Consider the following 144179-nt stretch of genomic DNA (forward strand, 5'->3'; position numbering starts at 1 on the left):
GCATGACTTATATGAAGAGGTATGATAAGATAGCCTTAAGTCCCCTGTCCTTTTGTATAGGTGCAAGGTCAAAAAGTATTATACATTGCACATATTTTAGGGATTTTTAAATTTATTGACCAGTTGTGCTGATTTTTTTCCTCTCTGGGGAAAGGACACTTGGAATAACTACAATGATTTAAGAAACAGAAGATATCAATAAACACTTATTTAACAAAAGAAGATAAAAATAATATTACCTATTAGTTTGTCTTTCTTGTTGACTTATAAGCAGTTCTTAGTTTTATATATTATTTTATTGCTTTATTTATTTATTTATTTTCTTTCAATCATGTTAATCTCTTTGACTTGGGGGAATTTAAATTTTTGTGTTTAAATTGAGATTTTTAATGTTTAATTTTTTAAGTTAATTTATTTAGTTGCATGCCTAATTCATTGATCTGTACTTCCTCTTTTTTATTTTTAAATGTATTTAAACATATAAGCTTTACTATAAGGACTGATCAGCTGAATTCCCCCAAATTTTAAGCGATAGTTCATTGTATTTGCAATTTTTAGTGAAATTATCAACTGTTACTATAACGTGGTCTTTGACCCACTATTCTTTAGAATTAAGCTATAAAATAACTAATAAATTTTAATGATTTCTTCTTTAATATAATTTTATTACTTTGATTTGTAAAGATGCATTTGATATTTTTTGCTTTTCTGTATTTTGAGAGGTTTTATGATCTTTTTGTAAGGCTGTTATGCTCATCTGAGCAATATATAATCTCTTTTCCATTCCCATTTAAAAGTCTCCAAGGTTCTATCATATTTGCTGTCCCTGTCTTTTTAACTTTATTTGAAGCATAATAAAGTTTGCTCTATATTCTGATTTTTAGCTCTGCATGAATCCTTATTTTTCTTATAAAAATATATTATTGAATTCTGGTTTCTAATCCAGTCTAACCCATTCACATTCAGATATATGATAATTAATTTTATATTTCATCATCCTCTTCTCTTATACTTTTCCTTCTCTTTAATGATGAGATCTGAGGGAATATATATATATATATATATATACATAATCTCATATTATAGTACAATTTATCTTTGTTTAGTTATGATTGTTTGATTTAATTTACCTTTCTATGTTTCTTTTGACTCTTTGATCGTGTTTCAATGTTTCTATTCAGCTCTAGCATTTTCATCAGGAATGACTAGAAGACTTCCAAAAAAATTCATTTTTTCCTTTTGTAAAATTATCCTCAGATTTGCTGAATAAATTTTTCTTAGTTGTAAAATCTCTGGAATATAATATTTCAATTTCTACACTCCTTTATTATGGTGGCTGGTAAATCATGTGTGATCTTTAGTATGGTTTCTTAGTATTTTAATTCTTTCTTTCAGGCTTCTTGCTTCATTTATCCTCTGACCCCAAATTCTTTATTTTGGCTATAATATTTCTGTTTTATTTGGAAATTTCTTTCAGGAAATGATTAGTGAATTTCTTCTATTTCTACTTTTAGGCAAATTTTTATTAAAATTCTTTTAAATATGATGACAAAGCTCTTTTGGTTTTAGGGAGCATGGCATTCAGGTAGGTCAATGATTCTCAATTTTTTTTCTCTCAATCTGTTTTCTAGTTCAGTAATTTTTGCTATGAGATATCTTACATTTTCTTCTATGTTTTCAGTTTCTTTACTTTTTTTATATTTCTTGTTGTCTCATGGAGTCATTGGCTTCTACAAGGTGCATTATAGTATTCAGAGAGATTGTTCCTTGGGAAGGTTTTATGCCAAGGTAATTTCCTTACTTGGCAGTATCTTTACCAATGAAATCACTGGTCTACTCTCTGTTTTTTTGTTTTTATATTACCTTCATTTCTAAATATTTTCCTCCCTTCCTCTATTCAGGGATCCATTCATTGTACAAGAGAAGAAAAAAGAAGAGGAAAAGAAACCCAAACCAGTACTATGACAGTATATGCAATAGAATTCTTTGCTTTAAATGAAGCTTTAGCAAAACCTTTGCCATAAAATCTGTAAGGCTGTTTAAAAATATTCTTTCAGATCAAGATAATTTGAAATCTACTATATGATAAGCTATTTAATAGTGATTGACTTGTATCAACAAAGATAGGAATAATATTAGATACAACAGAACTTTGTAGCAATTTCATTTTCTCCTTTTCTTATGGAATTTAAATTTAATTTAATTTTAATTTACTATATATTTTCCTTAAAACTACAAATCTTAGTTTGTAAATTTGCTTCATATTTTGCTGATTAAATTTCTTGGGACAATGACATTTTAAAATGGTATTATAATGACCATTATATGTTAGGATGCCTAGAAATAGATGAAATTGAAAATAGTTCTCAATCTGTGTTTTTTCCCCTCTCCACTTAAAATTTTGTGTTTCCATTCTCAGAGAAGTCAAATCTCCCAAAATAAATGGAGATCTTCCAAAATGAGTTTGTGGTTTAAGGTTGATTGGAAATAAGACCCTCACACTTGGAGAAAAAAAAATCAATCTTCAAAGACTTTTTAGCTTATCAGAGACCTCTTTTGAATGCTGCTGAATAATAATTCTACTGTGGATCCTAAAAAATATTCTACTTTCTAAGCAGCATGCTGTTTGAGTACTTGTGGACAATCCTCTTTTTTCCAAGTAATGTACCTTTTCATATTGTAGAAGATCTTATTTCCAAATTCTACAGTTTGGGAACTCTTAAGCTTGAAATTACTCTAAGGGCAAATCTCAAAAGGTTAAGAAATCTTTCATTTCTGGCAAAAAAGTTAGATTCTGATGTCACATTGCTTAGAGAAATTAGAATTCTCCCTCTGTGTAAAACACACAGTGAAATATTATCTATAACCCCATCTTTCCCTGCCCTCCACCCTATACTTACATCCCTCCAAATGCTTCTAGTACAAATCATCATTAATTGTTTCTGGGAAGGGGAGAGAAAACTTGTAAGACATATTTACTGGGCTAAAAACTCTAAGAGGAATGCTTATCACCAGAGTTACTGATCAATTCAGTGAGTTCTCAAATAAACCTAATTAGATTATAATACATTACTCTTTATTTAGAGACATTTAAGGATAACTCTTTATGAAAAATTAGGCATACTAAGTAGAACCTTGCTGATAGAACACTGAGACCCAAAGAAGATTCAGAAGAATAGATTCTTAGTGGAGAATGTGTCTCCTTGGTCTCTAAAAGAGAGTACATAACTGACCTCATCCAGTATCTCTCTCTTTTTTTTCAGACCTCACTCTCTACAATTTAATTTATTTCTTCTGAAGTGAAGTAAGGGAATGAGCAAGAGTTTTTCTTCTCCTTCCATTCCAGGAAGAAGTGATGGCAATATATGCCAGAAGCATCTGGCAGAGGTAGCTATAGAGTTGCTCTCACTTTAAGAGAAAATTGATGCCCTTTCAATCAGTTTCTCACTCTAGGAGCAGATGATATAATTCTTGATAGAGAGGCACATATTGAAAGCTGCATGTGCTTCTTCAGGTAGCCTCAAAGGGAAATTTTATGTCAACTTCTGCTTTTCTCATTCCTTTCCATGAGCATAGGCTATCCTTGATCAAGAGGTAGAAGTGGGTAGTACTGAGAGATATCTTGCAGAAACATGTAACAGAAGAGGAAATGTGTACCTACTTAACCCAAGAAGGGAGTTCCAGTTTGGTGGTTGCCTCACGGGTAATCTAAAATTTAAATGTCCAAGTTTAAGAGCTTGGAATCTTGACATTCTAGAGAAAGAGTGGTTTTCCTGATGCAATATGCTTTTTGGAGAAAGAGGAGGATACCCTCTTCTGGGGAGTGAAAACAATGGATTACTTTGGCAGGACTGATCTAACAGTTGGAGATTGTTGGTCCATCAGCCTTCAAAGTATATTAATTTTAGAAGAAAAGTCTAAATCAAAGGACATCCTTAGTGAGTAAGGAGGTAACTTTAAATGACTGTGAAAAAGGAGAATTCATTGTATATCAAGTAATAATCCCAATGGAAGACCAAATTGATTTCATTTTTATTGGGAATAATCTATTTTTGTTCATCATGTGTTTCTGTACCTGTTTATGGAATACTGTGAATTCTATGAGTTTTATTTGAATTAAAATAAAAGCTATTCAGTGCTGTCCAGTATGAATTTGATGCCTTGAGTCCATGTACAGAAGCTGGAGATCCCATTACCCTTATTTGGGGAGACCTAAACATAGGTCATAGCATGAGTATACTAAGGAGATGTACCTGGAATGACTCCAAGTAGGAGCATTGAGCCAGAGAGAAAATTGTCATTGGGGGTCAGCCACCAGGATCAAATCCAATCCATGTTAGTCCAGAGGGATTTAGCCCTTGTTCCATGGACTATAAATATTCTAGGAGATTCTACTGGCTAAACTCCAGTGTGGGACAATGAGCCAAAGAAATTAGACCTTGTCTAGGGTGCCTTCAAACATTATGCATTTTTCCTGTTTTTCTTTTTTTTAACCATATCTCTATCTCTATCTATATAAATGTTTATATAACCAAATATCTATATCTATATTTCTATCTATCTCTGTCTATCTTTCTCTCTCTCTCTCGCCATATATATATATACATATATATATATATATATATATATATATATATATATATTCACGGTTGCTGAGTTCCTGAGCGATTCTTGTTTTTTTTTTCATTCAGTAGAGGCATAAATTATATTTTATCCCTTCATTTCAAACCTATATGTGTTATTGTATACAGTAAATGGTTGAAGTTTCCTTTCTAATTCATTATGCCAACCTCCACTGTGTTATTAACTAGTTCCTCTCATTTCCATTTAAGATTATTGTTGCTTGTTTTTTCCCTATATCAAGTCTTATAATAACATTTCATTTTTCCTCCCAATCAAGCAAAAGAAATTGTTCAGAACCTCATAAGTATCAAGCATAGTGCTCAGTATTGGTGGGATGAAAACAAAAATATGTCTCTTTCCTTGAAGGGCTTACATTCTGCTGGGGAAACCAACATGAATATATATGTATCAAGGGGCTGTTCTCTAAAGCATACTCAGAGTTGCCATTCCTATTTATATTCACTTATGAGGGAATTTTGAGCCCTCTTCCAGCTGTGTGTTGTTCAGGGCAAAGGGCTTACTTATACTTTGAGATGATGAAAAAAGTCTGCTCACTGGCAGTGAAGCTAAAAGACCTAATACCTCAGAGGAAGCAAATGTACCCCTCACCTTTTTCTTATTTTCTAGCTGAAAATCATGTCAGGACTATAACAGGCTGCTTCCCAAGAGATGACTGAGGACAGAAAGAGTTTACTCTAACTTCCCACTCCAGTTTTCATAGAGTTATGAGCACATGGAACTTAATACATATGTCCTACTGAGGGCAGCTTGGGTTGGGTTTGACCAGCCTTTTTTTGTTGTTGTTGTTTTCTTTCCTGCTCTTGGAGGAGGTGGTGGTGGTGATGAGTAGCTATTTCAAGGTGGATATTTAGACATCTAAACCTCCCAAAAGGTCTTGTGAGACAAAGAGATCTTAGACACCTTGAATCCAATAGGGATTGGAGCCAGCTCAAGTGTAGCAGGAGGAGTCCCCAGCAATGACTATCTTGCTCTTTGAGAGCCACCAGGAAGAGTAGTTACAAAGCACGTTCTCTAACAGCAGAAGTACACTCTTTTATAAATATATTTAGAAATCAGGAGGGGGAAGAGTGAACACTAACTTAAAGTTAACTAAGCTACACATGTAGAGAATACACACTGTTTAGGCAATTTGCAAATCTGGAAACTGCAGGACCTCAACAGCCTTTCCTCATTGCAAAGGGTCTTCACAACATTCTCTATTGGGCATGGTGTTGGTGAGTCACTGTTGTTCGGTTGGGTTGACTCTTCACAAAGCACAGGGTATTTGTGGCATAGGTTACTGAGCTGGGATTTTGCTCCTAAGTTGTGCTATCTCAGCTGATTGGGAAGATCTGCTGTTGGCCCAAGTCAAATAGGTCACTTGTTTTGACTATGTTGGCTCCTTATCGGGCTCTGATGCTGCTAGACTGGGTTGGGAAGATGCTAGATCTTGACTTTCAGACATGGCCAGGTAGATTGCTCAATCATTAGACTCTTCTCAGTGCATAAAATTGCTGAATGATTACTTTGCTTTTCTTTGTATAACCATTTTATAACACAATACTTGACAAATAGTACTAACTTAATAAATGAAGGTTAAGGGGACAGTTAGGTAGCACAGTGGATAGAGCACCAGCCCTGAAATCAGGAGGACCTGAGTTCAAATGTGACCCCAGGAACTTGATATTTACTATCTATGTGACCTTGGGTGAGTCACTTAACCCCATTGCCTCACAAAAACTATGATTTTTCACTCTCTTCAAGTGCAATGCAACTAAAGCTCTCCCAACTATAACCTTTAGTTAGGATCAGCAGAAATGTTTTTCTTCTGAGTCACACAGCATCTCAGCTCTTAAGGCAGTGTGTCTCCTCCAGGCAGAAGAGAGAAGAATTCTTGCTCTTGATATTTGATAAATCCTTCCTGGCTCAAAAGTTCTTTTCCTTAGTAAACCTCTCCATTTTACTTAAGGGTGGATTGATTTCAATTTAGTCATTTTCACCTTCCATGATCCTTTGGGAATATTATGTAGAGATAGACTAGGGACAAAAGAATAAATTGTAAGGCAAGTTATTGCCTCTACTGACTTAATAATTTATATTTGAGATATACAAATTTCTCTTCTTTTTTAGAATAGGGAATATCTATTTTGCATCCAAAGCTCTGTTACATTTCACTGTCTTTGACATTTTTTTCACTGGGAGAAGGAAAGGAGGAAGGCAATTGGTGTTAAGTGACTTGTTCAGGGTTATACAATAAGTAATATCTGAGGCCAGATTTGAACTCAGGTTCTCCTGACCTCAGGATTGGGGCTTTAATCATTGTACCAACTAGTTGCCCCCAGTGTTTTTGTCTTTTAACCACTTCAGACTCCAACTTTTGCTTTTCTCCCTGGGACACCTTCTCTTACACATTCCTTCATTTTTATTGATAAATTTCTTTTTTAATCATTCAGCAAACATTTATTAAGTAATATTAGATAAACCAACACCAAATCTATCATATTCTCATCATCTTATTTTTCTAGATAATTCATAGTCCTGCAATAATAAAATTCTCAAGGAATAAAACTGAAAATCAGTATTAAAAGAGCACCAAGCCAAATTAATGTTTTGAAGGCATATTTTTATGGGAAGAAAATGGTCCAAAAAGTTTGGAATTAACTTACCTGGAGAAGTACATTATTCCTTCTGAAAAAAGTGTAGATTACAGTAGTTCTTTCTTGAAGCTCAAATTACAGGTCAAAGTACTGCCAAAACAATTAGAGTGTAGAGTGCTAGCTGAGGAGGTTACCATGAAGCTCAGACTAAAAGCATTACAAACTTGGTTTTCTGTCTCCCTTTGCTTTATTAGTATGTTCCCCACAGAGATAATTAGCACCTTTCTGTTATTTCCTCACTTTCCTTTCCCTTCTTCATCTTTTTAATTTAACAAGAAGCCCAAGAGAGAAGGTTCTTGTAAGACAGCAGCCGCAGTTTAAAACTCTAGGTCAAGGTAGTTTTCTGTAACCACTTCCTGTCAGGATTTATGGCTGAGAGTTAATGGAGCCCAATTTTTTGACTTTTAGGAATTATTTGACCTCTATGCTTCTACTTTAAAAAAATCTTAAGGAAGTTTTTGCTAAATTAAATTTAAATGAATTTATTAAAAGTCTACCAGGTGGGAAGTACTGTCCTATGCTGTTTCATTGACCAGCATAAAAAGATAACATACTGCAAGGTCAAATCCCTGCCCTCAAGGTGTTTTTAACTGTATAGACATTTGTGGAAGGTTTTCCTGATGAGGGTCAGTTTCCCGGACACTTCTTTGGTACTAGTTCAAAGCACAGTATCACATAATTTTGGAGTCGGACAGGACCTCAGAGGACAAACCTCAATACAATTCTCCTTTAAAACAGGCCTTGCCATGCTGCAAGGAGTAAAATGGGGCTTTCAGTGCAGGGACAGAGAAAGAAGTGGCAGCAAAGAACAATGGTCAGCTCTTAGTTTGTGAGGCAAAGAAACATGTTCAAGGAAGGCAAGGACAATGGCAGAACTAGGTTGGTCATTAGTTCCACTAAGTATGCTCTATGAAGGGGACTGTTGTTCTGTTGTTTCATCTTATCTGACTCTTCATCATCCCATTCGGGTTTGTTTTTTTTTTTGTCAGGTATACTAAAATGGTTTGCCATTTCCTTCTCTAGCTCATTTTACAGATGTAGAAACTGAGGCAAATAGGATTAAATGACTTGCCCAGGGTCCTATAGGTTGTGACTATCAGAGATCACATTTGAACTCAGCTCTTCTTGACTCTAGACCTGATACTCTATCTGCTATGTACCTAGCTGCCCCCATGACAGATTAGCCTCAACTAGATGAGTCAGTGGTTCCCATAATCATCTAGTCAATCAAAAAACATCTATCAAGAACCTGCTATGAGATAGCTAGGTAGAATAGAACACTGGGCCTGGAGTTGAAAAGACCTAAGTTCAGACACTTACTGGCTGTGTAACACATAAGTCTGTTAACTCTGTTTGCCTCAGTTTCCTCATCAGTGAAAAGAACTAGAGAAAGAAATGGCAAAATAGTATCTTTATGACAAAAACCTTAAATGGGGTCAGGAATAATCAGACATGACTGAAATGACTGAACGACAGCAACAATAACAAAGCATCTACTGGTGCCAGGCATGGAAACAACTGTCTTGAATTTCACTTTACACTAGATCCTAGAATTGAACTCTCATCTCCTGAGAAAGCAGGGATTTTTCTCTAGAATTCTGGGGGTGGAAACCTGATGTCCTTTTCCTTTCAATATGAGTTATTTGTGTGCTCAAGAGAAGACTGTGTCTGTCCTAGAAATCATGACTCTTTTGTCTGGGTAGAACTTCTAGGACCTCTGGAAGAGTAGCAAGCTCACAGCTGCTCAGTAGATTATACACACACATACATATAAATAGATGTATGGATAATATACATATATGTATATGTGTATATATAAATGCATATATACACACATTTTACTCAGAACTAATCACAAAACCCACAGATTATGGCACTCTATCATATATTTCTGCTTCTGTTGGAAAATAACTCCATTATGCTGAAATCACATCCTTGAACACTAATTGAAAATATAGATGTACCATATTCAAAATGAGGCAGTCAATAAGTGAGGACTCAGAGCTAATTTTTATTAGATAGATTTGCAAATCCATAAAACCATAGATAACTGGCACTGTCCACTAGAAATAGGAAGAGCTAAAAGATGAAAGTTCTCTAACTGGCAATCATAGAATATGTGTCATGAATTCCACATGTCTGCCCCCCATGGAAAGGTGAGTGTGAGTCTCCTTAGTGAATGGTTATCTTTGCTAGCTAGAAAAGATCCTATAGTTTCTGCTTGAAGAAATGGGGAGTTCACTAAAGCAACTCTTGCAGCTTTAGATAAGATATAAATCTTATTATATTTATTTGAAATCTACCTTTTTTGAAACTCCTAGTTCCTTTCTTTGGAGAAAATCATATAAATTCAATTCTCCCACATGAAAATCCTTCAAGCAATTGAAGACAGATGTCCTATTTCCCCAAATTTTTCTCTTTTCAATATCAACAATCACAATTTCTTCAATTAATTTTTGTACTGTTTTGTGTACTGTCCTCTTCACCATCTTAGTTCAAGTTCTTGCCCTCAGGGATTTTTTTTAAACTTCTAAACTTCCAACTAACCACAACACAAGTTGCCTAATCTTATTGATTCATTTATTTGGTTTCCCTAACACAGAGATCTAAACCTGATCCTTAACTCTTTTCTTTATCAACATACAATTCTGACTTCCCCCCCCCCCCTTCCCTTTCTTCTGCTACCATACATTCTAGACCACAAGAGAGAGTTTTCTAGAGCTTATATGAGAGAAAAGAAAGTTTATATATGTCACTGGGTCCCTCTCCTATACTCACTATAATCTCACACAAAATTGGTTTTGATTAATGAAGACTTTTAATATTATCTTAACAATCTTCATTTGGCCTTCCATTGGAAAACTTAGAACTTATTAAGTTGTTAGGGCTGGGTTTTTTATTGTTCATTATCTTAATAGACCTGGGCAAAGGGCAGTTTTAGAACACTATAAATACATACATGTGCATATATAAATATGTATATATATGTATATTTGAAATATAGAAATGAATATTAAAAATAACAGCATTATCAGTCACATTCCTGAAAGAATACATATTTCAATTTGTCACAAATGGTACTTTATAATTTAAGCTCTTCAACATTCATGAGTAGTGGTGAGAGCCTTGGCTCTGTGTCATTTGAAGATACTCCTAGAGAATACCAGGTCTAAAGACTTAAGTGAAAGGAAAAGTCTGTGTCTGGGATCACCTACTCACATGACTCACTTCTGCATGTTTTTTAAGCTGTAATGTCTCTATGAAAGTAGGGGGCATGCTGGACATGATTGTAATTGACTTGAGCAGACTTGCTCAGAGTTTGATTTATTATTTTGTTAATAGTCTAGGTTTAAGAAAGATAAGGAGAAAATGTTTAAAATGCTGATTAAGAACTTGCTCATTCCATCAGTGCAACAATCAGGGACAATTTTAGGATATCTGTGATGGAGAATACCATCTGTGTCCAGAGATAGAATTGTGGAGTTTGAACAAAGACCAAAAGCTATTACCTTTAATTTAAAAAAAGAAAGTATTTTATTATGTAATTTTGCCATCTCTTATATTTTGTTTTCCTTAAGGTTATGATTTCTCTTTTAACGCATTCAATTTTGATCAATGTATAGCATGGAAATAATGTAAAGACTATCAAACTGCCCTCTGTGGGGGGGAGTGAGATTGGGGGAAAATTGTAAAATTCAAAAAACAATAAAAAATGCTGATTAAATTTAGAAGTCTATCATGCATACATCTCCTCCCCAAAGAGATTGATAAATGTTAAACATTTATCAGCTCACCTGGCACAACATATAGATTTGGTATGTTATTTCTTTATTCTTGTGACCATTCATTGACAAGGTCAAGAAATTTCAATGACCATCTCTTCATGGAAAAGGCTAGAGCAAAACCTCTCAGTTTCCATTAGGAAAAACTTTTTCTTCTCATCTCCTCATGACTGTGCAATGAATCTCTCTCTTCTGATAGAGGGGGATGAGGAGATACATATAGATTAGTTTCCAAAGTCTCAGAAACCAGATGCATTTTACCTCTAATTAATAAATTGTGTGCAGTGTATATAAACATTCTTGTATATATTTTATGTTATAATAAAAATTAGTTGGAGAAAGAAATGGCAAACTACTCCAAGAAAAATTTCAAATGGGGTCATGAAAAAGTTGGACGCGCCTGAAACAACCAAGCGGCAACAACATTCTAATTCCAAAGGCAGTTGTTATTTTCCCACTGTATCACCCTACCTAGCTAAGTTAGGGGTGTTATTCAAAAGGGTGAAACTATATTGATTTTTTCTTTTTAAAAAAATTTTCTCATTTTCTTTTGAACTTATGAAATAAAGCAAGAATTTCCATACCATAGTAGAATTTTTTTTAAAAGACTATTGCATGTAAAACTGCAAATCGATTATGTACAACTTGCTATTCCTTTTAAATATATGATGAAATTATCCTGTAACTTTCTTTTAATCCCTTTTCTTTCTTCTCTTTCTGCCCCTCCCCCACTGTAGAAATGTCTATCATTGGATACAGATATGTATATTTTGGTCAAATTATTCTATACATACTTATATTTATCAGTTCATTCTCTGGAGGAAGATAACATCTTTCTTCAGAGGTCTTTTTTTAGTTAATTCCTACCTTGTCATACTGAGCCTGTTAACATCTGAATCATGAGGTTCATTCTCTTTATCTACATTCTACATGATTTTGGTATATATCTTTTATTTAATGATAGATTTGGATATTATAAAGTATCTTTAGACTTGGAGGAAATTTTACAGTATAAAGGTAGCTGTCTATTGAATATAATTTTCTTCAAATCACAGGAAGTACAAATAACAGAGAGAGTTCCAAGTATTCTGTCAGTTGTCTAATGTAGTAATGGAAAGGATATTAGAGTTGGAATTATAAATTCTGAATATGAATACTGGTTCTTCCACTCTGTGTGACCTCAGGCAATTCATTTCACCTCTCCTGTACTCACTTTCCTATAAATAAAAAAATTTGACTAATTGACCTTGAAGACCCCTGGTCAGTCAAAATCTATGATCCCACATCCAAACATCTCTAACATTCTCTCTAATTCCACATTTATGATCTCATGTCATATGATACAGCACAAGTGAAGAGTCAAGCCTTCTACTTATCTCCTTACAACCAAAATAGAGCTCATATGCTGTCTAAACTAGAGGAGTTGGCTCACTGCATATCTGACAATCATTCAACAAGCATTCATTAAACTTTACTCTTTATCTGGCACTGACCTAAGCATTGGCTATACAAGATGAACAGGACCTTTCCTAAAGGATCTTATGTTCTATTAATGGCAAAAAAGGTATGTGTGTATGTAAAATACACATACACATATATATATATATATAGATACTTAAACATATATACATATAAATATATGAAACAGGTCCTATCTTCAAGAATCTTATATTCTATCAAAGAAAAAATATGTGTGAATACATACAACATAAATATATACATAGCTCAAATAGATCCTGTCCTCAAGGATCTTAAATTCTATCAAGAGAAACCACACATATACATATAAAGCATATATATATATATATATATATATATATATATATACAAGTATGCATTGTGTATATGAGTATATATATATATATACATATACATATATTTTCATAATAGATGTAAAGTAATTTGTAGGGGAAAACTATGAACTGAGGGAGGGGTGCTCCAAAAGGGCTTCTTAGATAAGATGACATTTCAGTTATTTCATAGATAGTACTAATCCTTTGGTATCAAAGAGAACCAAAGTGACCAAACACGTGATTGGCCAAGTGAGTTGCACAATTATGTTTATTATAGTGAGGGGTACACTGTGCAAGGTATCCTCAAATGTCTTTACCAGAATCATTCCACCCCTTGGCCTGATAAGAAACAGGACTATTGGAGAGGTTTTGACTGCTGCAAGAGTCATTAAGAAGTAAATATTCCAATCATCAAAAATGCAAAGGCATGGAAACTGGATATAGAATATGATGTATGAGGAATATTGAGCAGAGCAGTTTGACTGGACTGCAGAGTGTGTGAAGGAAAGTAATGTGTTATTATTTTGGAAAGGTAAGTTGAAACTAAGTTGTGAAGAACATTAAATATCAAACAGAGGAAGTTAAATTTGGTCCTAGAGGCAAAAGGGGGGCATTATAATTAGTTGAGAAGGTGGCATGATCAGTTTTGAGCTTTGAGAAAACCATTTTAGCAACCTTTTAAGGGTGGATTGAATCAAGGAGGGAGACTAATTTAGAAAGTTATTGCATTAGTTCAAGTAACAATTGGGGGAGGTGTCTGACCTAGAATAGTAATTGTATGAAAGAATATAAGATATATTGTGAATGCATAAATGGCAAAATTTGGCAACTGATTGAATACTAGAGGTAAAAGAGAGGGAAGAGTCAAGATATCAAAGTTGTGAATCTGGGTGACTAGAAGTATGGTGGTGCTTTTGAAAATAAGGAAATTTAAATGATTTTGATGACTTACCAGGTATACTACAAATTTCAGTATTATCCATCAATATCTACAACATACAAAACACTTAAGGAAACAGGATTAGAAACAATAATGATATTTGCCAAATAATGAAAAGCACTCAAATGACAGAATAGTTTTGCATAGACTGTTTTATTACATGATAGAACAAGTATGAACATATTCATTCCAGTATCTTCTGTCACTGAGAAACTTCTCCCAAAAGACTAATTCTCACACGAAAGACAACTTCTCATTATGATTGTTACATTCCCCCACTTCTCTAACTTCTCAAACTTATAGCTTCATATTATATAATATTATTGCAAAATTAATGACATTCAACATTGGTGTAAAATTCCATTTGCATTTCAAATTCAGAATAAAAACATATTATATATGTATAAAGAAATTTCCATGTGATACAATTTGAATTAAATAATGTTCCAGAGTTTTAATTATTGGAAATCACTGGGGTGGTCCTAAGACAGTCCTTTAGTTTGTATTGTCCTAGATAACATGATTTCTTAGCTGGACAGTATCTAGGATTTGAAGAAAAGCAAACCATTATTTTTCCCTCTCTTTGATCAGACTGAGGTTTCACCTGAGCAGTGGATCTCCTTTATCAATCTCTCACAATGTGATACATTGATGTTATGGAGATGGCATAGTATGGAGACTCTAAAGTATGGATCAATAGCCCACATATGGCTCTTGTCCAATTGTGCAAGGAATCCTCCTTTACAAGGCATCTGCCTTGTAAAATTTGTGACTCCACTCCTGATGGGATTTTATTCATATACTAGAAAGGTCATGCTATCTTTATTGAAACTTTTGCTCATCTCAGGGTTGGGTCAATTCATGTGGCATAGTCCATCTTCTCAAGAGGGGGAAGAGGAAGAATTTGCTCTGGCTTGAAAAGTAGATGGTTAATCCAAAATGTATAAATCTATACACTATTGTCACTGGAACAATTCAAAGAAATATAGAAATCATTACAATGGGGGTGGCTAGATGGTGCAGAGGATAGAGCATGGCCCTGGAGTCAGGAGTATCTGCGTTCAAATGCAAGGTCAGACACAATTACCTAGCTGTGTGGCCTTAGGCAAGCCACTTAACCCCATTTGCCTTGCAAAAACCTAAAAAAAATCATTACAATGGCTTCAAATTTATTCAGATTGAGTATATATCTAGTCAGGGTAGGGAGTATGCATGTATGTGTGTGTGTGTGTGTGTGTGTGTGTGTGTGTGTGTTTAGGGAGGGAAGATAAATAGCAGAGGAGAGGGAAATATGATGGCTTCTGGAACAAGCTTTCTGCTCAGGAACCTGAAACATGCGTAACAGAAAATATGAAATGGCAGAAGTAAGCATCTGCCTTACATTTTACTGGCTTGGTTTTCTGGCAAGTTGGAGATACCTCACATTCTTATGGTCTGGCTAGACTCCATAGGAAACTTGACTTTGTTCCAATGATGCCCATGCCTTAAATGTCACCCTTAATATGACCAGCTCCTTTCCTTAGACTGTATTTTTTTTTTGAAGCTAAATACGTCTGGGAAAAGTAGACAAAGGCCTGAAGTATCTTGAGAGAGGTGTTGTCTTTCAATATGGAGAGTCCTAATGCCACTTTGGAAACATCTCTCCACCAGAAATAGTTTGGAAGTATGAAGTATGGAAGTTAGACGAGTGAGAGATGTAGTTAGAGTCAAAAAACAGCAGCAAAATCAGCCTGGAAACCAGAGATATCATCATAAGTTCTTAGTGGTTGCAATCCTTTCTTTCCCCTACTCCCTATGTCAGACTCTTTTTAATGTCTTCATCAATTTTATCCATTCCATTCAATTACATATCCTCATGACCTATGAAATGTTCCTATTGAATCCACCAGGGATTCCAACTCCTCTTACTGGAACTGGCTTTCTTCCAGCTTCATGAACAGGTGCTTCTGGAGAAATGCCAATTTAAGCACCAGAAGTTGATGTTCCTGAGACATTTAATATGTCTTACAACTGTTATTGGATGGTGGCCATCTCTCTTTTTCCATTCAGCCCTAAAACCCCCACCTGCCCTCCATGAACACATAAGGAAAAAAACACCTAGGGGGTATAGAAATCACCCAGAGTATGTATGGTAATAATGTGCCCTTCCATTTGGTTCCCAGTTGTATTTTTGAGTGTTAGCACTTGACCACCATGATTCAACTGCCTTTTAACTCAGAAATTTCCCTCATTGCCTGGAGTCATCGTACCCCAGAATTGCCTCATTCAATGCTTGTCTCTTTCTCCTATTAGTGCTTTATTTGAAGGATGGAAGTAGGTTTGCCATATTTCATTTCTCTTCTGGGAATTATTTCTTACTTTTTCTAGTTCTTTATCATGCTCCTCTTAGGGGCATCATTCCCTCTCCTTTCCACTTTTCAGTATCCTTTTATGTATTGATTGTCTTCTCCCTTTAGAATACAAGCTCCTTGAAAAGGATTGTTTTTCTGTTCTTTTAACCTCTTCCTTACACATAGTAAGACTTTAATAAATATTTGTTGCTTGCCTGTCAATTTCTTCCTACTTGGCCTCAGATCTGAGGAAGGGATTTAACTGAAGCTAAATGAGGACTACAATACTCTTCGCGCCCCCCCCCCCAGATGTTATATATTATTTTTTTCACTTACATGTAAAGATAGTTTTCAAAATTTATCTTATTGCAAATTTTTGAGTTCTACATTTTTCTACCTCTCTACCTTTCTCCTTCCCCATGACAGCAAATAATCTGATATAGATTATACAAGTATAATCATGTTTAACATATTTCTATATTAATCATGTTGTGAAAGAAGAATCAGAACTAAAGGGGGAAAAATCTTGAGAAAAATAAAAACATAAAACAAATTTTAAATAGTATTCTTTGATCTGCATTCACACTTCATGATTTTTTCCTCTAAATGTGGATGGCATTGTCTTTCATCACTGAACTGCTCAAAGGAGCTAAGTCCATCACAAATGATCATGTTACAGTGTTGTTGTTAATGTGTAAAGTGTTCTCCTGGTTCCACTCACTTTGACTGAAGGATTCTTAGTCTGGTATAATAGAAGAGAGGTTTTAACTTAGATATTCTGCATAGGAAGGTCAAGGTCATAGCATGAATGAACAAAGTCAGTGGCCAGGAGTACAGGAAAATTTGAGATTGAAGAGACCAAAGGAAATAGCAGTTTCTGAATTAGAAGTCAAGGTTAGGAATAAGACTCATGAATAACAAGAGTCAGGAGGAACCATAGAAAACTAGAGTGATTTCAGAAGTAGAAGCCAGACTAAAATCAAGGTATCAATCAAATCCAATAGAGTTAAAAGGAGATGATATCCAGGGTTCAGGAATAAAGAGTTAGTAGGGTTAACAGGGATATTGGGCTAGACAACGAATATCATAATTTATGTTGATATTCAAGGGGTCCTTGTTTATTTTTAACTCCAACTATGTGTGGTCAGAATTACTCTTCTAATTTCCCTTATATTTTCTTCAACTGTGGAGCTCCTTACCCTTTCAAATTCCATATTCCCCATGGCAACCATTGAATCAAATAGCTAGTTTATGCTATTCACAGGATCGTAGATACAGAACTTGAAGAAATCTTGCAGGTCATCTGGTTCAAATCCCTCTTATTGTGTGTTTGTTAAAATGCATAATTATGTATTTGGACATGAGTGTAATATTCCATCATCAATGAAGGAACTAGACTTCATCAAAATATTGTCATTTTTGGATTAAGAATGATGCTATATAGGCTTTAGACTTTTGGTATGAGATGCTGGGGAAGTAATCTAAGGGCAGAACTTCAATCTTTATAAGTCACTAGGAGGTATCCAAATTGTGCTTGTGTATAAATGTGCCAAAAGCACCCCAATTGATTTGCCAGGTACTGCAAATATTTAGCTGGAGGGAGAGAGTAATGGAGTGCAGATCTGGGGACTTTTGAACAATTAATTACCCTAAATCAGTTGATGAAAGCATAAAACTCTCCCCTTTGCAAGATGTAAGGTGCAGGTAATTAAGGACAATGAAATTTAATAGTGTGGTCCTTTCAGACTTCAGTGCCTCCATTTGCATATGAAAAGGTTAGGAAATCTTGCTCAGAATGAAAGCTTTATAATTTCAACAAGTTAATTGGGTCACTTAATTATTCAAGAGTCCCCTGATCAACAACTCTTTACATTCTCCATCAACAAGTTTAAAAAATGGGGTTTAGACCCCTGCCTGACCTAGTTCAAAATGCTTCTGCTTCTTGGAGTCATTTCCCAGTGACAATCAATCTTCTCTAATTCCTTTTTACTCTCCCCATCCCTGAGACTCTGAATTCCAGATTACCAAACAGCAGATTCTTCTTTCCAATTTAGCGTCACAGAATTTGAAACTTGTGAATGACCTCAGCAGTCATCTAGTAAATATACACAAACCCACAAATGAAGAAACATCCTCTAAAACAAGCCTACCAAGTGGCTATCCAGCTTCAACTTCAAGATTTCCAAAGAGGAGGAACCCATCACCTCTTTGAGCATAGTTAGTATCTCACTTCTGTCTGCTGTATTACACCCATAATAAGTCTCAAAATCATCTTCCTCTACCATGTTCTTATTTGCTTACCTCTTCCACTATACTCTCTAGTACTCTCATTTTATAATTATCAAATGTCTTGTCATTTTTCACTTCTTACACCATGCACTCACTGAATCATAGATCTTCCCAGAAGACACCACATCTCAAATTCTCCTTTCCATTACTGTTTGCATTTCCTCTCATATGTCTTGACTCACTGTCTCTCATTACCACATACAGATTATACTCCCTTTCCTACAGTTACTCAGTAACCTCTCTTCCTTTGAAGTTCAATCTATCAAAATTTATTGAACAATTTAGATCCTAATGATCACGATAACCTTCAGGTCGTTTTCCCTTGTTTCTCAGTGAATATAATGCCTGATGCACAGTATTTCTCACCACCCCAACTCCTGACCTCCTACTAGGGAATTTCAACATAAATGTTAATGGTCCTTCACATATTCTAATCTCTCAGTTTCTCAGTCTGCTTATATCCCAAAAACTCTTCCTTCTGACTCAGCTACACATTGATGATATCATACCTATGATTCCACAAAAGTTTCATTTCCATAAGCCATAGCTCTGAAATTCCTTTATCATTCCATTTTTGTTTATACTCCTTATTCATCCTAAATCTATTCTTTCTTCCCCATGACCTGTAATGTCTTAATTTCTTTGGGTTTATCCTTGCTATCACTAATACTTTAGCTATAAACTCTACTTCCACATATAGATTCCTAAAATGAATGAGTTGAACACACTAGATTCTGAATTGCATTGCTCCTTTATCTTAATACTACTCATACTTTACCAAACTCCAAATTTAGTTCACTACAAATTTATAGTATCCAGTCTCACTGAGTTTGCACTTTAGAAGACAATCTTGTTACTTTCCATTGACTATTTCACTACCCACAGAGGTTGTTCCAAATTTTCTCTTCTTTCCTCAAACCTCCAGCAGTATTTCCTATACCCTATCTTTTCAACTGAGGTCCTTAAATCATACTTTATAGAAAAAAAGAATTGAGACTATTCACTATGAGTGTCCTCTTTCCCCTCCTCTTCATCTCACAATTTGTTCTCAGCTCGTAACACTTTGTCTTTATCCCCCAGGTTGATGAGGGATATATTTTGCTTCTTTTTTGAAGATGCTTTTGCTTTTAAAGCATAATTGTGTCATCTTGTTTACTTTTAGAGTAAAACACATTGATATCAGCTCATAAATTATATTTTAGAAGTGTGGACTCACAGAGTGCTTTGAGCCTGGGATAATCATTCTTGGAGGAACCCAACCTGGGAGTTCAAGGTAGATGATGGAAGTATTTACAGGGATGGATGAGAAATTTACAGCCCATTGGCCACAACTAGGTAGAGCAGTGCATAGAGCACTAGTCTTGGAGTCAGGAGGACAGGAGTTCAAATCCAGCTTCAGACACTTGATACTCACTCACTGTGTGACTTTGGGCAAGTGATTTAACCCTAACTACTTCGCATCCAGAGTCATCTCCAGTTATCCTGATTTATATCTGGCTACTGTTCCTAGATGACTCTGGAGGAGAAAGTAAGGCTGATGACCTAGCACAGCACCCCTCACTCAAATTCAATCTATGTACTTGTCATGATCTCACCCCAATATCATGGTCCTCTTCAATAATGAAGAGCAAAACCTCATCAAAAAAGTAAACAAGAAAGGCAAATCACAAGGGACTTAATGGTGTTGAAATGCTTATATTCCTTCATGGGAAGATGTTTCTGCTAACTCATAAGAACTTTCTCATTTGGTAGGGAAGTTAGAAGGAGTATATACATACATACATATATATATAATATATATATATGTATATATATATAATATATATATACACACACATATATATACATATAGACATGTTAAGGTCTGAGAGAAGTCCCCAATTACAGAACAGAGGCACTCGACATGATAGAGATGCAATAGCAAGGGTTTATTAAACTAGCTCGAGCTAGGGTTCCATCCTAGGTCAGGGCTAGGATCCTGGAACCCCTAGTAAAGTGAGGAGAGACCTTATATATGGTTTGGTAGGGGAGTTTCAAGCATCTGCCTGCAGATTGTCTTGAGATGGTGTGGTGTGGTCTTATTGGATGCAGGTCCTTGGAGAAGCCCCCCCTGCTGCATGGTCCGAGGGCTGACCCGGCAGAATCCTCAGGAGCTAATCTGGCAGAAACTCAGCTAGCTGACCAAGCAGGAACTTAGGGGTAGAATTTAGGCAACAGTTCATAGGTTTGGACATTCAGGGTCTTACAGGCATTCAGGCTAAAGTTCACAGATTTCGAGACTCAGGGTCTTACAGACAGAGCAAAGGTGGGAGTTGAATATGAAGGGATAATATATTTAAAATATGTAATTAGGGGTGAGAGAGGAACATGCTGGGATAAAGGAAAGGGGGAGGTAAAATGGGGTAAGTTATTTTTCATAAAAAGTTTTGCAGTGGAGTGGAAGAGAGAGGAGATGAGGGAGAGTGCCTGAGACTTATTCTCATTGAAATTGGCTCAGAGAGGGAATAACATACATACTCAATTTGCTATAGAAGTCTATCTTACCCTAGAGGAAAGTAGAAGAAAAAAGGGATGGGAGAAGAGGTGGGTGATAGAAAGGAGGGCAAATTGTGGGAGGGGGTAGTCAGAAGCAAAATACTTTTGAGGAGTACCACAAAGACATAATAGAATAAATGAGGATGGAGGAAAATACAGTTAGCAATAGTAACCGGGAAAAAATATTGAAACAAATTTCTCTGATAAAGACATTTCTCAAAAACAGAGAACTGAAGCAATTTTTTTGTTTTTGTTTTTACAAGGCAATGGGGTTAAATGACTTGCCCAATGTCACACAGCTAAGTGTTTGAGGCCAGATTTGGACTCAGGCCCTCCTGACTTCAGGGCCAGTGCTACGTAGCTGTCCCAAATGGAGTCAATTTTATGAAAAAATAAGAGCTGATTAAAAGATATGAATGGTTTTTGGATTAGGTTACCTATGACCATATTTTTAAAAAAATTTCCTAACTCACAATTGATTGAAGAAATACAAATTAGAACGATTCTGAGGTACTACCTTATACCTATTAGATCAGTCAATAGGACAAAAAGGGAAAATGGCAAATGTGGGAGAGGCTATAGGGAAAATGAGACATTAATGCTTTGTTGGACAAGTTGTGAAATGATTCAACTGTTTTGTAGAGCAATTTGTAACTAAACCCCAAAACTACAAACTATAAAATTATGCATACCCTTTGAACTAGCAATGCTACTACTAGGTCTATATTCCAGAAATGAAAAATGGGAAGGAAAAAGACTTATATGTATAAGGATATTTATAACATATAGATTAAGGAATTGGAAATTGAGGGGAACTCCAACAGTTGGGGAATGAATGAACAAACTGTGGTATGTAAATTTGATGGAATGCTATTCTGCCATAAGAAATGCTGGACAGGATGCTTTTAGTAAAACCTGGAAAGACATTAGCAGATGCAATGGGAAATGTACTGTATATAAAGTAGCAGCAATATTGTAAGATGTTCAGCTAGCAAAAACAGCTTTTTTTCAGCAGTGCAGTGATCCAAGACAACTCTGAAGGACTTATAAGAAAGAATGCTATCCATCCAGAGAGACAGAGAGAGAGAGAGAGAGAGAGAGAGAGAGAGAGAGAGAGAGAGAGAGAGAGAGAGAGACAGAGAGAGACAGAGAGAGAGACAGAGAGGGAGAGAGACAGAGAGAGACAGAGAGAGATGGAGACAGAGAGAAAAAGAGAGAGAAGCTGATGGTGTCTGAATACAGATTGAAGCCTACTTTTTTAATTTAATTTTTTAATTGATATTTTATTTTTCCAAATATATGTTATGAAAGTTTTTTTCACATTTGTCCATGTGCATATATATATTTTTAAGTTACAAAATTCCCTTCTACCTGCTCTTCCCACCATCCTTCCCTTAGTGGTGAACACATTATACATATATGTTTTTGATAAAGATGTTTACAGATTAGAAATTTTTTATATGAGAAATTAGGATTAAGGGAAAGAGATATGTAAGAGATAATTTTTATAAAGTGTTTATCAGATTCTGAAGGATTTTGTTTTGTTTTTGTTCCTCTGGATGGGGATTAGAATTGTCCATAACTAGACTAATATGGTTGTCCTAACTCTCTGAACTGCTGAGAGGAGCTGCTTCCGTCAAGGTTGATCATCTCACAATGTTGTTGTTAATGTTTATATTGTTCTCTTCGTTTTGCTCCCTTGGCTCAGCATTAGATCCTGTAACTTTATTTTTCTTGAGGTTTTTTTTGGGGGGGAGGCATTCTATGTTTTCTTTCACAACCAGACTATTTTAGAAATGTTTTGCATGACTACCCATTTTTAATCATTATCACATAATTGTCTCAATGGGAATGAGGGGATTGGAAAAAGGGAAAGAATTCAGAACTCAGAGTTTTAAAAATAAATGTTAAAACTTGTTTTTCCATGTAACATGGGAATATAAAATAAAAATATTTTTAAAAAAAGAAATCATGTTCTTAATTCAAAAACTAAAGCAACAAAATTCATGATGATGACTTTACATAGAGAAATGCTTATTTTATTAGGAAAAAGAAAGTAAAATGGATATTCTAATATAGGGAGTCAAATTTTATTTCATCTATCCTTCTATCTATCATCTATCTATCTATCTATCTATCATCTATTTATCGTTGTAACTTAGTGGTATAGAACACAATACTGGAATAGAATTTTGGGAGGTTATATTTTGCTTGAAAGTGACAAGATAGGTAAAAAGATCAAGGTGGGGGAGGGTACTTTTCTTTTAAGGTTGTTTCTCCATATGTGGTTCTCCATATATGGTTCTATTTATGAACCCAGTTTTATGACTGATGTCATGGGAGCTTTAACTTGCTCTATTTCTGACCTGAACTGATTTACCCCTCCTCAAACAATCTGGTGACTTCTCCCATCTCCTTTGAAGCTAATTTTATTGATGCCAAACTTAGTGTGGATCTCTAATCAACTTAATCCACTGTAACTCAGAATTCCTGAGCTCAACAGCTTCAGCTTCCCTGGTAGCTAGGATTACTGATGTGTGCCACTATATCTTAGCATCTGGTGGCAAAGTGGATAGAGTTCTGAGTCTGGACAGAGGAAAAGCTGAATTCAAATCTGGTCTCAAATACTTACCAGCTGTTTGAGCCTGAGAAAGTCATTTGACCTTTGCTTCAATTTCCTCAATTTTAAAAGAGGGATGATAATAAAACTCTATTTCCTAGGATTATTGTGTAATATTCATAAAGCACTTAGCACAGTGCCTCACATATATTAGGAACTTAATAAATGCTTATTCACTTCAATTCATATCCAATCAATTACCATATTAAAAAATTCATTAAGCCATTTAGACTACTCTTTGCTTGCATCCAATCATTCAATCAATTCTGAATATCCTTTACTTTTCCACTATTTGCCTCACCTCTCTCCATCTTGTGCATCTGAAAGTTGATAGAATCTTTCTAAAATAAAAATAAACTCTTTGTACAGCATTCGGCTAATCTATCAGTATAGGCATAACTTTAAAAACACTTCTTCATTCAATAAACATTGGTAGAATAAATAGTCAGCTTGGATACATGTCTGGGGGGGGGAGTACTTGGTTATGCATCATTTTCTTTTTACTAGCTGTAACTTGGATAAAGGTATAAGTGTCAAAACTGTCAGGTTTGCCAATGACCCAGGGTTAAGATAGCTGACACCTACTATGACATGGTCAGGATCAAAAAGGTCATGACAAGCTAAAACATTTGGCCAAATTTAATAAGCTGAAATTTAATAGACAAAGACAAATTCTCAAGTTCACAGAGAGACCAAGTCTCTTAGGTGGGAGAAATATAGCTACATAGCAATTTTTCTGGAATTAAAAAAACTCTTTAGGGATTCTAGTCAAAAATATAAAATGAGTCAACAGTCTCTAATGAAGTTAAAGACTGAATTAAAGAGACCCAATGTCTAGAACTAAGAAGATCACCATCATGGCATATTCTGCTATGGCCAAACCATACAGGGAGCAATATATTCAATCTTGTGCACATTATTTTTAGAATAATACTGATAAACTGGCAATCATTCAGAATGATAACTGGTCTCATGTCATGAGTATTTGTTGAAGTTAACTGAATCAACCATATTAATCCTGGAGAAGAGAAGATTTAGTCTTCAAATAGTCTAATCAAGTGTTTTTTAACTCTATAAATATCTCCATTCACCATTATGCAAATATCGGGGACTTTTGAGTTGGGGAGTAAGAGAGGAATAGTATGACCCCAAACTATGAGAGCAGATACATTCTGTTGTCAAGATTGAGGAGAGAGACACCAGGTCAGCAAAGGAGGAAGCAGACATTTGTCTTGCTAGGGCCAGAGACTCTTCATCTTGTTACTCAGTGGGCTAACTATGCTCAGACTGAGTGATCAGACAACTGAGACAGAGGAAAGCATCAATCCTTGTGAGTCCCAGTTTGCACCAGATCCTCAGCTCCATTCATGGAACTAAGATAAAATATTTTCAGTTTCTGTGTTCTTAATCTTAATAACCAGCTCTGATAGAATCATCAGTTTAACATTCTCTGGAGACTATGTTGTTTACATTCCATTACCTCTAAGGGTACTGCTAAGGAAAACCAAGCAAACTAAGAGTTTAATTCCTAAAATTCTTTGATTTCTACTATATTTGGGGAGCTTCCAGGATCTAGGACAGTAGAAGATTTATGGTTACTTAGTGCATGTTTTATTATCATTGAATTGTTTTTATTATGAACTGTTTATTTGCTTATTTATTTTATGTTAGGTAAAAATAATGCCTTGTATGCATATCTGCTTCTGTGGTGACTCACTTAGCAATATACCCAGATGAGGTGTGCAAATTCATGGGGCTTCTAGAATTAATGAATAATAAAGCAAATTTATTAATCTGTATATCCCCCCCCCCGTTTTTGCAAGGCAATTGGGTTTATGTGATTTGCTCAGGGTCACACAGCTAGCAAGTGTCATATATGTGAGGCAAAATTTGAAATCAAATTCTCTTGACTTAAGGACTGGTGTTCCATCCATTGCACCACCTGGATGACTCCATATCTCTAAGAACAGCACTATGACATAAAAAGGGGCAGAGCTGAGGCATAGGGCATTGATGCCAGAGAAAATCCATAACTCATTTCCACCTGTGGGCTATTAGCAAACCACCAGGTTGAGACTGAAAGTCTCTAGGACCTAGATTTTTTTTCTAAACAAGATAAAGTAAATAAATGGCTATAAATATCACTGGGAGGGCAAATAAAAACTATAATGTACAAGTGATTCTACTTGGTCTACTTGTCTACAAAGGAAAGAACTTTGCAATAATTTTCAGCTGTAAAGATTTCATTTAGGCTTGATGTAAGGCAAAATATCCTAACAAGATAGAGGTCCAAATTTCAAAGGTAGGAAGCATGAATTTGGAACAAAATTGTCCACTCCCCCCCCCCCCCATGCCAATTTGACTCCTGATCCCCTGACCCTCCTTTCTTTTTTTTTCTTTACCAACCTCCACACCACCCATTATAAGTCCTTAGGTAAAGACTAGATCATAACCATACAGTTCACATTTTCTCAGAGTATTGCACCCAAAGAACTTTATTATTTTCAAGGTGAGGACATTTTGAAAGCTCAGTAAGAAAAGGGCATTATAATTTATCAAACTAAAGAAACTGAATTTTAAGCCTTAAGGTTTTAAACCATTAAACATAATATATAAATACAAAACTTAAACATCAAATAATAATTTTCTTTGTTTTTATTTATTTAAGGCAATGGGGCTAAGTGACTTGTCCAAGGTCACACAGCTACTCGATTATTCAATATCTGAGACTGGATTTGAACTCAGGTCCTCCTGGCTCCAAGACCAGTGCTCCATCCACTGCAGCACCTAGCTGTCCCAATTTTCTTTTTAAGAATTTATGAACTAGATTTTTTTTTGTTTAACATATATAAAAATTCTAATTTTTACATGGATTAAATTAGGTATACAAGAAAGCCTCTTTTGCTCTAGTTATTCAACTAGCATCTGTTAGGCACCAACTATATGTCAGGCACTTTGGAGTGAAATCTATTTCCCCAAAAAACACTCAATTCTTCTTTTAAAGAATTAAATCCTATTTTTAAGTGGTATCTCCAAGCAATAGTATCCAAGACACTTTGTCTCAGCATGATCCTTTGCATAATATCTCTAAGGCAAAGTGTTTTCAACAAGACCTTAGTCTTATTGACAAATAACTTAGTGGTTTAATATTTAATATTATTTCCTGAAACATGGATTGCTAATACTTCCAATTTGCATACAGAATATAGTGATTAAGTGATTCATCTACTAAGGTATAGATTAGGAGTTTCTTTCTGATTGTGGTGTTATCACTACTTCCCTGTGTGACCCTGGTCAAGTCTCTGCCTCATTTTCCTCTTATGTAAAAAACTGTCAAATCAACATCAAGACATACAAAAATATGTCTTAAAATAATAATGTACTAGACAAACATGAAAAAGTATTGTTGGCTTTCAAGAGCTGACATTAAATAAAAGTCAAATATGCAAAAAGACAAATAATACTGGTGCAATTCCTCATTTCAGTGAGTCTAGAAAAAGTAAATGCCAGCCTATCCTTTTTCAAGGATAATTGGAGTATCTGGAATTTGCTTGCCAGGAGTGCACTGTTAATTTGCAATTTACCCCTTGCTTTTAAAGTAAGTAAATCAATGATTCATACTTTATAAGACAATTAAAAAGGAATAGTTTCTAAAGAGGCAGATTATGTTGGGAACACCACTATACTATCTTGTTTTCTACTGTGTCATTCACAGAGAGTATTAAATGAGTCAATTGGCTAAATGTTATAGTTTCTCCTTGATTTAGTTTTATTTTTGATAGGGCTTTAGAAAGGCTTACTCATCAAATGAGATAATATATTATTATAGCACTTCACCAACCTTACAATGCAATAAAATGCTAACTATGGAAAAAAGAAACACATAGTGAGGTTCAGAATCAAGTCACAGAGGCAGTGTGATATAATAGTTCTTTATTACTTCTTTCATGTGCATCAGAGCCCCAAGGTGAAGATACCAGTCTTGTAATACAACACAAAGGACTTTTAGTAGATAATTCATAGAGAAAATTAGGATCAGTCTCATTGTCTTTAGGAATAAGACTCCCCTATTGTGAGATGAGGCAGGTAATAAGTACTAGTTGCCTATACTACAGAAGAGACATGGAGATTTATTTTGAGCTTATTGCAATTATTTGAGAAACTTGAAAGAAATCAGGAGCATAATTCATCACAAAGGAGACAGCTAGGTAGTTTAGCATCTTAGAATATGGGACTTTGAGTAAGGAAGACCTAAGTTCAAATTCTGCCTTACATATTTATTGGGTGATCCTTACAAATCCTTTGATCTCTTTGTGTCTCAGTTTCCTCCTCTGTAAAATGAAGGAGAATATACTTGATAGCTTCTAAAGTCCCTTAAAACTCCAAATACCATGAGATTTCTATCACCATGCAAATACCTACTGGGTTTCTCTTTGGATACTACTACATTTAAAATCCTTCAAAATTTAGCTCTAAATTATCATATTAAAAAGAATATTGTTTGTAAATTTTTATTTCTTTTTTTTAAACATCACTGTAATTTTAAATGATAAAGATAAATGAAATTTTAAAATGATCTTGGTGAAATTATAAGAGAAAAGAAAGAAAAATAATTCCTGCTATGCCTCTACAGCTCTGGGGGGGAAGATGTAGCAGGTTTTACTTTGGTTGAATGACGCCAGAACTTATTTACTTTCTAGAGAAGAGCTGCCTGTATTCCCCCCACAATTAACTGTTATGAGTACTAGGCCATGGACTTTAGTGAAGACATTCTCCATGCTCTTTCAGCAAAAATCTGCTGCAGAAACTGGTAAAGAGGAGATTTAAAAAGAAAAAGAAAAAAAAACCACCACCAACTTTTGTTAGTGTCCTTCTGTTAAAAGCTATATAGCTTCCACCCTTAAGAGACCATTTTTTTAAGGTTTTTGCAAGGCAAACAGGGTTAAGTGGCTTGCCCAAGGCCACACAGCTAGGTAATTATTAAGTGTCTGAGACACCCAGGTACTCCTGACTCCAGGGTCGGTGCTTTATTCACTATGCCACCTAGCCGCCCCTAGACCATTTTTCTTGAAAGAGATATATTTATGCAATAAGAAACAATAGAAAATATGTAATGCAGAAGCAAAACATGTAAAATGTAAATATCACCCATTTCAAAAATAATAATGATAATGACACATATAAGGTCTAAAGGAGTTTCTCTTAATAGACTTGGGGTTACTTCTCTTTTTTTCCCCACTTTTTTTTTGAGGCATTGGGAATTAATTGACTTGCCCAACATCACACAACCAGTGTCTGTGGCATATTTTAACTTCTGGGCCTCCTGACTCCCAGGCTAGAGCTCTATACACTGTGTCTCTTGGGGATTTAAAAAAAAAAATTATTCTTGGTATGATCATCCCAACATTCTTATTGCAAGCTTCCATATGGCTTAGCAAGGTGGATTCTCTGCTTCTTTTTCTTTCCTTGATTTCTCATTTCCAAAGACAAAGGTCTGTGTTTCTCTGACGCGATAGTCTCTGACACAATAGTCCCTTCAAATGCTTCTAATATTCTTTGTTTCTCTGGAAATGCTCATGTACTGGAATGCTGGGAAGTGAAGGATAATATTTAATGGGACCAATCTAGCATTCAGAGTGTCAGGGAAGATTTCTAGCTCAGGACAAATATTACGATTCATTAAAATTGCCTAATATGCAATGAAAATGGAATCCTTTACAATAGTTTTGAAATTTGCATATTGAATTCATTACATATTCAAAAAAATAAAAGAGTTGCTTGTACAGTCCTCTCTCTGGTTCTATACAAATTGAGATGCTCATTTTATATGATTTGCTAAATTAAAAATTTTAAAAAGTAAATTTATAAAAACATACCTAAATATGTGAGGGAAAATATTTTTTGAAAGGAGGTTGGAAAGGCTTACTTCTTCTCAACTCATTTGGGCTTATTTTAGCAAAAGGCCACAAGGACTTCATAAGTTCCAACAGAGAAAAGAAAATGAATGAGTGAAAAAATGCTGGTCACTTTTCTATGGACTAAAAAATGATCCTTTTTGTCTATTTTTTGATCATGAAGAAAAGAGAGAGATAGAGAGACAAAGAGAGACACAGAGAAAGAGACAGAGAGACAGAGACAGAGATACAGAGATGCAGAGACAGAGACAGACAAGAGAGACAGAGATACAGAGAGAGAGAGACAGACAGACAGACAGACAGACACACACACACACACACACACACACACACACAGAGGAATTTTAACTAGGTAAAACAGGAAATATATTCAAATTGATTGTGGAGAGTCAATTACATCTAATGGGATTCAAGCTAGTTTGTATTCCTTTATATCAAAGTCTCTCCAGATAATGGTAAAAACAATACCCAGTCAAGATTTCCAGAGAAAGTCCCTAATCCCTCTTCAGTTCTTGACCAAGGAGTGTCCATGTGAACTTCAGAAGGTAAGAGGTTTGGACTTCCTATCAATGACCTAGAAGCTTCCTATGACAGCAATTGCATCAGGAGTTAAGAACACTAGACAAACTGCTGAAAGTTAGCTTTAGGACTGTATAAAGAATTCAACAAAAGTCTCCATGATACCTAAAGGAAACACCTTGATGACAATAGCAACTGAGTTTCCTCCTTTGTCATATGTGGCAAAGTGGGTTTGAGAGCACTTTCCCCTGGACTCCTATGTATGACTGGAAGGTATATTTTTGTTTTTTTGTTTTTTTGTTTTTTGTTTTTTTGTAAGGTGATGAGATTAAGGGACTTGCCCAAGGTGACACAGCTAAGTAATTATTAAGTATCTGAGGCTGCATTTGAGCTCAGGTCCTCCTAACTCCAGGGCCAGTGCTGTATCCCCTGCACCACCTAGCTGTCCCTGGAAGGAATATTTTTACCAAATTTTCTTACTCTGTTATTCTAATTAATTTGTTATTCAGCAAGATCTTGGGGTTTCCTTCTCCAGCTCATTTTACAGATGAGGAAAAAGGAAAATTAAGTTAAGTGACTTGCCCAGGGTCACAGAGCTATAAGTATCTGAGGCTAAATATGAACCCACAAAGGATGAGTCTTCTTGATTCCAGACCCAGTGTTCTATTTCCCCACTTAGCTACCTTTAATAAATACACTTACCTGGGGGTGGCTAGGTGGACTAGTGGATACAGCACTGGCCCTGGAGTCAGGAGTACCTGGATTCAAATCCAGTCTCAGACACTTAATCATTACCTTTCTGTGTGGCCTTGGGCAAGCCACTTAACCGCATTTGCCTTGCAAAAACCTAACAAAAAAAATACACTTACCTAAAACCCAAATAGCTTGACTGATTAATACCAGTTTCTAATCACTGGGGAAGAGAAAAACATTAATTTGAACTTATGAGCTATAGCATTAGGAAGGTCACATCAATTGCTCAAGGTATAGCCCTAGAACCTTGAAAGGAGATATAGCAGCCACCTTCTGGGGACTCAGTCTGATAGTGAGAGTGGGGTTTGGGAGAGGAGCTACAGAGCTTATGCTATATAAGCAATATTATTTCTTCTTACTTTCAAGTTCTGGGAGCCAGTTTTGTATATCTAATTTCAAGGGATAAGTCAATTTTAAATACCCTGTTAAAAATAAAAATACCCACTACTTCAGTCCAATCATATGATTGCCTTATGACTCCTATTTCCAAAGATCTATTATTCTGGCTGGAGTTAAGAGAAGAGAGTAGTGCATTCTGTTCCCCATTGCAAACACTTAGATTTTAGAAGATAACTAGATGTCATTCAATGACTTATGATGTTATCAAGTTGGCTAAGCAATAAGGCATCTCTCCTACCTTTTCCAGGTTAAGAAAATTCAGGACAAAATAAAGATTATATTTTGTATAATCATAAGCTGTCTGACGAGTGAAAAAAAATTCCAGTATATGAAACTAAACCTACATATTAACTGCTGCTGCTGAGCTAGTCAAAATGCTAAGTTTTAAAGTAAGAACCTCAACATTTTCTGCCCCCCTGCTGCCTTACAATTCACACTTTACTCTTTTTAATTGAAAAGTATCCTATAATCTTAAAGGCCATATTAGGTTTCCAACATGAGTTTTTGATATGAAACAAACTTGTACGGCAAGATCAAAGCAGTCAATGATTTGCAACATTAAGCAAAGCCTCTCATTTTCCCTTGGACTAAGAGCATGGTACACTTTCTAAGTTCAGTTTGCTTATTCTTCTGGGTCTGTTCTCTCTTGCCTCTGGATAAGGGCTCTATCAGCACTTCTAATAAACTGTTGGTTTCAGGAAGCTTTATAACTTGACCAAAATAATTTCCATCATGCTGGAACTGGTAAAAGCTGTCTCTTTTGAGATAGGAGGATTTTTTTTTAAGAGCAGGATTGAAATCTTGAAGGTACTGTTCTGTACTCCAACAGCTAAAATCCTGCTTTAATTTTTTTTCATTTGATTAACTATGTATATAGTAGCTTTATATATTCTGAACTTGATGAAGAGTGATTATGAATCCAGAGCTCTACCCCTTGAAAATATTATACAAATGTTGAATAACTATATATGTGCCAAGCACCAGGGACCACTTTGCTTTAGAAGCACTTTATCCCTCCAAATTGCCTTAAAAGGCCAGTCCTAGACAAAATTGTGAAGTATAGAAAATTTGCTTTTAAAACTGTTTTTCCAGCTGGGAATGAAAATGCATAACAGCAATCCTTAGTGCTGATGTTTCTGAATCTTGTGGATTGTTAGAGCTCAAAAGTTCTGAGTTGCAATAGACTGGAAACCAATCTGGTGGTTGTATTAAGTTCAACATCAACATAGTAAACTCAGGAGGGGAGGAAAGGGCATTAGGCTCCCAAGGAGAAGAACTAAACTAGGTCAAAAATGTTTTCCCTTGCCTTACATAAAGGGATGACCTTTTTCCTTGCCAAAGTAAATTCCTCAACAAACAATTTTTTTTTGCAAGGCCATGGGGTTAAATAATTTGCCCAAGGTCTCACAGTTAGGTAATTATTAAGTGACTGAGGCTGGATTTGAATTCAGTTCCTCCTAGGAGACTCCAGGGCCAATGCTTTATCCATAGCAACACCTAGCTGCCTCCAACAAGATACCTTGATTTCATTTTTATCTAATCTTCTCCACCAAGTGATACAGTGAATAGATGATTCACCTTGGAGTCAGGAGGATAGGAGTTTGAATCCAGACCAGACACTTGTCACTTGCTAGCTGTGTGACCTTGAGAGAGTCACTTAACCTTGATTACTTCACATCTAGGGCCATCTTCAGTCTTCTTAATTCAGATGGCTGCAGAGGAGAAAGTGAGACTAGTGATTCAGTACAGCATCCCTTCACTCAAATCTAATTCATGTGCTTATCATGGCATCACTTCCCTGATGTCATGGTCTTCTTTGAGAAAGAAGGACAAACATAATCAGTCTTCCTCAGCAAATTTCCTTCTTTATCACTTATCTTTAATCTCTCCCTGCTATTTCCCTTTTTCTTACTGGTGATAAATATATTCATGTTTCCTTTAAACTTAAAAAAAACTCACTCACTTGGGGGCAGCTAGGTAGCGTGGTGGATAAAGCACTGGCCCTCGAGTCAGGAGGACCTGAGTTCAAATGTGGCCTCAGACACTTAATAATTACCTAGTTGTGTGGCCTTGGGCAAGCCACTTAACCCCGTTTGCCTTGCAAAAAACAAAACAAAAAAAAACCCACTCACTTGACTAATGACTCCCAGTAATTATTGTCTGATATCTTCTTTTTTTCTGATTAAAAGTCTTAAGAAGGTCATCCTCAGTTGAACCCTCCATTTTGTTCCTTTCAGTCTCCTTTTGCATTCTGGATTCCAAGCTTATCCTTCATCTGAAACTGCTTGCTCCAAAGTTTCATTTGCCAAATCTAATGAACTTTTCTCAATGCTCATCCTTAGTGATCTTTCTGCAGACTTTGACACTGGATTGTATTTTGCCAAATACTTTTTTCTCTTGATTTTAATGACATCACTTTTTTCTTGGTTTTTCTTCTACCTGTCTGACTGATCCTTCTCAGTCTTCTGTTCTGAATTTTCATCTAGGTCATGCCTGTCTTCTCAATTCTACATCAACAACATTTCTCATTTATCTTCCCTTCTCTCCCGGCACTGCCAATATCCTGGTGTATGCCCTCACCACCTTAAGCCAGGACTACAGTAGTAGTAGCTTTCTGATCGATCTCCTTACCTAAAGTCCTCTTCAAGTGAATTCATTCTCCACTATGTTGCCTAAGTGATTTTCCTGAGCAAAGATCTTATTATGTTGTTCTTCCTACTTAGTAAATTCCGGTGGCTACCTTATACCTCCAGGACCAGATACATTAGCCTCTGTTTAGTTTTTCAAACCTTTTACAACTTGCTTGAATTACACCTTTCTAGTTTCTTATATTTAATTCCCTTCCTTTGTGTTGTCATATCCAACTACAGTGTCCTAATAGCACTTCTTTGCATAGGAAAGTCTAATTCATATGTATATCAGAGAAGAAAATTCTAGTAAAAGTATTCTATGGTTGACCCCTTTGCTAGGCATGATCTCTCTCCTCTCATCTTTATTTTCTGACTTTTTTTGGTTTACTTTAAAATACAGCTCAATTCTACTTTCATCAAAGTTTTTTCCTCCCCTGTCTCTCCCCATCAGTGCTTCCCTCTGGCATAATTTTCCATTTATAATGTATGTATCCTGTATTTATACAATTTTTAGCATATTTGTATTTTGATCTCCTTCTTTAGAAAGTGATCTCTGTTGTAGTCTGCCTCTAAAACCAGTACCTGATTCAGTTTGGTGATGGGATGAAATGAAATATTTGTGAGTCATTAAACAAAGGTGGTTTACTTTGTCTAAACATAGGAAGGATATAGAGCAAGAATACAGGGACATATTCCCCTCTCTAAACTTGGTCTCTCCCCACCTTGTCTCCATCTGGAAATATGTCTGGGTAGTATATCTTCAAGATATGGGGGATCCTGTGTTCTTAGACAACCTCCAAATCTGAAATATATCTTCTACATACATCGGGGACATTTTATGCCCTGAGGCTTGAAAACTGCATCAGAGAAACTCAGACTAATCAATTTGTATGGGGGGGGGGAAGTTATTAAAGCTGAATCAGGAAAAATGCCTATTTTATCACATGCTACGTGGTGGCAAGGTACAAATGATCTTCCAGAAGACCTTCACCATTTAAATGACTATATTAAAAGAGAGGAAAGAAGGAAAAGGTGGGAAAACATAAGACAAAAAAACAAAACAAATCAAAAGAATCTTAAACCTTTTTTTCCCTAATGAGAAAGATCAAATCTTAAAGTTTCACTGTCAGGTCCAGGTGGTGGGTGGCCTTTATAGCTTACAGTGAGCCTCCTAATGAAAAATAATGATAATGAGTTAGAATCACACCAAGAATATTAAAGCAACAGCAAAGATGATAATAATTCCAATATGGTTGCAGATTTATTCTCCTGATGTGAGGTAGTAATATCTGGGAGCAGCTCCAGGAACAGCAAGACTTCTGAATGAATACTTCTGACATAGGTGACAATTCTTCCTGTATCATAGTTATCTATAGTAAAATGACAGATTAGTGTTTTCAGACCCAGATGCTACATCAGGAAAGCTGGGGTCAATTAGGTTCCATAGAAGGAGGAAGTTAGGGAAGCTGCGTTAAGAAAAAACTGATCCTATCATAAGTTCCCTAAGAGAAGAGATCAAGTTTTTGCCTTTATGTCCTTAGCACTTGCTTTCTTTCCCTAGAGTAGAGGGATTAACTTTCAATTTAACTCAGGTCTCTAATCTGGTCCTTTTGGAAATAGTCCCACATATACTGAGATTTAAGGCTTTTCCCACAAGAGGGGAGATTTGATTTTGTTTTCCTTTTTCTTATAATTTTGGGTTGGGAATGACTTTTGCAAGCAGTCTGTGATCTATAAGAATTTTATAAAATGGTGTATTGTTTGGTAAATTGTAGCACTATATGGTTGATTGTATGGAAGAATGTTAATTTCCAAATTATCAACTCTCCCATGTAGATTTTTTCTGAAACTCTTTAGTTTAAGATATTAGGGAAACCAAAAGAATACTGCTTAATATCTACCCAGTTACTAGTGAGAACTCTGTAGGAATACATATACATACATATTATATGTTTATTCACAATATATACATATACATATGATGCAGAAAATGCTAATAATATAGAATAAACTTAAAAGGTGTACATACATTTTCCCCAGATAATTGTTCATTAAATATTCAACAGCATACCTGATACCACAGTTCCAATAACTGTAACTAACAAGATGCTCCATGAACTATATCGGGTGAGAATGCTTCTTTATGGTTCACAAATAAGTAATCAAAGTTGAAAGATAGATGAACAAGGTGAACAATTCAAAGACAGAGCTACTAAATCAACTAAATACATAAATACACCAGATTCAAATATTCTAGTTCATTAAGTTAGGAAGGAGTGAATAATTTCAAGTTGTTATATGAAGTCAGATAATGAAATGTACTAGAATTGGTGGGAAAAATTATATATATATATATATATATATTATATATATATATATATATATATCTCCATATAACTCTGGGCTTATGTATATCAGAGAAGGAAATGCTAGTAAAAGTATTCTAATAACTGCTTCTCAATAAATATTCCTTTGTAAAAGTTAACTAATTTTAATTGGTTAATTGTTATTAGGGAGATTTCAATTGGTTAATAAAGTTTGGGGCACCACAGTGGAGGCTTTTGAGCAATAGTATTAGACATAGTCCTAAATGCTCAGGGTTACTCCTAGAATACTAAAATTACTACTTAATTGTTCTAATAGGACTTGGTAAATTAACCCAGAGCCTGAACTACAATAACAACAGCAGCAATAATAATAGCAACGGAAATTTGTATAACATTTTAAGGTTTGTAAAACATTTTTATAAGTAATAGTAATAACTAGTATATATGTCATTTTAGGGTTTGGGAAGGGCTTTACAAATGCTATTTTATTTCAACAACCTTGGGATTATCTCCATTTTATATATGAAGAAAGTGAGGCAAATGGAGGTTAAGGGATTGCCCAGGATCACATAGTTATTAAGTGTCTGTCAGATTTAAACCCAAGGATTACTGATTCTAGGTCTAATACTCCATTTACTGATCCACACAGCTGCTATTTGGTACTCCAAATAAACAATGTGAGGCAGTTAGGTGGTACAGTGGATAATGTGCTCGGAATAGAGTCAGGAAGACCTGAGTTCAAACTTGGCTTTAGATACTTACTAACTGGGTTACCTTGGGCAAGTCATTTAACCCAATTTGCCTCAGTTCCTCCTCTGTTAAATGAACTGGAGAAGAAAATGTCAAATTTCTTTACCAAGAAATCCCCAAATAGGTTCACAAAGAGTCAGAAACAGAAACAACTGATATGATTAAACAAAGCAAAAAAATTCTGTGAGGAAGATTATACAGAATGTTCCTATTTTACAGATGAGGAAACAAAGAATCAAAAGCAACTTAACCATGTTCACACAGATGGTAAATTTGTGAAGTGTTACTTGAATATATCACTCCAAGTGCAATTCACTATCCATGCTTCATTACATTAGCCCAGAATATCAGCCTAAGCCCTTGTTAGTTTTCAGTAGAAAATATTGGTGACCAGTGTTTGCCTTAAACTTTAATAATTTTGGTTTTGAGTATCTTAAGACCTGAATTTGACAACCTTAAAACCCTGCTACCTGGTTCTTTCTGCCTGCCAGTGATGGTTTTGATATGACATTTCAGTAGTAACTGTTAGATTGTTCTGGAAATCTTATTTTTGCTTGGAGGTTCATGCCTTGAATTTGACCTACAGAACCGGGAGAACCACAGCAGTTGATTCATTTAGAAAATAAAAACTCTGCAATGAGAAATAAGATAGTTTGAATGGGGCTTGGAATTTAGATGAAGGTAGATTTATTGGACTGGGTTTCATGATTCTTCAAAAGGTAATGATGACACTACCCTGAAGCCAAATATACTGAGTGAGTTCAGGACTTGAATTCCAATTACTTGATCCAGGAATCGAGATTATATTCTCAAGGCTTTTATCAAGGAGGTCTGAGGGGGACTTTGGAGACTTTGCATTAATAAATACAAAAGAAAAGAAGCATAAGAAAGCAGAATTCAAAATTCATCATGCCTAGATTTATGAACAAACTACTATTGAGGACAAATTCATCACCAAACATTCCCAGGACACAATCAATATACCAAGTCTGTGCTATGCACTTATTCCTGTGCTGATTACTAGAGGGGGTCCAAAAGAAAAAGAAGACTCCCCTGGTCTCAGCTTGTTAGGGAAACATGATTAACATAAACTGCATCAAATCAAATTTTTACTGAATTGCTACTTGATACTGACTTGGATCCTATGTGGGATAAAAAGAAATCTCTAACTCCAAGGCTTTAAATTTGAGGAGAGAATGCTAAACATGTGGACAGTTCTATAACATGACTTAAATAGCAACTAATACAAGCAGCTAAATGTCAGGTGTCAGGAAGACCTGAGTTCAAATTTAGTCTCAGATACTTTCTATGACCCTGGGCATGTTACTTAAGCTCTGTTTATCTTAGTTCTTCATAAACGAAAAGGGGAGCTGCTGAAAAAGGAAATATTAAATATTAAATATTAAATCACTCCAGCTTCTTTGCCAATGGGAGCTACAAATTGTCAAACATGACTAAATTACTGAACATTAACAATACAAATGGAAGAAATATTACAGGACAGTATATATATATATGCATGTGTGTGTATGTGTGTATAATATATATATATATATGTATATATATATATACATATATATATATATATATAAATATATGTAAGGGGCAATTTGGTGTCACAGAGATAGAGCATGGGGTATAGAGTCAGGAAGACTCCTCTTCCTATATTCAAATCCTGCCTCAGATAATTACCAGCTGGGCAAGTCATTTAACCTTATTTGCCTCAGGTTACTTCTCTATAAATGAACTGGAGGAGATGTCAAGTCATTCTAATATCTTTGCCCCCCCCCCCCAAAAAAACCCCAAACCCAACCACAAATGGACACAAGTGAAGCTACTCAACAACAACAATACATATGAAGCATATAAATTACAAAGCAGGACAAATGAATGCATGAAGCAACAGTCTTATGAGTCTACGAATAAATGTTAATTCAAACTATGAGTGCTCAGAGGAAATGGAGATCAGTAATTGTTGAAATACTCAGAGATGGTGGGACTTGAAGAAAGGTTTAAAGAAGACATTTCAGATGGTGGAAAGAAAATGACTCAGATATGAAGAGAGAATAAAAATGGTTATTCATGGACTGTGAAGGGACTAGTCTGCTGAGTGGTAGATAAAAAGACATAGGATTATAGAGAATACCGAAGAGATCATGGAGATTGTCAAAGTATGCAATTTTATAGATAAGTAAACTGAGGCTTAAAGAAATAAAATAATTTGTGAAGGTTGCATAGGTTGTAAATAGCAAAGAGCCAAGATTCAAAACCAATTCCTTAGATTCCCCAATTCAGAAATCTTTTGGGAAATAGCACAAAAAAAAATTGAATAGGTAGATTAGCATTATTGAGGACCTTGAAAGCTTTTCAGAGAATTTTAAATATGATGTAGCAAGAAATAGAATGATAGAACACTAAATCATAAGAATAAAATTGTTTATGTTGAGTTTAAATCAAATATAACCCTGTAGCAAAATCTGGCTCTGTGTCAAGGTGATCAAAGAGATTGAGATGCTTTTCTAAGATGTGATTGGTTACTGAGGTTGTGTATAGTGTGCAGGCTTCTGGGTTTATTCTGGAAAAGATATTTGGAAAAAGGAGAAAATTATGCATTGTAGAGGGCCGGTCCCTGGGAGTGATATTCACATATCCTTGGTGATCTTCTTCATCAAAGATATGCCTGGATTAATTCTCATTGTACGGATCCGTTGGCTCACCAGTGCACCCTGACCCAGGATAATCTGTGGCTCCCGAGGTGCTGTAAAAGGTTTCTTTGATAGAGAAGTATGCAGATTTCTAAGAACAAATATTGTAAATTTAGCCAGGAAATTTTGACCTGGGTCTCCTTTAACTGGTCATTCCTGAGATAAGTTTTTGCTATTAAAAAGTCCGAGTTTTGGGGCGGCTAGGTGGCGTAGTGGATAAAGCACCGGCCCTGGAGTCAGGAGTACCTGAGTTCAAATCCGACCTCAGACACTTAATAATTACCTAGCTTTGTGGCCTTGGGCAAGCCACTTAACCCCATTTGCCTTGCAAAAAAATTAAGTTGGTAGATTTTCACTTCTCAACCCTTCATGTTTGGGTTTTTCTACCGGACCTGACTCTCGGAAATTCATGTCCAGACCTACACCAGAGCTATTGTGGGCAATAATGCATTAGGGGTATTTGGTCTGAGATTTCTGTTCATTCTATTGCCACAACTTTATCTAGTGTTATATGAAATATAAAAATAGTTGACTGTATATTGTTAAGTGGGAGATAGAAATTGGAAGCCATACAGTTTGTGATAATATGGTAGATTCATGTAGTACAGTTTTGGAGTCAAGCATTAGACCAGGAAGCAGTTGATTAGTGAGCTCTTTTTAAGAAGACTGAGTGTGGTGATGTCTGCATCATTCTCTCTAAACCAGCCTATAGAGAAATAAATAAAAAAGCAAAGAGAATGATTTATAAGGTGATCTCAACTTTCATTCCCTCTAGACCAGAGGTGTTAAAACACATGAGTGTGCATTCCCGCAGAACTCCCTAATATGATCCAGACCATATCCAAATGTAATTCCTATAATATTTTAATGTATTGTTATATTAATAAAATGTATATATAAATGTGTGTGCTTTTAAAAGTCAATATGTGGAAATCCTTATGTATCATTTAGTGTTTTTTTTCTTTTTAAGTCTGACACCACTGCCCTAGATTATCCATCTGTCTGTCTGTCTATCATCTATCAATCGATCATTTGACTATCAATCAATCGATTATCTGTCATTGTCTGTCTGTGATCCGTTTGTGGCCTGTCTATTGTCTGTCTGTTGTCCATCTGTCATTTGTTGCCTTAGGTCGTCCTCCCTCGGTCTGTCGTCCTCTGTCCGTTGGTCTTCCTCTCTGGTCCGTGGGTTGTCGTTGCTGTGGTCTTTCTATCTGTCTGCCGTGTATTTATATATTATATAGGCATACATGTCACATATACATGCACTTATATGTATGCCAGATATACACACACACACACACACACACACATATATATATACATATATATATATATATATATATATATGCATTTATGTATGTATATAAGTCCATACTGGACTCTCCTGTATTTCTCTATCCCAAGTACCCTAGCATCTAAGTTTGTACCACAGATGATGACGACTTTATTTGCCATACTGACTTGTATTCTAAATGCCACACACACACAGAGGAAATAAAATCAGTACTATATAGTACTGATTTTATGAAATAAAATTTTATGAAATAAAATAAATAAATAATAAAATAATAATAATAATAAAAATAATAATAAAATTTTATGAAATAAAATCAGTACTATATAGTACTGATTTTATTTCCTGTGTGTGTGTGTGTGTGTATGTGTGTGTGTAATGATTATGAAAAGGCTGTTTTTTTGACTTGAAGGTAGGCAGAAAAGAGTTCTCTAGCCTCTTCTTCCCCCACCCTTCTCCAAGGAAGACTGTTCCTGCCAGAACAGAACCAGTTGGACCCCAAAAGCATACTCAACTCTTCTCAGAGAGAGGTTACATACCAGACTAGAATTATTTCTTTCTGCTTGGTTCCTAATTTCTAATCATGTGATTATTTTAGGTCATTTTAAGAGGTCCCTAAGCTCTATTTCTAAGGCTTGACTCCTTTCTCACCAAATACCATTTCAAAAATGACTTGAACATATACACCAGACTGCTAAATTTTTTTATCCAAATCATAGCAAAACATTAGAAATCAGAGAAACTACACATAGGAGAATATATACCAGATAATACAGAAAGAGACATTTCCTACTTGGAGTGTGATGACTCAGTTTATTCACAAGAGATTTTCCTTGATCTTACCTAAGAACAAACTCCATTCAGTTTCTAGAGTCTCAAGGTGGGAATAGGGACATGATAGAGACTGCCAGTTCTTCTCAGGTCTTTCCAGATCTTTTCCTTTAGCAACTTGAAGTAGAGGAGGCCTTAACTAATTTCCTCCTTGAAGATGAAAGCCAGTAACACTGAAGCAACTCAACATTTGAAGACTGGAAGCTTGGAGAATCCTGAAGAGGACTGAAGAAGGTTGTAGCTCTTTCACCTCTCACCTCCTCAGACAGGGCAGGGAATCCATCTCCATCCATAAGGACAGAGTTCCATGCCAGTGAACTTTCAGGTGACTATTACATAAGTGCTTGTTGATTGATTAAAAGAAATCAGGTATTCAAGAATTAGAGATAGGTAGGAATCAGAATGCAAAAGAACAGATAAGAGATGGTATGTCTCGTGTGAGAAACAGCAGCCAGACCAGTATAACTAGACCCTAGTCTAGTAGAAATGAGGAATAGGTAAGACAACTTCAAAGACAGAAAGTTATCTAGTTGTGAAGAGCTTTAAATACTAATCAGGGGATGGCTAGATGGAACAGTGGATAGAGCATTGGCCCTGGAGTCAGGAGTATCTGAGTTCAAATCCCGCCCCAGACACTTAATAATTACCTAGCTGTGTGCCTTAGGCAAGCCACTTAACCCCATTGCCTTGCAAAAAATAAACTAAGAAAAAATACTAATCAGAGTTTATTTTTGATACTAGAACTATTAGGGAGCCATAGGAGTTTATTGTATAGAGTTATTACATTGTCAAACTTACCTTTTTAGTAACCTCACTTTGGCAGTTGTATGAAAGATGATTTGGAGTAAGGAAAGATTTTAAGCACAGATACCAATTAGAAAATTGTTTCAATAGTCCAGGGAAAAGGTGATAAGGGTATGTTGTTAGTTAAGTAAGTGGAGAGAAGGAAGCAAATGCCACCGATGCTGTGGAGAAATAAATGGTAAGATTCAGCAATACATTAAATATGTGAGTCAAGTGATGGGAAGGAATTAAGGATAACACTAAGATTGGCAAACTGAATAACAAAGATAATGGCATCCTTGACAGTAAGAAGAAGGGTTTGATGGCAGAGAATTCTGTTTTGCAGACATTGAGTTTTAAAGATTTGTGGGATGTAAAGTTTGAAAAATGGCCAATAGGCACAGGAAAAAGAGAATGACACATATATACATATATAAACATACATACACACATGTATTTATAAAAATGCATGTATATATTTATATCTATATTTGTGTATATATGTGTATTGTATATACACACATATACTTATATGTATATGATTTATCTATAGTAGTATATATTAAAATATAAGTATATATGATATATGTGTTGTATATATGGTCATGTATATGGTTTAATATAATATACTGGTTATATATACATAGGATCTTCTGTATATATTGATCATAGTTAAATCAATGAGAATTGATAAGATTACCAAGTTAGAAATAAAAGCGAGAAAAGAGAAGAGGGACTGGGAAAGACTTGGTGGGTATAGTTAAACTTAATGGGAATGGCATGGATGAAGACCCAACAAAGGAGACTGAAGTGTGGTCTGGCACTTAGGATAAGAACTAAGTGATCTAAAAATCCAAAGAGGAAAGAGTTAAAAATATCACTATCACATACTATAGAGAAGTCAGGAAGAGTGAGTATTGTGAAAAAGTCATTTAGAAATTAAGAAAGAGATCATTGGTAACTTTGAAGAGAGCAGTTTTAGTTGAACCTTGGGATAAGGAGTTCTTAGAAGAAAGTGAAAAGAAAGAAAATAGAGACTTCCAAATATGGATAGCTTTTTCAGTTTTAATGGAGGAAAGGAGAGATATAGGACAAAAGTTACAAGGGACTTGGTGTGGATTTTATTTTACTTTTTTAGGATGGGGGAGACAAATTTGTTTGTGAGCAACAAGAAGGAAACAACAAATGAGGAAAGATCAAAATTGGAATGAAGGCAAGATTGTTAGGATGAATGATCTAGAGAAAACAGGAAATGGGTTTAAGGGAATAAATAGAGTAGGTCTTGGCAGGGGACGGACTGAGGTCTTATCAAAGAAGTAAGGGGCAGCTAGGAGGTCAAAGCAAGGGTTCCATAGGACCTGAGTTCAAATCCAACCTCAAACTTTGGCTATTTACTAGCTTTGTGACCCTGGACAAATCACTTTAATCTCATTCATTGCCCCACCCCACAAACCCCAAGCATGCAAAAAAAAAAGAATGAAGAAGGAAATGGTAGACATGATCCCAGAGAGATGTGAGGTGAAGAGAGACATTCTTAAGAAATAATCTCAATTTTTTATGAAGTAAGTCCTCAAATAAATGAAAAAGGGAAGTGCTATGAGAAACTTAAGCCAAGAAGATAGGGTTGAGATTTGATGCTGTAATAAGCTCCATTAAAAGGCACATGAACAGGACCAAAAGAAATAGATGATGGGAATAAATTAGGATTGCTATGACAATAAAAAGACTACCATGAATGTTTGAGTATAAAGAGAACCTTTCTTCCTTTGCTATCATTGGAGTACCTCACCAGTATTGAGACCACTAGGTCAAAGGGTCTGAAGAGTTTAATAACTTATCTCCCTTCTTTCCAGATTGTTTTGAACTAATTTATAAAGTTACCCAGAGTGCATTAGCTTTCCTCTCTTCTCAAAGTTCCTTGATTTGTGAATTCTGAGTTTTAATGTGCATTTTTCATGGTACAAGTGATTTGGAGTATTTTCAGCACAGAACTGATGGTTTGACATTTTTCTTTTGAAAATTATTTTTTCATAACCATTGACCTTTTACAACATCTATTAGGGAATAGCCATTGGTGTTTTCTCATTACATCAATTCTCTATAGTTTTTGGAAGGCAGACTTTTATCTGAGAATTGGAAGAAAGGTTTTATTCCACTTGATAGGTTCTCTTATTCCAGTTTCAATGAATCTTGTCATATAAAAGCTTTTTCTTTTCATACAATTTAAGTTGTTGAATTTTGATCACCTTTTCCATTATCAATTTTTTCCTCTAACAACAGATCTAGAAAATATCTTTTTTTAAATTACATACTATTTAAATTTTAGATCACTTATTCTTTTGGAATTTTTGTGGTATCTAATGTGAAAATGCTTCCAAATAAACTCCCCATTTTTCTTAGAGATTCTACTTTTGGTTTTAGTTTTTGTTGGGCAGTGGGGTTAAGTGACTTGCCCAGGGTCACACAGTTAGTAAGTATCAAATGACTGTGGTTGGATATAAAAGTTAGATCCTGACTGCAAGGCCAGTTCTCTATCCACTGAACCACCTAAATGTCCCAAGATTCTCCTGTGATTGGCATGGCTCTAAAGTCATCACTCTCTTGGTTCAGGCACAATGTTGGGGCAAAATGAGACACACTGAAAGTCATTGAACAGGGTGTTTAGTTTGCTCTAACAGCAAGGATATGCAACAAGGATAAGTGGTATTTAGCTTCTATATGTGTGTGTGGTGGGGTGGAAGGTGAGGGATTCTCTCCACCAGGCTCCATCTGGAAATGAATCTGGTCATCTGGTCAATTAGTGATGGTAATAGCAATTTTCTTGTTCCCAGACATCCACCAAATCTGAGAAGCCCAGAGTCCACATGCCTTGCAGAGAAACTGGGGTCAATCAGATTTCATGTGGGGAGGGAACTGACTAAAGAAGCATTAGGGAAGCTGGGGCTGCTGTCCTAACATGGCTCCCTTTTCACAGAGGAGGAAACCTGAAACAATTCATAACTATTTACTAACATTATATCCTCCTTCATTCTAGAATGGAATGACGTTAGTACTTCTTTGAAGGCAACTCTTCCTTGATCATCTATCTTCTGTAGCAGATTGTGCATACTCTCATTCCTAAACTCTTCCTTATTTTCAGTTTCTTCCCAACCTTACCATTTCTCCTTCATTCTTTTTTTTTATTTTTCATTTTTTTAGGTTTTTGCAAGGCAATGGGATTAAGTAGCTTGCCCAAGGCCACACAGCTAGGTAATTATTAAGTGTCTGAGACTGGATTTGAACTCAGGTACAACTGACTACAGGGCCAGTGCTCAATCCACTATGCCACCTAGCTGCCCCTCTCCTTCATTCTTAAGTCTTCACTTGGTCCAATATTTCCTGCTAGATATCATTCTGTAATTTCTTTTCCCATTCTTGGTTAAACTTGAGAAAGATATCTACATTAGGACCCTGCATAACTCCTTTCATTTTTTTCAAAACTACTTACAAACATATTCATGTTTCTCTGATCCTGAAAAAAACTTTCATTTGATCCTTCCAACTCCACTATCTAGTGTCCTATCTCCCCTATACCCCTTTTGCACCTAAACTCTTCTGAAAGACCATCTACAATAGGTGCTTTATTTTCTCTCCTCTAGCTCTTTTCTTAACTCCTTATAATCTAGTTTTGGTCCTTAACATTCCATGGATACAGAGTTTGCAATAATCCAATATGCCAGATCCAATGACCCTTTCTCACTTCTCACTGTCCTTCACTTATCTGCAACCTTTGACACTTTTAATCACTCTCTCTTTGATACTCTCTTCTTTCAAGGTTTTCAGGACACCACTCTCTCCTGGTTGTCCTCCAACCTTTCTGACCCTTTTTAGTCTGTCTCCTTTTGCTGGGTCCTCCTCCAGATCATAACCTCTAACTATAAATGTCCTTTATTTTCTCCTGGACCTCTTTTATTCTCCCTCTATACTACTTCACTTGGTGATCTTCCATGGATTATCATCTCTTTGTTGATCATTTTCAAACTTAACTTTCTTGCCCCTAACTCTCTACTGGCTTCCAATCTTCCATCTTCAACTGCCCTTCAAGCATCTCGAACTGCATGTCCAGTAGGCATCTTGAACACAAAATGTATAAAACAGAACTTATTATCTTCCTCCCAGTCCTTCCCTCAACATCCCACTACCCTATTACCATAGAGGGCAACTCTACAACTCTATCCTCCCAGTCCCTCAGGCTTACAAACTAGTAGTCATCCTGGACTCCTCACTAACTCTTTCCCCTATATCCAATCTATTGCCAAGATTTCATCTGATTTCATTTTTGCAACATCTGTGTAATACTTCTTTCCTCTGACACTGCCACCACTTTAGTGCAGATCTTCATTTCTCATGACTTGATTATTAAAGTAATCTGTCGGTCAGTTTACAAACTTCTCTATTCCAATTCTTCCTTTATTCACTCACTAAAGTGATTTTCCCAAAACACAGATCTGTTCCCGTCATTCTCCTAATCAATTCATTCCAATGATTTCCTTGTACCTCTGGGAACAAAAAGAAAATGCTCTGCTTGACATTCAAAACTTTCCAGTTTTCTTAATACCTTAGTCTCCCACTCCTAACCTCAGTATAATGACACTGATCTTCTGGCTGTTCAAGAAACACTCCATCTCTCAGTTCCAGGTACTTTCTCTGGCTGTACCACATACCTTTTAGGACTTTTGACCTCTCTAGATTCCTTAAAATCTCAACTAAAAATCCTCTCTTCTCCAAGAAGCCTTCCTCAATCCCTCTTCGTTCTCCTGCCTTCCCTCTCTCAATTATTTCCTGTTTATCCTGTTTATAGCTTGCTTTGGTGGTTTTTGTTTGCATATTGTCTCTTCCATAAGAATGTATGTTTCTTGTGGGCAAGGATTGTCATTTGACTCTTTTTGTAACTCTGGCATTTAGCACAATGACTGACTCATAGTAGACATTTAATAAATATTTATGGATTGATTGTTTCTTAAATTTTTATAATAAGTCTTCTGACCTCATCAGTCAAATAAAATTACCCTTTCTTTAAAAAAAAGTTTCAAACATCCAAGATCTGCCACCTCTTCTGCCTACCTGAATCCTTCCTTCCCACTGAGAAAACAAAAAATTCCCAAACCTTTTACAGACATGTATAGTCAATAACCTTTTCTCTCCTCCCCCAAACTGTCTCATTCTGCATTCTGAGTTGTTCACCTGTCTATCAAGAGGTGTGTAGCATACTCTGGAATCCCAGTTAGTAATTGCACTGATAAGCAGTCATTACCATAGTATTCTAACACATTTATATAACACATTTGTTTATTCATTCTTCAGTTTGTGAGTATCCCTTCCGATTCCCATTCTACAGATAATTTGTTATGTTTGCCTCCCACCATAGAATATGAATGGTGAGAACAGAAACTTTTTCTTCATCACTTAGCAAACATGCTAGCACTTAACACATGCTTATCGACTAATTTGACTGTCAGAACCAACACCTAGCCCAAGTCACAGGGGAATAGCTAAGGTAGAAATCCAAGCCAAAGGGAGAAATGATTCTTCCATTGAATCAATAGAATACTGAGGAGCGAGAAAATAGAAAATAGTCTCAAAGGGAAAGTGATAAGTACTTGGTAGAATCAGGAACGGTCTCTTTCCAATTGAGAGAAATCAAAAGCTTCATCCTAATGGGGCAGGAATTATTGTCCCGTTTGTTGCATCAACTTTTTTTTATAATCTGACTTCAACCTAAGTCGTGGACATTTTGTATTCCCCTGCTAATGTAAAAGGATATGTGAATGCTGAATGATGGAGAGAATAATGATAATAATGCTGTTGACCTGTGTAAGGGATTTATTAAGAAGGTAACAAATACTCTTGGGAGAGACATGTAGACAGAGGACATTTCAAAGAAAAGAGAAGGAAGAATTTGAATTGATTGACAAAAATGGGAAGCCAGGGGGTGGCTAGGTGGAGTAGTGGATAAAGCACCGTCCTTGGTGTCAGGAGTACCTGGGTTCAAATCTGGTCTCAGACACTTAATAATTACCTAGCTGTGTGGCCTTGGGCAAGCCACTTCACCCCATTTGCCTTGCAAAAAAAACCCCTGCAAAGTCTTTTGGGGGCAGCTAGGTGGCGTAGTGGATAAAGCACCAGCCCTGGAGTCAGGAGTAGCTGGGTTCAAATCCGGTCTCAGACACTTAATAATGACCTAGCTGTGTGGCCTTGGGCAAGCCACTTCACCCCATTTGCCTTGCAAAAAAAACCTAAAAAAAATGGGAAGCCAGTGTAATCATGTCTCTGAACTTGTTTGAAATTCTAGCGACTCCTGAGAATGGACCTTCTCTGACTGAGTTCATTTATCTATCCAAGTATGAACTGAGTTCTTATCTTGCTCCCAACTCAAGACTTTATTAATATTCTTTAGCATATTCTAATCTGGGTAATTTCTCTGACTTCTGTTTGCTCTTTTGCTGGGAGAACTGGCTTTGTTTATTATTTGACATATATAGGTATGAATGAAAAAAGAGTTGAATGCAATTTGTGATGGTCTTTTGTGTGAACATTGTTTCATGGGAAGAGACCAAACCAATGGATATAAGCTTGGGGATATCCTCTACCCTTAAGAACAATCAGGGAAGCAATTTTGTTTCTTAACTCAGATTCATACTCTTGGACCAAAGATATTTGAGGTATAGCAGATAGATAGAATTCAAGCTCAGTAATCCTCTTTAGGACCTCTTGATTGAAAAAGCTACAAGTCTTGGGGTATACCTGGGGTCTATCTGTTCCCCTCATACAGTATTCTAGGAAGAAATGGGCTTTGGCTTTCCTCTCCATAGAGGCAGACTATAACTCAGATCATATTTATCCACGGAACAGATGGGCTGTGTCTCTATATATTTAAACAACCAACGCAATAATCTTACATTTGACCAATATATCACATATGTAATCTTGGGCAAGTCTTATAAATTCTCTAGATCTGAGTTTACTGGTATCTAAAATAAGGGAATCATACTAATGATTTCTAAAATTCCTCATGGCACTATCAGTAACTTTTGAGATAAATTTATTTTGTAATTAATCAGAAAAAAAAGATGCCCTTAATTTTCAATTTGGGAACTCAAGGTTCCATTGAGTTTATTACCTGAAGGTGTTCAGATTCAATGGAGAAAAGTCATATTGTGCCATGGAAAGAAGGCTGGTTTGGAAAACAGAGGAACTGGGATTTAATCCTCATTCTGCTACTCATTACCTTTGAGACTTTGGACAAGTCATTTCACCTTTTTAAGTCTCACTTAACTCATCTGTAAAATGGTTGCGTTAAACAAGATGTCTTCCAAGTTCTTTCCATCTATTGGTCCCTGATCCTAAAATATGCAATGACTTGCAAAGAATAGATAGATTTCTAAGGCAGTCTTCTGAAGTGTTCTGACATTAGTTTCTTTAGGTCATAAAAATTGTTAAATTGTGAACTGTCTCCCTGTTGGAGTTGGCAGCCCTTATCTATGTAAAGCAAAGGCCATTTAACATATTTTAAGTAAATGAAATATGTGTCATTTGTCATGGCTGTGCAGTATGTACTTTTGGCAAATAGATCCTTATGGGTTTTAACTCTGGGGAATGTTTGCTTTATAGGAGCTATAAAACTGGTTATTTTCCTATTTCATTTTTTTCAAGCAGTTCTTAGCCATGCATGTTTAATGCAAAAAGGCTGTCACCCATCTAGTTATAGCTGCCTGAGAAAGGCAAAAGAGTTGTAAAAGCATAGCAGTTATAGAACATAAATAAGCAGTCCTTATTGCTTAATTACAAAAATATAGGTCCTAATAAAATATGGGCTGTGACCCAATACAAATAATCCCATTGTAAGCAAGAACAGTCAATGGCGGTTATAGAATCAAATGACTAAGTATTTCTTTTAAGAGGTTTTCAATTTTTTTAAGTGCTTAAAAGTATCAAAGCAAATCTTATGAGCATCTTGTAGAAAAAGGAGCAGGTCATACTGTTGCTAAAAACTTTACCCTTATTCTGCATGAGTGATAAAGAATTGAATGTAATTTTAAAAATATTCATTAAAAAAATAGAAATGGAAGTAGCCTGTTCTATAAAGCTAGAGTGATCACGTGCTTCATGAGGTATTTGATTTTATTAATAAGCATATATAACAGTTTTAAACATGATTCTTTACATTGCTTTTTTTCAGAATTTTAAAGATGTATTTGATTTAATTATTGTTATTCTGATTTTTAACAAATATTGATAAACACATATGTTTTTCATATACAAAGAATAGAGTTCTTAGCATTTGAAATAGGTGCTATCTCTAGGACATTTTCACCCATCAGAATTACTCTTTCCTTCCAGTTCTGAGTTTCAGGAGAAATAATCAATTTTAGGTGTTTTACTTTGCAAACTGAACCTAGGAAAATCATAAATACTAAGATTTCATTGAATCCCAGTTGGTATCATGGATTAATGTTCTCCACTCATCCTCCCATATTGAAATAGTTATTTTAGTAGTAAGTCTCAAAGAAAATTGAGGTCACTGAGAAACTAAAACCAAGTTGAAATAACCCCAAATGTAGAATAAAATGGTTGAGTATATATTGGGATATCTTTAGGTGATTCCCTTCCCCTTCAATTATCCAAGTAATTCAGGCAAAACCAAAGTGTTCTGCCTGAATTATTTAGGTAATTGGACTTATTGAGCTGTGATTAGAAGAAGAAAAATCAACAAAAAAACTTTGATTTTGCTGTTTTGATGATTGAAGGAACTAAGAACAGTAGAATAGTAGTTTGAGAATAAATCACTCCAGGCACATGTACTCAAAAAAAGGAGGAGGGTAATGATGGGGATTGTTCAATGAGCAATTTGATGAGTCATTCAATTAACTGGATGAAATTATAGTGTATAGATCTTGGTCTGAAATGCAATTCCCATAGAGGGAGACAAAATAATGGCACTTTATAGATAGAATACAGGGATCATCTGTGATTGGTTCCCAGTGATTAGGACAGAAGTGGGAAGTCTTTTAAGTCTTTTTTTCTGCCAAGAGACATTTGGATATCTATAACATCATTTGTAGGCCATATAAAATTATCAACTTAAAAATTAATCTTCTATATTATATATATGCATATATATATATATAATTCACTCCTAAAAAGCTTCTATATTTATTGAATTTTGAGTCCCACCTGGGATTGCCTTGACAGTGTCAGATTAAATGATTTGATGGATCTTCTATGGCCAGGGGACCAGATGTTCTCATCCTTGGGTTAGGGTTTACTCCAAAAGAATTGATGATTGATTCAAGGCTCATGGAGACTTGTCAGAAGAGTCACCTTTCCCCCATCATCCATAAAAATGATATTGGCACCTTTTTTTCTTTTTATTGAATTTCCAGAGAAGTAGTCAACAGATTTGGAGGGAAGGAATTTCTACCTTCTTTCCAAAGGAACAGAAAAAAAGACTACACAAAGGATATATTCTTGCCCATGTGCCCTAAGGTTCTTGAATCTCAGGGTCCTGAATTTCTTCTATTTCTTTTTTTGAGCACAAGTCAAATATTAGAGTCTTTGAAAATAGATCTATGTCCTAGATCAGGAAATAATCAGGGCATTGATGAGTTCCTACAAATATACATGGTTTTACCTTGGTTTGAGAGGAGAGTTGCTAATAGTGGACAATCTCATCTTTAGGTGTCACTTTGTGGATACAGTAGAAACAATATTACTATTGTGATCAGGATCCATGTCAGTAGATGCATGGTCTAAGAAGTCTGGAAGTTTTCTTATACAAAGGTAATTTCCTAAGAAGGATATAAAATTGTCCTAAAGATTTAATTGCTTGAGAAGAAGAAGACCCAAACTATTGGAGAAATTTTTGGATTGCCTAAGGTAGTAGATTGAGTATTGGACTTAGAGTCTTCCTGGACAAGTTGTTTGCCTATTTCTTCATCTACAAAATGAGCTGGAAAAGGAAATGGCAAACCAATCCAGTATCTTTGTTAAGCAAACCCCCAAAATGGTCACAAAGAGTCAGACATGACTGTAATGTCTGAACAATAACAGAGGTATAAAAAAACCTGGAGCATGAATAGATGGAGTTCCTTAGGTGTGGGAGACTTTTCACTGTTATTCAACTCAACATACACCTTTGAGTAGGCATGCTAGCCTGGCAAATGTGGAGGAAAGAAGAGTTATGAACTAATGCTACATCTTTGCAGAATATCCTTTTCACGCTATTGTTGAACAAATTTTCCCCTCGGGGATCAAACTAGATACTTATCAGCTCAGTGTTCTTTAGGGACCCAGAGCCATAAATTATAGGCAATAAAACATTTTCCAGGGGGATAGAGAAGATTGTAGACTAGTTATTTTAACTAATTCAGAAGTGATTGTTTTTAAGAAAAAGAAACTGAAATCTTTCCATGTATCTCTTTTCCCAAGACTTTATGTAGAATTGATAGGTTAGAATCTTCTACCCAGTGCCAGTGGTTCTCCTTGTTATGGTCTCTCAAGTCTCCCACGTTCTTCAGTGACTTATCAGCCTTTTCACATACACATAAACACACACACACACACACACACACACACACACACACACACACAGAGCAACTGATGAATGTGTGTCAAATGATTATCGTCCCTTAAGCTTCTTTTTTCCCCTTTCTATTGATGATATTTTCAAAAAAAGGAGAGACAAGTCTTTATTCCTTAATTCTGTCATCTTTTGGAGTGTCTGAGAATCTTTTCTCCTGATCTCAGAGATCTCAAAGTACTTTAATTTCTAGTGGATATACTGAAATGTGAATTTTGTGGCAATTCACATGTTTTTAGATACTGACACATATTGGATCCTAAATATTGTTTTACATTCTCCACATATATCTTCTGGACTTTTGGAGTGAGAGGGATAGACTAGCTAGGCCTTGGAATGTTTCTATGAGATTTGTTTACAATCAGTGCTTAAAATCATCATAGGAGGCTAGAATTGGAAGCAAACTTGGAAATTAGTCTAATACTGTCACTTTTTAGATTGCGAAACCAAATCTATTATTTAAGAGACTTGTCAAAAGCACACAGTTAGTGGAACAACCAGGATTCCTAGAGTCAAGTTCCTTTCCATTACAGCTTGCTGATTGACTCTCAATCCGAAAGCTCTCCTTCTCTTTATTTCTATCTAATTAGGAAAATTTTCACTCAGCAAAGTTCTAACCTACCATTAATGAGTGGGGATCTAGACATATTGTGAAATGAAGTGTTTGCACTCAAATGATGGTATGGTACATGGATTAAGCATACCCTCATTCACCCAAATGTTTCTAAGGAATTATGTACAAGGAAGTCAGTTAGATCTTTTTGTAATGGTTTGTGCAGTGAGTACCTTCCTATAATCACTAAAATGCAGTTCAAAAATCATCAGTGTTGTTGCTGGGCATGTGCACAATATAAGTAAGAATTTGTCCTCTACCTGCTTTACCTAATTTTATTTCTATATTAATTACATAACCCTTAGTATCAAAACCTTCTTTTGTTTCCAGAATCTACAAAGCTTTTATGGAGCTTTTAGAATGTCTTCTAGAGGGAATGGTTAGAATCTTTGAAATAGTTTTGGGGAAGAGAATAACCCAATAGAACTGAACAGAAGTTACAAGAAATTTCAAATAGTTGTTTGGGATCATGGATCTTAATTAAATGCCAAACAAAGAATAACCAAAGTGTAAATGCATCTTCAATATTCCATCCTAATAGATTTTTGGAGACCACAGGAATTGTTGCTATATCTTTAAGTGGGAATAGAATCTTGGGAGAATGGCATTTAACTGCTGGAGACTATTACCTGGCATATCTGGAGAAAGACTATGTGAATTACTGGCAGAAATGACTAAGAGAACTTCTTTTCTAAAAGACTGACTGTTAACTGTCATCTTTTAGAAAGACTGAAGAGACATTTCCTAAGAGAATTGAATTTAACTCTCATGCAGAAGAATTCTTGAGCCTTTGATTGGTATCCTGAGAGATCTGAATGATAGGAACTATATTTCCAGGACTGAGAAGTCAACAGTTTCCATTGATGATTAGAGGAAACTCTAGCTATGATCTTTCTCACTTGATTCATTGCTGAAATATTCAATACTATATTGTTTGTTGCAATGTTAGTACAGTGTATGGTCAGGGTGTTTACTTAAATCTATAAGAATAGGTTGTGGGGTTTAGAAAAAGAGAAAAAAATTTATGAAAGGTTTATCAGGTTTATTTTATGAAATATGATGAGATCTCAGAGCTAATGGAATAATTTATGAGAGAAAATTGTGTATGTTTATTAATTTATGAGGAAATATCAGAACACATTTTTTGACTGCCTTAAAGTCTGGGATTAATTAAGGTAATGAGTCAAGAAGAAAGGTTATGGATGGGGATTTATTATAATTATTGACTAGTGAATTGCCCCATAATAGTACCTACTTGATGCAGAAACTACACATTAGGGTAGAGGTCTCTAGAACTCTTTTCAAAAAGAATAGATATTATTAACTTGAGACATTCTGTTTGATTTTGTTAGTTCTGTAGCTTATAACCTTGCTTGTGTACTATAAGACACTGTACTATTAGACTAATTTTATAAGGAAAGACTTTCTATACACTGTACCTTAGTGGATGGCCTGAGAGAACAGCAAAAAACTGCAATAAATGAACCCCAGCAGATAGTAGCAGAGAAAAGCTTGGTCACCACAAGAATGACAGAAATAATAAGGGAAGACTATAAGGAAATACCAGTTCCAAATAGAGACAAGAAAATGTTGAAACTCAATATTGAGGGGCAGCTAGGTGGCACAATGGATAGAGAACTGGCCCTGGAGTCAGGAGTACCTGAGTTCAAGTACAGCCTCAGACACTTAATAATCACCTAGCTGTGTGGCCTTGGACAAGCCACTTAACCCCATTGCTTTGCAAAAAAAAAGACCCTAAAAAAAACAAAAACCCCCTCAATATTGAGTAATGGAAAACACTGTGATGATACCACCAGATGACTCTAGGTTCAGAGGGATGCCCTTTTTAGCCAAAGAATTTGTAGCTGCAAGAGTGCCATAGTCATAGGACTTCCTAATGCACTTGCTATTCATCAATGTACCCTGACCATATTGCTTCTTTGTGTGTTTTCCTTGATTATTTATGAGCACTGCATATGTGTACCACATTCCCCACTGGTAAATGCATGGGTGAATGCAGGCCAAGTGTATCAATAGGTATGTGATCTTTTGTTTTCATTTTGTTAACCATTATATTTGATTAAATAGTTTTTTTAAACTCTAGTGTGGCCTAAGTTTTTGCTAGTAAAAGTATACATGTGGAGGAGGGATCTTGTGAGCCATAGATTTGAATGGTGGTGATTTGAATGGTTTGTAGATTTTGTGCTAATTCACAGTGACTGAAAACTACTTCAACTTTTCCAGGGCCATATTGTGAAAGCATATCCCCAACCACTTTATATATTTTTTCTTAGAATTAGAGCCAAAACAAAAAGAGAAAAGGAAATTAGATTAGTTCATTTCCCAGACACATTTTTAATGAATTTATAATAGTTTGTGTGTTAGGTACCTTCCTATACTCACCAAACAAAGCAAAAAATGAAAGGAAGAAATATAATTTCAAGAATCTAAATATCCAGGAGAAATGGTAAAACAGAATTATGATCTATTGGTATAGATGTCACCATTAAGACTGGCACCAAAGTGTTCCTGAAATATAAAGGATTTTGATTTTAAAATGAGGTGAAAATTATATGGAGATGACTTCTTGTGTCTAGATGCTTGAAACTTTTATATGGTGCTAATCCAGAGCACTGCTTACATTAGTTAAAACTAGAGCTCTTTGATAGATTTGAGGTTATGTATATACAGAATATTGGGTTGGCTAATAGCTTCCATTAACACTAGAATACGTTTTACATTTTAATCCCCTCACAAATGGGAAAACAAATAGAATTCATTCCATTTAGTAAATCAAAGTAATTCAGGTATTTGCATTGGATTCCCCAAGAAAAGTGACTTTGATTCCTTATTCTCTCAAATACAGGAAACTTTCAGTTGGCATTGGTGGGCTTTTCACTTTCATCAGGATTGTCCAGCATTTTCAACCTTTTTTCCAGCATCTGCTTCCATTCATCTCTGAGCCTAAGAAAAGGAAACAAATCATATAGTCAGTGATTTATCTTGATATCTCTGGGTCCAGAAAAGTCCTCTTGAAACATGCTTGACTTTATCATGGGGTTCATATATTGACTTAGACACCATGGTATAAACAATTTGGATTACTTTCTTGTTGATGTACTTTTAAACATTCATGATCTAAGGGGACAAGTAATTGGGGGAGCTAAGAGAGAAGAATGATGATCGGGAAAATATTTTTGGAAAAATGTCATTTAAAAGCTGTTTTTATCCAAATTTGGTGTGGTAAAAATAAAATTAAAGTTTGCTCATTTTAAAGAGCAGGCAAGCAATAGATTAGAGTTTTCACTTCTTAAAAGGCTTTTGTCAAATACCCTTATCTGACGATTCTGAAACTGTTAGAAGCCTGTCTGTGCAGTCATCCTTGGCAATACCATTAATATCTGACACCAAGTTACCTTCTAAGTGTATGGAATTTTAGTGGAAGGGGATATGAAGGGTTATAAAAATGATTCCTCACTATCACCACTGTAATTTGGTTCCTGAGAAAAGAAAAGTTCCCAATAGGTCAGATTGAGGAGGTGGTTTTCTATTATACAGAGAGCAAGACCCCCTTAATTCAAAACTGAATTGACCTTTGGAAAGAGAAAGGAAGATATTTACTCTGACCTTCAGATCTTATAAAACTTTGAATGGAGAATAGAAGATATAGTCCCTAACATTCACATGGGAGTAGCTAGCAAGAAAAAAAAATACAAGGAAAAGTGAGCTTATTTAGTTAGAATGGCTATCCTTTTAGAGGGAAGAGAAGCTTCCAATAGTGTTCTTATTCCTGTTCTCTTTGTTCTCTCTCTCTCTCTCTCTCTCTCTCTCTCTCTCTCTCTCTCTCTCTCTCGTCTGTAGGACTCCATTTCAAGGTGGGATCCAACTGGATCTAGAGGATGTATTGACACCATTTCCTACTTATTTTCAGAAGAAAATATGTGCCCTTTGGAGAATTATCATTAAGGAAATGATTATTTTTACATAGGAATTTATTTTCTATAGATTTGTATGCTTATACTGATCTAAAATTTTCCATGATATTGTTTTTGATAGTCTCCACTAAATTCCTCTCTTACTTGTTTTCTTCTTTTTTGATTAAACTTGTCTGTTATGAATTGGAAGGAACCTCACAGGTTACCTACTATCTTCCTCAATTCAACTTGAACACAAATCTTTTACATGCAATCCTGAAAAAAAGTAATCTTGTTAATACAGAATAAAGAAATTTAATAAAAGGAGAAATCCACTGCCTCCTGGAAAAGCCCATTCCACTTTGGGAGGGTTGAAATCATTAAGAGATTTTTGGTTGCATTGAATTAAATCTACTTCTCTCCAGCTTCTACCTTTTTCTTCTGCTTCTGCCTCCTGAGGGCAATCAGAAAAAGTTGCACCCACCTTCAATATGAAGACTCCTTCAAATACTTTGAAAGGCAGCTATAATGCATGCCATAAATCTATTCAGTTTGAGAATAAATATCCTTCCTCACCTCCTCTTTTTAAGAGCTTTTTTATTTCTTTGGTAGCTTTTTGCATTAATTTCATTTCTGAATAAATCTCTTGTTCAATCTAGCAAGCCTTGCAATATAATGCTTGAGTCAAAGGGTATGAGTGGTTTAAAAATTCTGAAAACTGAACAAAAAGAAAGAAAAAAAGAAATTGAACAAAGCTAACCAACATATCATTTGAGTCTGGTGGCATATTCACTACCATACACCCAAGACCCCTACCTCTACAAAGGAGATAATGGTGTTTTCTTGTTTCTTCTCCAAGGACAAACTTAATCATTCTAGTTACATCACTTTCTGTTTCTTTTTTGGTTGTTGTCCTTTCTCTTTATATTGCTGTACACATTGGATAATATCTTCCTGGTTCTATTTACTTCATGCTGTATTTGTTTAAATAAGTCTTCTCATGTCTCTCTGACTATCCCATAGTCATTATTTTTATGATGTATTAATATTACTTTTATTTATGTACAAAAATTTGTTTAGGTACTTCTCAACTGTTGCTACCTAGTGTTTTTTTAATTATAATTTTTTTCAACAAAGAAAGGTGTAATTTTGCTTCATCCCATACCACCATTCCCCCATTAGGAAAAAAGAAGTCCTTATATCAAATATATATATATATATATATATATATATACATAACAAAGTAAAACAAATTCTCCCCTTGATCATATCAAAAAAAATTGTTTCATTATGTACCCCAAATTCCTTATCTTTCCATTAGTTAGTGGAGAGTAAGTATCATCATTAGTTTTCTGGAACAGTGATAAGTCAAAGTATTGATGAGACTTAAACTTTTTTAAAATTGTTGGGGCAGCTAGGTGGCACAGAGCACCAGCCCTAGAATCAGGAGGGCCTGAGTTCAAATTCGACCTCAGACACTTAATTACCTAGTTGTGTGACCTCGGACAAGTCACTTAACCCCATTGCCTTGCCAAAAAAATAAAATTGTTCATCTTTACAATGTTGTCATTGTATAAATTGTTCTCCTTCACTTCACTCTTCATCAATTCAAATGAATTTTCCCCAGTTTTCTCTGAAATTGTTACTTTTATGACTTCTTACAGAACATTGGTATTATAATACATTCATGTATGACAATTAGGTCAGCCATTCATCCAGTTGATAGGTGGTTTTTTGCCACCACGAAAAGAACTGCTATAAATATTTTTATACTTATGAGTCCTTTTTCTTTTTCTTTCATCTCTTTGAGGTATAGACCTAGGAGTGGTAATGCTGGGTCAAATGATAAAAACAACAGTTTAGAATGTTTTGGGCATAGTAGTTCCACATCATTTTCTAGAATAGCTAGTCCAATTCATAGCTCTATCAACCATGCATTAAAGTGCCTGTTTTCTTGTAAAATCTCCAATATGTTATTTTCCTTTTTTTTTTTTTGCCAATTCTACCAAGTTGAGGAATAGGAAGTAGAAGCTCAGAGGTGCTTTAATGTGCATTTCTCTAATAATCAGTACTTTGGAATATTTTTTGTTTGATTACCTCCACCTCTTTAAGTAATGTAGGTTCCTTTAAGCCTCTTCTCTCTGACCGCTTTCTTTCTGGTTGTTAGGATTCTCTGGAACCCAATTCTGAAATTAATTGATATCTACTTTTTCTGTATTTTAAATTTACTTATCTGTGCTATTTGAGTAATCTCTCAGTATAATGTAAATTCATTGAGGGAGAGATTGTTTTGTCTCTGTCCCTTATATCCTTCTCACCTACCCCAATGCCTTACATGAAGAAACTCTTTTTAAATGCTTCATGAATTGACTTCAGTAGAACCAATCCTCTAATGAAATCCCATTGAGACTTCTCACATTCTCTTTTGGACATACTCTGGGCATATTTCTTTTTGGAAATACCATATTTCAGGAAGAACATTATTGGTCATTTTGCTACTAAATACAGCTGTTTGTTCACCTGAGGCAGAGTAAAGCAAAAACAATTGATCATTTTCTATTTTAGGTAATAAGAACTATTTTTGCCTGCTATGTCCTATTATTGACTCATATTGATGTCAGAGTTCATCAAAATCCTTGATCTTTTTCACATAATGTCTTTAACCTATGACCGAATTATAATGTTTTCCCGTAGAACTAGCTTACTATAATCTTTCACTTAGCATCATGTTTTTAGGGAATAAATTTAGGATTGTACAATTGCATAACAAATGAGATTGATTTATGGATGTGCAGAAGGACAGAAGTATGCATTTAAGTTCCTATTACTTTTCAAATATTATCTAATTTAATCCTTATAACAAAGCATGGAGGTAGGTGATATTATTATCCCCTTTTTACATTTGAGAAAACTGAGGCAGACAGAAATAAAGAGACCTGACCAGGATTATGAAGTCAGATTTGAACTCAGGTATTCCTAACTTCAGGCCCACTGTTCTATTGTTGAACCATCAAGTTCCTTTATAAATGTAGAATTGGATTTTGCAGGCAGAGAGCTCTATTTTAAACATTCTTATTCAATGATATATATATATATATATATATACGTGCTATTTTCTGATTTTCAGAATACTATTTTAATATCTATTATATTTCCATCGTTATTAAATTTTATTTTTTTTCAATTTTGATGTTGAAAACTGATTGCTAAAATAACTACACATCTTAGTAGTTTGAATCTACTCCAAGTGTGTGACCAATGCCCCTTTTCTATCTATGATCTTAAAGTGCCTAGATGAGGGTCTTTCCTTTGTTAAGTGGTTCTACCTCTTCATGTTTTGCACATTCACTATTTATTATAATGGAATAGGGTTCTCTGCTAAAGTGGTAGGAATGCAGAGCAAAAGTCTATTCTTCTCTTCCCCTTGCAGGGTTTTCAAGTGCCTCTTTTGGCATTATTAAAGCTAATGTTTATGATCCAGTGCTTACTGTGGGGTAATGTTGTTTCAGGTTAAGTGACTTAGTTAATTCAAGTAGAAACTAGGACTTAACTTCCCAATGAATATTGAGTTAAAAATGGTGAAAAAAGTAAAATATGAATCAAGAAACAAATAAATATACATGCAAATATACATACAGAGAGGTGCATAAACAAACAAGAAAATGACTAGCTAAACAAATGAATGTTAACAAATAAATGATTGAATAAATTATTAGAGATAGATAAACAAATGAATGAATAAACAAAAGAGATTTGACAGCTACTTGAGAGATAATTTTGTGTGGATTACTTGTACCTGAGAACTTGCCCTATAAAAGAGGTGAAAATGTATTATCCCCAGGAATATTGACCTAAGATAATCTCACAAAAAAACTGCTAACATTCTTTTGGATGAAAAAGGAACCTTGCAGATGATAGCTGAAGCAGAAGCAAAAGCAAAAGTTTCACAGAAAAATTTGTAATAGCAGATGTTATCTCCAGGTTATAGCAGCTGTAGTTTAGGAGAGAATCATGGAAGAAGCAGAGTGGAACATGACAGAGGCATGGAAAAGAACCACCACACCAGTCTTTTTAAACTTCACTCTTTTTGCTTTATTCCTTTTCCTCCTAAATTTGAAGTTCTCCTGCCCTCTTTATTAAACTGAGGAAAATGGATTGTTGACCACTCCCAGTTTGAGCCTAGGTCATGAAAATTACAATTGAGTTTCTAATAAGCCTCTAAGAAGCACAGTTTTCTCTTCCTCATCTAGACTTTTCCCATAGCAGTTTCTCCATATCTTGAGCTCAATCAAATGGTAGGGGCAGCTTTGTGGTGCAGTGGATAGAGCACCAGCCCTGGAGTCAGGAGTACCTGAGTTCAATTCTGGTCTCAGACATTTAATAATTACCTAGCTGTGTGGCCTTGGGCAAGCCACTTAACCCTATTTGCCTTACAAAATAAGAAGAAATCAAATGGAAACTTTTTGGGAGTTTTGCAGATACTGCAGACAATATGCAAAGGTCACCAGATGACACAGAAAAAAGTTTAGACACTTAGAAATGCACAAAACATATATATATATATATATATTATTGTGTAATATCCACATATTTTATCTTTTAATGCTATAATAATTCAGAATTCTTCTCTGGTATGAAAAGAAGATAAAAAAATTTACACATATTTTCTAGAGTACTTCTAACTCCCACTATGTGGAAGGGAAAACTGTATAGTTAGTTCTACTATGCAGAACTGCACAATAAAAAGCAAAGGACTTATGGGGAAATAGGGTTGGGGCATAAATCTTAAAAACTTCAATAGTGACATATTTAAAAAAAGAAAAACCTGATAAATATTAACACAGTTTATACATGTTAAATAGTTAATAAAAGAGATGGGTAGATAGATGCTTTAATAAATAGTTCACTGCAGTCTTGATCCCCACTTACCAATGTGATTTAGAGATAAACAGTTTAGATTCATCAAATACTATGGACTCCTTAAATTACTTATTAATCTGGTTTATGATTATTCAGACTGCCTACTGCCACCTGCTGGGTTTCTTCCTTCATTTAATGCTTCCATCAGTCTTTGAAGTTCACTGAGCTGGTAGGTACACTCCTTCATATATACTTTACTAAATCTTACTTTGATCATGAAAGTCAAAATAATGCAAGGAATGGACATACTGTGAAGATAACCCAAAATTTCAGTGAATCCTTCCAAGTTCTGAGAGTACTTTTAGATTTTCCCCTTGCAACCAGTAAAGAATATTCTGATGAATAAAAGAGGCAACATGTTTGCTTTTTCTTGTTTTAGCTTTGATTTGGATTGGATTTAGTCTGTTGAACAATTTTGTGCACAAACTGTCCTTATTAAGTTTGAGGGTTACCTGGACAATTGTATTTATGGAGTTGCTAGCCTAAGCTCAAAGCTCATTTCTGACATTTCTGAGCTGTCATGTTTTAATATTGACATCAAATAGTATCATCTTTGTAGTCATCACATATTGTATGCACTTAATAAGTGTTATTGATTAATTAATTGATATCTATCAGGGTAGGCTTGTCTGGATATTGGTTGGAGAGAGAGATGGATTCTGTGGTCATAGAAAAAGCTAATTAAATAGATATTGATGTTTTGACCTATTCAGCATGGTGTTTGGATTCTATGAATTAATCATCCATGTTTATATTTAGCTCGAGTGGTAGCATGTTAGAGGGAAGCAGGTCTGTCTTAGAGTCAGAATACTTGGTTTTCAAATCCTGCCTCTGAACCCTACTGGTTTTGTCATCATTTTACCTTTTAGGGTTCCAGGTAATTTTATAATATTTTTATAATAATTCCATCAACAGGGTGAGATTGTTTTTCCTACATTTTTGAATTCACAAATTTGTACCCTACCACCAAAAAAATCCTAGTAAAAACACCCTCAACTATAAGTTCAAAAATTGCAAGTCTCCTTATAGTTATCTAGTTAAATGCTCATTTTACATAAAATAATAGTAGGCTCAGAGAACTTAAGAGACTTGCCCAACTTGTACAGAAAGCAGAAGAATTAGGTTTTGAACCTAAGTCTTATATCCATTATGATATATAGTGTTGTTGGCTAAAACTCACTCTATGAGTTTAGAAAGCAGAATCACAAGATGATACTCAAAGATTAAAAAAAAAAAGTAAAAGAAAAAAGGCCATCTAGAATTCAGAATAGTAATGTAGGATCTTTATTCCTAAATAATGATTATGAAAACAATCTCCCTCTTCTTTATAGATTGTGAACTATGAATACAGAATGCTGTATACCCTATTAGACAGGATTTATGTGTTGATTTGTTTGACATGTCTTTCTCTTTGTTACAAGAGAAGATTCTGGGAATAATATAATTGTTATAGAGATTTTAAAAAATAATTAAAAGCATCAATAAAACCTTAAATCTATGTCTGTTACTCTTAAATAGATTAATATTAACATTTAAATCAACAGCTGAGGTCCCCCTTAAAATGAAATTTTTAAGGAGAATCTTAGGGTTTCCAGTGAAAAGTTGATATAGTAAAATTAACTAGCCTTTTAAAAGTATATCAACAGTCTGAGATATGCACTTTCTTATGGCTAAAAGTAAATAAAAAATTAAGAAGCCTCGTAATAGAGAGTGAAAAAAGAGAATATAAAAGCTTATTTGAAGGTTAACATTAAAAAACGTAAGTTCTTAGCAACTGATCCCATCACTTCCTGGCAAATAGAGAGAGAGAAGATATGAAAGCAGTGTCAGATTTTATATTCGTGGGCTCAAAGATCACTGCAAGTGGCACGTGATACTATAGAATTAAAAGACACTTCCTCCTTAGAAGGAAAGCTATGACAAATCTGGAAAGCATACTAAAAAAACAGAAAGGGCAACATATTAATAAGCAGAGATATCAACTTGCCCACAAAGATACATATACTCAAACTTGTAGTTTTCCAGTTGCAATGCTTGGTTGTGAAAATTGAATTAAAAGGAGAGCTGAGTGCCTCAGAATCAATGCTTTCAAATTGTGATATTGGAGAAGGCTTTTGAAAGTCTCTTAGAGAGCAAAGAGGTCAAATCAGCCAATACTTAAGGAAATTAATTCAGACCATACACTGGAAGGTCAATTACTGAAGCTGAAGTATAGGACTCATTGGAAAAGAGCCTGATGTTGGGAAAAATTGAAGGCAAAAGGAAAAGGGGTTGGCAGGGGATGAGATGGATAGATAGTGTCATGGAAATAGTGAACATGAACTTGGACAGACTTCAAGACAAAGTCAAACACAGAAGGGTCTAACATACTATAGTCCATAGAGTCATACATGAATGAACAGCAAAAATCTAGCCTTCTTACTTTAAAAAGATAGAAAAGACATGGATTGAAATATTGATTTCTTGCTGAGTTTTGATCTCATATACTCACCTAACTTTGCTTAAACTGCTGTGTGACACAGTGGAAAATATTCTGGATTTGGAGTTAGAGTAATTGAGCTTTCTAAGCCTCAGTTTCCTTGTGTTAAAAAGAAAGGATTTTGAACAAATGACTGATGACTTACAGCTCTAAATCTATTTTTCTGTGTGCTATTAATTTACACTACTTGTTTAATGATTTGCTTTAGGCCTAGACCAATTTCATTCAGACAATGGGCCAGCAAGCTTATGCTAATTAATATTATTGTGATCAAATGGTTATTTTTTTATGGGCCTGGCAGAATTCTCACTGGCTCTGCCTTTCCTTAAGAGTGTGGTTGTAATGATGCACCTGACAGCTGTGAATCTCTGTAGCCTGTAGAATGCAGGACTGCTAAACTGAGTTTAGACTTTGCTTAATTTCATTTAGACAATGAGCCAGTAGATGTGTGCTAATTAGTGGCTGTGTGATAAAAGTCTTGTTTTCATTTTGTTTTTATTCTCTCTAGTTTTTGATGGAATATATTGCTGTGTTAGCCCAAGCTGAGGGGGAAAGTAACAGATGTGAACACTGGTTGTTTTGTTACATTATCAGCAAGGCATTAGAGTCACTGGAAGTTACTAAGAAAACCCCAAGATTTTCTTAACATTTGGGTAGGAAGGGGGTACTCAATAGACTCCTTTGCTAACTGGCTAAAGAACAGATTCAATGATTCCAGAATGTCTCTTTGACAACATTTACAAAGGGTGGAGAAAAATACAGTTATCCTTTCCACATTGCATAGATTAGGAACATGGAGCCCATGATCTGGAAAATCAGTGCAAAATTTTTTGGTTCTCCCTTCTTATCAGAGAAGAATTCTGAATTTTTTTTTAGGTTTTTGCAAGGCAATGGGGTTAAGTGGCTTGCCCAAGGCCATATGGCTAGGTGGTTATTAAGTGTCTGAGACCGGATTTGAACCCAGGTACTCCTGACTCCAGGGCCAGTGCTTTATCCACTGCACCACCTAGCCACCCCTTTTCTTTTTCTTTTAGCAGGTTTTTTATTGTAAAATTTGGGTTAAGTATTTGGTTATATGATCTGAGTCATATGTGTCATTTGGAAAATCCTCCCCCAAGTTTCCATTTAATTCCTTATATCAAAACCATGATGGGGAGCTATGGAAGGGATAACAATCGAAGGAGACATTGCTGGACAGCAGTCAGGTAGATTTCCCAGTTTCTCTTCCCTTGTGCAGAGTTGTTAAACTAAATCAGAATGGAGCCCTGTGAGCTTATATTTCCAAAATCCATAGATTAATATTATCTATGCTGCATTGAATTTTTATTCATTTTGTTAAACATTTCAAATGGCATTTTAATTTGCTTCAGCCTACACAAGGGAGTTTTACAGTGTTGCTTGTTGATGAGGACTGGTCATGGAGCCAGTAGGATCAGAGCTCAAATCTAGTCTCACTTGCCACTTACTAGCTATGTAACCTTGGGCAAGTCACTTAACCCTGATTGCCTCTCATCCAGGGCCATCTCCACTCATCCTGATGTATATCTGGACCTAGATGGTTCTGGAGGAGAAAGTGAGGCTGGTGACTTAGCACAGTACTTTTCACTCAAATTCAGTTCACATGCTTGTCATAGCATCACTTTCCTGATATCATGGTCTTCTTTGAAAATGAAAGACAAACATTATAGGAGGTAAATTTGACATCTTTTTCTTTGTGGACAGTTAGAGGGTACATTTATTTGGAAATCAAGGATTAAGTGTAAATGTAGTATGGATATGGAGGGAAGAAATAGTCATCAAAAATTTTCCGTGACAGGGGCCTACTGGCTTATGAAAGTCTTTAGAATATAAGCTCATCATATATATAAAAAAAAAACAATCCTTTTGGAAAAGGCACATATTTGAATGGATTTTTTTTGGAAGAGCAAATATTTAGCTTAAAGGAAATATCAGTTTGGTTTAGATTGTTTTCCAAACCAAATGACTTTTTCAGGGTTTGTTCTTGACTGACAAAGATCAGAAAATGGCCTTTAACTCTAGCATTATGGTACTAATATTGACAGTTATATTTGGCCATAGTTTTGCTGCCTTTCCATGTTGATATTATTTCTATTGAACTCATTGTCCACTTGTTCTTTAGACTCTGCTTTTTAACCCCTTATCACTTCATCTGTCGTCTTGTTTCTTTCATCTTCTCTTTTGGTTCTCAGAATCTAATTTACCAAAGCATATTTTATTTCAGCAACATTAGTGCAAGACAGGAAAGTAGAATGTTTGTGTGATGGGACACATGTCATGCAACATAGTTGTTTACATGTTTCCCCTGACCTCCTGAAGGGCAGGGATTGGGTTTGTCTTTCTTTGTATCCTCAACACTATACTGTGCATGTGATAAATGCTTAATAAATACTTGTTGCCTTGACTTGTTGATCAGTCGGTTGATTAATTATTATACTGTGACTCAACAATTCTTGAGTTAGAAAGCAATTTTATCCTCCAAAATTTAAAATAGAATATTGCTGTTTTTTTTCCTGTTCTGGAAGGAAGAAAGGAAACAAAAATGTATCAATCATAATTCCAGGTAATTTATAATTAGTATCTCTCATTTTATCACCCCCTTTTTAAAGTTGAAGAAACTGAGGCAAACAGATTAAATGACTTGTCCAAAGTCACCCAGTTAGGAAGTGTCTGAGATCAGATTTGAATTTAGGTCTTCCTGGTTTCAGCCTAGCCCTCTATCCACTCTCCCACTTAACTAGAGACCAAAAATCTATAACCTGAACCACTTGGCAGGGTACAATACCAAACCCCTGGGGTCCTTTCTTGAGCAAAACTGCCAAGCATTCAAATGTTACTCTAGAGAGTGCAAATACAATGAGCCAATCACATTGTTAGAATGTCAACTTATGTTTGCTGAAAAGACTATTTTATGGAGAACTCATACAGGGCTAGTACTCATGGTTGGGGGAGAGTAGACAACAAAGGAGAGGAGGAAGGGAAGTCAGAAAAAGCTTTACTAGAACACTCAGAAGGTCTCTTTAAAAAACTTTGGAATTGATTGTAGGGCATGGGAGACATTGGCATAGTATTGCCTAGCATGGTATGCCCTCATCAGAGAGGGTGCTCTGTTCTATGAACGAGGCAGAATTGAAGCTGCTCAACAGAAACAAGAGATGTGCAAGCTTAGAGAACCCACCCTAGGTGTTCCTTGGTCGATTTGTGCCCCACATAATGGAAGAGCATTCTGTATTGGTCTGATCAAGCATAGTCAGACTTTAACTTGTCTTTTAACATAGTGATATCATTTGGATCTTCTTCAAAAACAAAGGACAAGAACCACCCTGAGACAAATTTATGTGAGCAATTTAATGTTTTCAGTCCAAGTTCCAATGGAATATAAAAGAAATGTGAATCAGTTATGGCTCTCATTATGTTCACCTCAAGGTTACCAAATGCTAATCTTAGTGATTAGAAAGTCAAGTAGTAATAGTGTTCTTATGTGTATTAAAAGACTAGATGAGGCAATAGGGAAAGAAACTGATCCTGTCTGTATTTTAAACTATATATGGGGCCTGTGTTGGCTCCTTACTGATCATAGCTTCAAAGTCACAATAGTCGAGGAGATCACAGATTTAATAGCTCAGAAATGACAGGGTTCACCTACTTAAGCTGAAATGTAGTCTTTGAATCACAGAGAGAAATTGAGACTGGAAAAATAGTCCCAGAGACTTTGAACTTAATAGGGAATATCCATTGAACTGATATGTAGTCTTTAAATCATAGAGAGAAACAGACTGGAAAATAGTCACAGAGACTAGGCTTAATAGGAACATATAATGAGCCACATCCATTTAAATGCTATGGCTAGACAGTGATTTGGAAGGAAAGACATAGGTGTAGAACAGGCTAGTGTTCTATCCACTTCACCATCTAGCTGACCTACTTCATCTCTTGATTCTAGACATTTTCTCTGACTGTCCCTCATGCCTGAAATGTTCTCTTATTATATTTTTTATTTTTTAGATTTTTTGCAAGGCAATAGAGTTAAGTGGCTTGTCCCAGGCCACACAGCTAGGCAATTATTAAGTGTCTGAGGCAGATTTGAATTCAGATACTCCTGACTCCAGAGCCGGTGCTCCATCCAATGCACCACCCAGCTGCCCCCTGAAATGTTCTCTTTCTCATATCACCTTCCTCAAAAAGTTTTTCTCAACCACTCCTAATTTCAGTGCTTTCCTTTCTTCTGTTAACTATTTCCTCTTTATTCTGTATATAGCTTGCTTTGTTTGTATGTGATAAGTTTATTGAGGTCAAGAATTGTTATTTCCCTCTTTTTGTATCCCCAACTCTTAGCATATTGTCTGACATTAATAAATGTTTAGTGGGCTCTTAATAAATGTTTATTGATTGTTTGGTTATTGATGAAACTGTATTGAGAAAATTTTGGACCTAGGATAAGAAAGGAAGTGATCAAATGGGAAAAAATTCTTTATAACAAATTTCTCTGATAAAAGTTTAGTTTATTAAAGATATATATATATATATAAAGTATGCATGTACATATATGTATCTATACATACACATTTATAATACACATATATATTATATATTTATTATATCTTTTATATCATATATATATAGGTTCCCAATATATAAATGGTCAATAGATGCTAAATAAAACAGTTCTCAAATGAAGAAATGTAAAATATTCACTGCCATGTGAAAGACTGTCCCAAATCACTTATAACAGAAAAGGAAAATCAAAACAATTGCGAGTTTTCACTTTATATTCTGCAAATTGACAAAGATGGCAAAAACTAAAAAATTCAATGGTGGGATAGTTGAGGAAGGATATATATATATATGTGTGTGTGTGTGTGTGTGTGTGTGTGTGTGTGTGTGTGTGTGTGTATGCATATATATGTGTTTATATATATATATATATATATATATATATATATATATATAATATTGTTGGTGTAGCTGTCAAATGATGGAACCAATTTGGAAAGCATTTTAACATTATGTGAATAAGGACTAAAATGTCCATAGCCTTTAAACTAGAGATTTCATGATTGGACTTATAACTCAATGAAGACATCAATAAGAAGAAAATCCCCTTGTACACCAAAATAATTATAGCAGCACTTTTTCTGATAATAAAGAATTAGAAACAAAGTAAATGTCCATTGTTTGAGACATGAATAAACATTGTGGAAATGAATGTCATAGAATATTACTGAGCTGTAAGAAATGATGTGTGCAATGATGACAGAGGAGGAAAAGATCCCCACTTACTAATGAAGAGTGAAGTTAAGGGGAGCCCAGAAAATGATACACAGAATAATTAATAACTATGTAAATGGAAAGCTATGGGGACCACACACCAAAAAATCAAAAGTTAATATGACAAAATTGTAAAGAGCAAACAGGACTCAAATTAAAAGAAATGAAATCCTTCAACCTACTCCTTAGTGTGCTGGGAAGTCCAAGGTGTTTTCATACTTTTTCCCCACTAGATTCATCTGTACTGATTATTTCTCTTCAGAAAATTAATATTTTCTTAATATTGGACAACTGTACAGGAGGGTGGAAGAGAAGGACACTAGGACCAACTAGCATCAACAAAAACTCATATTAAAAAAGAAGGAAACCACATACTTTGTCAGGGCACTTCTTCCCTGACGATCTTCTTCCAATTCCCGATAGCATGTTTGTTTGCCAATTTCTTTTTCCCAGAAGCTTTTAAGATCATGACAGGTTTCACAGCAGAAAACCTCTCTTCTTATATACTGATTATTCATTTCCTGAAAAAATAAAAGAAAACCAAACTATCACAGTACAATTGTTTTAGTAGATTCAACCTCCACCCTTTCCTGTCATGGGAAATGTGGTTTGTCTGAAAGAGGCAGTACAAGTTGTTTTTTTGTCTCTCATGGGAAGGAGGTATGCTTGTTTTATGCAGAAAAAACCACCTTCAGAGCATCATATAATCCATTATTGAATCAAGAAGAATAAATGACAATAAGACACTAAATTGGTTTGCTTCTGATAGTTGGACAGAGCCTATTCTAGAAAGAATGAGTTATAGAAATGACTAGAAGTGAGATGTTCTCTTGTTTTATTGGAAGAGATGAATTTTTTAAAAATTAAACTAAATTATTTTCTATTAGGAAATTCTTTATATTTAACAAATAAATGTAATGAAGTTTAGAAGGAAGATTTTACTTTGAAGTGCTTTATTATTTGAGAAAAATAGAAACTTTTACAGAAATACATCCCTTTTCAGTTTTAGAATATCTTATCAATTATATTTGGAAGAAGCAATGTGTGCACACAATAAGTGGGGTAATGGCATATTTATAAGACTAGGAAGAGTTAAATGCATTAAAAACAAGTATAGGCTCCATAGGTCTGAGGTCCAAATAAAATCAGTATGTCCAAATGAAATTTAATATATTCTATGTCTTCTTTCTATTCCTTTGCTTTATTATTGCAAGAATCAGTGTTATTAGGGGAAATGCAGAGTAGACTGATGGCTACTCTTTCACAGGCTGATAACATGGGAAAACATTTAGAGTAACCAGATGTCTCTTTTTAAGAGATTGGCTTTCTTCCAATCAGGCTTCTGTACTTGCCAAAGCTGTTTTCTATATCCATCATATTGGTCACATCACTCTTATCCTTTTAGATCCTCACAATAGTGCCCAAGGATCTTCACCCTCTGTTTTCAAAATTCCCCATAGAACCTCTTGAATTTCTGTATTTTTCATGTTTCTTCCTATTTTTTTTAACATATTTGCTATATGTCTTCCTCTAATCACCCTCTCCTTCATACTTTAAGTAAACTACATCTTTTGTGGTAATACTAACTTTCCCAGTTATTTCCCAATTTTCCCAACATACTCTCTTCATCATTCGAGAAGCTTCTGAAATTCCATATCTTTGGAGAGGGTTTTTAGTGGAATTTATTCTTTCCAGCACTGCCCCTCAACTGGACATGGAATGCCATTATATTTTCCACTTCCTTCCTTCACTAAAATAGCTTTTCCTTTTGCTTTATATGTTGTGAAATCTATAATTATTTAACATCTCTAATCTCTGTTTCTATGTAGTTAAATTCCTAACTCCAGGACACACAAGCTCACAAGGTAAATACCAATTCTAGAAATATCCAGGTCAGGATTGCTATTGAGTTAGCTCTACAAAAGGAAAAGGAACAGAGTAGAAGTTACAACCAGGAACTTGGGGTACTATCTTATGCTTGTCAAGATGAGAACATTTTCTTACTTTTCATCTGTCCCTCAGAATTATCTGTCTTAATTAGGTCATAGACTATAAGAATTATTCCAGTCTCTCATTATGCTCAATGTTTAGAACTAGATCACATGCAAAAAGAGTTCTGGGAATTTGTTCAAATGATGAATTTCACTGAAGGTGCATATTCATGTATTTGAACCAATATCCTGGACATCTATCACAAGGTAATCCATTATATTAGAGCAACTCAAATGGCACAAAAACTCTCATGAACTCCCCTCAGCACTGAAGGACTTGCCCTTTGGGTTGAGGTAGTAGTTCCTTTGGTCCCAGAGACTGCAGAATTGTATTGAAGAGCACAACTGATCTAGAAGTACTTAGAAGGTTGGAAATGGAGCTTAGGAGAAACAACTTCCTTTCCCTTCCCTTGACGAATGCATCTCATTTTAGTTTCAGATAGTTTCTCTCTCAGACTTCCAGAAAGGGGTGGGAGAAGAGGTTTCTCTTCCCTCCTTCATCCTCAATAATGTTGGTATTTAGATATCTATGTCATTTAGAACATGTATTGGCTTATGTAAGCATGCCGTTGGACCTCAGGACTCTGGGTGCCTTTTCTTTGTGTTCTTTCCCAGGGCACAGATAAAGAACAACCATTATAAGATCAATTTTCTAACTTTAGTGACTAACTCATGAACTTGTAAGTTTTGGAGTTTGAAAGTAGAGTGTTATTTGCCAACTGCAGCATTTTTTAGAGAAGAGCACCATAGAGCAAAGTCCAAATAATGTTCTGACTTGCTAGGAAATCTGGATTTATGAGTTGTTCAGACAGTACAGGTTGGGACAAAAGTAAAATATCTATTAAACTATCTAGCAGCATTACTTTTAGTTCCCGAGAAAGATGATGGTCACTCTTTCATGTTTTAAGTATTTGCTAATATATAGGGGCAGCTAGGTGGCGCAGTCGATAGAGCACTGGCCTTAGAGTCAATAGGACTGGAATTTGAATCCAACCTCAGACACATGACACTTACTAGCTGTGTGACCTTGGGTAAGTCACTTAACCCTGATTGTCTCGAATCCAGGGCTCCAGTTGTCTTGATTCATATCTGACCACTGGACCCAGATGGCTTTGGAGGAGAAAGTGAGGCTGGTGACTTAGTACAGCACCCCTCAATCTAATCCAATTTATGTGCTTGTGATGACATCACCTCCCTTGATGTCATGGACTTCTTTGAAAATTAAGAACAAACATCATGCTTGTAAATCATTTGTGTTTTAATCATTTCTTTGTTGGAAGAGAACATAAATTATTATTCTATACCTGATACTATGTTGTACAATGCATTTCTTTTCTAAAAAGGGATCCTGCTAATCACTTCTAGTGGATTAAATAAGTATTTATTTAAAGAAGACAGTAGAAATAAGCCACATCTAAGCTTTATTATAAAGATTTTCTCTAAAATTCTGGTTCAGTTAATACCAAGCTAGAGAGAATGAGAAAAAAGCCTGACTATAATCTATCTGTTGCCAGACTTCCTCAAGATAGAAAAAGGAGGTCCATGGGGCCCCTTGTGAATGGAGATGATGGTCATTACTATTAATAATTATCACATTATCTTATTAATATTAATAGACCAATGTCAATTTTAATCACATTTGTTAGATGAAATCTGTCATCAACAAGAATATAAGCTCTTTTGAAGACTATTTTTCATTAGTTGTCTTTGTATCCCTAGCATTTAGCATAATGATCTACTCATTAATAAATTCTCATTTAATACATGGTTCCATACAACTCCAACAAAAGTTGTCAATTGTGATTTCTTCAATGTTTGAAAGAGACCTTTCCTGCAAAGCTTCATAATTTAACCAGGTCTGATAAATGTTGAGACCAGCTGGTTAATTTCTACTTCAGCAGCAATACTATGAACAATTCTAAATACTTTTCTAAGGAAATTATATTTTGAATTAGGATGAAAAGCCAGACTCCTTCCTTTGGTTTGTTTTAATGTATTATTGATGGCCATCTCCGTATCCTCAAAAAGAAAGATAAACTGCAGAATCGATGGCAACTTTAGAAATGCACTTTTAAGAAAATATCAAAATAAGACTAGTGAGGGACAATCAAAGAGACCTATTTCCACCCTTCAAGATTTTGATGGGAAAACCTAAAGTTAATGATTTGCTCTTACTGCAATTGCTAGGAGAAGAAAAATGTCATAACCTACCTCAAAGGTTCCACCTGCTTCATAGAATTGCTATGAGGAAACTATTTTGAAAAGCTAAAAGCATCATGTAAATATGGTTCTTTTTTTCCCAAAGAAGTCAGATCAGCTTGAAAGTGCATGACTTGCTCAGTTCTTTCATCAGAATTTAAGTCACATGGAAGGAGGATAATGGGAAAACAGCTGTGCCTGAGATATAACCATGGCCAATTAGCACTTTACAGTCATAGAGTGGGGACCATCTGGGCTTTCAGGGATCTCCATAGATCACAACAAGTCCAGGCAAAATGTGTTCTTATCACAACTCTGAACAGCTGTCCCATTTTCAAAGATCTACTAGGTGGAAGAATGCTCAACCACCTTCATTCATTAGACTTAATGCTATAGGCAAAAAGTCTGATGTTATAGTCAAGAGACTGCATGATTTTAGAGGGGGAAAAAACATTAGCTTTGGAGGTAGAGTTCCTAGATTTAAATCCAACTTTTCTACTTTTTGTCAGTGTAACTTTTGGGCAAATCACTTACTCTGTCTGGGACTCAATTTACTGGGTCTGTAAAATGAGAAGATTGGTCTAGGTTAGTGAAGTAGGAGCTACTATAAAAATCTTGGAGGGGCAGCTAGGTGGTGCAGTGGATAGCGCACCAGTCCTGGAGTCAGGAGTACCTGAGTTCAAATCCGACCTCAGACACTTAATAATTACCTAGCTGTGTTGCCTTGAGCAAGCCACTTAACCCCATTTGCTTTGCAAAAAAAAATCTTAAAAAAAACCCCATAAAAATCTTGGCATCTCATGGACCAAATATTCACTTATAAAACCATACAAATTTATATATTTCTTTTTTTTTTCTCAATACCCCAACACATTAAAATAAGAAAAGTCTACGTGCAGGCTTTCTTTTGACATATCTTTTCTAAGTGACCTCTCCAGATCCTTTCAGCTCAAAACTGATGAACCTTTAGCTGGTCCCTATATCCTGGAGATTTAGGGAAGACATTACAAAGAAGAACACTAAACTAACTTAAGATGTAGTGAACTATGCTAGCAACCTAGCAACAACGGATAAGAACCATGCTTAGATTTGTAGTCACCTCACTCCTTGTTCCATTTTATTCATTGGATATATAATGCTTTGGGGGTAAAAAATAATTTTAATGAATAATGGAGCACTTTAAAAGTAAAGAGAAGAATTAGGATTTTGAAAATCTTTCTTGAGTTTCTAGTAGTTTAAGTAGTTAGATTGTACACTACTTGAAGTTTTGATTGTGCCATCTTTTATCTTCTGCGAAGTGCAAAGTAAGCTTTTTTAAGTGGTGGGAAAACAGCAGAACTGAATATATCTTCAAGTATGTCATCTCCCAAACATCATATCTAAACCATCTCAGGCATAAGAGTGTTTGTATCTTTTATCTTTTTCTTAAAGATTTATTGATTAAAAAAAGAAAGTACCATGATTTCCTTTGATTCTAGTTTCAACCAACTCTTATAGGCAAAAGTTCCTTCCATTTCTCTTAATAATAATAATAGTTCACATTTATATGGCCCTTTGAGTACTACAAAAAACTTTATATACATTATCTCATTTGATTATTTAGAAACAAATCAACCTTACATAGATACTTGCCTGCAACAGTTTATTTTGTAATCTTAACCATAAAGGTATTTTTAATTTCTTGTAGTTCATCCTGCCCTCTTTTAATCACTTTTATCTACCACTTCCCCCATTCAAAAACATTGCATTACTTTGTCTTTCTCATCACATCAAATCTAAAATCCTCAGTCTGGCCTCTAAAATCTTTATCTATCCTATCTAACTAGCCATTAGCCAATTCTCTTCAGTTTCTCATTAATATGCTTTATTTGTTCCTGCCTTTATGCTTTGACTTACTTTTCTTTTGTTGTTGTTGTCACCTGGAATTCCCTCAGTTCTTTTCATCTATCTTTTTCACTCTTTTTAATCTAAAAATCATCCTCTGTTAAACCTTTTCTAACTATCTGAAATCTCCTCTAAACTTTTATAGCACTTATGTATTTGACCATTCCTCTTGCTGGTGAGGATGAGGATGAAGGGGGATGGATGTTTGTAGGTTTTGGGCAAATCACTTTGCCTTCTTACAAAAACTGGGAAGTCCTCTTTGATCTTAAGGCTAAAAGGATACATGAGACCAGGAAGCAAAACAACAGGACAAGATTAAGGGAGAAATCTAAACTATTAGGTTTATTTCTCTAAAATTTAAATTAAAGTTGACAACATAAGACATCTAGCTGGATATTCAAGAAACCAAATATTAGGAGAGATTGTAGTTGAGGGAGAAAGAAAACAGTTCTCAGGACAACTATTTCTATTACACTTGAGTGACATATTCATGGAAATAAGTAATCAGGGAGGAAGAAGGAACCATTTCTTCCATTTATCCTGAAAGAAGTACTTGAAAGGAGGCCACACATCTAAAGAGGGAGTGGCTACTAAGGAAACCTCAGCATCCAAAAGGAGGAGGAGGAGGAACAATTGGCAGTTTAGCCTACCTTAGCCACTAGCACCACCTTGTCAGTATAAACTGCTTCACAAATTCTAATACTGAAAACAGCATGACTGTTAGAACCAAAATCATAAAATGTTAGCATTTGAAAAGACTTAAAAGATTTAGACTCTTTATTTTATAGATGATGAAAATGAGGCCTAGAAAGAGAAAATGACTTTCTGGGGGAGAAAAGACTTTGTAACGTAGAGCTAGGCTCCAAATCTACAAATTCCTTTTTAGGACAGTGGTTCAATGTTTGTTAGTCAGTCCTACCTGATTAGATGCTAAGCTTATTGAGGGCAGGAGTCATGGTTTATACTTCTTTTATCTCATACAATGTTAAACTAGTGCTGACTATAGAGTATTAAAGAATGTTTTAAATGATGAGAAAAAATTATAATTATGATAGTAGTTCACATTTACATAGTATATTACATGCATTGTCCTATTTGGCACATATAACTCAATTTGGTTTTTTTACTCTCCCTCATATAGTCAACATTCTATCCAGTGTTGCCAGCTAGCTGTCATTTGTGTGTGGTACTAGGCCACTGCTCTAGACCAGTGAATGGGCTACCATTCATGTCCTCTATTCTAGGAAGCTTTACTTCAGATATTTTTAATTTTTACCTCTATTTAAATTTATAATAAAGATGGCCAAAGTAATTATACCTTTTTCTATTGCCCTAGTGATTATTTTAAAATCATTTATCTTTTTTTCTTATGAGAGACAAGTTCTTTAAATCATCTTAAAATTTGACTCTCATTCAGGAATTTTCTTTACCTAAAGATTTATTCCCTCTTAGGGTTTTCAGGGAAAACTTCTTTGGGGGAAGAATTTCAATTGTATTGATTGTGTGGATTGGAGCTTATTCCATGGAGCATAAAAGGTAATCGTCTTATGGAACCATACTATAAAGCATGTGAAGTGGTGAGCTTCTTCTCTGACCACTTCTCATGAGACATGTACAGACAGACTCTGAATGGTTGCCACGTGCTACTCTTCTCCCTATATGCCACTTGTCCAGGGAATTACATCATCATCATCATCATCATCATCATCATCATCATCATCATCATCACCACTATTTACCCTCCTCGCTCCACTCTCCATCCTCCACCCCACACCCTGTATTCTCCAATCATCATCCATCATCATCAATCATCTATCATCCATCATCATCTTCATCCAATCACTATCACATTTATATGACTTTTTAAAGTTTTGTAAAGCAATAAATACGTGTATAAATATACAACAACCTTGTGAGGTAGGTATTGCTATTATCCCCATTTTACAGATGAGGAAAATGAGGTTGAAGGAGAAGTAACTTTCCCAGGGTTACACAGCTTGTTAAAAAGAATATGACAAAAGCTAGTAAGAGACTTAAAGGAGAGAGAACTTGTACTCTTATTATCTTCTTCTCTTCTGAATATGTAACTTGAGACTTGGACAGGTCTTCCTTAGTCTTTATATGAATGGGAGTTAAAGGAAATCTTCATTTTTTTCTTTTTCCCTTCCTTCTCAGCTGTGACAGCTCATACATAACAGTGTACATAATAGTACATAACAGCATCTTGTACATAACAGTGACAGCATGTGCTTTTCTAAGTGATCTGTGGATTGGATTTCAAAGCCATAACTTTCTCTTCTACTTTGCATTTCTTTTCCTGGATTTAGACAACCTACCATTAATTCTGAGAAATGGACTTCTGAAGGCTGGTGGCTACCTCCACAGTTCAGAAATTCTTGGATTAATGTAGGTTATTCTCTGAAAGGTTCTTTCTTTAGCTAATGCCTCTTGGAGTCATTAATATGAAGATAAACCCAAACTATGGCTTAGCTTTCCAGGAATTATAAACTTTGAGTGAAGCAGTCGGTCAAGATGAATGAAATTTTTTTCAAAAATTTTCAAAAATACTACAATGCTTTATGGTAGCTCTTATTCATGGTTTAAGTAGTTGTCTCAAGTATTTAATATGTGACACATTTAAGTATTCAATAGATACTTAAGAATCTTTTTTGTGGAACATGTGTGTATTTGTGTGAACACATATGTACGTGGACTGGAGAAAACAATTAGCTGTCCTACTTGATTTACTTTGTGATATGGGTCAAATTAAAGCTTCATTTAAGAGATTGTTGGTAGATAATCTGGATCAGGGATATAAAAATGATCCAGAAACAATAAGGGAAGGATCCCTTACTTTAGAGCCTTGGCATTCCAAGGATTGAATCTGGTCTTTATGGATTCAAAGACGAGGACCTTTAGTGGAAGAGGGCAATTTGGTCCCTTGGTCAGTGAATTTGTTACTCAGGTCAATAGAGAAAAATTGACAAATGCCATGCATTGACACTATGATATGATTTTTATAATAGAAAAATCTTCATACTGCATTAAATTTAACTATCTAGGAAACTGACTTTCCAAAATCTTGAACAAATTCTTCATAATCCCCAGATCCCCTTATATGAAATAAAGCTCTAGTTGCTATTTCCATCTAATATTTCTATCCCACTGAGTGTATTTTCTAAACAAACTAGATGCATGGGAGTACAAATGAACAATTGGATTATTTTTTACCAGTGAAGCATAATGTACCTCAAAAACCCAGGAGGCATGAAATAGGCAGCATTGATCTAAACGTGGCAAATTCAGGAAGATTTGTTACAGTGGGAGGAAGGGATAATTTGTAGTATTGTTGATGAATGTAAATATGCTTGGCTCACTTTGTGTGAAGCTAAAAACTTGACAGCAAAGATTATGAAGAATTCCAGCAGGTGCTGATGCAGTTTTCACAGACCAGACCCCTTACTCGAAAGGGATGGGGGTCAGATAGAAAAAATTAGAATGACTAATGAGTCCATAAGTCCAGTTCTTGACATCAGAGGAATTTTGCCAAGTTTTACTCATGTTTATTGTAATCAAAAGGCATCTGGGATCTGCTTAACCTAGACAGATGCTTTAACTTCCTTTTTCCTTCCTGAGTATAAAATTATTGGGGCCATTTTGATCCAACTTTGGCAAAATTAATTTCCTAAAATTGCCATATTAATAACTCTCCTTTTAGAGCACTCAATCATAGGATCATAGAATCAGTGATTTAGAGTTAGAAGGTCATGTAGTCCAAACACCTATTGGCCCAAATGAGGAAACTGAGGCTCAGTGAGCTTAGTGGCTTGTCCAAAGTAAAAATGTGGTAGAGTCTGTATTAGAACTGAGGTCCATTGATCCTAAAGCAGGCTTTAATTCCACTACACCATGGAAAAGTGGTTTTTTTCTTGCCCTATATACTTGTATATACAAATTACATATATATATATATATATATATATATATATATATATGTGTGTGTGTGTGTGTGTGTATATATATATATATATATATATATATATATATATATATGTTTTTTGTATTGGTGATAGACATAGTAGTTAGCAATAGCAATAGAATTGTGATTTTGCTCCTTGAGATCCATAACCATATACAAAGTCAGATATCTCTCTTTTGGACTTGACTTTTCAGGGTAATTATGTTTCATTGGTTTCCCAAAAGGAACCATGACACAAAAAAACGTTAAGAGATAAATCTTCAAATGTCATTTAAGTTGTATAATCAATACCAACATGGGAAATTTAATTTTAAGGACAAGAACTATGCTTTTGAGTCTTCTCTCCACCTCTCCAGTAAATCTTAAACCTATTTATTAATTCAACATATGACACTGACATCAGTTGATCTGAATATGCCCCTTGTCTCCCCCAGTTTCAAAACTCTTCCTTAATCCTCCTATTTTTATTAGTTGTTGTCCCATATCTTTCCTCCTTTTGGGGTTAAACTTGAGAAGATCATCTACTATAGGCGTCTCTCTTACTTTTCTGCTTACTCCCTTAGCTCTTTGTAATCTGGCTTCCCAGCTCATCATTCAACTGAAATTGTTCTCTCAAAATTGCTAATGATTTCATTTGACAAATCTAATGACCTCTCCTCAATCCTCCTTTTGGGTCTCTCATAAGATTTGGATAGTGTCAATGAGCCTTTTCTTTGATACTCTATTATGTCTTGGTATTCACGACCCTGCTTCTCCTACCTGTCTGACTGCTCATTATTTATTTTCATGTTAGATCTTTATTTACTTCACTTCTGCTAATCAGGGGGTCCTTCAAGATTCTATTCTGAACCCTCTTTTCCTTCTGCATTATTTTACTTGTTAATCTCATCAAGTCCCATGGTTTCATTTTTTCATCTCTAAGCAATGACTTTCAGATCTACTTGTCCAACCCTATTACCTTTGCTGAACTTTAATTTCTCATCTCCAACTGTCTATTAGATACCTTGAACTGAATGTCCATTAGACATCTTAAAATCATTGTGTCCAGAAATAAATCCATTATCTTTCCTCCTAAACTCTTCCCTCTTCTTAACTTCTCTCTTACTGGAAAGTATAGCACTATTCTCCTAGTCACTCAGTCTCACACTTCAGGCATTATCTTCAGTTTCTTACTATTTTTCATTCTCACCCACCCTCCACATCCAATATGTTGCCAAAACCTGTCAATTTTACCATCATTAACATTTCTCATAGGTGTCCCCTTCCCTCCTCTGATTCTATTATTACTCTGGTACAGGTCTTCATCATCTCACACCCTCACATACTGCAATAACTTTCTGGTTGTTCTACTTACCATATGTCTCTCAGTACATCTGAGTACATCTCATTCCAGTACATCTTTTACTCAGTTACCAACACCATCTTCCTAAACACAGATCTGACCACATTGCTTCCTTACTCAATAAACTCTAGTGTCTCCCTACTGCCTCTAAGATAAAATGTAAAATCCTCTGGAATTTGAAGTCTTTCTTAACTCCTTCCTGCTTTTTACAACTCACACAGTCTATTTTTTCCCATGATCTTGACTTCTTTGCTGATTCTGGAAGCAGATAGTCCATCTCTTGACTCTGTATTTTCCTTAGCTGTACTTTTTCATTTCAATTTCTTAACTTTCCAAGATTCCTTTATGTCTCAGCTAAAGTTCCATCTTTTGCAAAAAGTCTTTCCCAATCATTCGTTAAACTTATTGCCTTCCCTTTGAGACCAACCACAATTTATCCTATAAATTATTTGCTCATAGTTTACTTGTTGCTTCTCCCTTTCGACTACGAGTTTTTTGATAGTAGGAGCTATTTTTTATCTTTCTTGTAAATTCAGTTTAGGACATTGCTTGACATGTTTTCTTGTTGTTCATTCAGTCATGTCTGACTCTTTGTGACCCCATGGAGCATAGCACACTAGGCCCGTCAATCATCCACTATATCTTAAAGTCAACCCAAGCTCATGTTTATAATTTCCATGACACTATCTATCCATCTCATCCTCTGCTGTCCCCTTTTCCTTTTGTTTTCAATCTATTCCAACATTAGGATCTATTCCAATGAGTCTTCTAATTATGGGCCAAAGTATTAAACTTCAGTGTTTTATCTTCCTGAGAATAGTCTGAATTAATTTAAGTATTGACTAATTTTTACCTCCTTTCTGACCAAGGAACTCTCAGAAGTCTTCTCCAATACCACAATTCAGAATCATCGATTCTACAGCACTCAACTTTTTTTGTAGTCCAACACTCGCAATCATACCTTGCTACTGAAAAAAAACCTTAGATTTGTTGATTTGGGCCTTTGTCAACAAGGTCCTTTTTAGTATGCTGTCCAGATTTGCCCTACTTTTCCTTCCAACAAGTAAGCATCTTTTAATTTCATGGCTGCAGTCACTGTCTGCTGTGATCTTTGAGCCCAAGAATATAAAATTCAACACTGTTTCCATTTCTTCTCTTTCTACTTGCCAGAATGGAACCAGTTGCCAAGATCTTAGTTTGGTTTTTTTTTTTAATATTAAGCTTCAAATCAGCTTTTATGCTCTCCTCTTTCACCCTCGTTAAGGGGCTTCTTAATTCTTTACTTTTTCATCTGAGAAGTATCATCTGCATACCTGAGATTTTGATATTTCTCCCGACAACATTAATTCTGACTTTTCATTTATACTGTTAGACATTTCATATGATGTACTCTGCATGTAAATTAAATAAACAAAGAGTTCATATGCAACCTCAGACACTGGATACTTACTAGCTGTGTAATCTTCAACAAGTCACTTAACTCTGATTGCCTTGCATCCAGGGCAATCTCTAGTTGTCTTGTTTCATATCTGGCTACTGGATCCAAATGAATCTGGAGGAGAAAGTGAGACTGGAGACTTAGCACAGCCCTCCTCACTCAAATCTAATTCATATGCTTGTTGTGACATCACCTCCCTGATGACCTGGTCTTCTTCAATAACGAAGGACAAACATTATCAAATAAGGTGACAATATACTGCCCTGTCAGACTCCTTTTCTTAAACCTCAATTTTTTCATATTTGGTTTTAAGTATTGCTTCTTAGGCTGCATGCTGGTTGCTCAGAAGATATATAGTAGGTGCTTGTTGACTGACTATAATGACTATGTCTATCATCCATATTAGCTCCATCACATATCTGAATATTAAATGAGATAGGTAGTTAATATACTTAAAATACCCACTGTAACTGAAATGATAGACATGATAGAAACTTATTTAATTTTCTTCAGACTATAGGGATTTGACAATTTTATGATTTCATGCAATGTATTTAATAGTACAGTTGGATCTCTTCCTGCATTCAAATTCCATTTTTTCCAGAAAATTATTCTAAATAATATTTCTTCCATTTTCAAGAGAATCTTACTCCAAAATTTATTTTCTGAATCTGATGATGCATTTGACCTTAATAGTCCTTATTGAATGAAACAACACCCTGCTATCGTAGAAAGATAACTAGGCTTGAGAGCTATGTTCAGACACTGAGGTTCAGGGTTTTTTCTTTCTTATTTAGAAGAATAACTAATTGTAGTATGCATTTAATATGATTACTGTAAGAATTTATTGCAATGATATCAACCAAGTATTTTTAAGAGAGGCAGGTAAGAGCTTAATCCTTTAAGCATATGTAATATTCTTTGTCAGGAATCAGCCTGATTCCAGGAATATATAATGGACAGGTCTTCCCTGTCTTGCTTCAGAGAATGAGCAGATATCCTGACTATATCCTGGTGACTTGTGTCATGGTGACAAAAATCCTTTATATAATTCCTTAGCCAGTACTGATTATAACACATACAAATGGCCTGGGTAGACTAAAGTTCTTTTTACTTTCTTGGTAGCCAGTGAGGAAAGAGTTTTTGAGACATACTGTTAGCAGACCTCTGACCTTCTCACTCACTTAGATATTAAATAGTTATTCATTCAAGGTGCTGATGATCTTCTGATTCATGTTATTCCTTCCTGATATAAGATGAATAAATATTGGTGGTGGATTAGAGCATATTGTCTTCACCTTGTAAGAGTCACCAAAAGTCCAACCATTGTCCATTGCAGACTGCCAATAACTTCAGTAGCTAAGCCTGGAGAGTGAATCATAGAAGGGAATCCATTGAGCAGTTATGGTACTGTGCTCTGCAAATAAGGGAGTGACTTACTTGTCCATTTGTTTTGCTACATGCAGAATTGAACTTGTTGGATGGTAATGGATGACAGTCTACTGTCCAAAGGGACTGAAAGAGTACTTAGGTTTTACTATACTTTCTGAGTGAATATTCCTTTGTACAAGCTAATTGAAGTCCATTGGTTAATTACTATTGAGAAGAGATCCATTGATGAATTAAAATTGGGGAGATATTTGCTGATAATTCATATTGGAGAGAATATACTGGATGAGGCTTCATGAGCAATAGCATTAGAATGAAAAAACCCTCAAGGTTACTTCATCTGTTAGTTAAAAATATGAGAGGATTAGATTAGATCATCTCAAAGGTCACTTCTAGCTCTAACATTCTACTATTTAGTCATAAAATACTCATTGAATTAATTATTAATTATAAAATGTTAAAGCTGGAAGGGATCTTTGAGATCATCTAATATAGCCTTCTCATATTCCAGCTAATTGAGGTCCTTACACGTAAAGTTCTCCTAAGGCTACATAGCAAATTAGTGGTAGAATTGGATCGAGAATTGAGAAATCCTGACACAGCAATCTTTCAAATAGGCCATTGGTGCCTTCTTAAAAGGAGATGTTAACGAGTAAGCAAAAACCAGAGAAATAAAGGTGAACAGTGAAAAATAGAAAACAGTTTTGTTGTTCATTTGCCCTGGGTTGAATTCCCCAGTCATGGGGAGCTTGATGTCTGCACTCCATGAGATAGGGATACCATTTGAATGTTACTTGAATTCTATTTCCCAGTCCCTGACCCCAGAGGCCAATAGAATTTAGAATGGAATACCTTTGAAGTGGGAGTCTTAAATGTACTTGACAGTTTGTATCTTTTTTGAACTCCCATTCTATTAATGTAAAATTCCCAAATACATTTCAAGGCTATGGAAAGAAAAGAATGTAAAGGCTTAAAATAATATTTTGTGTTGCCAAGTTCCTTTTCCAACCTTGTCTTTTCTGCTCCCTCCTTCATCCACTTCCCCACCACCAAAATTTCACTCTTGGGGATCCCTTCTTTTGAACCAGTGCTCCCTAAGGAGATGTGGAGCTTCCAAAATTACATGACCATGGGGTAGGCTCCCAATAACTTTAAGAGGTCTCTAGGGTATAGAAGGATTCCAGAGATCATGACCTCGATGGAAACTGGAATACTCTCTTGCTCTTTTCATTTTTCCCTCCTCCGTTGCATGCCCTTTTGACCTCATTCTCTCTTTTATAGAAGTATAATAGAAGAGAACACTAGGTTTAGAGTCAGGGACTTGACTTCAAATCCTAGCTGTGCTGCTGACTACCTGTGACTATGACATGTTTATTATTTAGCTTCTCTGGGTCTCAGTTTCCTCATTGTACTAGATGTCTTCCCTTGAATTCTACATCTGTGGCAGTTCTCCCCTAAAAAAAATCTCACTTCATACTCTTGAATGGAGAAAGAGAAGAAAAAAATGAAATAAAAGAAAATAAATATAACCAGAAACAAATATCTTACTTTGTACATATCCTGAGACTAGATTAATGGCTCCATAAATAAGAAGTTGCAAATGCACTTATGACTAAGGTTGTGCTGGTGAATGTTGAACACTGGCTCTTCAGGAGGAAAAAAATGTGCAAGATATACTTCTAAGTTTCATTTGTATTATTAACACTTTCTTAAGTCTAGATAAAAACGAAACAATAAAACAAGCAAGCACTGCTTTTGTAGCTTGCTGATTTCTAAGGTATAAATAAATGCTCACCCTAAAATGTTAGCAAGTGGCCTTTGAGAGTCGTTGCTCCAGTTCACCCATGCTTGTGACCTTTCTACCAAGCTGGAAAAACTGGGAAGTTAGAATGTAATGTCCTATTTTCAATATTGCTTTTTTTTGTATACCCACATATACTGAATGTCAAAAAATTCTGCTGTTTACAATATTTATTGTTCAGTCATATCCAGCTCCAAGACTCCATTAGTGTTTTTTTAGGCAAAGATACAGTGGTTTGCCATTTTCTTCTCTGGCCCATTTTACCAATGAGGAAACTAAGGCAAACAGGGTTAAGTGACTTGCTCAGAGGCACACAGCTAGAATATGAGGCCAGCTTTGAATTCAACTGCCTTCTTTAGGCTCAGTGATCTATCCACTGTGCCACTGGGCTGCCCTATGACACATAAGTAATTATTTTGTGAGCTCAAGTTACATGTATTTCAGTGAAAGAATAAAGCTTCCAATGGACCATAAGGGGTACAATTTTCCAGGCTTACCTAAGGTTTACAAATGTCTCATGCATGCTTTGTCTTTTTTTTTTTTTTTTAGGTTTTTGCAAGGCAAACGGGATTAAGTGGCTTGCCTAAGGCCACACAGCTAGGCAATTATTAAGTGTTCGAGACTAGATTTGAACCCAGGTACTCCTGACTCCAGGGCCGGTGCTTTATCCACTGCACCACCTAGCCGACTCCATGCTTTGTCTTTGTGCCCATTTTATTAAACTAGATGTGACCTTGAAGATCTGGTATAGGTCACTTTGCTATCCTTTCTGTAGCTGCTTCTATAATAGGCAAATATTTATGTGATTATCAGTACTCTAAACAAAAATGTTCATGCTGGTGCAAATAACTATTTTCCCAATCAATCAACTCCAAGTGACAGAGCTTGATTCATTTTTCAGGATGGATTTGGGTTTGTGGAGAACTTGTTTCTTTTCCAATTTCATCTCTGCCAAGGTGTTTCTCTGTTATTGCCATCAAATATACTAAAATTCATACAAACATCCTTTCTTCCTTTCCTCAATCCCCCACCACTAATTGATTCATTCTAAAGACCTAGAATTAAGAACAGAGGCTTATTTTACAGATTTAGGGCTTGAGAAGATCATAACAGTTTCCTAGTCTGTCCCCTTTTTTGCAGCTGAGGAAACTGAAAGTCAGAGACTAACTGATTTGCTCAAGTTCACAAAAGAAGTAAATAAAAGACCCACATTTTAAATCAAGGTCTACTGATTCCAAATCTAGTCCTGTACCATGTTGCCCCTCTACTATTATTCAAAATCTCTGAAGTTCTTTGTTTAGTTTGATGCCAGGTGACTGTGTAAGCCTGGACCCAAAGATGAATTGGCACCAGTGAACAAATTGTGGTTTCTGTACATAATTTATTCTGGAATTTTAAGAAATGAGGAATAGGAGGAATTCAGAGAAGCAAGGGAAGCTTTATATAGAATGATATATAATGAAACAAATAGAACTAAAAGAACAATATGCAAAATGATACCAATAATGCTGATTAAAAGAACACTAAAATGAAGTCAAATATAAAGTCATTATAAAAGACCAAACTTGGACCCAGAGAAGAGCTGAGGAAATACCTCCACAGTGCCTGACAGGTGTTTAATAAATGTTAACTAACTTGTACAAAGGTGGTAACTATGAATGCCAAATGCTATATAAGCTATCAGATGAGGTCATTGCATTGGGATTTCCTTAATCATTTTATTTTATTATACAGATCCTCTTCTTTGGGTGGGTGAGTGGGGCATCCAGAAATGCCCATGTTGTAGAAACAAAAGATATCAATAAAACTTATTTTAAAATGATTGACAGCCAGTGAGTGACTCAGATGAAATCTCTTTTCAATCACAACTCTGAATGGTTACATAGTTTGAGCAGCTAATGGCTTATCATTCAAGGCTCTGAAATTTATGGATGGATTCCTCTTCCCATACTTCCAATAAACTTTACTGGCTGCTAACTTTATAACTGCTGCAAACATACTAAATTTGCCATTGTCTTTTAGGAACATCAAGATAAAAAAGCTACTCTCTTTATTTACTTTTTTTCCTACTAATATCTTTTCTTTAACAAAATAATCAGTACCCATAACTTCATGTGGTTGAAGAAGAATATGTGACATTAGAATATAATATATAAAGAATGCTCATCTTTTTCTGATAATTAAAGTACTTGAAGTGAAGTACTGTATAGCAGATGAAAGACCTTTCTCTACTTAGAATTTCTACTCTACCTCCTCATGATTGGATTTTGTCTCAAGAGCCCCCTCTTTTCCAGTGTGTGAAGTTATTATACTAGATTTTCCCTATTACAGGGGCTACTCTAGAGCTCAGAGATAATAAGATTTCTTTGTACCTAGGCATTCCTGTTCTATGAGGAGATTGAAAGGAATTTTCATCCATTAGCTGAGAGTAGGGATAGGAAGATGACAATATCATTTAGGACTACTAGGTAAGTCTTTCTGCAATGATCCCCCTGTCCCTGACTCTTTCTGTAGAACTTGCCTAGAAATGAAAGTCCTTCTCTGAAGCTTTCAGATAAAATTCTGGGTCAAGGAATGAATCCTTTGAAGAAGGTGGGGGTGTTTGATGACCTCATGGTCTTACACCATCTTTTCAATTCCTGTCTTCCCATGACTTCAGTCACAGATTATGAAAAGGAGTGAACCTAACTGACTATCAGCATTTTCTATGACCCTTGGTTTACTATAGAAAATTGAGGTTAGAAAGAATGTATGCTTAATTCTGAGATTTACTGGATAGTTATGTGAAAATTTTGTCACTTTCTGTTTTTCTCTTTGTCTCCTTACATATATGTATGTATGTATGTGTGTGAGTATAAAAGTGACAGGTAGATGGCACAATAGATAGAGTTCTGGGTCTGAGTCAGGAAGACCCATCCTTCCTGAGTTCAAATCTGGCCTTAGGTCAAAATTCCTTTCAATCTCCTCATAGAGGAATGCCTAGGTACAAAGAAATCTTATTATCTCTGAGCTCTAGAGTAGCCCCTGTAATAGGGAAAATCTAGTATAATAACTTCACACACTGGAAAAGAGGGGGCTCTTGAGACAAAATCCAATCATGATGAGATAGAATAGAAATTCTAAGTAGAGAAAGGTCTTTCATCTGCTATACAGTACTTCACTTCAATATTTTTTACACTATTTAAATTTAGTAATATACTAGTACTGTTTAATGTTTCTGCTTAGGTGTTTTAAACCTTCTATTCCTACTGATGCTTTGGTACTCTTTTCTCACTTTATCCAAGTACTACTCCACAGTAGTTTTGGAAATGGCAAGGATGGAGAAAATAATTCCTATACCATCTAATTTTTTTCACTTCCTCATTTTTCCCTCTCTCCCCAACATACTTATTTTTGTCAGATCTCACACTTAGAACTGGCCTTTGTTAAAGTATTCTCTGTATTTGGCCAAGTATGCCTTTAACGTCAGAACCCAATATTAACCCCTTTCATGAAACTCCTAGGATGGCCCACATTGTCTGGTTTTTCCTTTGAAGCACAAATCTTTTATTATTTCTGTGTAATGAGTTACTATTTATCTTTTTTTCTTTTTCCATAAGAGTTCTAATTTTTTAAAAACACAACTGAGTGATAAAAGGAACACATCTCTCAGTTAACCATAACTATAGGAAATCTGATTACTTGTAACACAAGGCCATAAGCAAAATATCACAATTCATTCACCTGGTGGCAGCATTTCCTTATCATAGATAAAACACTTAGAAGAAAACAAAATCTTACAAACCCAGACCTACGATGGCAGATGACACCCCCACAGTATGTTCAGGAGATATTTTTTCATAAGCAAATTTCCATAAATAGTTATGTGAGTAATCATGCATTGAAAATAAAATGTAGTTTGTAGTTTAAAAAATACTACATCAGAGAGAGAACTATCTTAAACCTATGCGTTGGTTCTTCTTTAAATTTTTTTTCTTTCAGTTCCATTTAGGAAGTGCAAATCTGGACATAAATAGGAATTACTTTTCAAAGAATAAAACCTTCTATAAATTAGACTATAATCTAGTCACTTATTGTCATCTGGTCCCTGGACTAGATCATTGCGTGCAGCCGTGTGTGTGTGTGTGTGTGTGTGTGTGTGTGTGTGTGTGTGTGTGTGTGTGGCTATCTTCCTACATATCAATCTCACCATTACTTTGTTCTTTTCACATCCCTTTCCCATTTTTTTGCTCCTTTACTTCTTGCCTGTCCCTTTTCCTTTTACCCACTTCCCAGAAATGATCTTCTATAATAAAATGCCATCCTCTAAGATCAGTTTAAGTAAAGACTATGGCAGTCCTTAAATGTCAACTATTATGATTGTTTTATTCATGTAGCAAAAAGATTTTTGAATAATTTACTAAGAACAAAGAATCATGTTAATTTACTAGTAATGATAAAAAGGTATATTTATCACTCTACTAATTAATATAAGATTTTACTAATGTTAAAACATGATGTAATATGCTTTTTAATAGTGATTTTCAAACTTTTTGATATCAGGACTCTTTTATATTCTTAAAAATCATTGATAATACCCTTTCTCCCAAGAGAGAACTTTTGTTTATGTGGATTATACCTATCAAAGTTATTCTTTTCCCATTGTGACTTTCCCCATCACAGTTTTAATATATCATGGATTGCCAAAAGGAATAAAATGGGAATTTATTTTTAATTTTGTGGAAGCTGCAGACAACATGTGTAGGTCAGTAGATGATACCGAAAAAACTTGGAAACTCAAAAATGCATAAAATTTAAATATATAATATCAACATATTTTATCTTTTAATAATATAATTAAGACTTCTCTGGTCCAAACAAGAGGGTCAAAAAAATTTTACAAGAATTTTCCAGATCATGGGGTTGCTGTGCCCTTAACTCCTACAATGTGGAAGAGATAACTGTTACTATATTAAAATTAAAATGACTTACTCTTATTATGAAGATAATTTTTACCTCATGGCTGAGGGACCTCCAGGCTTATACAGACCATACTTCAAAAATCTATGTCAGTGAAGTACCACCAATGTAACCTAGCTAGATGTTGAAATACATAAGGAACATTGGCTGATTTATTTATTTAATTTTTTTTTCTAGTCTTGACCCGTAATCTCATTGGTTTAGGAAATTACTAGTATAAGAATTTCTTTCATGAAACAACTTGGCAAGTCATTTGTAACATGTAGTTATGTAATTACTTGAGGGACAAAGTTAAACAGCTTGACCATAGTAACATAGCTATTACAGTTCAGTTACAGATCTTAAACTCAAATCTTTCTGAAGCGTGACTGCCTGCCCTTCATATTTCTAATGTTGAATAAGTTAGTGATTTTATGTCCATACACACCTCACTTCAAATGCATATTGGGTCAACCAGGATGGTGTAGTGGAAAGAGTACCGAACCAGGAGTTATCCCTCTAGGTTCAAATCTGGCCTTAGACATTTATTTGCTGTGACCCTGGCCAATTTACTTAAGTCTGTCTGCCTTAGTTTTCTCATCTGTCAGATGAGCTGGAGGAACAAATTGCAAACCACTCTCTCATCCTTACAAAGAAAACCCCAAAGGGGGTCCTAGAGAGTTGGACATAACTGAAAAGACTTAACAATAAACTATGCATATATATGTACACATATACAATACTTATATGCATTCACAGACATATAAATATAGATATATATTTAATCCACAGAATAGGGACAGGGATATATCTGTGTTTTCATTAATATAGAGGATCTTCTTATAGTTAGTATAACAGACCCCCTCTACCAATGCATGTCAGCACCCCACAATTGAGTTAAATAAATGTTTGATGATTAACTGAGTTTCTATGAAGTTAACTGGATCCAGGAACCAGGAGACATATGGTGTTCAAATCCTAGTGTCTACAAGGAGAGGGATAATGAGAAGGGTATTGCTTTTGAATTTAGGAGATCTGGGTTCCAAAGTTAGCTCTACCAATTTACAAGGAATAATCTATGGCAGAGATTCTCAAGGTGTTATCTGGGTATCACTTTTTCAGGAGATTCATGTGATCAAAATTATTTTCATAATAATGCTGACATTTTAATTTTTAATATGGCAAGTATCAATATGACCTACATAAGCAAAAGATTTTGGTAAGGGGTTGTTGTTCAGTGTATCTGACTCTGTGGTATAAGTATATTGTTCATGGGGTTTTCTTGGCAAAGATACAAAGCTGATTTGTCATTTTCTTCTCAGTGGATTAAGACAAATAGAGATTTACATGACTTGCCTAGGGTCACATAACTAGTAAAGTATATGAGATGATATTTGAACTCATCCAGCACTCTATCTGCTGAGCCACCCAGCTATTTCCTTTTTTGGGGAGGGAGGATGTGATCCTCAATTTTTAAAAAAGTTTTAAAAATATAAAGGAATCCTGAGACCGAAAACCTTGAAAGATGCTAATGTATGGGATCTTGGAGAAATGTCAGATTGCTTTGAACCTCAGTATCCTCATCTGTAAAATAAAGGAATTTAACCTAGGCATCCAAGGTCTCTTCCTGCTCTAATTTTCTTATCAATTGGAAAGGAATATGATTCTTTAAATACTATTACACATGCATTTGAAAACTTACTCTTAAAATGCAAATAAAAGTTTTCTTGGCCCTATCCCCACTTACAGTATTTTTATCTCATCAGACTATATTTTCTATTCGATGTGATGATTACTACAATAACACTCACTGGGAGTTTGCAGATAGAATGCATACTGAACATAATGTACTCCTTTCTCTCTGCACCTGTGCCCTTGATCCCATTCCATTCTGTCTCCTTTGGGATCTTATTCCATCAATCATCCCCTCTGTTTCTTGCATGTTCAGTCTCTCTTCCTTGTATCCTTCTCTCTGCAGTAAACTTGCCTAGATCTTCCCTATCTTAATTTTCCCTTTATATTTCTACCTTCTTAAATCACTATTCCATCTTTTGCCTTCCTTTCTCTACCAAATTTATAGGAAGTACAGTCTTCTTATCCCTCTTCTAATCACCTTTATTTCCTTACCACCCCACTTACTCCTCAATGTCTTGCAATGAAACACATCTATATTTCTATCTTTATCTCTATCTTTAATAAAAAGGGAGGGGAGAGGAGAAGAGTTTTTCTAGTATGACAGAAATATGAAACAAAGATTAACCATTAATCTTTCTATCTCCCATGCTACAAAGTTCCTCCTTGAAGCTTTTGAAAAATCCAAGTCAATTTGACTAACCCAGGTGCTAGGTGCCTGGGACATAATGGGAGCTGAAAGAGCAAATAAAAAGTAGAAAATGCATTTTATCAGCCTTGGAAAAACTTAATAAAACTTACAGGCCATTTGGGGACACACAACTTTATTTACTTTGCTATTTTTCCCAATTAATTTTATTATTATTTGATTATAGGCTTGAGGCTTTAACACTGGTAAGAACTTATCTAGTTTAGCCTCTTCTTTTTCAGATGAGGAGTTTGGGCTATAGGTCTTTCCCAGGATCATACAGGTTATAAGTAGCAGAAATAGTCCTCTTAACTACCCATGAAAACGTTTTGTTTCCTGTTTGCACTGTTGACAGAGAATGTGCCAGTAGGAGCTTGAGTTGTATTTGAGTAATTTTCTAGCTAAAACACATTGAACCTCGAAAAGTTAAGAGTTATAGAGGTATTCCTAGAATACCTCTAACCCATAGCTCTCAATTTCCTATTAACTAACTTCCCCTAAAAAAGTCTGAATTTCTTAGATTAGTGTTTCAGATCCCTTATAACCAAGCTCTAATTTAATCTCATATTATAGTATTTCCTTCATATATCCTATATTTCAATCAAACTGTACTTTTCCCCAAAAGTTGTCCTCTCACACTCAGATTTTGTTCATATGATTCCTTTTTTTTTTTTTTTTTTAGATTTTTGCAAGGCAATAGGGTTAAGTGGCTTGCCCAAGGCCACACAGCTAGGTAATTATTAAGTGTCTGAGGCCGGATTTGAACTCAGGTACTCCTGACTCCAGGGCCGGTGCTCTATCCACTGCACCACCTAGCCGCCCAATATGATTTCTTCTTGACAATGAGTTTTTTCAGACTCTTCAAATTCTATTTGGGTTTATCTTGACAAAGATACTTAGAGTGGTTTGCTATTTTCTTCTCCTGCTCATTTTGCAGATGAGAAACTGGGACAAATAGGTTAAGTGACTTTCCCAGGGTCACACTTGTAGTAAGTATCTGCAGTCATATTTGAACTCTTGAAGATGAGTCTCTCTGATTCCAAACCAGAGCTCTATCTACTGTGCCACCTACTTGCTCTATCAAGTGTTTCCTAATCTCCAACTATTGAAATCTTGCCTTTGTTTTCTGGTTTAAATGTTATTCCCTCCATCAGTACTTCACTGATTGACCTAATCAGAAAGGATACCTTCATTTTAATTCTCTTGTCATTTTCTCTCATTTGTTTATTTTATTCTTTCTCTGAGAGAATAAAATGAAAATTCCTTAATATCAGGGACTATTTCCTTTTTTATTATTTTTATTACTAGATTAATCATCTCTTTTATGTATTTCAGGCATAGAATAAGAATTCAATAATTAATTGTTGAATTGAAGTCATTGTTTTTATTTGTGTGTCATCATCTGAGACAAGATTATAATTTTCTTGAAGTCAAGAAGTTTATTTTTCTTCATTTTAATGTTATTCCCCATGAATAGCCTAATCTAATGCATGTCATCTCTCTCTAATATATATATATGTATATATATATATACACACACACACACACACACACACACATATATATATATCTACTTTAAAAATGACAGACACAGAAATGTTCCTGTCTTGCAACTTTCAAAAAGATATTCTGAAAACAACATGATATAGTAAAAAGAACAGTGGATTTGCAGTAGAGAATGTGAGCTTAAATGTCATCTCAGACAGTTATGTGACCCTGGACTCAATTCTTACTGGGTTTAGTTAAAAATAGTGTTTTGTAAACCTTCAAATACTGTACTTTTCTTATTCTTTGGGAAAGAACACTAGATTAAGAATTGGGAGACCTGGATTCTGCAAGTAGCTGCATGAACTTGGGCTTCTGTTTCCTCATTTCTAAAATGAGACAAAACTTGGTCATCTCTATCATTCTTTCTAGCATGAAAGTGTGAAAAAAATGGACAAGTTATAATGTCTCAAGTGTCTTTGTAGAAAGAAAACTATAATGCCATCTTCATTGGATTAGATTTTTAATAAAAGCCAGTGTCACTCTAAATTGGGATTGTTCAGTCAATAGCCCTGATCTACAGTAAATTTAACAGTCCTTTTACTTCATATTGAATTGTATAGATCTGGCCTTAGGTGGAATTCTTTGATGTGTAGAACACAATTTTATTATTCCCTTCTAAATGAATTGGTGTGATCCATTATTAATAAAGATAATAAAAAAAAGAAGTGTATTTGGGCATGGGGACGTTGCTTGGTTTTCACTGGAAGATAAACCAGAGCATATATTTGTTGATCATCCAGAGACTCTTTGTATATAATAACTCTGTGGAAGCAATCTGAAAGTATGCTAGAGGGAACAGTACCTAAAAACTCCATTTTATATACTGGAATAGACAACATTATTATTATATCTAATTCCTGCCTACTCACTTCCTGGGTGTACTTTTATTAGAACTGATATTTTTATGATGCATTGGATTGAAACTGCCTTTCTCAGCTTTCCTTTTGTTCATGTTTGTCCCCTTTTACAGATCACGTTTATTCTTCATTCTCCTTATTTCTTAGTGTTTTGACTATTTCTGCCCTTCATTTCATCACCATACTTTAATGTTATAGTTGAGAAACTAAATTTCACATGCATATAGTTTTTGCTTGTTTCAATTCACTTTAAAGTTTTAGAATAAAAAAAAGAAAAAAGAAAATAAAACTCACTTTTAGTTCATTGGAGTGTATGCCTTCGTATTTTCTTCAAGTGTTATTAAATGTTCTGAAATACTTAATTCTTAAAGAAATGTTTTCTACTTGTAATTCACTCTTTGACTTTCAATTCAATATTTCTATTTACTTTATTTAAGAAGATCTCCTCATTCAGGCTTTAATTCATTTTTTCAAGCCCATATGTTGTTTCCAAAATAATTTTGTGGTTCAGTTCTTATCTTTCACTTACAAAAAGAGGATAATAATGGTGACCTTACCTTGCAAAAGTGTGAAGGGGAAAGTAGCTAATAATGGGAAGCTGTTGCTAGGTGATAAATGGAAAGTCCTATCCCACCTGCATCCACCTTCAGTCAAATGCACTACCTACTGGACCATACTGTTCTGAGATTAGTCCTGCCACCAGTTTCAATTTGGAAAAGTCATGGTTTCAAAGACAATTCTAAGACAATTTCTCAGACAATTCTTAGTGTGTTCCCTGAGTGTACAAATGTTAAAAAAATATAATTTAGCACAATTTTAAATATCTGCCTATTTAAAGCAATAGAATAAAATACCTAATACCTGATGCTAAGGATAATTTTAAATGAAAATAAGAGATAATTTCTGGACCCAACTTCCCAAGTGTGAAAAAGTTTAATTCACTAGGAAATATATAACCACATATTGAAGATGGACAGATTCCCCCCTCCCTGTTCGTGATTTGATGTATATAGTTAGCTGTATCAGTTTATATTTATTAACATAACTATGTTATTGATTCTATATTCTATATTAATTTGTTTTATAAATTAATTCTATGTTATTATGAATTAATTATATATTAAGTAATTTATTATTACAATATTTACCTTTTGAAGACCAAGCATCTTAAAGACAATTATTAAGAAATTTAAAGTATATTAGCATTTCACATCTGTGTTAGACTTTACAATTTATAAAATTCTAAGCATTATTTAAAAGGATAACTTAATTTAAATAAAATTTAAATAAAATCTTATTTTAAACCATGAATTTAAAACTGCAAAGTTATCTTTTGCAAAATAGATTTTGACTTTTATCAAGCCTATAGCAATTAAAAAATAATTTGAGGCATTTTCAAGTCTCCAAAACTAATTAGGTTTCACTAAAATGGTATGAATATATTTTTTAAATTATTGATACTTATTTCTGACTCAGAAAATATTTTTCAACAAAAGCAAAGGACAAAAAACAAAACAGGCAACCTCTTCTTCTAAGGGTATTACTTCCAAACAGTTCATTTTACTGTTCACTGTATATGGTTCTAACTGTTCAGATATTTTAAAAGTCCTAGATAAATATCCAATAATGAGAAAATTCTAGAAATGTGATTTGTTTACTTATCAATAAATATTATTGAACTCTAGTGATAAATTAACTAAATATTTCAAATTGAACTTGGTCTGCACTGTGCTATCTCTCAATCAGTAAGGAACTTTTTTTTCTTTATTAATTGCATTAAATCACATCACAGCCCTGCTAAACTCATGCTGATGCTATTCTCTGACTTTTTAACATACTTTAACTGGATTTTTATGCATCACTGAAGCATGGAAATTAGAGATGGAAAAGATACATTAACACATCTTATTCTCTGTTAAGTTGGTACATGGTATTTAATGGGGAAAAAAAGAAGTCAAATGGTAGATAGAAGATAGGGCCATTTTACTTATTTCAAAAAACAGATGTATGACATACACACTAAAATCTGACATACCTTTCTATGGAATTTGTCCTCCAGGTTATGCCTTCACTTAGGGCAGAGTTGAACAAACTGTGTATAGCTCTGGCTTCTTCTGTATCCGGGGACTTATGAAGTCAGGAGGAGGGATGTTGAAACCTCACTATTCATCTCTTTATATCTGGAATGGAGGAGTTACATAAATCCTTCAGTGGAACAAGGCCATTTGAGCCAAATTTGTAGCTTGATTAGAGTAGGCTCTCTCTAGTCTAGAACTTTGCATCCTGTCTTCCCTCTGGGTGAGAAAGATAGAAGCCTGCTGTGACCAAATCCCATCTACGGCTCCCACCACCTCACTCCAGAGCATGCAAACTTCTGTTTTGGCAGGACTGACAAGTGCCATGACCTGGCAAGACCCAAGAGTTACTATTGAAGTTACCACCAGATTATCCTTTTCAACTGTTCTGTGGCTCCCTGCAAAGCTCTACTCCACCCCTTCAGAGGATAAAGGAGATTGGAAAGGGGTGACAAAGCACACTTTGGGCTTGCCTTTCGGGACGATTTTGAGAAGCTGGTTGTCCTGCCGAGCTGCTAATCTTAGGACAAGGTTGGATTATAACATAATATCATCACCTTGGCTCCCTGCAGTTCAATAATTCTTTCTGGGGGTGTTTTCAGATAAACTGCATCAGCATGTTGTAGTGGCTAGAGTATTGGACTTAGATTAAGGAAGATCGGGTTCAAATTCTGCCTCAGACATTTACTGTGTCTGACAAAACAAACTATAGTTTGCCAAAGCAGTTTGGCAATGCTGTTGACAGGTAATCTTAATAAAGACAGGAATAAGAACTAGTTGGCCCAAGAGCACTGATTTTACCTCTTTAGTTTACTTTCGGTTAGGGGGCATGCTTGTTAACAAATAAATATACTAGAGGGGGACCTAGGGATATTAACTCAAAGTTCTAGGCACTGTGCCCTTGTATGGTGAAGTCAGACTTAATTAGAAAGGAATCCGATATATTGTTTTAGAAAAACAAGAAATTAACATTATCTATGTTCCCACATAGGTCAAATTTTGTCTATTTTGCTAAACATTTCCCATTTACAGTTTAATCTAGTTCAGGCCATAGGGAGTTTTGCTCTAGTAGACTAAAGCTGAGATAGTGTGATTGGTTAGAACTTCTTGAATCATCCCTTACTGACTTTACTCAGAATGTATATATTTGTGGTAAAGTTTATCCCAGATTTATGAACTAAAAAAAAAAAAAATTCCTCCATTGCTGATAACAAATTTCAACTGATATTTTCTGAACTTTGACTTTGACATGTCTTTTTAATAAACCAGTTTTCCTTTAAACCAGGTCTCTGTCTTAAAGATAAAGTAATCATTCTGAAAAAATCCCACAAAGCAGCACCTGAAAAGCAAAACATATTTTCAAGAATACATCATTAAAATACCACCAAAAGGGACCTTAGAAATCACAGAAACACATTGAAAAATAGAAATATCTATTTTGCTTTTCATGTTTGTACCCATGAATATTATGTACATGCTTAGGGAAGATAATGAGACACTGTTGTTTTCTTTCTTTTTTACCTCTTCAGGAAAACATGTCTGAATTAAAAATTTAGCAAATTCCAAAGTAATATGAGAGTGATTTTTTTTTCTTTTTGCAGGGAGGAATGTTGATACTCATAAAGCACTGAAAGCTATTTTGGTTACATGAGATTCTTCAGACTTATTCAAACCATTAGCAAGTCTCCAAGAAGAAGCTTATCATAATACCACTAATGTGTTGCTACTCTATTTTGACTCACAACTGCTTGGTAAACACCTACTTAATGCTCTAATATGTAATTCGGTGTAACTCATAATTTGTTCCACTTCAAAGAGCAAGTATTTAAGGGTTTTTTTTTTAGTTTGATTTTCTTTAACTTCCATTATCTGCTTTTTCTCATTTTAATACCACATTTATTAAAGTAATGTTTATGTTGGCCCTCATTTCTTTTACAAAATCAGAATGAAATTTTCCATCTGATTTCAAATAAAGGTTACTCAGAATAAGAAGTCCTGACTCCTTCTTTAATAATCCCAGAGGCTTTTAAAGGTCCTATGGAATTTCACTCTGAAAGATACGGGAGATCTTGGCATGCCCCTTAGAATCAAAGAATTTAAGATGTCAGAGGAAATTTAGAGGATATCTCATTTTATATATTGTCCCATATAGGTTAAATGTCTTCCTCAAATTTACTTGGCTGAAGAGGGATTTGAACTTAAGACTTCAGGTTTTGAGTTCAATATTCATTCTACTAGTTGTAAGATGTTGGCAGATAGAATAGATTGTCTGAATTCCCGTTTCCTAAACTACCTGGAAGAGAGTTTGGGCTGTAAGGGAGGGCCATACCATGGAGCATTAGATGAGACTTCCCAGTTGCTTTCAGCTGAACATGTGTGACTTGACTGGGAAAGTCTTAATTATTTTGGGACAAGCAAGCAATTCCCTTAGATACTTTTAATATCAAGAATAGTACTGAAAGAACATCCCACTGGTTAGACTTTGAAATGGAAGACAGTTTCCTCTTTTTGCGATTTCCACAGGATTGGGTTCTTCAGTCAATGCTAACCATGCTGTGAGAGGACTACATATACTACATAGTAAACTGTCACTTAGTTCTTTGGCAGTCTTATAAACTGGAAGGCCATCATGGGCAACCTAGAGGCAGGAAGCTGTACCCAACTGAATCAATGTTGCATTCTTACATAGATATCTTTTTTCCCTGTTCTGATTATTCTTCCCCTGCTAGGATGAAGTTGGCCTCCTCTGGTTAACTGCTAGGTATTCTATAATGATTTCAATCTAAAAATTGTTAATTATTCTAATAGCAAGTCTTAGTTTACAAATTGTCTGAAACTAGACCTGGCAAATGAGGGAAGTGAAAGCATAGCAAAAAGAGGTAGAGTGACTTTGTTAAAAATATGGCAACTCAAGAAGATAGGTTATGTTGACTTTAAGGAAAGAGCCTGCACAAGAATTCAAACTGTAGTCCTTTAATTTTTTCCTTTAATTTGTGTATACAAACCTCACAAAACTTATATAAAAACTAGGTTGATTACTAGAGAAATGAACAAGCATGAGGAAGCCAAATTCACAATCCATTCAGAAATTTGCATTTTTATTACAGCTGGCAAAGGAAGTAGGAGATACCAGGAAGGATTGGGGCACAGAAGGGGAAAGGTGCAGGAATGATGGGAAAAGGACAGCACCTGAACTGAAGGAAAGAGCAAGGTGATGGTAAAACCTGCATTCTTTCCCCTTGGCAGCTGCAACTATGAAGATAAAATGATCTGCTTATCTTCATAGAGTGCCAGCTACACAAGCTTAGTGCAGACTGTCTGGAGGCTGTCCTGACTCTCAAGAATAACACTGGGAGTTCTTTTTAGTAGGCAAACAGCACATTATGTCAACTCATCTGGGGGGGCTTCATCCTTGTCATAGTCTGGGTCCAGAGTTTCAGGAAAATATGGCAACTCAAAAACACAATGCAGGGGATCCCTCAATAGTCCTTAACACACCAGGATTCTTTCAACTATTTCAAGATACTAGCTATTTGGTAAAGTCTGTATCACAAGATTCACATAAATATGTCAGAGATCTGAACACACATCCACATCCACAGATACATGCACACTCAAGTATAAAGAGTAAGATTATCATTGACCACTCAATAAATGTTTGTTAAATACCTACAAAGGTGACAGACAATGTGCTAATTGGAAATTTAAAAAAGAGGAAAAAATAGTCCCTGCCCTGAGGAACCCACAGCATAATAGAGGGGAGAAAACAAGCAAAGAACTATATGCAAACCAACTATATATGAGATAGATCAAAAAAAATTAACAGAGAGAAGGCACAAGAACAAAGAAGGATAAGTAAAAGTTTCCTGTAGAAGGTAAATTTTTAATCAGGACTTGACAGAAGCCAGGAGGCAGAGATGAGAAGAGAGAGCATTCCAGAAATGGGAGAAAGCCAGAGAAAAACATTTTTGTGCCATCCTCATAAATTGTATGTTAGACTCCAAAGTATTCACTGGGCTGTATTTTCTTCATGATGGTATCCGTTATTCTTTTTTTCAAAAACTGACAATTTGAATTTCATCAAGTGATATATTTCTTTTCTTTCTTTTTTTTTGCAATCTTTATCAATTTGTATTTATTTCAGTCACTAATAAGTTTGAAACCATTTCAGATTTAGCTGTATAATACATGGATCTATTCTGTGGAAGATCTTTTGTGGTCTGAACTAGCTGTGGACAAACTTATTCCATTGTCCTTGAGTTAGTGGTTTGGTGAAAGTGATATATTTATTATGGAGGCCTCTGTTTCAATTGCAGTGTAGTTTTTAGTCTAGAGTCCAGGGACTAATTTGTAAATAATATTGTAAAAACAATCTCACCTCATAAAGTTCTTGGATTAGAATACATACTAAGTAATAAACCTGGGAATTTGTTCTATTTTTTTAGAACTTCTTTCTCACTCCCATTTTATTTGATGATATACAATTTAAAGTCATTTCCAGATTGAGAGGCTGCATGATGATGATGATCATCATCATCATAGCTAGCATTTGTATAATGCTTTAAATTTTACAAAGTACTTCACAAATATTATCTCATTTGATCCCCAAAACGACCATAGAAAGGAAATGTCATCATTATTATTCTCATTTTACAAATGAGGGAAGTGAAGCAGAGAGAGGTTCAATGATTTACTCAGAGTCACACAGTTAGCAACTGTTTGAGACTGGATTTGAACTCTGGTCTTTCTGACTCCAGATGTAGTATTCCCTTCATAGTACTGCTGCAGGAGAAATTGGTGTCACCAGTAAAGCTTGAGAGCTCTTGAAGGTGAAAAACTCACAATTAACCCTGGAGTTGAAATGGCTCAGGAATTTTATTTCGCAAGCCTGCAAAGTTCACAGAGTAAAACTTTTTTTCCTGAAGAGATAGCAAGCAGCTAGAGGACAGGATGAATAACAAAGGTCTAGACTAAGTGCCTGAGGAAAAGAGAAAGGAGAGATAGCTACAAGCACTGGTTGGGCTTAGGCTTGAGTGAGTCCTGTGCCATGAAGATGGTTTAGCACAGACTTTATCCTCTCATCCATTCCTTGGGCAGGAGAATTTGGGTATTGAGGAAATCCCTCACCCTCTACATGACTGAGGTCAGGTAAAGGCTGGAAACTGGAGTGGGATGGGTAGAATATGCTGTGGTTGCTCTTATCTTGGAGAATTTACATTTAATTCTGGAGTTACTCAGAAAATCAGGAGGCAATTTACATCTGATTAGGACCCATGCTGCCAAAGGGAGCCCTCAGAAAACATTAGATGAGCAAAAATAACATTATCTTAATATCAAAACTAGACAGATACTTCTTTTTCTTTGTACCACACAGAGTTCTGGATTTAGCATTTAGAAGAAGATCTGGATCCAATTCTTTCCTGAGGTACTTGTTACAATCACTTGTCCCTTGGAGCAAATCATTAAGTTTTCTCTACTTCACTCTGTATCTGTAATATGAAATTTATGTCACTGAATTGTGAGTATGGGGAATGAGATATTGTCTGAAAGGGTTTTGCAAATCACAAAGTGGTATTTAAATAATAACGCTAATATTTATATAGGCTTAAATTTTACCGAGCATTTTACCTGTTGACTTGTGTTATTATCATCATTACATCATATGAGTCTTCTACAATTCTGAACTTCTCAGAACCTAAGCACAAACCTATCTATAGTGCCAAAACTTACTGACTTATCAGGTCTTCACAAGAGACACCACACAGACCCACAGTGCATGATTCAATACAGACTGCAATTAATTCTATGGTTGCTGCTGAGATCCTTCAATGATGCTTGAGACTCAGCCTTGGTTATAAGGGGAAATTTCACATTTCTTATCCTTAATTACTCAAAAATGCATTGAGTTTCTAGACACTAGAGGATGCTTCTTAGGTCAAATAGAATTTGGGGTTCTAAGACTTGAGACAAAAAGTTTAAGAATTGTGAGTTACCTTATAAATGTTCACAATCATTCATTTGTTCCACTTAAACATGATCATTTTTGAAGCAATTAATAGCTCTTCATAACTTTCCCATAGCTACATGGAGGACTAAGTGGACCTTGGCTCATACCATAGATGTAGACCTGCAAAAGATCTTAGAGGCTAATGTCTCCAAGCTTCTTATTTTATAGAAGAGAAACAGAGAGGAAGGAGTTAACTTCTTCAAGGCCACAAGGTTTGTGATGGTATATTAACTAGATTTTCGTGAATTTCAGGCTCTGTACCCTACCCACAACACTACCTCTATCTACTTTCTAGGACAGCAGGTCATCTCTTTTCCAATCTACCTAGTATCGATTTTAAAAATGAATAAAACTGTCCTTCCCAAAGGGTGAGATTATGAAAACCTGAATGAGAAATTAGGGAGAGTAGAAAAGAAGGTATGAATGTCATGTTTATTGAAGCTAAAGATGGGTCAACCAATTGGATGTTGGGGTAAGAGACAAGAACTAGTCAAAGATAAACTAAGGGTTTGATGTCTTAATGCCTGGAAAGATATTGGTGCTTTCAGCAGAAATTGAGAAATTAGGAAGACTGTCAGTTGTGGGTTTTTATTTATCTGATGAGAGGGGAGAGAAAACACTATATTTTGTATAGGCATATTGGTGAAATTGGATAACCATGTGAAGATGTTTGTTCTTCATTCTCAAAGAAGACCAGGACATGGGGTAGGTGATGCCATGATAAGCACCTGAATTGCATTTGAGTGGGGGGGGGGTGCTAAGTCACCAGTCTTACTTGTGACATAATTAAAATTGTGCAAATGAATAGAATATCAAAAGAAAAATAGAGTGTATTTTGAGATAAAAGATTGAGGGCAGAACCTTGGGGATCCCTCACACTTAAGAGAGGATGAAGACCTAGTGGTGAATGACACACACAAAAAAAGAAAACCAGTGAGCAGGGTTTAGGAGGTCAAAGGAGAGAGTATGAAGGAAGAGGGGTTTGTCAATCACGTCAAATGTAACATAAGGCTCAAGGAGGATGAGGAATGAGAAAAGCCAATACAATAACACTGTTTTTTTTTCTGACTCTGTTGCCTTATTGATGTTCAAGGGGTGCTATAAAAATTCTCTCTTGTATGTTACATCAGCTTCCTTGAAGTGCAAGTCCTTTCTTTAGACCAAGGCAAGTTATACAGAGATGACTTAATCTACTCCTGGAACATAGTTATTTCCCTGACCACACTATTTTATATACCTTTTATAGGCAAATCTCAAAGTCAATAAGGCAGCAATTTGAGAAACTGACATGTTTTATTAGGTCGGCCCAGGATCTTATTGATACTAGTTATGTGCCATCTGAAACATTTATGCTGGTCAGTTGGTGTTTATAGCAGTCATAATGTTTCTGCTCCAGCATGGACCATGGAGCAAAATGGTAAAGACCATTCTGTGATTGAATGGGAAATTTTAAACAATGCATTTGTCAGTTTCTGAATCTTTTTTGTTATTATTGCCAGAGTCTTTTTATTTGTGTATAGCATCTTTCCTTAACAACCTCAAGAAATGTTGAACAAACTTTTATTTATCTCACACCTCTCTGAAGACAGGAGGAAGTTTGGGGGTAGAGGTGGAAAAAGAGAGACTAAGAATAAGAGAGAGAGAGAGAGAGAGAGACAGGAAGAGGGAGGGAGAGAGAGAGAGAGAGAGAGAGAGAGAGAGAGAGAGAGAGAGAAGAGAGAGAGATCTAAAATGTCAAGAACTTTAACTATACTAGAGTAGTTTTCCAGTACTCTACAAGAATTTTATTTGTGAATGGACCTAAACTGGCTTTGTTTTTTTGTTTGTTTGTTTGTTTGTTTTGCAAGGCAATGGGATTAAGTGATTTGCCCAAGGTCACACAGCTAGGTATTTATTAAGAATATGAGGCTGAATTTGAACTCAGGTCCTCAGGACCAGTAGCTCTATTCACTGCGCCACCTAGCTGCTCCTCCATTTATTTTTTAAAAATGAGAAATCTTTTAAAAATAAAATGTATATATTTTCTTTCCTTTCTTCCACATCCCTTCACCGTTAGGAGTGGGGGGGAAGGAAAAAAGAAAACCCAAACCTTTGTAACAATTATGCAATGAAGCAAAAGATTTTCACACTGCCATGCCCAAAAATGTATGTCTCATTCTGCATCTTGAATCCATTACCTCTTTATTAGAAAGTAGGTTCTATGCATTACTAGTTCCCTGGATTAATAGGTCATTCATCGATCAGTTCCCAAATCTTTTAAGTGTTTGTCTTTATAATGTTTATTATAAAATTTTTCTGGTTGTACTCTCTTCATTATGCATCATTTCATACGTCTTCCCAGATTTTTCAGAAATCATTCTTTTCATCCTCTTAAAAAGTATTTTTTGATTTGAGAATATTTACTAGATTACTAGAACTTAAAATATATAATATTAAAACTAGATCCACGGGGCAGCTAGGTGGCGCAGTGGATAGAGCACCCGCCCTGGAGTCAGGAGAACCTAAATTCAAATCTGGTCTCAGACACTTAATAATTACCTAGCTGTGTGGCCTTGGGCAAGCCACTTAACCCCATTGCCTTACCAAAAAAACCCAAAAACTAGATCTACTATAGATTTACATTATGTAACCTCATCTAGCCCTCCCTGTTGCTAGTTAATCCTACTTTAGCTTTCCTATCACCTCACTATCCCTCTTCACAGTGGCTTTTCCAAACCTTTTCATCCCTTCTCAGACCTTCCATGGCTACCCTTTCCATCACTCTCAATTGAGAACTTTGCCTCAATTTTACAGAAAAGAAATTTGAGATATTTTCTGTGAACTCCCTCTTTTCTCTTCCTCTCTGTCTCCTATCTCTCAAATGCCTCTTGTCATTCCTCCTTCACCCACTTCACATGATGAAGTGACCCCATTCCTTACCAAGGAATACACTAATAGTTATATCAACTCTTTTATTTGTTCAAATTATCCTTTTCCATCCTATTTTCTACAGATTTCCCTCTATCATCCCCACTCTCTCTCTAATTTTCACTCTTTTCCTCTCTACTAACTCATTTCCTACTGCCTCTAAATATGCACGTCTCTCCTATCCTGAAAAAACCTACTATCTTCCTATTTCTCTTCTATTCTTTGTAGCTAAACTCCATGAAAAGTCCATCCAAAAGGTCTCCAATTTCTCTCCTCTCATTTTCATTTTGAATTTCTAACAATATGACTTTTGTTCTCATCATTCTCTCCCTTTGGAAACTGTTTATTCATATTCTTTGATCACATCAATTAGAGAGCGGTGGTCCATTCGTTGTTAGCAGCTTCATGACATATTTGTAGATGATAAGCAGATTTCAAACTATGAGACCTCAGAAGCCATCTAGTCCAGCCTCCTCATTTTATAGATGAGGAAATGAAGATCTAGAGAGGCTGAATCAAAGAAGGGACCTCAAAATCATCTAATTCACCCTGTACATGATGAGAAATACCTCCACAATATTTCTGACAAATGAAATTTCAAAATATCTACAATGAGGAAAAATCTCTTACCTTTCTAGGTAGCCCATTCCACTTTGGGACAACTCTAATTGTTAATTTTCTATACATTAATTCAAGATCTGCCTTTATACAAGTTTCAACCACTGGTCCTTAGTCACAGGATTGTAGACACAGAAGGAAGCGACCTAAGAGTCTCAAAGGTTTTCTAGTTCAGTCTCCTAATTTTGCAGATTAGAAATGAACCATTTCAAAACAGTTCTAATCCTTCTTCCATATGGAAATTTTTTAAATACTTGAGTCATATATGCTAAACCTGTAAAAAAAATCTCTTCTTTAGGCCATAGATGCATGTAATAATAACATTTGTTCTTCATTTTGAAGAAGACCATGACATCAGGAAGGTTATGCCATGGCAAGCACATGAATTGAGTTTTGAGTGAGGGGGTGTTGTGCTTAGTCACCAGCCTCACTTTTTCTTTCAGAGCTATCTGGGTCCAGTGAACAGTTATTAACCAGAACTACTGGAGATGGTCCTGGATGTGAGGCAATCAGGGTTAAGTGATTTGCCCAAGGTCGCACCCAGCTAGTGAGAGTCAAGCGTCTGAGGCTAGATTCAAACTCCCAACTTCCTGAGTCCAAGGCCAGTGCTTTATCCACTATGCTACATAATTGCCCTATATGTATGTATGTATGTATGTTCTCTAGCCTAAACATTCTCAATTTCTTCAGCTTTTATCACATGGTCCACATCATCCCCCGTTTTCCCACCATTCCATTTAACCTCCATTAGGCACTTTTCAATTTATTAATGTTCATTTTAAAATATGACATTCAGAACTGTCTAAATATTCCAGATGTGGTGTGACAAGAACAATGTACAATGGGAATTGGGCTTAATGCAACCTAATATTAAATTAGCATTTTTTTTAACTGTCATGTCACTCTGCTAACTCATATTGATTTTATAGTCTACTAAAATTTCACAGAAACTGATGTCTTCTAGTCAAACAAACTAATACTGTACTGCAAAGTGCATGACTTAGGGGGAAGCTAGGTGGCATAGTTGGTAGAGCACCAGCCCTGGAGTCAGGAGGACCTGAGCTCAAATCCAGCCTCAGACACTTAATAATTATCTAACTATGTGACACTCTTTTTTTTAAAATTTTTTTTAACAAGGCAGTGGGGTTAAAGTGACTTGCCCAAGGTCACACAGCCTTTGCTATTCCTTTCATAGTACCTTTTCTTAAGAAATATGTTTTATTATTTTTATTATTTTATATAACCTAAAGTCCCCCTTTCCCTTCTAAGAGAGCCATTCCTTATATATTTAAAAAAAACAAGTTAAATATAGCAAAACAGATTAATACATTGAAAAGATCTGAAAATATCTTTTATACTCATTTCTTTCCTCTTTTTCCTACATCTCTTATTTTTTTACTATTTTATTTATTTTTTTAATATTTATTAATATTTATTTATTCTCATTTTGTACAAATGTTTTTTATACATTAATAAAATATTCTTGTTTAAGAGTAAACAAAATACCTCCTCCCCCCCAAAAAATATAGACTCGCTTGAGTGATAAAGTAAAGGGGAGAGAAAAAGATTAAAATTAAAACTAAAAAAAATAATAGTAATAATTGTAGGTATGGCCAGGTGGCACAGTGGATGGAACACCAGCCCTGAAGCCAGGAGCACCTGAGTCCATATCTGGCCCAGTACACCCAACAATCACCCAGCTGTGTGACATGCAAGCCACCCCAACCCCACTGCCCTGCAAAAGACAAAAAAAGGAAAAAAAAGACCTGAAATAATATAAAATAGTAATAATAGAAGGGGTGGCTGTGTGGCAGACAGAGCACTGGCCCTTGAGCCAGGAGCACCCGGGTCCAAATCTGGCGTCAGACACTCAATGATCACCCTGCTATGCAGCCCCAGTCAGGCCACCCAGCCCCATTTGCTCTGCAACACCCCCCCAAATAATAATAATAATAATAAATGTGCTTCAGTCTGTGTTCCAACACCATCAACTCTGTTGTGGTTGGATCACATTCTTTAGGACAAGTCCATCACAAAAGTTACTTCCATGTTTTTCCACCATTGCCATTGCTGATCACAACTCCCTCCTTTTATTTCTCCACTACCATGTACTATATTTTCTCTCTCCTTTCACTCTGACTCTGCTGTAGGGTAGCTGAGTGGCACAGCAGACAGATCCCTGGCCCTGGGGCCAAGAGGCCCCGAACCCCCATACCACCCCTTATCCAGCATCCACCTGACCCTATTGTTTTGGACAGGCCATCCAATCCCAGCCCCTTGCAAGAAGTAAAAAAAAAATGTATTATATGTGACCACTCTCCCCCCCCATGGTCCATCCTCTCCTCCATCACTCACCTCCCCCACTTCCCCCTGTCCCCCTTTCTTACTCCAGATTCTTATACCCCATTGAAGATATATGCTGTTTCCTCTCCTAGCCACCTCTGATGAGAGAGAAGATTCCCTCATTGCCCCTTGCCTTCCCCCCCTTCCATATCATTGCAATAGTTCAATGTAATAAAGAAAAATCTTATATGAAATGTCTTGGCATATTCCCCCTCTCCTTTTTCTTTCTCCCATTATATTTCCCTTTTTTCTGTTGACTCCATTTTTTACACCATATTTTACCTTCAGATTCAGCTTTCTCCTGTGCTTCATCTATAAAAGCTCCTTCTACCTGCTTTGTTAATTGAGAAGGTTCATATGAGTATTATCCGTGTCATTTTTCTATGCAGGAATACATGCAGTTCATCATCATTAAGTCCCTCATATTTTCCCCTTCTCCTCCAATCTCTATGCTTCACCTGAGTCCTGTATCTGAAGATCAAACCTTCTGTTCAGCTCTGGCCATTCCAACAGGAGCATTAGGAATTCCCCTGGTTCATTGAAAGTTCATCTTTTTCCTTGGAAGAGGACATTCAGTTTTGCTGGGTAGTTGATTCTTGGTTGCATTCTAAGCTCTTTTGCCTTCCAGTATATTATATTCCAAGACCTACGAGCTTTCAATGTAGTTGCTGCTAAGTCCTGTGAGATCCTGATTGCAGCTCCATGATATTTGAATTGTGTCCTTCTGGCTGCTTGTAATATTTTCTTTTTGACTTGGGAGTTCTAGAACTTGGCTATAATATTCCTGGGGGTTGGTTTTTTGGGATCTCTTTCTTGGGGGGATTGGTGGAGTCTCTCCATTTCTAGTTTGCCCTCTACTTCTAGGATATCAAGGCAATTTTCCTGTAGTAATTCTTTGAAAATGATGTTAAGGCTCTTTTCCTGATCATGACTTTCAGGTATTCTAATAATTTTTAAATTATCTCTTCTAAATCTGTTTTCCATATCAGTTGTTTTTTCAATGAGATGTTTCACATTTTCTTCTAATTTTTCATTCTTTTGGTTTTGAAGTATTGAGTCCTGATTTTTCATAAATTCAGCAATCTCCCTGAGTTCTATTCTTTGTCTGAAGGATTTGTTTTCCTCAGAGAGCTTTTTTATCTCTTTTTTCATCTGGTCAATTCTGCTTTTTAAAGCATTCTTTGCCTCCATAACTTTTTGAACTATTTTATCATTTGACCTAAGCTGGTTTTTAGCATGCTATTTTCTTCAGCATTTTTTTGGATTTCCTTGACTAAGCTGCTGACTTCATTTTCATGTTTTTCCTGCATCTCTCTCATTTCTTTTCCCAGTTTTTCTTCTGACTCCCTCATTTGATTTTCAAAGTCCTGTTTGAGCTCTGTCATAGCCTGAGCCCAATTTCTGTTTTTCTTGGAGTCTTTAGATGTAGGAGCTTGTGCTTCCTCATCTTCAAACTGAGTGTTTTGATCCTTCTTGATCTCACATGAAAAATATTTCTCAATGGTGTTCCTCTTTTTTTCTCACTTGCTCATTTTCCCAGCCTGAGCCTGGTTTTGGGGTGTTTCCTGAGCTTTTGGGACACTCCCACAAGGATCTCAGTGTGTGAAGCTCTGTCCTCCCTCCTGATCTGTGAAGGACCATAAGTGCCCCCCTCTGCCATGGGGCCGAGGTGGGGGGGCCCTGTTGTTCTATTTGGGGGGGCCTAGACTGCAATCAGGATCTGAATGCAGTCAGAACCCCAGCATCCTGTTCCAGGGACAGAGGACAGAGCTTGGCAGTCTCTCTCTCTGCTCCCTCCCTAGGCCCAGAGCACTCATGTCCTGGGGGGGGCTCCTGTTTACCAGCTTCTGCTTCTTTGTTTCCTGGATCTGGGCTGCCATGTTGCTCTCTGTGTGCCCTGAGGGCTGGGCTTCACGTGCTCGCTCTGGCAGAGGTCCTCCGCTGTTCCCCCAAGCTGTGCCCAGTGTTCCCCGGGGCATAGGTCAGGAAAATCCCCCCCACCCTGAGAGCCTTGGCTTCCAGTTCCCTGGGGCTGCCTCCAGGAGGCTGAAGTTCTTTCTCTGTGGCTGGCTGAGGGGTGTTCTGGCTGGCTGTCCCTCCAATCCCAGGGAGCAGAGCCTTTCTGCTCTTTTCCAGGTTACCTTAAGTAGGAGGACTGCCTCACTGGGTTCCTCTGTGGGTTCTGTCTCTAGAAAATTTAGTTAGAATCCTTAGTTTATAAGTTTTATGAGAGAGCGCCTAAGAGATGATCTTTTATTGTCGCCATCTTGGCTCCGCCCCCCTGCTTGTGAATATTTCTGTTGAAATAATCATTACTAGAATATGGCTTATATTTTTACTGTCTTATCAAGAGATAAAAACCAATGCAAACAAATTCTACAGGTTTTCTAGCATAAATGTTTTCCAAATATTCAGCATCAGCTGATCATACTTTTCTTCAAACAAGATGAGTATAATTCTCATACTTCTCAATTGATAACTTCTGCCATCTTGGGCCAATAAAATCAGTTTGTGGTTTTTTTTTGGGGGGTTGTTTTTTTTACCAATTCTAGGGTTCTCTCTTGGCTCACAGGACTAAAGTCAATGTGCTGTATTTCCATGGCCATCTGTAGATATAAATTAGATAGTAATAACTGTTTTCTCCTGCCAGATCATTTACAGTCTGATGTACCACTTGATTATGTAGTTCTAATTTCTGAAATCTTAGCGGTAAGGTACCTTCTAGGGAATGGAATTAGAGTTGATTAACTTCACTTTCTTTTTGATGGCTTGTATTATTTTTCACATTCCCTTAGTAGCCATCTGCTTTTTCCATTAGTCATTAATTGACAAATGAGTCAAAGAGGGTTAGTTTAATGAAAAAAAGGTTCATATATGTGTTTGCTATGCTGTCATGTGGAAGTCTCAAACTTTCATTTACACTTCCCTTATGTTGTGTTTCAGCAACTTAGTCCTTAGAGGGGTCTTCAATGCCTTTCTTATGATTTTGATCTCACATGACTGCTAGAACAGAAAATCTAAATTCTCAACAGTCTCAGTTTCTTCATCTATAAAATGGAACAGTGATAGTACCTAACTCCCAGGATTGTTGTGATGAGTAAAATTCTTGGTACATAGTAAGCACTATATAAATGTAAGTTGCTATTATTACTATTAAATCCACATGAATTTTTAATTTCCCAGTAGTATATGCTAAATTTATAATTGGTTAATGCTGCTTTATATTTTAGTCAAACCTCATCTCTTCTACCACTGGTCAAAAGAAGTCCATGGATTATTGTCAGGTCATACTTGAAATTTAGCTCCATACATATAGTCTTTGAAGGTTTGAGTGATAGTCCACTTCAAAGTCATCAACATTTTCCTTTCTTAATTCCATTTCTTAGCTTTCCTTGTTTACTTTGACTTACTTCAAATTCTTCAAACTCTAATGTACAATCCTCTCCTATTCACCAATGTATTAGGAAATGCTTATTTTATTTGTGGTTTGTAAAGATAAAAATCAAAATAAATAGATTGGATTTTTTAAAAGAACATTTAAATTATTTCCAAGTTGCTAGTGTCTTCCCTTCATAGATTACTTTCTATTTACTATATTTTGTATACATGTATGTATATATATATATAAATACATATCCCATATGTGCACCTAATTATTTGTATGTTGTCTACCTCCATTAGAATGTGAACACCTTGATGGCAGAGACCATATTTTTGTCTCTCTTTTTTTTTGACATTCTCACTTCACTAGTTTTGCATCTATTAGACACTTTCTTTTTTGCACAACAAGATGAGTTTAATATGGAAACAGTTCTTAAATATAAAAAGTTACATAGGAAATAATTGAAAAGAGAAAAATACTTTTCTTGTGTTTTTATAGAAGATATTATGATTGATATTTTATTTTTCCAATTACATGTCATGAAAGTTTTTCAACATTCATCCACATGCACATTTATAATTTACACAATTTTCTTTCACTGTCTATTTCTTAACCAGTATCTGGTAGTTTTGATGACTGCTATTTTATAGTATAGTTTTAGATCTGGTAGAGCTAGGCCAGCTATCTTTACATTTTTTTTAATCAGTTGCCTTTATATTTTTTATCTTTCGTTGCTCTAGATGTTTTTGGTGACCATTTTTTCTAGCTCATTAAAATAGTTATTTGGTAGTTTGATTGCTATGGCACTCAATGTTAATTTAATTTGGGTAGAATTGTCATTTTTTTATATTAGCTTGAACTAACCATGAACCAGTTATTTAGCTCTGACCATTTGTAGGAGAAGTGCTCTGTAATTGCGTCTATATAGTTTCTGGGTATGTCTTTGGAGGTAGATTCCCAAGTATTTACTGTTGCCTGCAGTTCCTTCAAATGGAATGTCTCTTTCTGTGTCTTGCTTTGGGGCTTTATTGTTTTATATAGAAATGTTAATCTATGTAGCTTTATTTTATATTCTACTACTCTGCTGAATTTGTTATTTGTTTCAAGCAGTTTTTTAGATGATTTGCTATTGTTCTCCAAGAATGCAATCATATCCTCTGCCAAAAGTGAAAACTTTGCCTCCTCATTGCCAATTCTAATTCCTTCAATTTCTTTATTGCTAAACCTAACATTTGAATTGTAATGGTGATAATGGGCATCTCTGTTTCACCCCTGATCTTACTGGAAATGCTGTTGAGAGTTTCACTTAATATTGAGCTATTATTATTGAATTGCCTACCTAGTATAAATCTTAGCTGATTGTGGTGTATTATCCTAGTAATAACTTGCTGTAATTTCTTTTCTATAGTTTTATTTAAGATTTTTGCTTCAATGTTCATTTGGAAGATTGGTCAATAATTTTTTTATCTGTTTTAACTCTTCCTGATTTAGGTATCAGCATCATATTGGTGTCATGAAACAGAACTCCTCCTACTTTTAAAAATAGTTTATGTAAAATAGGAATCAATTGTTCCTTAAATGTTTGGTAGGATTTACTTGCAAATCCATCTGGACCTGGATACTTTTTCTTAGGAAATTTTTTGATGATTTCTTCAATTTCTTTTTCTGAAATGGGGTTAAGTGTTTATTTTTTCTTCTGTTAAACTAGATAGTTTGTATTTTTGTAAATTTTCATCCATTTCACTCAAGTTACCAAATTTGTTTTCATACAGTCTGGCAAAATAGCCCTGAATTATCTCTTTAATTTCCTCCTCCTTGGTGGTGAGTTCACTTTGCACTTTTGATACTGATAATTTAGTATTTTTTCAAATCAGTTTAACTAAAGGTTTGTCTATTTTATTGATTTATTCATAAAATCAACTCTTAGTTTTTATTTATTAGATCAATGGTTTCTTTGCTTTCAATTTTATTAATCTCTCCTTTGATTTTCATAATTTCTAACTTGGTATTTAATTGAGGATCTTTAATTTATTCTCTTTGTAGCTTTTTAAATTGCATAGCTAATTCATTGATCTCCCCTTTCTATTTATATAAGCATTTAGAGATATCAATTTTCCCCTAAAAACTGCTTTGGTGGCATCCCATAAATTTTGGTAGGATGGCTCATTGTTATAATTTAGACAATAAATATTTTTTGAGTGATTATTAAACATTTTCAAGTTATGTATTGTCTAAGGAGCCTCACTGCTACTAAGTTCTAAGCTGACAAAGGCAATCAATTTTTGATAACTACCACTATCATTATACAAGAGTGCTTCCAAAATTTATAATTTATATTTAGAGGGATAAAAAGAATGGATTCAGAGCTGCTTAGTTCAATCCTGGTATATATGTGAGACAGCTGACCCAAATTTCAACAAAATAATCTCTATTTGCCCAATGATATCCAAATGACTTCATATGTTTAAATTCACCCTTCTCTTTAATTATGTATCTATGGGCAAAATTGTTTAATGGATTAGCAACAGTAACATAATTCTGCTTATGACAATGATCTCCAAAGGGGGGATGGATAAAGGAGTAGATAAAACATTAAGCTTAAAATCAAGAAGATCGGAATTTTAACTCAAGCACTTACAAGTTATGTAATTTTGAAAAAATAGTTTAATATCCCTCAACTTCAATTTCTGCATCTGTAAAATGAGAATAATAAAAGCAAGTACTTCTTAAAGCTTTTGTAAGGATCAAATGAGATAGCATATGTAAAAGGTCTTACAAATCTTCAGGTGCTACACAAATGTAATTGTAATTATTATTATTATCATCATTATTATAGTCTATCAAAGTTCTTAGATCTCATGGTTTCTATTTTAACTGAAATAATGCTTATCTAATTCTATCTTAATGAATATAAAAGTATCTAATTTTATTTAAAAACTTTATATCTTATAATTTGAGATATCAAGGCTGCTCAAACAGATTGAAACACAACATTCATTCAAATGCTTTGCTGAGTATGAGAGATATGGGTTTACATATGTTCCTGTGTGGCAAAAAAAAATAGAATAAAATTCTTATACAATTTCAGAAAGATAAATCAGGTGGGTCTAGTGCAATTTACTCATTTTACTAATGAAAAAACTGAAGCCAAGAGAAAATAAATATGTAATAATAAATGTTATTTTTATGGTCTTTGAATTTGGGGAAATACTATCTCATTTGAGCTTGTCATAATAAAAGTACACTCTGCAATTCACAGAATCAGGTGAGAAAAAGATGTTTCCAAAGACATGAAGTTATTGGAAGAGTATATAAGAGAGAGTTCCACACTTAGTCATGAGGAATCCAAAAAAGAGCTTTGCCTCAGTCACATATAGCTACAAAAAGGAGTCTACCAGGGAATCTCTTCCCACTTACCCTTCTGCTTAGGTAATTTACTAAAGTGAATGTTTTGCAAATAAAAAATGTATGGTAAATCCTATTAACTTGAGCCAAATGGGAGTCCAATACAACTCCTATAAGTCCTTATCCAGTTGAAGGGAGCAGGATGTTTCAAACAAATTCCATCCTCCTTGCTTTATAGGTTCTTTATTCAGAGAGACCAAAGGAATGCTGAGGAGATTTAGAGAGATATATACCTTTTATTGTATAGCTTTGGCAGTAAGAGACTGCTGGGTCAAGTCCATATATATTTCAGTCTGCATAGCCCAAGTTTACTTATCAGTTTTCCAAGTTCCTAGTCCCCTAGTCCACTTCTCCCCCTTGTCTAGTACACTCCATGTCAGCTTTTGCCTGTAATCTGCTCCACTTCACTCAACTCTGCTATCCACAAGCAAGCATGATCTAATATGGTCTTCCTTCTAGCCCAGACAGTTATAGGGGCCTAGAACAAAATTGGCATTATGCCAAATCTAAGACTTACATAAAGATCATCAACTATAAACAAGTTTTATATATATATAAATTACTTCCATGCCCAAATAAGGACTATATATCTGTTCTTAATTATATAACCCTTACTAAGTTAAGTGAATCTCCAAATATGAACCTTTTCTAGTCAGGCTGGACCACTTGTGATTAAGGAAGATTCATATTCATATCAAGATCAAATGACTTGCCTTACAGTGAACAATTTACTATTTTTTATGTTATCTATATTGTTATTACTAGAAGGTTAAGTGAATTATTTTCTTTAAAATTAACTCACTGAAGTGTGTGTATCTGGTGTGTGTGTGTGGGTGGTATTTGGATGTGGGAGGAGGCAAAGTATTTGTTTCTTCAATAACTGACTGAAAACTTAACTTTCTTGATATTTAAACTTTACAGAACTAATGGGGATGGGAATAAATAAGCCATGAATATAGATTTAACTTGAAATGAAATGGAGGCTAATTCTAAAATGGAGTCTTTCATATCAAGAAAGAAACCACAGGGATCCCTTCCCTTTACTTCTACAATACTCATGATATCTTTTCAAGGTACATTCTACAAATAATAGTATCCATATTTTATAGATGAGGCCTTGAAGTTGTTACTTGCCCAAGGTCACAAATCTATTAAGAATTAGACCCAATTTAAATATAGTTTTCCTGACTCCAAATTCATCATTCTATTCATTATAATATATATATATATATGTATGTATATATATATATATATATGTATATAAAGGGGTTACTTTAACCTTATTTAGGTTACTTCACATTACTAGAAACAGTTAAGTAATTAACATTCCAGAGGGATGTGATCATACACACCTGAAGGCCTTTCCCAGCTTAGACAGTTGTGACATTTCCCAGCTACCCAGAACTTCTCGTTTACCTGCCTTTGGAGATCATTTCATATTATTACAATTCATAATATACTATTCCATTTCTCAAGGCTATGCTTGGTCATAATGACAGGCTAATAAGTGCTGAAACCAAACCTCTTCAGTGTTGTTCCTGCTGCACTGCCCACTGAGTTAACACACTTTTAAGTTTAATCGTTGCTATTAACATTCTCTTGAAAACTTTAGACAATCAGCAAAATGAAACACTGATTTGTAGCATTTGCCTATTTCCAAGGTAAATGCTTATACTTTATATTTGATAATTGACTTTTGCCTGATAAAAGTCATCTCCAGACACCACTCAGTCATGGTAAATTTAGTCAAATGGAAGAACAAACATTTTATAGACAAGATAGAACAAAAATTGTATCATATGACTTAGTTGTCCTTTATGACAAAAACTGAACAGAATGAGGAAAACCTCATGAATTCACAACTATTGAAAAATAGACCTACATTAAGAACATATACAAGAAAGGATAAAGTGGACTCATTTTGGAGGAGGATATGGAGAGTGGAAAAGGATCCTTTTAGTTGGAGAAAATCTTTTATTGGACAAAATGTGTGATGTGAACCTTAGTCATTTTTGGCTTAGCAATTGTTGAACTTGTAATACAAATAACAAACAAAAAACTAGACTAGTCCAAGATAAAATATTTAAATAGTGTTGTTTGCTCAGAACTAACATGAGACACTGGTTTTATTAATTAATAAAAGATTTTAATTGTCTGTGAGCAGGTACTTATTTATCCACCAGAGGATACTCAATGGAGTTAAAAGTCCAGACCTTTTTGATATACAATAACAGCAATGTTCTAGCAGACTAAAGAATCCTTAATGGTCGAGAGAATGGTTGAGAGAAGGCGCTCACACCTTCAAAAGCCTGGGCTGCTTTCCCCACCAACATGACACTGATGCTTTTAGTAAGGAAGTGGTGTTAATATTAATGCAAATAAAAAATTCTAATTTTGACTAGGATATGAAATGAGATTTGCTTAAATATTAAAACATGAAATTGTTCTATCTAGGTAATTCAAAAGTCTTTTACTTTTTTTAGATCACCCTCCTCCAAAGATAGGGTTTGGAGAGGGAGGGGAGAACAAGATTTTATTTATGTCATACTTTCTTTGTACTGGGCACCCTTCTGAGGACTTTAAAAAATTAGCTCATTTAATCCTTACATCCTCCCTATAAGATATAATGCTGTTATTATCTTTATTTGACAGTTGAGGAAACAAAAGCAAACAGAGGTTAAATGAATTGCCCAGGGATCACATAACTAGTAAGTATCTGGGACTGAATCTGACTACTGGCCCTGCCTTCTCTTCTCTGAGCCATCAGTTGCCTCCTCTCCAGGATGTACATAGATTTGGACACTCAGTAGATTTTGATCACATAATTTATTGAGTACGTCTAATGAGTAGGAAACTAGACAAAACACTACTGTGTGAAAATAATTGCCAGTGACTTTATCTTTTACCTAATTCTTCCCTGAATTGCCTTCAAACTATTGGGATGGGAAAATCCTGACCACACTCAAATGGAGTTTGGAGAAAAGGAAAGGGTGAAAGGAATTCAGTATTCATAGAATAATTTGATATCATGAACTAGGAGGACAAAGGAAAAGATAGTGTTTTTCCCACTTCACCAGTCCACAAATACACGAATTAGCTGCTGAATCTTGGTTGAGAGCAGGGAAATACTAATGTTAGTTCTGACTTTTGCTGCTCAGTTCAATCACTAAAAGTTCTAGTTGCAAGAGCAGGGAACCAGAACAAATAAGGGAAAAAATGGGGACATAAGTTACAATGTCTTTTAATCCTACTGTGTGACCCCCCCGCTTTGCTTCACAGAAAATTCAGGACAAGCTACCTTCAAGTGTGCCACCAGATTTGCCTGCATCAGACTGGGGCCCATACTATTTGGTGTTAGTCAGTAGGATTGAATCAGAGTAACCTCACAGCTGACCTTGCGGTTGAAGTGGTGATTTGGAGAAAGAGAGCTTTAGGTTATTGGAGAGGGGGATATCAGAGTCTGACACCCTGGGGCCACTTCTCTTTTGGCAGCATATAGAGAGATCATTTTCTCTGTGGGATGTCTAAGCTACAGGCAAGCTCAATTCCCCTAGAAAGTTTTATCATTTCTAATCTGTTTATCTTCCTCTGTGAATCCTTTTTGGGGCCCTTAGGATTACCACAGAAATGAGCAGGGCTATAGCAGATAGTTTCTGCATGTGTACCCTTCACTCTCTGTCTTTCCCCTTTCTGTAGTTTCTCCTTTTTCTTTTTCTTTTTTTATTGACATCCTCCCCAAATACTATCTTTTGACCTTCTGACTATTGGAGCTCTCTTATCTTATTCTAATCTATTGGTCTTGTACTTTTTCTAGTCCTTCTTCCCCATTAAATCTTACAAGCTCTGGTAACAGCAGCATCTGCTTCCCATAGACAGGTTAGTTTTCTTCTTAAAGGCAGTAGGACCTTTTTCAGGACTTAATTCTTCCAGAGAACTAAGACTTGAACCATTGGCATAACTTCTTAGTTGCCTGAGTATAAAAGCCAGTGCATGGGAACATGGGTGCTACTCAGATTTTATAAATGTTCCACTGTCATGAATGAAATAATGAAACACTTTTGAAGTATTTATTGCATGCTAAGTACTAAGGAAACACAGGACAGTTCTTGCTATCAAGAAGTCCACATTCTAATAATGTTAATAATGCCTCTTATTTAATATCATTTTTACATTGATAAAATCTTACCAGTCTTTGATGATAAATCATCCAATAGTACCAAGGATTTTGGTAGAAAGAACTTTCTTTTCTAGATATCCAGTAGCCCTGCCAGGCTACATCTCCAGGGGTTACTTCTTAGAATGACGACTAAAGTCTTGGGCTGGAAACATTTCTATTCCCAAAGCTCTTGGGTTCAAGATCCTGAGCTGTTTCTATTAGGATCAGAGGAGAGATAGTGGTCAAAGTGGGCAATGCCAGTGGTCAAAGGTGTGGTGATAATTTGACTTTCCTGGCACATATCACTTCCTGTCTCTTCCTCAGAGTAACTTACTGCTTCATGTAGACTGGGTTGCTTGTCCTATGTGAGGCAGTTGATGTGAAGGCATAGGTTCTGATGACTATGCCCATTTATAAGGACAGTGATCTGTTCAACTCTGATTATGCCAATTATAGGTGACCCTCCGAGAAAATATTGAGATACTGAAGGAAGATGGGCATTCCTCATTAGGGTGCTATATGTATAGATTTGCTAGGGTTTATTGAGTTTTGGGAGGGGTAGGAAATTTACTTATTATACTGGTACTTGGCAGCAACAGAACAGAATGGTGGATTCCAGCAACTGTCCTCAGGCTAGCCCAGGTATTTTGTAGAAAAAAGAACAAAGAAGGAAATTCCAGGGATGGCACATATTCATGTGTGAGTTTTCCCATGGGATAGTTAGAGTCTCTTTTTACTGTTTACCTTCATTCAAGGTAGAAGTCATAGGGGCAACTAGATGGTACAGTGGATAGACTGTGAGACCTGGAGTCAGGAAGACTTCCCTGAGTGAAAAATTTGACCTCAGACAGCTATATGAACCCAGGCAAATCACTTAACCCTGTTTGCCTCAGTTCTTCATCTGAAAAATGAACTGGAGAAGGAAATGTCAAACCACCCAACATTTTTACCAAGAAAACCCCAAGTGGGGTCATGAAAAGTCAGACATGACTGAAAAATTACTCATCATCAACAACAAAGGAGTCAAGAGGTCATGTTCTCACATGCTGAATCCTTCCCTAGAAGGGGCAATTGGTTAAGACGATTGGTCCATTCTCTACAGGAATTGATTTCCCAGATGCTGACTTTGAGTGCAGTTATGAAAGCCAACATAACTTTCTGAGTACTGGCATACTTTGTTTTATTGTGCCTTACTTTATTATGTCTTTTATAAATTGAAGGTTTGTGGCAACTCTGCATTGAGCAAGTTTATCAGTACCATTATTGTAACAACATGTGTTCATATTGTGTCACTGTGTCAAAATTTCAAACTTTTTCATTATAATTATATCTATTTTGGTGATTTGTGATCATTAATCTTTGATGGTACTGTTGTAATTGTTTTAGGGATATAATCAAATCTAGAAACCTGAAACCCTGTGGTCACTTCTTTCTGATAGTATATGGAGAGCTCATCTTTTCAAAGGCTCATCCAATGAGTTTAGTCTGATAGGTGCCGAAACACCCATGGAGGACATGGACAAAGGGAGAACATTTTGACTCTCACTGATGGTAATAGGAATGCTAGATAGCTATTTTAAGAAAAATGAAAATGAAATGTCTACTGACATTTAACAAATAAAAAAAACATGGGCTATATCTAGAAGGCAGAAAGAAAATTCATGAACTTAAGAAAAACAAATGTGAAAAGTGAAATACTTTCAAGGGCAACACTGTTACCACTTTACATTTGAGATACACTTTGAACCACCCTTGGTATCACCTATCACATGAATTGAGATTCAGTCAAATGTAGAGAGGTAAAACCTGGGATTTCTGATATTCATTCTTTTCCATATTTTGTCATCTTTAGTATTTTACTAACCAGTTGTGGGATATGGATGTAATGGAACTTTATTTTTCCCCTTAGATGTGTCACAAGAGATGAAGTCAGAGGAACCTGGTTGGAACTGGTGCAAACTGAAGAGGGCAGAACTAGAACAATTTATAAAATAATTACAATAATATTAAGAAAAACAGGGGCAGCTAGGTGGTGCAGTAGATAGACCACCAGCCCTATAGTCAGGAGGACCTGAATTCAAATCCAGATTCAGACACTTACTAATTACCTAACTGTGTGACCTTGGGCAAGTCACTTAACCCCATTGTGTTACCAAAAAATGAAAAGAAAAGAAAAACATACAAAAAGAAAGAACAAAACAAACATGAAAGACTTAAAAATTATGTGACCAATCATAATTCTAGAAAGAGATGCAGAATGATCTATATTTAAAGAACAGAAAATGTGTGGACTTGTTTGTAGGACTATACTTAATTGACACAAGGAATGCTTGTATTTGGAGAAGAGTGTAGCAAGGAACCTGGAAAGCTATGGTGATTAAAAAAAAGGAAACGAGCTTCAATATATAAAACTAAGCAGAAGAGGAAGAAGGACCTTCTGAAGGAAATTTATATATATACATATATATATATATATAATATGTAAAATACTTACATATATAAATTTATATATAGATATGAAGATTAGAAGTATCATGTAAAATTTGAAACACAAAAATATCCCGAGCTATTTATTTGTGGAGATTAAAGGATTCAGATAAAGTCCTCTTTTATGTTCTCTGAATTGGGATATGTGTTGATTTATGTCAAGTTCATAATAATTAAAGGCAAAATACTAATAGAAAATTACTTTGACAGATGTATGTAGGATGACTTGGAGTGGGGAGAGACTTGAGAAGAGAGACTAATTAAAAAGCTATAATGATAATTCATATGGAGGGAAAGAAAGGGAATTCACATAAAATAACCTCAATGTTTTTTGATGAAGTATGAGGTCAGGCTCTTTCCTCACTGCTCTAGCCCATTCTTCACTTGGCTATCAAATTAATCTTCCTCAAGTACAGGTCTGACCATGTCACCCCTAACCTTTTACTTATTAAATTCCAGCGACTTCTTATTCCCTCCAGCATCAAATATAAAATCCTCTCTGCTTAGCTTTTAAAACCCTTCATAAGTTGGCTCTTATGCCTTATTCACTTTCACTTACTCAGGTGATCAAATGATACCAGACTCCTTGATGCTCCTCACACAAGATTCTATATACAGTCATTTATCTTCCTGGATGATTATTTTCCATTTACTCTGTATATTTCTCGTGTCTACATACTTATTTCATTTTGTTTCCCACATTAGACTATGAACTCCTTGTGACTGAGTAGTTTTTATTTTGTCTTAATTTTTAACTGTTCTTTATATCCTCAATACTTAACAAAGTGCCAGACACATAATAGGGGCTTTTGAAGTAAGTATTAAAGAAAGAGTTGTACATGATTTGAGAGTAGAAGAGGAAGTATGAGAGATATAAGGAGAAAAGATGAATGGCCCAGAGAACAAAGAGAGGAGGATTGTTTTTCTGAGGTGAAGACCCAGTAGAGATTAGATTACATAATATAATAATTAATTAATAAATAGAAGAAACAATCTGAACAGTAAGATTTATTAGCAAAACAGGTATAATAGACAGGTCTTTTGGACTCTCCAGATAATCCAAAGAACCATATATTCTGTTTTGCTAGTAAGTCTACTGCTCAGTTTCCTCAGTAATTAATTAACCACTACAATGATATAAATTTATAATGAAGTTGATTTTATGACTTCCTCTGGCTCTGTTCATCAAATATGAATAGGAATAAAGGAGTGATGAAAATAATTCAAGGTTGGAGATTGGAAAAATGCAGTAGAGGTTAGACCAAGTAAACAAGGGATTGCTGAACAGAAGATATCATAGAATTCAACTGGTTCATCTAGGGATCAGACTTGGGTAGGGAGGCCTGACAGGCATAACTTGAGCAAGGGTGATGGTGTAAGAGGTATAGTGATTGGGGATTATAGTGAAGATAAACAATAGTATTAGGAATAGAAAGACATAGTGAGGGGGGAAGATTATGACTAGATAAAGGAATGTGGGAGTTCCTAAACATGGAAATTGATATAGTTCATAATAAACTAATTTTAAAATATTATCACCTAAAGAAAGGGTTTGACTGATTTCAAGTAAGAGGGCAAGAGCAAAATAGAAACTTTCAATCTTTTCCAGTCATTAGTCATTTAGTGAAGGAAAAGACATAGGAAATGGGAAAAAATGAGGAGGAAGGAAAAACAGTGATGGAAGACTGAAGGATTTCTGATAGAAGAAAGTAAGAGTATTGTAATGTGGCATGACCCTAGGATTATCCCCTCTGCTGCTTAAAAATTCTCAATGGGTAATCATTGCCCATTGAAGTCTAAATGCCTTATGCTGTCATTCAAGGACATTATAAAGATTCATTACAAGGTATGCTATGTGAGATAGATAAGCATTTATTAAGTCTCTACTACGTGCTTTACAAATATTATTTCATGTGAACCTTATAACAACCTGGGAAATAGGTGCTAAAAAAGGTGACAGTGTCTGACTTCTAACAAACTTTGTTCAATCAATTGATAGATTCTTCAGGTTGTATCCTTGAAAATTATATATATATATATATATATATATATATATATATATATATATATATATACATATATATACACATATATATCACTTCATGTATTTTTTGAATAACCATTTAAACAATAGACAAAAGAAAAGGCAATATAGATTTCAAGAAGGGTTTAGGATTTCTTTATCTGTTTAAATGATCTGATTTTTCCCCCTCCTCCTACCCAGCTAACATAATCATCTTTTTTTTTTAGATTTTTCAAGGCAATGGGGTTAAGTGGCTTGCCCAAGGCCACATGGCTAGGTAATCATTAAGTATCGGAGGTCAAATTTGAACCCAGGTACTTCTGACTCCAAGGCTGGTGCTCTATCACCTATGCCACCTAGCCACCCTGCCAACTAACATAATCATCTTAAAGATTGTTTTGATTTTCAATCAGAAGTACCAGAGAAACTTCATATGTATGTGTGATCTACATATACACTAGACACACAGACACACACACACACACACACACACACACAATATTAGTGGATACTGCTAATATAGCCTTGAGAAGATTATGCTTCCATTTTAATTGATTACAAAGCTGAAAAGCATTTTTGGAGTTACACTAAACCCATGGATGTCATCTACTAAATCAACAATCTTTAACCTCAGGTATTCTGAACAATTCATCCAAGTGTAGGAAGAAGGTAATTGATTATGTAAGAAGCAAGGTCTTAAAATGTGGTAGACCATAAATCTTGTATTTTGTCATGCCTGGTTGAATTGTGTACTTCAAATTTACATGTCTGAAAACATCCAGGGACTCTTGAACAGTCAGGGTAGAACTTCTTGGTAGTGGGGTAGCCCACCATTTCCATAATGTGAAGGTAACTGAAATTGACTTTTAAATTACACATAAGACTGAATTTTGCCTATTAGATAGCAAATATAGCCTATAGTCAGGAAGGCCAGGAATTAAGCCCTGCTTCTGATTCACATAAGCCGTGTGATCATGGACAAATCACTTAACCTTGAAGTTCCTCTAGATTATAAGACTATAGTTACTGATGAATTGATAACATATATATATATATATATCAGTAGAGAGAGTTTCTACACTGAGATTCCTCATGTCTATGAAATCACAGGTCCAGATCAAATATTGTTATTTTATTTTTTAATTCATGTGAAGATAATTTTCAATGTTCATCTTTTTTGTAAACTTTTGAGTTCCATGTTTTTTACCTCCCTTTCCACCTCCCCTCAAGACAACTAGTAATCTGATATCTGATATGATATATATGTACAATCAAACACATGTACTTTTAAAATTTTTCTTAAAACATTAATCAAAAAAGTAGAATTATAAATTTATTACTTTTAAAATGACTTTTTATAGAGGTCATAAGATGAAAGATTTTTTAAAAAATTATAGTCATTCTTATTAGATTCTCTGAAGTGTTTATGCATAAAGAGAGACAAGTGATTCATTCCAAAGATAAGAGATTTGGGGGGAATACTGAACTAATTTTTTTTGAAAAATCTATTTCTTTGGAGCTGTTCAGAGAAATAGCACTCTTGAATGCCTCTGTGTATAGAACATTATACAGCCTGTTTTACAATCACTTATCCTGCATATATTTATTTCAAAAGGTGGAATCTATGATCATGAAAGCTGAAAAGACAAGTATTAGAAAAAGATCAACAAGGGAGCTGCTGGTTTTTGTTTCCATCAACAGGTATTCTGAAGTATCCAATGAACGTGCTAAGTGCTACATTCAAATGGAGCAGACATTAATAACAACAAATATTGTTCTCTTTTGGGAAACCCTAATGGTCTCAAGGTCTTAAAATGGAAACAGGATCTATGTCCCAGTCAGATGTGTTTGCCTCACTTTGCTAAATTTAACCTCTGGATTTAAGCTACGTATCAGTTTCTCTGAAAATACTCTTGTAAATGTTCAGATGGATAAAAATGCAAACGTCCTTGAAATGTTAGTGTTTTATCACATATACAAAATTTAAAATTTTCTCCCATTGTGAAATGACTGATCTTTGTAAATCTTTATGATCCTTACCCCAGATGCACACACACACACATATTTACCTATACAAATAGTGAGGATGGTAGAAAGGAGAGATTAATGCAGAATTGGGCATGAATTTCCACAAAGGCAAAGGTAATGACAAATGTCTTGTAATGCTTTTATTTATGCAAAAGATTTTTTTATGCACATAGTTCTATGCCAGCCAAACCACAAAGAAAGCCATAATGTTAAGAAAAAAATATATATCTTTTAAAACAATTATCTAGTTGGAAATAAATAATAAGTATTTGGTGTTGTGGTCCAGAAGTTCAGAAGAAAGACTATCACTGGGGGCAGCTAGGTGACACAGTGGATAGAGCACCGGCCCTGGAGTCAGGAGTACCTGAGTTCAAATCTGGCCTCAGACACTTAATAATTACCTAGCTGTGTGGCCTTGGGCAAGCCACTTAACCCCATTTGCCTGGCAAAAACAACAAAAAAAGAAAGACTATCACTGGAAAATGCCTGAGAGTTAGCTTTCTAAATATAATAAATGAGTTGTGTTTGTGTGTGTGTGTGTGTGTGTGTGTGTGTGTGTGAGAGTGAGAGAGAGAGAGAGAGAGAGAGAGAGAGAGAGAGAGAGACAGAAAACCATAAGGGCTGGCTTAGTTCAGCCACATGGCATAAAAGGCATATGGTTCTCCACTGGACCCAGGCTAGGACCACATCATGGCCTAAGAAAGAAGGAACCATCATTGCAAGGCAAAGGTAGAGTCAAGAAGAAGCAAAAAGGGGTGGCACTTCTCTTTTGTTTTTTTTTTTTAATTGATATTTTATTTTTCCAGTTATATGTTAAAAAAGTTTTTCAACATTTATCCATATGCATATGCATATTTTTAAGTTACATAATTTTCTTCCATCCTCCCTTCCCACCCCACCCCTCCTAGAAGCAAGCAGTCAGGTGAATATTGTACATACACATTTCTGTTAAACATGTTTACATATTAGTCATTTTTGGTATGAGGAATTAGGATTAAGGGAAAAGTAAGAAAACCATGGAGTAGGAAAGAAATACATAAGAGAAATTCTTTAAAAACTGAATGTAGGGGCAGCTAGGTGATGCAGTGGATAAAGCACCGACCTTGGAATCAGGAATACCTGAACTCAAATCTGGCCTCACACATTTAATAATTACCTAGTTGTGTGGCCTTGGGCAAGCCACTTAACCCCACTGCCTTGAAAAATCTAAAAAAAAAAAGTGAATGTAGTGTTCATCAGATTTTGAAGGGTTTTTTTTTTGTTTTGCTTTTCTTCTCCTGGAGATAGCATGGTCCATAGTCTGTCTAATAGGGTTGTACTAGTTCTCTGAACTGCTGAGAGGAGCTGCATCCATCAGTGTTGATCAATAATTTAAAATGTTGTAGTTAATGTGTTGAATGTTCTCTTGGTTCTGTTTGGAAACCTCATAACAAAGGGTTAAGAAGTGAATGAGAAGAGAGGAAGAGTAGACAATTAGTGAAGAAAATTACTTTCTAGGTTTTCTATGAAAGAGGGGAAAATATGGGGTACTAGCTAGACAGGATGGAAGAATGAAATGACTTGAAATTCCAGAATTGAAGGATATTAGGCTGTTTTTCATAAATATACATACATATATATATGTTTATATATATGAATATCTTATTAAATGAAATTAAAAACATCTCTCAAACTTTATCTCACAATTTAGAGAGAATCATGGGGATAAAAGATTGTAAGGAATTTGATGTCTCTGATTCTGTACAGAAAAATTTAGTTCCTAAAGTGTATTAACAGACCTTTAACTATATTTTTAAAGTAGCAATTATCATGAATATTTTATTGCTTTAAAATAATAACAAAATTAATAAAAAAGTAAATTAAATCAATAGAATGAACTAGTTAAACAAGGACTTATTACATAATGATAATAACTGATGGTTCAATAAATTAAAAAATGTAAATATTTTGGGGAAATTATAATTTTTTATAAGAACTTCTAGAAAACTAGAAACAGTTTGGCAGAAATCAATTTTAGAACAACTTCTTATGCCATTTACCATAATTAACTTTAAATGGATCCTCAACTAAAATATAGAAAGTCATATAAAAAAATAGAGGAGTACAGAAGAAAGTACATGTTACTGGGGGAAGCTCTTTAACCAAACAAATGCTAGAGATCAGTATAAAAGGGGAAAAATGGACATTTTTAATTATATAAAATTAAAAATCTTTGTTCTAAACAAAATTAATGAAGATATAATAAGGAGAAAAACTTTCAAGTAAGAAATCTTTTTTTAAGTATCACTCAAAAAGTATACATACAGTAAAAATAAGGAATTAACACAATCATAACACAATAGTTACTCCACAAAGTGGTTTAAAGGATGTGAACAATGGTTTAATTTTTTTAAAGAAATCTATAGATAACCATACAAAAACATTAAATCACTAATGGTAAGAGAAATGCAAAATTTCAGGTTTTACTAAAAATTAGCAAAGATGACAAACAATAGGAATAGTCAAGGTTGAAAGAACAATGGGAAATGTGCTTACTAAATTGCATTAGTGGAAATATGAATTAGTTTAAATATTCTACCTAGGGGTGGCTAGGTGCTGTAGTGGATAAAGCACTGGCCCTGGAGTCAGGAATACCTGGGTTCAAATATGGTCTCAGACACTTAATAATTACCTAGCTGTGTGGCCTTGGGCAAGCCACTTAACCCCGTTTGCCTTACAAAAACCTAAAAAAAAAAAAAATTCTACCTAACAGTTTGAAAATATCAAAGAAGAATGAACCCAAGAGGTTGAAGACAAATATAAAAATCCTATGTATGATAAAATAGTTATAGCAATATTTTCCTTGGTGCTATTAAATGTGTGTGTGTGTGTGTGTGTGTGTGTGTGTGTGTGTGTGTGTGTGTGTGTGTGTGTGTGTGTGTGTGTGTGTGTGTGTGTGTGTGAGTAATGGGTGACTATTGATAAAGGACTGAAAAATTGTTTGGAATGTGAATTTAGTCTAATATTCCTCTGTTGTAAGAACTAGACATATTAAAAAACTCAAAGAATCATGGGAAGATTTACATGAATTGAAGTAGAGTGAAATTAATAGAATAAGGAAAACAATAAACATAATTACTACAGTGTGTAAATCACTAAAAAAGTCAGTGATGGTCTAATAGATTGGCTAAAGAATAATAACTTTTCATCAAAGAGTTGTGGAAGAAAGAATTGTATTCTCTTGTCAGACAAAATCACTGCAGCTGGTCTTTTTAATTAACTATTTTTTTCTTTGCTACAAGGGAAGAATTTGGTTTTGAAAAGGGGAAGAAGAAAGGGTGTCATTTCCATAACTGATACTAAAAACTAAAAGCAATAAAAGCAATAAAGTAAAATTAAAGAGAACTGATTTTAAAAATAAATAATAGTTAGTTGACGAGTTTGGACAGGTTTGAAAAAAATCCCAGAGAAGCTTGAAACCAGTTTTTAGTATATAGAAATGTTCCTGGTTTGGGGTACATAATAAAATAATTTTTTAAAATGTACAACATTTACTATTCTATATTTCTCCACTCTCTTTCCAGTGCCATGAATAGTGATGAACTAAAAGATGAAACTACAGTAACAAAAACTTGTCAATTTGATATTTTATGAAAATATGAAAAGAAATAGACTTAGAGCTAGCTCCTGGCTTATCCACAAAGAGGAAAATCTTAATAAAATCCTAGTTTAAGCTTTTTTCCTAGTAAGTGGTACCTCCTATCTGTTCTCTTAAAAAGAGGCAAGGGGGCAGCAAAAGCCAGCAGATTCAAATAGAGCTCCAGGTAACTAATTGCCAGAGCTGCAAACTCTCTCATAAAAGCTCTTGAAAGTCCTGATTGTAGCAGCCAGCACCTTTGGTCCATATTTCACTACAAATCTTGGTGTTATTATCTCTGAGCCAGAGAAGCCCGAAAAACCTGGAAACTCACATTCAGCTGGTCTTCATTCTTTCTTTGAGCTGGGTTGTATCTTGGTAGTAAAGATAGAACAAGATGTGTTGGGTATGATCACCATTCCTTTATCTTATTCTGAACATGAGTGGTTGAAGGATGAGTTAGAGGGAGGAAAAACAAAAACAAAATCCAGGTCTAGTTATGCAATGAATTGAAACTTAAGTGAATTGAAACCATGACAATATTAATTATTAAAAAAATTCTTTCTTGATTCTTTTTCTTTAAACATAATAAAGTGGAAAGAGAAAGAAGGAAAGAAACAAGCATTTATTCATCAATTAGTAAATGCCAGTAATTGTACTGTTTTGCAAATATTTATTCCTCACAACTCTCTGAGATGAATACTATTACTATTATTCCTACTTTATAGTTAAGAAAACAGACAGAAGTTGTGACTTGTTCACACAACTGTTAAATGTTTGAAACCAAATTTGAACTCAGACTTTCTTTACAACTCAAGCACTCTGTCTACTGTACTATCTAGATGATGTATAGCTAGAGAAATAGGGTAGTGATCAAGAAATAGCCTTGGGAGTCCAAAAACATAAGTGGGTTCTGAAATGCTTCTACATAGTGGTTATGTAATCTTAGGTAAGTCACTTGTCATTAAACTCCCCCAGATAACCCTCTGATGCTAAACGATTTCAAGTACAAGAATTTTTATCAGAAGCTTTTCATGTCAATCAAATTTCAGATCTAGTTAAAAGAAAAATTTTTATATATTATTTCTCCTCAAAAACTTCATAGACATCTCTCATAATAAAGAAGTATAGTAAAAGAAACTGGTATGATTTCATCACTAGTCCCTGGGAATTGAGTTGAACTGAGTTAAGTTCCAGTGTTATCCTTTTGAAAAATTATTCTCTTCGGGGCGGCTAGGTGGCGCAGTGGGTAAAGCACTGGCCCTGAAGTCAGGAGTACCTGGGTCCAAATCTGGTCTCAGACTCTTAATAATTACCTAGCTGTGTGGCCTTGGGCAAGCCACTTAACCCCATTTGCCTTGCAAAAACCTAAAAAAAAAAAAAGAATTATTCTCTTCCTTCTGCTTACTTTGCTCTGCATCTGTTCGTGCAAATCTTCCCCAGTTTTCTGAACATCTTCATTTTCATCTTTTCTCTTGGAAAATATTAATATTTTCATATTTATTTACTATAGTTTCATCATGTAGTAAAAAAAAGGATTATTAGATCACAAAAGGGGGGGGAAGAAATGAGAAGAAAACCTATTCCAAAGTAAAAAAAAATACTATATGTATTCACATTCTGAACTAGGGAATAGGAAATAAAAAAAAGGTTTATAAGTTTTTCAGTAACGAATCCTTCCTTGTTAAGGTTACAAGGAAATAAAATACAAGTACGATACTTAACATATTTTCAGAGGTTTTATGACATAAAAAAGCTACCTTTAAACAAGATTTAGTAGAAGGAGCAGAATAAACTGCATATTATCTCAGCCAGGGATTGGTATTCTTACCTATAGTCATGAAGACATCTGATTCACCTCACACAAAGGCTTCTCTCTCTCTCTGTCTCTCTCTGTCTCTCTCTTTCTCTCTCTCTCTCTCTGGCTTTTCTGTGTCTTTGCATGTCTGTCTCTTCCTATCTGCTAAAATTGTCTGACTTGTAGAAGTGGACGAGAGGTGGTACTCTTCTAATCACATTGAAGGTATGAGATGGACCAAACTGAACACTGATCTTGGTACTCTGATTGCATTTTCTGCTTCCTGAGCATAGGTGATTGAACAGAACTAAGATATGAACATTTACATCTTTGGATCCAGAATGGGAAGTTCCCAGGTAGTATTGGCTACACTTTAGGAAGAACCTGGTACTCTAGTGCTGCTTAGAGATGACTCTTCTAAGTCCAACCCTTGACTTGCCCAAGACATTAAATTTGAAGGATTTTTTTGGGCAGTGCACAGAGTTAGAATCTGACTTCTGACCTAATTATTTCACTGAAACTGTTCTCTGCAAAGTTACTAATAATGTCAGTTACCAAATCTAATGAATGGCAATTCTCATTCTCCTTTGACCTCTCTGCAGTCTTTCACATTGTTGATCATTCCTCTCTGATACTCTCTCTTTCCTAGGTTTTCAGGACACTACTGTATCCTATTTATCTTCAAACCTATCTGATGCCCTCCTTTAATGAATCTTCTTCCAGATCATGCCCTCCAGTTGTAAATGTCCTTCAGGATAAACTGTAAATGCCCCTCAAGATTCTATCTTGAGCCCTCTTCTCTTCCCTTGCTAATATCAGTTTCCATGGATTTAATTACTGTCTCTGTGTCAGTGATTCTCAAATCTACCTTTCTTGCCCCAATCTAATTTCCTAGCTCCAACTGCCTTTCAAACATCTGTCCATTAGACATCTTATACTCAGTATGCCCAAAATAGAATTCAGTATCTTATCCTTCTCCCTAACCTCCCCTTACCCCTTACAGCTTTCCTCTTACTGTAGAAGGCAATACTACCATCCACCAAGTCCCTCCAGGATTCCTCACTATCTCTCACCCGCTCCTTCAATCTGTCCGCTAAACCTGCTTATTTTATCTCTGCAACATCTAAATAATCCTTTCTCTCCTTCGACATTGTTCTAGTACAGGTCTTCATTCCTTAATTACTGCAATAGTCTGTTGATGGATCTGTCTACTGCAATTCTCTACTTTTAATCTATTCTCCATTTAGTGACTAAGGAGATCTTTTACTAAAGGGCAGATTTCACCCACCTAGTCAATAAACTTCAGTGTCTTCCTATTACCTCAAGGAGCAATTAAAAAATTCTCTATTTGACATTTAAGACCCTTCATAACCTAGACCCCCTCCTACCTTTCCAGGCTTCTTACACCTTACTATCTATCATAAACTCTCCCATCCAATGACACTGGTCTTGTAGCTGCTTCACAAAGGACACTCCTCTCATCTCCTAGAATTTTCTCTGTCTATGCCTTGAATGCTTTCTCGTTCATTCTAATTATCTATCTCCCTGGTTTCCTTTAAGTTCCAACTAAAATACCATCTTCTACAGAAAACTTTCATCAAACCAAGTGCTTTCCCCCTTTTTAATCATTCCCTATTTATTTTGTATATATCTTGCTTGGTATATATTTGTTTGCATCTTGCTTCCTTCATTAGATGGTATGCTCCTTGAGGACAGAGACTGGGGTGTTTTTATTTTTTTGCCTCTTTTTGTAACTTTAGCACTTAACCTAGTACATAGCAGGCACTTAATAAATGTTTATTGACTCATTGATTGATATTTTGATGTCATAAGTATCAAATTGGGAGAGTGTAACAAGTTATGTTTTCACTACTGCTTGTTTATGTTCTTGTAAATATATACATATGAATCATTTCTTTTAGAGGAAATAAATAGCTGTTTAATATCTGATATATATTATACAAATTTTTCCATTTCCTCATTTTGTGAAGACCCTCAATATGAGCTGTACCCAACTTATTCTAGAAATGCTGTGTGGATGTAAAGAGTCATATAAGCTGTTTTTTGAGACTTGAAGTCCTATATAAATGAAAGTCATTGTTATTAATGCTTACATTTTAAGCTCTTACTTTGGGAAGGGAATCACATTTTCTATGTATTTTTTTGTATACTATAATGTCTTTAACACATTATATACATGACTGCTCCTCATTTTTTTAAAGGAATGAATCATTGTCACATCAAAAAGTTACTCATTATCTAGTACTTTCCCCTATTGTCTAAAACAAGAGAGTACTTAACTTTCTTTGATAGTTCAGACTGTTTCCTTAACACCTTATTTTCATGGAAAGAAGCACTGTAAGGGAAATAATCTGTACTGAAGCAAAGAGGAAACACAAAAACAGCAGATTTAACATCTTCCTGGATCTATGGAGGACAATGATGTTTCAAAGATGACTGACTGGTTAGTGGCCCACTTGGCAAAAATAGTTTTTTTTTTTCAGAAAAGGGATGGATTTGGGGGGAGAAAGAGAATATCATTTTGTAGATCTTGAGTCTGAGATGCCAAGATGATGAAACATTTAGAATTCAATATTCATATTAATCCAATTTTTTTCCAGTTCTATATTAGGTGATATACCTTAGCATTTTCACTTGTGGCAAAGTCTTTCTCTCTGGATGATACCAAAGTTTAGACCTAATCTCTATACCATTTAGTCACCTCAGAGGAAAATTAGGAAGAGGACTGAAACTTGTCCATTTCCCAGATTTCTATAGTTGGATATTCCCTTCTGCCTTTCCTCCACTCCTTACCCCTGCAGTATTAATATCCATTTCCCTGAGAGATCTTATTCAGTTTGGTTGATAAAATTGAATGAAAGAAAGTATAATATACATAAATAAATCTGTTGTACTCCAGCCTCTGACTATTCCATGCAGGAATGCAGGCTATAATTCCTATACACTTGCCCTTCTGGTGCAAATCTTGATCACGTCCTCCAATAAATATCTCATTGAATCTTACTCAGTATGTTTGGGATGCTCTCCTTTTGCAGAGATACCAATGTAGTATATGGGTTATCCATTGGTTATCTGATTCTCTTGCCATGTGACTAGACCATCTTTTTTTGTTCAAATATGCTTTTATTTTTTTTTCAAATATTTTTTGATGATGCTCAGTGTTGCTATGTGTGGCCTTGGATAAGTCATTTAATCTCTCTGAACCTAAATTTGCTTATCTGTAAAACAAATTATCCTTGATGATTTCCAACACAGTTAGATGGTGGAGGGTACAGAAAGTTAGGTCTGGAATTAAGTTGACATGGGGTGATTCTGGGCATGTTATTTAACTTCTGGGATAATAACACCTATCTCCCAGGGTTGTCATGATAAGAGATAATGAAAATGCTTGTACAATGCTTAGCATATTTCTTGGCATGCTGTAGGCACTTAAATACTTTTTCTTTCTTAGGGGAGCATTTACAAAGAAATCTATGATTCTGTGTACATCTCAGAACCTCAGTTTCCTTATCTGTAATAGACAATATTTGTGCTAAATGCTTTACAAAATCTGTAAAAAGACAATACTTGTGCTAAATGCTTTACAAAACAAAATAGAAGGGGGCAGATAAGTGACAACAGTGGATAGAGCACCAGCCCTGGAGTGAGGAGGACCTGAATTCAAATTCAACCTCAGGCACTTAATAATTACCTAGCTGTGTGACCTTGGGCAAGTCACTTAACCCTATTGCCTTGCCAAAAAAAACTAAAAAAAAAGCAATATAGAAATGAACTATTAAAAGAGGAACAAACTTTCTCCCCCTTGTCAATAATTTCAAATAACTGCATGTTTGAAATCAAAACTAGATTTAAGATTTTCTTCCGAATACCTTTAGGAAAGAGGAAGGTAACAATGAATTTATTTGATGGAAGAAGAACAAAAGAGGATATAAGTAGAAATGTCCAGAATGGTCACATACATGGCAACCATTTGACTACATTCTGAGGTAAATCAGTAGTGTGTTCTAGGGAGGTCCAACATAGTTGATACAGATTTCTTCTTAATTATTTCCCTTACCCTCTTCTTGCCCTATGTTGTTGCTCATGTAGTGTGCATGAACTTGGGGCAACAAATACCTAGTTTGTTAGATTATGCCACAGTTAACTAAGTGGACAATAAAATGGGTTAACAGAATTGGAAGTAAACAATATTTGTAATAAAAAATTCTGAAAAAAAACCCAGCTTGTAATTGTTGAAGAGAAACTCAGAGGAGGAGAGAGCTCTTATTTAGCTATTCTCCTCACAACTGCAGATAGATTGGATACTTAGCCTGGCAACTAATCTAAGGGTAGATATACTTTTGTTCACATTTCATTTATATTGTTTTAATGAATGTTTATGTTGCATGAGAAGTAACTTTTGTTTCATACAATGAATACCTCTATTTTATGTTTAAGACCTTTCACATCCTGCCTTCAGTCCACTGTACATTTCTAAGCTTATTTAGCATCATTTCCTTCATGTATGAGAACCCAATAAATATTTATTTATTCACCACCTGCTATGGCAAGGAATAACACTAATTTCTGTTGTTATAAAGACAAAATAAAAAATTGCTTTTGCACTGTGAAAAGGGCTTCCCAAAATGAGGAGATGTCTTCATTGAGTTTTGACTTGTTGGAAATAAATATGGAAATATGTTAACCTTCCCAGAGTTTGTCCCAACCAGGGACAAATGTTTTAAGAAGGAGCAAAACAGAATTAGGTTAACATTACTTTTACTGATATTTCTCTAGGTTGTGGACTTTGCCAGCATGTATAGGGTGGTCTCGTTAGAGAGGATACCCAAAATGGAGATCCACTGTTGTCCTTGAAACCCTTTGTCTATCAGAAGGTGTGATCCAAACCACTACTTCTGACTTATCCAATTAAAGAAGAGTATACCCCTCTCCCTACAATGTAGGCTGGGATGGGGGCAAGGTGGGAGGAGGTAGAAGGAGGTATAAGGAATTGACATCAGGGAATGGCATATTTGATGTTTATTTTCTTTTTTCTTTTTAAAATTTTTTTTATTTATTTAAGGTAATGGGGTTACGTGACTTGCCCAAGGTCATACAGTTAAGCAATTATTAAGTGCTGAAGCTGAATTTGAATTCAGGTTCAGGACCAGGGCCAGGGCTCTATCCATCCACCTTGTTGTCCCCTGTCCTTTATTTCCAAGGTAGACCATAACATCAGGTAGGTGATGCCATGATAAGCATGTGAATTAGATTTGAGTGGGGGGGGGGTGCTGTGCTAAGTCACCAGCCTCAGTTTCTCCTCCAGAACCATTTGGGTCCAGTGGCCAGATATGAAACAGGATGACTGAAGATGGGCCTGGATGTGGGGTAGTCAGGGTTAAGTGACTTTCCCAAGTAATGAAACTAGAAAGAATCAAGTGTCAGCCTGACTCCAAGGCCAAGGCTCTATACACTATGTCACCTAGCTAAAAGTCCTTCAGAGTAAAGCAGAGCCTGATGAACTCTTCTTGGTGGGATTAAGATCAAACCTTTGCTCTGTTTTACAATTAAGGGAGCACCCTATGTAATTGCTGGAAAGATGTAATTACTTCAGTGTCTTGGTTGGAACTCAATGATAAAAACTCTGTTCTCTAATTTGATCTAAACAAAAGGAGGCTTTATGTAAAAGGTGAATTTCTGATCACTTGTATTACAGAAATAAAGTTTTAAATATATAGAGATATATGTACACATATACACATATATGTATATACTTATACATAATACATGCAGAAATAGAAATATATACATTATCTAGATATGTGTGTATAAATTGTATGTATATATGTATATATTTATATACATATATATATAAAATATGTGTGTGTATGTGTGTGTGTGTGTGTGCATGTGTGTATTTCCCTGTTCACAGCCCTAAGGAGTTTACATTATTATAGAGGACACAACCTATAAACAGAAAAGTCCAGGATGTGCTAAAATTCTTAGGGCAGATTTAAGCTAATCATGTAATAAGTTGTATAACCCTGTGTGTGTGTGTGTGTGTGTGTGTGTGTGTGTGTGTGTGTGTGTGTGTACACACACAAAGTTTTTGGGTAAGGAAAAGCATTGACAAATGGTAAAATAGAAACATCCTTCCATAGGACATGAATTGAGTGATCTTTGAAGGAAATGGGGAAATTAAGGTGAGGGAGTGCCTTTGGCTATGGAGGATAGCCTATGAAAAGGCATAGTAGCAGAAGATTGAGAGTTAAGTGAACAGTAAGAAGGTCCTCAGTAGACAAGAGTAACTGAAGGGAAATTATTTGAAATAAGTCTCAAAAGATAGGCTCAAACCAGATTTTGATGGGCTATTGAATTCATTTTAAGTATTAATATACTCTTATTGTATCTTTTATGCTATTTAAATTAGTAATAAGACAATATTTCAAATATTTTCCCTGTGGGAATTCCTTCCACTAATGTAGCTTCAACAATTGAATTCTTTTCAATAATGATAAGTAGGTAAGTCTTAGAGAAATGCTTAACTTTAGAGAAATTAACTTCTCCCACAGTTGAGCAGATGGTGAAAGTCAGAGGTCAGATGTGAACAATTTTCTTGATTCCAAGTCTAGGACTCAAGGTATTTAGTGATCATAGATATTTTTGTACATAAAAGACCTTTTCCTCTTTCATTGATTATGTTCAGGTATAGGCATAGCAGTGGAATCAAAGGGCATGAATTATTAAGTACCATTTTGTATATAATTTCAAATTGCTTTCCAGAATGTTTATACCCTTTCACAGGTTCACCAACAGTGCATTAATGTGCTTATTATCTCACAGTCTCCCTTCCATCTTTTCTCTTTTTCCCTTTTTATCATCTCTGCCACTCTGTTGGGTATAAGGTAGAATCTCAGGATTGCTTTAATTTGCATTTCTCTAATTAGTTATTTGGGTCACTCCCCCCCCTCCCAATGTGACAATATAACCTACATTTTTTGCCTTAAGAACTATCTGTTCATATCCTTAGATAATTTATTTATAAATTCAGGAATTACTAGCTCTTCTAATAAATTTGAATCACTTCCTTATATCCAATGGAGATGATACGTTTATCAGAGAAATATGTCCCAAAGTTTCCTATCCTCCTCACAGTTTATTTTTTCCTTTTCCTCTTCACTTATGGGGCACATATTAAACTTAAAATTCATGATATTAGATATTAATAACAGATGACATTTATATAGTACCTTAAGAATTAAATAATGCTTTATGTACATTATTTCATCTTTTTAATAGACCTGAGACAGGTATAGCAGATATTAATCCTTTTCTTATAGAATAGGAAACTGAAGCTTAAGGTGTTTTTGTCCATGGTCAAGAAACTTATAAAAGAAGTAGGATTTAAAGCTTTCTTCTGATTACATTCAGTGCTTTGCATTATTCCCTGTTGCATTAATTTGTGGGCTGTATATTGGATTTTAAAAAGTGGTATAATCAACTGTCACTGGAATTGTATTCACTTTCAAAACAGAATTTCTTAATATTAATTACATACTTTCTACTAAAAACAGATGCATTTTGAAAATATAAACTATATTTTCTAGCTCAAACACTATGTAAGAAACTTCTCTTTCTTCTTCCTCCTCCTTCTTCTTTCTTCTTGCATGGATTAGGGAGAATCTTTGGGTGTTTTTAGCTCTATCTGAAAATAGATCATTTTAGTCAAAGTCAGAAAATGAGTAATATTTGCTCAGAAGGGGTAGCCAAATGGCACAGGGTGTACCTGAGTGCAAATCTAACCTAGTCAGGAGTACCTGAGATCAAATGTGACCTTAGACATTTAATAGGATATGCAATCAGATATTTAAATTTGAATCCTGCCTCAGATACTCCTGGACTATGTGATCCTGGGCATTGTAACCCTTTTGTGCCTGAGTTTCCTCATCTGTAAAATGGGAATTATAATAACACTTACCTTCCTGGCTTGTTGGAAAGATCAGGTAAATTAATATATGCAAAGTATTTTGCAAACCATAAAGGACTCTATGAGTAATAGTTATTATTATTTAAAATAATTTTGAGTTATTTTGTGTTTTTACTTCATCTAACTATAGCCTAGTGCTTCCCCTTCTGATTCTCAGAGAGCCATCCCACATAAGCAAGAATATTTTTTAAAGAATAAGGGGCAGTTAGGTGACCCTAGAGACAGAAAGTCCTGAGTTCAAATACAACCTTAGATACTTAATAATTACCTAGTTGTGTGACCTTGGGCAAGCCACTTAACCCCCTTGCCTTGCAAAAAAAACAAAGATCAGGAAAAAAATCAACAAAATTGGTTAGTATGATGAATAAATCTGAAAATATACACAGTATTGTACTCCCTCAGACTTGAAGGGAGGGAATACTCATAATTCCTTCTTATTCTTTGTTATGTTGCAGTCTTCCCTTTAGTAATTTTGAACATCACAGTCTCCCACTCCTATTTTTCTGTGTCTCCATTCCATTAAGGCATCCTCCACTTTGCTTTAGGAAAAACACTGATCCTGTTGAAGGGGGATGAACACTTTCTACTTGGAAGCACATGGCAAAATCTACGAGAATATATTTATTTAGATACCTGTCAGGCTGGGCAAAATCTGCAGAATGGGGAAAAGGAGATTCTTTTCTTTTCAATTTCCTATAATGTCAAATCAATGGATTAATTTATTCATACATTTTGCATGAATTTATTGTCTTAGGACAAGGATATTGTTCCCTTCCTGCAGACCTTGGAGTGTTCCAGATTTTGTCAGGTGACATTTCCTATAGAAAGTGTTTCTAGATACTCCTAATTTTTAAAGGTCTTTTCCTGTTACAGTTAACTGGTATTATTACTTATCTGTGTGCAATTGTATTCACATAATCCCCAGAAGAATGCAAGCTCCTATGTAGTAGGGATTATTTTCACCTTTGTCTTTTTATCTTATGTTGACCTGAAATATCAGTGAAGGTACTTCCAGGTGAAGAAACTCCCCCTCTAAATTCCAACTGGGCAATGAACCCCTGGAGATAAAAGCTAATTAGGTTAGGCAGTGTGGCAAACTAGAAGGTATGAGGAGACCATAGAATAGGAAGACAGTTCAGTGGGTTTGAATACTGATTATTTTATCTCTTCATCAAAACAATATTTGTTAAATACTGATAACTAGAGCTAAAGAGAAAAAGAAAAATCACTATCCCTATCCTTTCTGAACTTACATCCTAAAGGAGAAGACAGCATATAAATAATTACATACATATAAGATATATGCAGAATAGAGGGTGGAAAGTAAATTTCAAAGGGAAAGGTACTGACAGTTGTGGGGAATGGAGAACTGATCTGGAAAAGGTTTTGTTTTTTTTTTAAAGAGGGCCCCATTTGGTTGAATCTTGAAGGAGGGCAGAGAAACTGAGATGAAGATGGAAAGAATATTCCAGAATGGGGGACAGCCAGTGTAAAGAAATGTAGATGAGAGATTGAGTGTCATGGACAAATAGACAACTGTATGCAGAGTTATAAAAAAATATAGGAAGTAGAGAAGGAAATGGCAAACCGCTTTGCATCTTTGTTAAGAAAATCACAAAAGAGTCAGTCTTATCTGAACAACACAGTGCAGGAAGGTAGGACATATCAGATTAGGAAGAGCTCCAAGCTCTAAATAAAGGACCTCATATTGGATCCTGGAAGTAACTGGGAGCAACGAGGATTTATTAAGTAAGGGCTAGTGTAGGAACAATATAAGAATATTATATTATAATATGTAACAATGTAGACTATAGCTTAGGAAAATCCCTGTCAGCTGTGAGTGAGTTGGAATGGAATGGGGAGAATTGAGAAAAAAGAGAATGATGAAAGGGTTACTGAAATTGTCTAGGTGGAAAAATGAGGACTTGTAGTAGGATAGTGCTTGTGTGAGTAAAGAAAATGGAATATATAAGGAGAGATGTTGTGAAGGCAGAAATGAAAAGATTTGGTAACAGATGGCATTTGGAGTGAGAGAAAAGAATTGAGGATGACACTGAGGCTGACAGTCATTGTCAGTGGAGGTACCCTTAATAATAGTTGATGTTATTTATTCTTTGTTCTTTATGACGACCATAACATCACGTAATAATAACTAGCAATTTTCTAACAACTTTCATTGCATTGTACTAGGTACTTCATGAATATTATCTTGATTAATTTTCATAACCAGCTTGGGAAGTAGGAGAATATTATTTACATTTTATAAATGAGAAATAGAGGCAATCATAAGTTAAGTGACCCAATAATAAGTATCTGAGCTTGGATTTGAATTCAAAACTACACAACTTCAGAACCAATCAATGCACAACTTCAGGCTCAATCAATGCTTTAATCACTGCACCAGCTAACCAGCAAAATTAGAGAAAGCAGAGAAGATAGAATTTGGGGGGAAAAGATAATCAGTTCTTTTTTAATTTATTGAATTTAAAATTCATATTGGACATGATATTGTTTTTTTACCTGTAAAAGGAATTTGACTAAATCAAAAGTTCTTCACCTCATTTATCTAGATAAATTTTAGGAAGTCCCCAAACTTGGGTGGGGAAAAAATACCTATACCTAAAATTTAGCATTTAATTCAATTATCTTTTTTAACATTATTCCTGGGAGGGTTTTATTTATTTATTAGACTGCAAAAGGGGGTACATGATAAGAATCCCTAGATCTCTTAGGTTCTTTTAAATTGCAAATCTATGATCTTAAAGAGTATTATCTTTATCTTATAATCAAGGAAAATGAGAATCCAAGCTTTTAAGTAACAAACTGGGGGACTTGAAGCTAAATCCTATCATCCCAAATTCAGAATATTTTTTTCTCCCACTCCACAGGAAGGACAATGTCACATAATGAACTGAGGTACTGAGAATCTTTCTTAGGTGCCCTGTGTTGATTGTGGGCAAGTTACTTAAAACTCTCAAAGCTTTTCCTCTTTAGTAAAATGGGCACAATACTTGTATTCCCTGCTTCAAAGCATTTTGTTAACCAAAAAAAAAAAAAGAAAAGTTCAAACTTTTTAAAGCTACGGATATGTGGGTTATTGGTTTCACACCATACTTTTGGTGCTAGACTTATTTTTATTTTAATCTGTCTCAAGTGTGAACCTTTGTACTCTCTGACATGTCCCATATCTAACCATAAGGTTTAAAGGAGAGGTCTTTTTCAAATACATTATGATTTACTGAAAAGAAAAATAAACTATTCATTTACTACTTCAGTATGACTGAACAAAATAATAATTTATTATTTATAATAAGTTTCAAGCTTTTCCACTCAAAATCACAACATATCAAAAT

General features: G+C 35.2%; 1 protein-coding gene across 1 annotated transcript; it reads right to left on the reverse strand.

Moving 5' to 3' along the window:
• Positions 1-56024: 56024 nt before the first annotated feature.
• LOC141501354 (protein FAM240B-like) lies at positions 56025-96511 on the reverse strand. Its single transcript, XM_074205255.1, has 3 exons — positions 96289-96511; positions 70684-70829; positions 56025-56673 (listed from the first exon to the last, which is right to left on the reverse strand). Exons 2-3 carry the CDS (start codon positions 70824-70826, stop codon positions 56583-56585), a joined length of 234 nt encoding a protein of 77 aa, XP_074061356.1. The 5' UTR covers positions 70827-70829; positions 96289-96511; the 3' UTR covers positions 56025-56582.
• Between the last annotated feature and the right edge of the window lie 47668 nt (positions 96512-144179).

Source organism: Macrotis lagotis, chromosome X (assembly GCF_037893015.1).
Source record: "Macrotis lagotis isolate mMagLag1 chromosome X, bilby.v1.9.chrom.fasta, whole genome shotgun sequence".
Lineage (NCBI taxonomy): Eukaryota > Metazoa > Chordata > Mammalia > Peramelemorphia > Peramelidae > Macrotis > Macrotis lagotis.

Excerpts from the sequence above, each read along its gene's own strand:
- LOC141501354 (XM_074205255.1), bottom strand. The coding sequence starts at position 70,826 with ATGAATAATCAGTATATAAGAAGAGAGGTTTTCTGCTGTGAAACCTGT. Across the intron at positions 56,674-70,683 it reads GGAAGAAGTGCCCTGACAAA|GCTCAGAGATGAATGGAAGC; the intron begins GTATGTGGTTTC and ends TCCTTTTCTTAG.